The sequence below is a fragment of the Chaetodon auriga genome, chromosome 17 (assembly GCF_051107435.1).
Source record: "Chaetodon auriga isolate fChaAug3 chromosome 17, fChaAug3.hap1, whole genome shotgun sequence".
NCBI classification, from domain to species: domain Eukaryota; kingdom Metazoa; phylum Chordata; class Actinopteri; order Chaetodontiformes; family Chaetodontidae; genus Chaetodon; species Chaetodon auriga.
In genome coordinates, this window is record NC_135090.1 from 9,639,051 (window position 1) to 9,783,229 (window position 144,179).

General features: G+C 42.5%; 2 protein-coding genes across 2 annotated transcripts; both read right to left on the reverse strand.

Moving 5' to 3' along the window:
- Nucleotides 1-46,569: 46,569 nt before the first annotated feature.
- On the reverse strand, nucleotides 46,570-67,847 carry ptp4a2b (protein tyrosine phosphatase 4A2b). The gene is made up of 7 exons (XM_076754517.1): nucleotides 67,712-67,847; nucleotides 51,367-51,659; nucleotides 50,938-51,046; nucleotides 50,754-50,846; nucleotides 50,521-50,651; nucleotides 48,300-48,374; nucleotides 46,570-47,798 (listed from the first exon to the last, which is right to left on the reverse strand). The coding sequence occupies exons 2-7, from the start codon at nucleotides 51,369-51,371 to the stop codon at nucleotides 47,687-47,689; spliced, it is 525 nt and encodes a 174-aa protein (XP_076610632.1). The 5' UTR covers nucleotides 51,372-51,659; nucleotides 67,712-67,847; the 3' UTR covers nucleotides 46,570-47,686.
- A 1,403-nt stretch (nucleotides 67,848-69,250) lies between these two features.
- On the reverse strand, nucleotides 69,251-113,725 carry col8a2 (collagen, type VIII, alpha 2). The gene is made up of 3 exons (XM_076754438.1): nucleotides 112,992-113,725; nucleotides 78,685-78,876; nucleotides 69,251-74,739 (listed from the first exon to the last, which is right to left on the reverse strand). The coding sequence occupies exons 2-3, from the start codon at nucleotides 78,845-78,847 to the stop codon at nucleotides 72,836-72,838; spliced, it is 2,067 nt and encodes a 688-aa protein (XP_076610553.1). The 5' UTR covers nucleotides 78,848-78,876; nucleotides 112,992-113,725; the 3' UTR covers nucleotides 69,251-72,835.
- Between the last annotated feature and the right edge of the window lie 30,454 nt (nucleotides 113,726-144,179).

Genomic DNA, 144,179 nt, shown 5'->3' on the forward strand with positions numbered 1-144,179 from the left:
GCCAGCCAGACGAGTACGTATTGAAAGGAGAAACGCAGTCAATAATTCTGATGTAATCAGTTTTCAAGAGCATTTTGGAATTAAAAATGCAGCAGAATCCATTTCCCTGCTCAAGCCCAAATTTCCATCGAGGAAAGACTTCACCTTCTTTTCTTCAAGTGCTCATCGCTGCAAGGTTTTTGCCCCTATTTTGCCTGCGTTTTAAAATGTCCACCAAATTAAAGGTTTTGTGTGATCACTTCCAAGATTTATGGGCACCATTAGGCCAATACTTTGTGCAAATACTCTCACTGTGCACTACAAAAGGTTGAAATTATTCTTGTTCAACTCAGACAAGGACGACACAGTTAAGCAGTATGTTGATTTAAAATGCACTGCAGACAGCCAGGATCAACTGTTGTACATTAAAACCTTTTCCTCAAAGCACTTTGAGCTGCATTTCTTGTATGAAAAGTGATACGTTGACTCGTTTTGGCAAAAGCCGATACAATCTTACATTTCATAAACTATGAATAAACAAAACCAATGTGGGTTTATTATAATATAACCAACCTTATATTTTACTACAACAACAAAATATATATACACAACCGCACATAGATACAAGTACATGCAAACAACATTCTCATGCAGGCTGTGTGTGCAGCTCTTTGTTCTTGACAGGTATTCCACAATGTAGAGATGAGTAACAGCATCTCTAATGATTGTGAAGGAGCGTATTGATATTCATGCTCGCCCGATCTCAGGGACACACCAAGAGATGCTGCCTGCTGCTGATTGTATGATGAAAGTGCAACACTGCCTTCGTGGTGAAAAGCCCATAAATAAATAAAACTCATAAGCAAAAAAGCAGAAATGACGCACTTATTTTTTGATCATTGCTGTAATGTATTCACTCACATTCCCATGCTCAAGTGCCATGTCTTTCCTGCTCTGCTTCACTAACATTTATCTGAGAAGTGCTTGCTTTTATTACCATATTAGTCTACATTATGATGAAAGAGTGTGTGTGCGTTTTGCAGAATGTGTGAACCTTCCTCGCTACAGACTGCCTGCTGCAATCTCTTCGTAATACAGGAAATGCATGCTGCCTCACACCCTGATCAAGCTCTCTCTCTCTCACACACACACACACACACACACACACACACACACAAACACACACACACACACACAGGCATCTGCCCAAGCACCTGTAGAGGTCTTTAAGCTTTGCCAGCTGCCCAACCAGCCCAAGCTCACAGTGCCAGTGGCTGTCATAATCTACAATGGTGCCTTGCAGAGACACATTTAAAGCCGGTATAATATGTGTGCGCACGTGTGTGTGTGTGTGTGTGTGTGTGTGTGTGCGTGTGTGTGTGTGTGCAGAACACGCTTAATAAGAATAGTTACATATTTGTGCTTTGGAAAATACTCTTCATTATGCATCTCTCCTTTGAGGTAGAAGGCCAGTAATTACTTTTTCTTCAAAAAACAGGGATTGAATCTTGCTCCCCCTATAGAAGCGAAGAGTAAACACGTAATCTAAGAGGCTTTGGCGAGGAAGAGGAAATAAAGTTCTTCCCATAACTCTTCTTTGAAAGGAAGTCTAGCGTTGTGCTTTCACTCGTGTGCTCGCTCGCACCTCCTTGCTTTTGCTCTGTTATCACAAAAAGACACACAGAGTGAGGGATCATGTTCTTTGACTGCCACTTCTCCCCCCACCTTGTCCTCCCCACACCTCACCACCTACACCTCTTTATTATTCCTTGTTCTGTCCTCTTCTCGTTTCAGTTCAGAAACTTTTCTCATCTGTTTGAGCTCCTCCTCCTATTCTTCGTCCTGTTTCTCTGTCACCTCTGTGTGTGTCTCGTCTTTTCTCTGCCTCTCTGTTTGGTGCTCTGTCCAGGCAATGTTTCACTTTCTACTTAGGTCTCTAAGCATCCCCCTTTTCTCCCCACATGCTCCCCCACTGCTTTTTCCCCTCCGAAAATACTAAAAGTCAGCACCCAAAAGGCAGCAAATACCTATTAGATAATACATAATTCTACTACATAATACAAATTAGAAATCTGCTTTAGTTTGTTACAGGAAATGAGTACATTTAAGGTTGAACATCAGGTCTTTCAGGGCTGACTTGTATTTGATAGAATTTCATTTCATATTCACCTCAAACTTCACATTCAAACCTTTTCTGATTCTGAATGGAGCTCACAGCTTATTATTCAGACATTCTCCTGCGATCCCCTATCAGCTTTGGATAGCCGGGAGGGGGTGCGACACTACGATTCTGAAAGGTAAAATAATGATCAAAACTTGGTGCTACAATATGAGATTTGAGAAGAAATATCTTTTTAAAAAGTAATAGAAGAGCCTCATAAAAATTTCATTTTCAATATCTACATTTCCATGACGACTGATGTACTGAGGAAGATTGAGTGATATGATCAAAAGCTCCAGAACCACTGCAGGGTGTGCTGAGGTTAGCCTCAGAGACTGACTGGACAAACAGCCCAAAATCACTGAGCTGATATGTTAAAAATCCCATTAGAACGTGCTTGAAAGTACACCGACAGATTCCAAGTATCTATTAGCTGTCAGGGTTGTTTAGACTGTACTACAAATGTGCCTAACTGAGTGCAAAGATACTATTTATAGAATATTAGCATGACATTAACCCATCACCTGGAAACGTTTATCAGTTGATAAGGATCCTTTTAATTGGCTTTGTAAAGAACTGTGATTCAGGTATGTTCTGTGAGGGACATTTTACAGTTAATGAAGACTTGTCAGTGCTCTCTGGTGGACAAGCTATGATACCTAAAATATATCTTTGACTATCCTGTGCTACAAGCCTGGTTCCAAAAACATTGGGATGCTGTGTAAAACGTACATAAAAACAGAAAGCAATAAAGCGTCCCAACTTTTCTTTGAATTTGAAAGTTGTACAATTTCTTGTTGGTCATCAGCTGACATGCAGTATGATACCACTATATCTGTGAAAGGCTTACAATGGCTGGCTCCGCTGTCTTTCATGTGTACATCCTGACTCTAGTTACCAGCAAGACAGTGTGTCTGCACTGCCGGTCTGTTTTTACAAAGAACAAAAGACAGTCTTTTTTTCAAATTCCAAGAACAGATAAATTCAGGTGTGTCTTTCTCGAGGCAGCTTTCTTTGGCTGACAATAAATACTGCCAAAATCACCACGCAGAGCACCGTAACCAAACAGCAGCATTACTTTGTAACAGTCAGTGGTCAACAGATGGAATGAATTAGCTAATAAATAAAGGTGATGGCTGTCATCTGCGCCAGCAAAATCAGAGGATGCCTGTCAGGCTTTTGTCTCTAAACCTCTCTCTTCTTTACCCATTTTCTCATTCTCTCTCCCACACACTCATGGCTGGCTGTGTTCTCCTTGCCAAGGGCTCCATTTCAAGCACTCTCACCTGCCTTCCTTTGAACAGCATCATTCACATTTTCTTCAAGATTAATATATTCACCTCTCAACCACAGTTCTGCCTTCCCTCATCATCCATCTATTATTTCGTCACCACTTCCCACCCATTCTCCACCTCCTCGTCTCTCGCCTTGACCCCTCCATCCACCACTGGGTCACCATGCCGTCCAGCGAAGCAGGCTTCCAGCGGAGTGGGCCTCATGATTTTGGCAGGGAGCTAGCCAAGAGCACTGGCCCGGGACCAGAGCAGCGATCCTGGGCGGCCCGTGCCCAGATTAGCCCTCCTAAGAGTGGCACTGGAGCTCCCCTGTTCCCTGTGCTCCAGCTGGAGGAGAGGAGATTAGAGCGAGAGGGAGGAGCAGATTGAGACACTAGAGATTCCAAAAGCCGTTTTTAGACCGCCTGTGAAATTGGATAACAGATTACTCTCAAATGTCCTCCTAACACTGTATATTAAGTAGAACTAATAACATTAATCTAATAAATTGCCAAATACTTCAGTGGTGCTTTGAAGGGAGTACAGGGTGGATTCAAACTGGGTGTGCACTCCATCTCCTCACCAGGCAGCACATACAGTTGCTGCTTCGTGTTGTGGTTGCTGGAGTTGTGGACGGGTGTTGTTGGTATTTTTAGCTTCTTTTTAAAGCTAAACTAATCAGTACTTTTAATATTAGCGTTGGTCCAAATGACAATGTGTAATCTAAAAGGCTCATAATGAGCTGACTGAACACACTGAGGGGAACACTTGTCCTACAGTTGTTTCACGTTCACTGTATGCTCCCTGCTCAGAGCCAAACAGAGGACAGGCAAAGTTCGCAACTGGCTGTTGAACAGAAAAGAAAGAGAAAAGAAGGTAAAAAGGAGACTGAATGTTGGACTCTGTAAAGGCAGACACAAACACGGCTCCAAACAAATGCTTATGTTGGTCCACGTACTTAAGATTATAAATGGTCGATTGTTTTTTTTTTGTTTTTTTTTTTAGCACATTTGCATTAAAAACTTAATCAGATGATGTTGGATTTCAGCTTGTTCACTAACTCCAAGTGGCCTAAAAAAAAAAAAAAATCTTAAAATTATTATGTAAGATGAGGAAAAGCAGCCAATTCTCTCATTTGAGAGGCTTTAAAAGTCAAATGTTTGGCATTTTCGGTTGAAAGATGATTTTCAAGGATGATTCTATTATGAACATAGCTGCTGAATGTTGATCAACTAATCATTTAAACATTTATGTAACTCTAAAATGCACTAAGAGGAATCAGAGACATTACAGAAAAAAAGTGATTCAATACAAGGGCAATTACAAGCTGATGAAAAGCCTCCTACCTCTACCCTCCTTTATCCTTTGTGTTTAATTAAAACTAAAAAGTGTACAACATAGGAAATTCAAACATCTGCAGACATGTCAGGCCAATGAGAATCTTGTGTCACCTGAGTATTTAATCTCCACATAGTACAGTAATTACAGGCTGAAGCCAAAAACACCTACAGCACTATATCAAGCTCAAACACAAACTGCTTTGTTACTAGTGATAGGTGACAAAAACAGAAGCTGCTAACATGAGATACCGAGCTTTTCTGGCCTTCGATTCATTTTTTATTTTATTTCCTTAGTTTCATAACAGCTCCAAAGTGAGACACAAGTTGCATCAGGCCAAGAAAAGAAAGACTGACACATATCAGCTCAGGCAACCACTCACGCCGTCAATCTTATGTCAGCCCCAAAAACACATGCTCGCACCACATGTCTCGCCTCCCACAGGAGCAGCACCACCACCTCATCCGCAGTCGTCTTCCCTTCCACAAAAACTAATAGGAGGTGTCAGGAGAAACGCCTCCTCATTTTCTGTGGGTAATAATCACATGCTGGAGCGATCATGTCATGCTATAAAATTGGATTCTGCTTGGCTGCTATGTGTGTGTGAAGCATCGCCGGCTCTGTTTGCTAAAAAGTCACTGATTCCAGGGGGTCCGCAGGCTAAATCAATACAGATTTTTGGTGGGGTGAATCAATCGGCAGAAACAAAGGTTAACCTGCCTCAGACTGTGTGATTGCTCTCTGCAAGCATCCAGCAACCCTTAACCTTTAGCACGGCATCATTCACTCCAGCTCACAGTGGTGTGGCCCTGTTTAACCAATCGCAGCAACAGCCCCTCCCTTGAGAGATAGCTAAATCAGCTAGTTTTTATCATCTGCAACAGAACAGTCATCATACCATTTACCCTCTGACATGCGCTTCTTATTTCTAAATTTGGCACCATTTCGAACAAATGTTTTACCATTATTGCATTGTCGGGGCTGCGTGGCTCGACTGTTGATTGGTAGTCAGAGAGGTGATGTAGGAATTAAATTGCTGTAGTCGCTCAGCCGTGATAAGAGCATCAGATAAATGGCTAAAATGTGAAATCTGAAAGTCTAAAGCTACTCGGTGGATGTCATAATGTGGGAGATTATTTTACACTGTCCATCACAGGGTGTGCTCATGAAAAGAAATTCGACTTTTATTACAATCATCCAAGGTGAGGAAGAGAGCGACGAGAGAGGCAGTGACCAGAGAAACCAGCCTTCCTGGATACACTGTGACACTCTCGCTCTTAAGTCGCCTCAAGTGCCGCACTTCCAATAATTCAGCAAGATCCTTGACGTTCTCTGGGTATTTATAGAGAAACTGCAAGGGGACTTGTGTAGTGTGTAGTTTCAACCAAGCAATCTGATTTGGTCAAAGGCTAATTCCAACTGTGCTAATGCTTCCTACACAATCAGCTTGTATTATTTGGCGGCACTGGAGTTAATGATGTCTCTTTATTTTTAGATTTACTGGTGTGTATGTAATGGATTCTTCTCTGTATTTTTTTCACTTTTTAATCCTTTATTTAAACAGGTATTTTCATTGAATGTGGATCTCTTTTTCAACTGAGATCTGTGTACAAAAAATAGACACACAGCACAGACAGATGCAGATAACACACAGACACACATTATGCATTTTCACAATTAGGAAATGCATTTATAGGTGTGACTGCTTATAGATTCAGATTCAGAACTTCAGATTTTTTGGAGCTCATGCCATTGGTTTGCAGCATAGTATCTGAACTCACTTTTTCCAAGTTCGGTGAGAACCAGAGGCACAGCTAATGTTAAAATGTCCTGTGACCTGACATTGTATGTACTGCTTTTAAATGTAACCAGACAGGAGAGGTAACTTTATAAATAAATAACACACAATGCTGCTCCCTTCTGTTTCTTAAAGAAGATGATCCCACCTTTTCGCATAAGATGCACACTGTGATACGTAGAGTCAAGAGGCTTTCAGGTGGAAGGAGAAGCATGCATATATACAATATCACCAGAATCAAGCACATAAAGAAATGTGGATTGTACAATGATCTTTCAGTTAGCCAAAGAGAAGGATTTGTTTCTATACAAAAATGCCTCTGGCTTTGGCGTATGAACACATTTGGCGGTTTCTGCAGATGGGAGACTGGCGAGGTGACCATTGTGTGGTTGTGACTGAGGGCTGTCGAAATTGGCCAAAAATTATGCTCAATTATTCCCGCTGACAGAACATATATGTTCGAACCACTCAAATATCTATTTTTGTGCATTTGCTGCATAAGAAGGCAAACCAATACAACGAAAGACATACTACCTCTACATCAATTCAATATGAACATGTCTTTTAAAAGATCTACATAACTACATAAGACAAAACAAATGAAATAAGATTCTATACCATGTTGAGTTATTTGCTCATTTCAGCCTGACCTACATTTTATTTTCAATCAATGAAGGATGCAGAGTTTCCAATTGGTGCTGGTCCACGTGTCCTGAAAGATTTCAATGTCCTGGATATATGGGGGAATTCCACTAACTTTATGGAGGCTATTTTCCCATTTTTTGTGTCCAAGTGACTAATGGGGAGATCAATGTTGGAAGTTTTTCCAGTATTTAGGGAGAACGTCAGTGTACATCCACTTAAAGCACTCGTTTTTGCCACTGACAGGCTCAGATTGTTATTCCAAGTGTCTGACGACATTATGGAAAGGATCCCTACAGAGATAAGACCTTTTCGCTATAACTGTTATATCGCTCTCCCCATCAAACTCCATTCACAGACAGTCATTTTATCATCGTAGAACACACTTGATTCAAACTTGACAAAAACAAAATAAAACTTACCAAAGCCTTCTTGGCCGAAATAAACTCTGAATTCACCGAATCAGGAGAGAGTGAGAGGGCAGGAAAACGGCGTGTAGAGACAGAATATTTTCACATCTAACCGAGGAATTATTTTCACCGGACATTATGACAGTAGAGGTTTCAATATGTCAGAGTTCAACATCTTCCCAGTAAAAAAAAGACAGTAAACCTTAACAATGTAGTCATATCAAGTCAAATCGTGATGTGTAATGTTTGTGCCTCAACCTAGCCAAACCTTAGCACTGTCAGATCGCAAGACAGATTTTGATTTGTAATGTTTTTGGGAAGGCACAGAGAAGACAGATGCTTCTGTGAGTCCTTCTAGAGGACATGAACAAACAACATATTTTCTCATTTAATTTGGAGAAGCTGTTTAGAGGACTGTCTAGCCTCATGGGCACCAACAGATGGATTTGGATGGTCCAAAAATTCCCAATTCTTTCTCCATAAAGTTGCCCTCAAATGGCAGACAATCTGAGTTATTGTTAATGGGATGCTTCTGGCCGAAAGGATAAATCCTTTGTGTAAAATTCAAGTAAATCAAGTTTGACATGCCAGCATTACATTTCCACCAAGATAAATTTTGCTAATGCATAATAGGTAGCTGTCCTGCGATGCATTTGAATGAAAGTCTTCGGAGAAAAGGCCGGATAAAACACATGAATCAGGAATCAAGTGACACTGATCTGAGGTCTAGTCTGAGAGTTCAGGAAGGCTTTCAAGTTTAGTTTCAAAGCAATGGAGGCCTGTTGCAGTGGCGGCTCGACCTCAAGTACTTTTACAAAATCTGCTGCTGGGTGAAAGCACAAAATGACAAATTTATGAACTGCTGTTATATGCTTATATTTTATATTTTCTTTATTCAGCTATCATAGATTTGATTCAAACTGGGATTTACTTTCATTTGTCTCTCAGGTATAATTCACTCCATGCAGAGACTCTTGTGAGAAAACATTACTGCTCATGGCTGGAGCTAAATAAGGCTGCTGACATGAATACCAGAAATACTGTCACTGCCGCAGCATAACAGCTGGGGGAACATGCCGAGTGCAAGTGGTGGCAAAACCGACTCGAGTCTGTGCTTTAGGAATGCATCTATTTCTGTATATCTGTTTCCGTAAACCTGCTGATCTAACACAAAGTTGTGCCTATTAACTACAACGCTTCTCATTTTCTTTCAGTGCCAATGTCATAAGGTTTGCACAGCACACATGGGAACAGCGTCCTGTCAGATGTTTGGGCTCCATCGCCTCTGTCAGAAATGCTTTGAGTGAGTTTAAACAAATTCAGAAGTGACTTTTACACATTCCAAATAAAACAAAAAAGACACATCTGAACACTGAAACTGCATTTAGCTGTTTATGACAGATGAATACCAATGTTTCGCTCCTTTGAACACGTTTGGCCGTCACCCTGCACCTAATTTGGATATGCATTACACATCTTTCAAGTGACTACAGACGTAGAAATTCCTTTAATTTGCTTGGATTCACCCCAGGTGTATTTGATGAAACTCCAAGACCTACTGTAAGGGTTCAATTAATTTTTCAGAGTATGCCAAAGAACACAAAAATATAACTGAAGAACAGGGGCTGTGATGTCTTTATCAAAGCCTGCGAGAAAAGTACATTTGTCTTAATATTTATCTACTGATCCACAGAGAGAAAAGAAAAAAAAAACAAACAAAGAATGGGATTATTCTACTGTTTGTTAGGCACAAGTACGTGCTGGCTGTCCCAAGGTCAGAAACAGAAAAAAATTAGACATTAAGGAGGCGTGCTGTGCATGCACGATTCTTGGCTCACAGCTTAGGTTTCACTGATGCAATCGATGATTCGGAGAAGGCTTCAGATGCGAGGTTTACATGGAAATCAGCCGTTAAAAAGAAAACGCATGGCACAAAACCTTCCGTTTTTGTCTTTTTTTTTCGGGGGGGGGGGGGCTTTAAAGAGCTAATTATTTTCAAGGCAGCATGTGGGTCTGTTTGTGTGGGAGAGAGAGAGAGAGAGAAAGAAGGACAGAAAAAGAGGTTAACAATATGTGTGGAAAAGCAAAAGCAGCTCCAGCCATGCAATCACAGAAAATGACACATGACATTTCGAACTCAATTTGTTCCATATAGCAATCCTCGCTGTAAATTACCAAACCAATCACCCATGACCGTTTCTTTCTCCTCCTTTCCTCTTTGCAGGCGACACATGCAAGGAAAAGGACAAATCCTCTCAGCATGACCTATCTGTAAAATCGGTTATATATTTCAAGGGCAAATGCCACATGTGACCTTGGGATGCACTCCATGCATGAGAGGTGAAATCAAATAAATGGGTTGCAGGCTAATGGAGCCAGGAAGAAGATTTCAGAGAAGTGGCGTTAATACAGCTGGCCTTTCGCTTGACACCTTTTATCTCCAGTGGTGCTGCTCTGCATTTATTTCTGTTAACATCTACACTTTTTTTTAGCCGAGCTTCCTATAGATTAAATAAAACTCCTGAATTAAATTGAAATTATCTCGGCCCCTGGACATTTGTTTTTGCATACTTAACGAATGATGGGATTTTAATGCCGAGATCAGATTATGCAAAATCAGCCCAGTAATTGCCTGACCCGACAGACGTGGGGCATCTGGATCAAAATAACCATCAGGCATGCTAATTGCTTGTTTTATCCTGTGTGTGTCACAGAAGCAGACCAACAACACGGCCTCTGAAATGCCTCCCAGTGTCCCAACATGAAGACAGAACATATGTGCACTCATACTCACAGCACTTTGCACTGACTGGGAAGGAAAAAATGTTCCAGGTTGACATTCATAAGCAAAATGGTGATTACTTACACATTTGCACTGTTAGTGCAGTCAGATGAACAGTGACCGCTCACCTACATGAGCTATAATTAGTTTGGTTCAACGTGTAGTCTGCCATGTGTCAGGTCACAGAAACAATTAATGACTATGATCACATAATCTAACACAAGGATCATCTCAATACAGCATAAGGCTAACAGATTAATAATTCTGGGGCAGAGTGACAAACTGAATTCTGAACATTTGCAATATAGTCTGTCCCAGTGCAAAGTTCAGTTTTATATCACAGCTGGCTGCGACTACAGTTCGTGCCAAAACATGTGAAACACTTCTCAAGCAATATCAAAACAAACTCACGACAGTTTACAACAAATCTTATGACAGCAGCCATGAGGGGAATTAGACTGGAAGAGCTCGAACAGCAAGACAACCGACCGACATCTCTGACATGCCAGAAATCCAGCCAATCGTCTGAGAGCCAGATTGCTGATTGTTCAGGCAATCAGGCGTCATGACCCAACTAAATGTGCACAGCAAATGGTTTGGCAGAAATTTAGCCCAATTTTAAAATCAGTCCGGGTGACCAATTCAGCATTAAAACTCATTTTGATTTGCTCCTGTTTGTCCTGTTAAAGTTACTGCTTCACGCTCTTAATGCAAAAACAACACTTCCTCAGTTTGGCTGAGACATTAACAGACATTTCATCAGAAATCATTATGCTTGGCATGCACATATGACAGCCACCTGGAGTTAATTGTTTTTGGGGCCGGCATTTATTTGTTCATGTTGACCACACCATTATTTTTATTTGAGGAAATACAGCAGTTCAATTTGTCCCTTCCACATTACTGGGTAGCTAATGCAAGCTAGCCACTGTCTGGAGACGTTGGACTAATGTCTTGACAGCACAGTGTCTGCCTTGTCCGTCCATGAACCTGTTCTTGTTAGTTCTTGACGCATCTATTTAGCCATATGGGATAGCCACCATTTTTCTAATATGCGGAATAATGCCAACCTTGGAATCGTGTTATTTCTGAAAAATTCCTCCCCAAGCTTGAAAGAAATGCCACATCCCCCAAGCTCTAATTCATTAAAGCCAGACACTCATGCAATGTTGCTACATACTACAACATCTAAAAGGTCTTAGCTTAAACCACATGACTGTGTTGATGGTGATATCAAAGTGAGAGACACGCTTTGCCCTGTCCTTGATCTCTCTTTGCCTTACAGATTGAGTCATCTCTTATGACACCTAAGAGACTATAAAATGTTGGGACAAGGCATCTGTGTCAATAATTAATGGATGTGTCCATTTAGTGCAAGAGTTTTAAGATGTTGTAACCCCTTTCATCTGTCTTGTTTATTCTTTCCATCTCCCTCACATACTGCTTTTCTTCCAATCACAGAGGTTCGGATTTTGTCAGAAGAATTAGCTGAGAGCAAAAAAAGAGTCTTGACTCGCTGGATCCGAAAGCAGCCACTCTCTGAAAGTAAGACTCAATATTTAACACCTTGTCAGTCATCTGAGGGATGGATCACATCAAACTGAAGTGGGAGGCTGAGTGGGCGTGCGACAGAAAAAGAAATAAGAAAAAAAACAAAGCCAAAAGAAGCAGACACTTGACTATTGGGATTTTAAAACAAGAGTTACTAATGAAAGGAGTCCAAACACTGCCAAGACGGGAGAGCGAACATGAAAGCGCATGTTTGAGGCAAGGAGTGAAAACTGTACAACTATACGAGAGCCTGCATAAGTTGACAAAGACGCACCGGTGTCTGCGGCGACCGCTGTGTTCATACGACAACATTGCTGCAGAGCAGATGTATGAAATAGAGGTGGAGCAGCGATGAAGCCAGCCATGAAATTGATCTGAACATAGAGACCTTAAGAGCTCTTACACACACCGCAACTGCCCCTGCATGCACGTACGCACACAAATGCCGACAGAGAGACAAGAAAAAGCCTTCAAAGATGAAAAGGGGACCTGAGGATATTAGTAAAGCAATGAGAGCTGACCTTCCACACTCAGGAAAGCAATATCCAACTGACACAGAGCAGAATGTAAATCCACAGCCTCGGTAATAACTAGGCAGCTTCAGCCGTGTGCTGTTTAGCTTACATGGACATTCCCATTTATTCAAGCGTCTATTATATGACTGATTTGGCCGTACTTTACTGCTGCCTCCATGCAGCTGATGGCTGCCAGACACATTTAGAAGCTAATGAAAGTGCAATATACCCAATGATTGTCCATGTGTGTATGGCTTGAGTATATCTGGTCTTCTGATTGGTGTGCTGGAGAGGATAGAGAATTAATATGTCAGTTTTAATGCAAATGTAAGAGATGGATTTTACTCGATAGATAACATGTTGCCTCAAAATGAAGGAAATCATTTACACGCCTCTCTCAATCCACTCCTCTTTGTTTCCTGCAACCCATCACTCTAAATATCTTGCCGTTGCAGACCCAAGGCACTTGGAAAATCAATATTTTTATTGATTGTAATCACTCACAAAACATATCAGCCATTACAGTAAATTAATGTTGAATACTTAGTTCACTGGAATGAAAACAACATATATGCACATCTGTGCACATACCAATTGCAGCTCTTGTGTTTTTATATATGAATGTATTTTAATCAATCTCCATTATGAGAATCTGTATGCATGCATGTGTGAGCAATAGATTTTCATGTGTGTGTCTTCGTTCCCTCAGTTCATCAGCAGTCTTTCCTGCTTCTAGTCTGCAAGCTCTCGTCCAAGCCTCCCACCCAAAATAACACGGCAAATTTGCAAGAATACATTATTAATTTCCCGTCAGAAATGGCAGCCGCCTCCCAAGACAAGTGCTCCTCGCATCCCATTTTTTTCCTTTTTCATTTTCATTTTTCATTTCCTGTAGTGCACCTGAGACACAAATACTCGCTCACTGCTCCCCCCCTGTGCTCCCGACGCTCTTTCCTCCCACCTATGTGGCCATGCTGACATGTCACACACATGCACTCACATACAGACATGGACTCAATATCATATCTTGTCATACTGTGTTCCGAATATATGGGAAAGCAGAAAACACACACCCAAAGGTACTGCAATGCCAATTCTGTGACACTGAAATTGAGGCATGTTGGTCATCTCGCCTGCAGATGAAGAAAAAAAAAAAACATCTTCCTCTATCTCTCTGCTCTCGTCAGTCCTGACCCCCCGTCGCCTGCAGCTCTTTATCTGAGAGTCTGTTTTCAGGCCTTTATCCCATGCTCTGTTCAGGTCCACTCGTGGTGACTCGTGGAAGGGACAAAGGTCTCCAAACACACCCAGTGCCACAGAAACCCAGTGCACTGCAATCCATTTACAAAATAAACTTACAGTATCTTTAACCCCTGGCCTTTTCAGTGTTTTTTGTTTTTGTTTTTCCTACATGTGAAGCACAAGCACTAGTTGGTTTGGGATTATATCCATCAAATGGGACACTGCCTTCAATCCTCTATGGTACAAGAAGTACATTTATTTGACAAACCTACATGACTATCACAGTTTCGTTATGTGCCTATTAGAGTGTTGTTGTGTATTATTTTATCATTTGCCCTTTTTATTAGATAAGTACAGTAGACAGTAATCGGAAAAGAATGAGATGACATGCAGCAATGGCCATTTGTTACAATTACATGCCTCATTTTCACCCATTACTGTGTTGTCAAAACAAGCACTTCAGCTGTCACAGGCCGATTATTTTTTTCTCTGTTGTATGCACACAAGCTCGATCAAGCTCAGGACTGAAAGCCAGGTCAAAGTCTGGTTCACTTCCTGTGAGAGTTCACACACTCGGGAAATGATCCCTTATGTTGGAAGCCTGAGGATTAGCAATTAGAAATTTGAATGTTTGCGGTGAAAGTCAAACTTTGCAAGTTCAGAAAACAATATGTCTTCCTGTCCACACAGGAATACGGACACAGTATCTGGATCTGACAAGTGAAGCCACTGCAGCAGTACCTTAAACCCATATTCTTCCTAATGACCAGCAGGGGGCACACCACTCGCTACAAAAAGAAGTCCAATTGTTTGTGAAAAAATTCTTCTCACTTGATTTATTGGCTCAGTAAACATCAATTAGTTTCAAGTCTTCTTCAATACAGCATAATGTTCATGATGTAAATTATGGTCCCATTTAGAGTAAAACAGACAATAAAGCAGGAGGATTTGGGGCGTGGCTACCTTGTTATTGACAAGTTGTTACCACACCATGTCCTCAGGTTCTCAGTCAGATCCAATAGGATAGAGGCATAGCAGTTTGTATCATCCCCAGCTCCACCTTCTCATACAAACGTGGTCACCTTCCTCCAAGAAGGCAATAGCCATAATGAATGTGTATCTTAAAATCACATCAATTGGCCATAGGAGGAGCTTTTATTGTCATGTAGATGGAGTTAGAGCATTTCAGTTAGGTGTTTTGTTATATTAAGGCAGAGCAGTGTCAAAGTGATCATCTTCAGTGTATTACAAAGGGGTAGCTGAAGTGTAACTCTCCCTTATACAATATATGGATTCAAAAAGTATAGCAACTTCATAAAATGGAGCAAATACTTTATAACTTTGTAAACCAAAGATATATTTTGTTTCTGTCATATTTTTTATTGCTGGAAAGTTATATGAAGGCAGCTGGAAAAGGGATTAAAAAAAAATCATATTGAAATTGCACTGTTTCATCAAATTGACCCATAATGTAGCAGTTATGGCTGCAGTGCACAAAATGAGATACATAAAGCATATACTGTAATATATATAACATATTTTGAGGATTTAGCCCTCAAAATGAAACCATCAAACCATATATACAAAACTGTGGATTTTATGTATCTATTCATCAAATTTGATCAAACAAGTATAAAAGTGCATCAACAGCTTTAATGTATCAAACTACAAATACTCTACATAACTGCAAAGATCTCAACTTCTGCAGAATAATTAGTGGTTAATTAGTTGTCACAATTCATTTATGACACTTAGCCCGCCATTTCACCAACCATTACACGTTCTTTCTTTCTCATGTGTCATTGGCCGCACTTCACAACATGAGACTGAAGTAGAAATTAGATTTAGCTGGTTTGTTGCTCATTAGCATTGTGGCTGTGTGATGGGTAATTAACTGAGGGCTTCACTGGGGTTGTATACAGTGGCAAATAAAAAAAAAAAAAAAACTTTAAAAATAATTCTGTAAAAGTTGTTTGACTTTTAATATTAATTGCCATAACCCACCGTTACCCCTCAATCAAATTAGTCCTGACTAATCAAGCTGTTAAAAAAAAAAAAAAAAAAAAAAAAAATTCTCCACAGAAGGATCTTTTTAATGCATTTATATTAATTCATTATTTCTATCTCATTCAATTATTCTGTCACTGGCCCCAGTGGCACTGTTGTGGCAAATTAAAGGCAGTTTGCAAAGAGACACACACACTTTAGCAATGTTGACAAAAGTGACATATCTTCATTAAAATAATAACGCACTGTTTATGCACCAACTCAGTGACATGCACACATGCTCTGCTTATCAGAGGGTGTCTTTGGCAATAATGTGATTATTTGCAAGTGTAATGCAGTGCTGAATACGATGTGGTGAACAGGGAGTAGGAGTCGGGATGGGGGAGGGCGTGTGTGCATGCTGTGTGAAAAAGGATAAAAAGAAAGGACAAAAACAGAGGGAGGAGGGGTGAAGTGCTGATTGGATAATTGAGCATTTCTTTTTGGAGCTAAGCCATAACAATAACTGTTCAAACACACTGCGAAGGGTTCAACCCTCCTAAGGGACAGGACAATGATTGTTTACGGGCGATTAGGCAAATTGCTAACTAAAAATATGTGTGTTTAGGAACAAGCAAAAAGTGGAAGAAGACTAATGGAGTTGTGAGAGTACACTTTCCAGTGGCAAGTTCCCATTAATGATCCTAAGAGTATTAAATGAACCTGAAGACAAATGTTTTAAAGATAAGGGGTCAGCCCACAACTCGGACTTCCACATCTTTCTTGCCAGCGTTTAGCTAATGATGAGGTTAGTATTATTTAAAACAAAGTTCAGATGAGGTTCTCAGTTTGGCCTTGAGGCTGTTTCAGCGGGAAAAGCAGCTTATCTTTCATTGGCAAAAGGACCACTGAGTGAATCCAAAGGTAATTTCCACTGGCTGGGCTTCTCTGCAAAAGCTTCTCACCTCCACAGAGAAGGTCAACACTTTCGGCACAACTGAAACGTATCTAAAATGCATCTCAATCATGATTGTCAGTCTAATAAATCTGATCTTACCGGCAGACTTCTCAAATGCAGAGACCATATTATTCATTTAATGGGATAGTTTCATATGTGCTCATATCTGTGCTAAACATGAAGTTCACACCAGCAGCTGGTTAACTTAACTTCGAACAAAGACTGAAAATGGGGAAACAGTTGGCCTGGCTTCATCCAGCAGAAACACAATCTGCAGACTGACACCTCTGACACCACACTGAGAAGATAAGAAAAATATATTGGAGGAGGACGCCCTCTTTTTGCCTGCTCCCTCATCAACCTGAAATCATGCTTGATGATACTTCAAACAATTGACCATATATGATGAACAAATATACCTCAAGCCTTAAGATTATGTACAGAAATAGTCATAGCTCTCAAACAGAGGGCATGCTCAAGCTTGAGAATAGGAAAATACACAGAGGCAATAATTCAGATTTTATCAGTATCTCAAAAGGATTGGAGATGCCCACTGTGTAACCTTGGCTACTAATCATAGAGTGTATTTTTCTCCCGCTCAAATTCAGGGCATGACTGCGTGCACAGACACAAAGAACTCAAAAGGATTCGGAGTGTTACATTATTGAGGTTGCAATGAAACTATCCACGTTAGGTAGCCTTGAGTAAAATACGGAACAGTGATGTTAAACATAAAAATGGATAGGAGGAAAGAGGGATAGAGCAGCTCTGCTTGTAGCTGAAGATGATGTTTTGCAGGCATTCCCTTAAAGGAATAAGTCGACATTTTGTGAAATACATTTATTCACTTTCTTGCTGAGACATGAGAGTCGATACCACCCTTACATCTGAATGGTAAACCGTGAGCAGCTGATTATCTTAGCACAAAGACTGGAAACAGGAAGAAACGGCTAGCCTACCAGCACCTCTTAAACTCACTAATAAACAAGTTAAATCTCATTTGTTTCACCATTATTTCCAAGAGTGTTACTGTCACTGAAGTTTCCAGGTACCAGCAGAGACTCCAGGCAGTGACCGCACCCAGCCAGGAAATAATCTAGCACACAAACCCCCACAAACCCATAATGTTTACGTCTTGGTTTTGGTCAATCTGAGCATTCGGGCTGGAACGAGAAGTTTCAAGCTCCATTCATAAAGTTGATATTGAAATTTGACGTCGACATTTGAATGCTGCACAACTTTTTTTTATTTATTTATTTTTTTTTCAATTCACTCTGTTTAAATCCAGAATTTCTGCACAGCTGCAGATAAGGATTTGGCTCCACTAATAATTACTTGTATTACAGGCAACTTATTTCTAGAACTAAATTCCGTTGGTGGCTGCGTACGATTGTTTCCCACTCGTCTGATTGGTCCAGAGCACTGTCCAAAAGTCAGCATTTACTGAACACCTACATGTATGCATGTTGATGAAACTGACAAGTTATATTTATTAAAGAAAGTTGATTTTTTTTTCTATTTAGCAATTTAGTCCAATGATTCACTATTAAAGCTGAGGATTTTATTGGAGGATTTTCAATGTTTCTTAGAGTTACGCCATCATAAATTATGACAACAGACATTTGAAGCTTCATCTAAAAACCTCAATGGAAGCTTCAAATGTAAAGAAATGGTATTATTACTGATATTCTTTCCTTTGAATGACACTGACGAAGTAGTATGGAGGAGTAGCTGGAGTCCAACTGAGAGTGCACAAAAGCACCTAACAACATAATAGTCTAAAACACACACAGTAGTAGAGCTCAGCAGGGATTCCCATTTACCCCCAATTATTTTATACAAGTCATTGTTGAGAACAATCACAGAGGAAAAAGCCACATTCAAAAGCAATACCTCTGTGATCACAGTCTTACCTTGTCTGTCTTGAAAGGCCTGTGTGTCTGAGGGCAACTCTAAAGGCTTGTGGATTTATCCAGAGCACAGGCCTGGGGTATGGTGGGGTAATGTTATAAAAATGACATGCAATATTAATGGGTGTGTGCAGCAGGGCTTCGTATATGTGAGGTGGCTGTAGATGGTGAGTCAGGGCAGGTCTGTGAGAAGAGAAAATCCTTCCACTGACTCTTTGACCACAGCTCTGTGTTTGTCGCACACACATACAGAAATTCTACTTAAGAATAATACAAAACATGCAAACAAAGTTGACACGTGCAGACAATCACAAATCCAGCAGACTAATCCATGAGCAGAGCAGTCAGTAATGATGAGGCATTCGGTTTGGGCGAACACATTCCTATAGGCACACTCAATATTGTGACATTTTGACAAACAGCTTGCCAGAACTGGTCTGTCCATAGAGAGGGGACAGTAGCCAGCAGAAAGTGCTCAGAGGCAGCGCTCTCCTCTGGGGATGAAATCTGCTCAATGTCCTGGAAGGCTGCACAACTTCAAGGACAAGCCTCCGTCTGAGCACAATGAGTATCCGGGCTGCTCCTGACGAGCTGAACTTTCAACATTGTTGTGGACAAATCCATGACCCAAAATTAGAGTTTTCTGTCGGGGAGAGGGCACGATAAGCTGATGAGGCAGTTATCAGAAAATAGAGCAGAATTAGGGTGTTTCATTGGAGCTGTAATTCTGCATGAACTGCTAATCTCTCTGATGACCTGAATGTACTGTGAACGTGCCTCAGTGTGTACGTGAGGTGTTGTCAATGCCTATTAATCGAACAATTGTTTTCTATTTAATTTTAACTGGGGAAAATGACGGGACCTGCTTGATTGGTTGCCATTACAAAACAGAAAGCAGCAAAACATTTATTCTAAGTTCATTTGTCAGAAGCTAATGATCATTCATTACTTTAATTAATGCACTTGAAAATTTGTAGATAATTTATTTCCATTTTCAAAGTATTAACTTCTCATTAATTACGTTTTGATGATTTCCTTGCAAAGCTAACAAAGTATGTCATTTTTTATTTTTTTTTTTACTGCAAAGCTATTTTAATAGCAGTAGTAATTTCAAGGCTTTCTGAGCTACATTTGAATGTTGTTTCTGGCTGGGGAAAAATCAAATGTATGAAAATTCCTCTCATCAATCTAAATATCAAAACAAGTTCTGATGAAACGGGGAAAAAGTTGCTTTTTGACAGTAGTATCCCCATCTCACTCTCCTCCCCCCGCTCGGTCCTCGTTGATGCAGATCATTCCTGCTGAGTGCAGATATTTGGGCATGTTTGTTATGGTTGAAGTGTATCATTCACTGAGGCTGTGCTGCGCTGCATCACATGAATTAATGATGAATGCAAGAGGAGATAGAAAGAGGGAAGGAGAGAGGGCAGACAGCTGCAGAGAGGCGACAGAGAGATGGACGGAAAAACAGAAACGTGAGTCAGAGATTAGTCAGAGACATTAGGAGAGGCTCATTTTGAGAGGCAAAATGAGAAAAAAGATTGGAGGGAAAATGAGACCGATAGTGAGGGGAAAGAGAGGAAACAGGAGATAGCGAGGAAAAGAGAGGGAGCAGCAGCTCCATAGATTAGACACGTGGTCTTATCTTCCCTGGTTGTTTTGTGTTGGAATAATCATGGAATTCATTTGATTACAAGTGTCTCATTGAAAAACATGGGTTTTCATAAGTGTGCAGCCAAATGCTTCAATCACAACCGCACGGCATTTTGTCACTGGGGGTTTGTAATGAGGACTAAATTCACGTCCGGATGATTCATCTCATCTGACATAGTGCCGGGCAGTCTGACACTCTCTGCCAATTCGTTCTGTTGGAGTCAGTTCCTGGAAATGAATAATTTTGCAGGTGTTTTTTTTTTTCTTTTTTAGTTTTTAGCAGCATTAGGAACGTGATTCGAGGGATGACGATGTCTCTGCATTCACTCCACCATTTTCATCTAGACTAAAATATCCGAACAACAATTGGATGGATCGACATGAAATTTTTGTACGTATATTCATGGTCCCCGCAGGATGAACATTTATTGGTTATTAGTGAAATGCCTGAACCAGGATGACTGGATTGCCATTAAATTTGGTACAGATATCCAGTGTGGCCAGAGAATTCATTCTCATGACTTTGGTGATCTCTGACCTCTTAACTTTAGCCACCTCTTTTCCTCACATGCTGCCATGAGGTTGACTGTGCCATTTGTGCTTCTGACTGATATGTTTAGAACAGATTGCCATGAAATTGGTATATTCAGGTCTCCTCGGTGTAGTAATAACTTTGATGATTCCCTGGCTTCCCCACGAGCATTATACCAAGTCAAAACTTTCATTTACCCAGTACCTTGGTTTATCACCAAATACCTTCAAAGCCAATGACATTCCTACATCCCAAACTTTGTGTTTGGTGCTGTGCCAATGTTTGCATTCCAACATGCTAAACTAGCATGGTAAACATTACAGTGCCAAACATCTGCATGCTTGCTTACCTAAAAGTGCCATTGGGCCTAAGCACACCTCACAGAGACGCTAGCATGGTTGTAGACTCCTAATCTTGTTTGGATATGGCAGACATTCATGTGGGCAACATCAGATCATGTATTTTGTAAGTGCTGTTGTAGTATACTGTAGCATAGTATTAGAAAACAAATATTGTTGTTGTAATGTTTTCAGGAAATGTTATGCTTTGCAGGTAACCTGGAGGGTGGTGTATAATTTTGTCAGTTCCTCATGTCTGTCATTGTCTGTACAAACAAACAAACATCTTGAGTGACATGATACGACCCTGACTCCTAAAAATTTCATTAATATACAACTAAATTGCATCCATAATTATGTCGTGCTGACAAACGTAATCACTGCCTGGATAATCCAGGCTTCATCTTCAGACCGTGGTTAGGTTGAGGCAACAAAAAGAACTTTGATTAAGGTTACGAAACATCATGATTGCTGCTGACTTTTTTTTGCATTAAAACAGGCCATGATGTTTCCTAACATTAACCATGTGCCTAAAAATAACCATAAAACACTGAATAATGCTGAAGTCACCAAGACTGGATAGTGCATTGCAAGATTGGCTATTTTGGAGGAAAAGAAAAGAAATATGTTGTCAGAAAACTTCAACATCAACAACTTTGCAACCTGCCAAGTACACTGAAAAACTAAATTTCCTCATTATGGTAATACAAAATGTAATTTTGACGGCATTATATGTCCTTTAAAATGTATTTGCTGTTGTTAATTTGTTAGTATATGTAATGTACATCACTTCTAGGAGACAGGGCTCCATGACATTTCCAGAATGTCATTCAGTGCAAATGTTTCAAACTCCGGTTATAACAAATTTAATGAGAAAGCACTTGTGATAAAGGTCACTTGTGTTGGTAATACTGCAGAACTTGGGTTTGAGGATCACATCCTGCACATAGATGGATCCATCCCTGCACATGGATTTTACACTAAGCCTCTGTATGTCTCAAGACAGTTTGTGGAAAATAACCCTTTTCAAAGATGTCTGGATGTTCCAGAGAGCTACAGGAGGTTGTTTTATTCATATCTCTTCATAGTGAACCTACACAGCTGTAGATTATTGGAGCCAGTGTAAGCTCTGTTCTTCTTAGTTTTTTTGCGCATTGAAATATTTGTATTTTGTAATTATTGAAGAGGAGATCTGAAAAAAACATTACTGTAAAATAAAATGGGAAAGGAATAACACAAAATTACAACAAAATATGAAGAGCAAAGATTTGCATTAATCAATAAAATATCAATATTTACAGATGGAAGAGTTAACCTAAAGGCCAAGGATAGATAGAGACGGAAGACAGGATTTTTAAAGGAGTTATAAAAACTGTTGCAGCTGACAGATGGTAAGTGAAGAGCCATTGTATTTTTTTGTTCAAAATAAGGTACAATTTCTTACTGCTTTGTGTAATATGTCCAGAACATTATGAAAAATACAGAAATTTCCATTTGAGAGAGAAAATTCAATCTCGCCCTTGCAATTGCAATTTAACAAAATTATATTAACTGGAGGTCCAATTACTTGCTTTTTCAGAGCTTTATGGCACATCTCACAGTCTTTATTACTCGGCTCAAGTGTCATGGAGATGGCCCAGTTAGTGGCACATGGCACAACCAACTTCTAATTGACTGAAATCTCTGGATAAAGTTTGTAAGTGGACCTTCAATTTCAATTATTTTGTAGAATTTATTTTTTTATTTTGTAGAATTGGTTTTGTCCAATCAACAGTCACAAACAAATCCAGTTTTCCATCATAGAACACTAAGAAAACAGCTGGAACTAGTCATTTTTGCAATTTTCCATAAATGGTCGAGCTTTGCTTTCCATTGCTCTTTCACTGTGAAGAGGTGCTAAGTTTAGTTGTTTTCTTTTTCTCAGCTAGTTAGTCTAGATAGTCATAGCTGTGCCGCTACTCATAGAATCTGGAGATATGGTAAGTAACTAATGATCTGTTTTGTACAGGCTTCGTCCTCTAATATTATCGTTAGTGGGATAAGGGCAAAGCAGGATGTGGTCCATGACCCACTATTTCCATCCAGTACCCACAAGCACAAACACATACCCACTTTTCTAGAAATCAGTTACCAGTCCATGCCTTGCCAATGAGTCACAGCGCAATAGTACATCCCAGCACATCATATGCACACAGGTGGCACAGAGACAGTGGCTGATATTCACCATAAGGGAGATAAATGACTGTGTAAGACACAGAGACAATGGCTACACACTAACTGTCCAGCATAGAGCACAGTAGGAGAGAAAACAGCTCTCCACACACCCAGAGACATGAAGGAGAGTCATTGTTGTACACCTCAAACACTGAGTTAGATAAAACACTCGATACAGAGTGAGTCAGAGAACAACAAGACATCCACGAATAGAAACAACTTAAAAAAAAAAAAAAAAAAAAAGTGGCGATAACACATCAGTAGAATAGAAAAACTTAGAATAAGGATAAGTTCTCTTTCAAATTTAACACCTTCACATAGGACTATATTTATTTTTTGACTGCAACATTGCTAAGCCATGTCATGTGATAGGCTCTTTCAGTACACTTTAAGGACAAATACTACTGGGCCCACTACAGCTAATTACAGATGAACATTTTTAATATCATATTATATTAATATAATATTATCAACATCATGAAAACTACCTCAACTGACTGACTGATATGGAGCTCATTACCAAACAAACAAAACACAAAATTTACACATGCGCTACAATTAACTATCAAACACAATGTGGTTTGCAAATACAAAACATAATTATGTTTTTATTATTTATCTACCGGAGAATATTCAATTAAAATCACGCAGTTTATATTTGAATATAGTTTAGATTCTGTTGGATTTGGTTTAACTTGGTCCACATTGTGTCTTCGAGCTTGGAAAGAGCTCTGAACTCTCAGCTGATGAAAAGGAGCGTTGACACCTTGTGTCTCACATGGGACCTTCCAACGATGATGAAATGACAACTGAAGATGGCTCTTTGGGAGGCTTTTGCATCATGCGGTACTTGAATGCTGTTGAAACTATATAACATCATTTATACTTTTTTTAACCACTATATGTGGAAAGAGTTGTCTTCATCTCTTTTCTCACCTGATAATTGGAAGGGCCATGAGGCAAATATCACAAATGAGGAAAGGTCTCAACGTTGTGTCCACACAACAGTGAACGTCTAGATGCAGCTCCAATTATTTTTCCATGGGAGTCGAGTGCTATGTTGACCTTAGAGGTAAATAGTTGAGTTATAAGAGCGGTGTGTAGGATTTAGTGCCATCTAGTGGTGAGGTTACAGACTTTGCAACAAACTGACTAAACCCCACCTCACCCCTCCCTTTCCAAGCTTGCAGGAGAACCTACAATGGCTGCAAAACATGCTACAAACACAAAAGGCCCTCTCTAGAGCCAGTGTTTTTGTTTGTTCATGCTGCGTGGTGTTTGTGTGTGTTTTTTTGGACCACATGAGCTACCATGATGGTAGAAGAAGAAGACTGCTATGTGGAATAGCTGTGTCAAAGGGTATCTTTGTCAGTTCTTTCAAAGTCATTCCATTTGTTCAACTTGTTGAAATTATTGAATTTAGTGGTCAAAAAGCTAAAATTAATGACATGACTGCGTTCTGTAATTCTTGTTTGTGAACGATCGACAATTTTTTTTGATACTTAAGAATAACAATTCAACACACGTTTATTTTGCACTCACAAATCTCCTAAACTCTTTCAACATTCATGCTGGAAATTTGCATTCAAAGAAATTTGAACACTGAATTGAGATGGATTACAGGCAACTTATGTTCTCACACGCTGCATTTAAGGAAACTGAAATCGACATAATTTACAACAGACATATTTTGATTGATAAATATGCATTACAATATTCAAACCAAAAAAAAAAAGAATCGGGTACAAACCTTCCAAAGATACCAATAAAGGTGTCTAACTGCTCCTGCTTTTCCTTTTCGCTCTCTTCCCTTTCATCCAGCTCCCTCTGTCTCCTCTCCTGCCTTTCAATGGACTCCTTTAGGTATTCTACAGCCACATTTCTTTCTTTTTCCTTTTAGGCTTGGGCCTTTTGGAACCACAGACAGTTGGCTTGCGCTAGTGGATGAACCTGGAGCACAGATACTAGGCACCTCATCAGGCTCCTCTGCAATATGTGATGAGGATTCAACTGCTGTGGCAATGATGTTAAGAGGTCTGATGGAATCCCTCTGCCCCAGAGCCTTGTGCATTGCCACGAACAAAGGCCAGTTCACGACTGTAACCTTCCCACTCGAGCTGGACGATTGGATGAATATATCAGCGATGGATTCAGTCAGTTGTCGGTTGTTTTTTTTGGGGGGGGGGATTTTGTCATTTATTTTGCTAATTTAATGATCTGCCTCGAACGTAGGAGTGAGGGCTGTGGTAATATATATATATATATATATATATATATATATATATTTAAATCGTTTGGTAATTCAGCACATTCTGGAAAATAACACTTTCCATTAGTTTGAATAAAGTCTGAATTTAAACCTTTCAACTTGTACCAATATTAAGAATGTGAAATAAAAACGAGCCATCTAGAAAAATTTGTTAATTATCAAAGGTTGGAAACAAACCTTTAAAGTATATCAGCTGTTGATTATACAAGGTTCAGAAACAAAGTTCAGATAGTTTTAAGTGCCTCATCATGCCTGTTGAAAATTTGACTCTACGTTTAGTGTAAGCCTAGCAAGAATTGGACATACTGGACAGTAGCTGGAGAGAGCCATGTGATTGAGAGTGTCCCAGGGGATATATGGTTGCTCGCAGTGCTGCCACTTGTTCAGGACTCAATACATCGCCTGTCCCAGGAATAGGGATCCTTTGGTGCGGATCATCAGGCAGGCAACTGTCCTCCCAGTGAAGATGTGGTAAGTCTAATCTCTGAAAAGATGACAGTCAGTCACTAAATGGTGCTTGTGAAAGACTTGAATTTATATGTCCACAGAAACTGCTCTTTTCACTTCATTTTCCAATCTTGTTTTCATTCCAGATGCTATTGTAGATGCTCTCACAGAGAGACAAGTTGGTTGAGGAAAGGCAAAACAAAATCAAACCCAACAGTGGCAAGTTCACAGAGCGCAGCACCAATTCAGTTCCTAGGCCAAAATCCCTTGCACACACAGATACCAACCACAAGCCAATCCATTATGTAAAATATTATGAGCTGCTCGATTTAGTATAAAAGCATGTTGATTGTAAACATGTCCTGCATGTGACCCGGTAGAACATTTGAGAATTATGTCACATAACAGTGACTTGACTTAAATGTTTAAAAAAAGTTACAAAAAAAATAAATGTTGCAAAACCATCTCCAAATCCTGTGACTAAGACAGCTGTGTAACGGGGACCCAGTTTTTGAAAGTGGTCCAGTGCTGAGTAAGAGCACTGCAGCCAGGAGCCGCAAAACGGGCTGCAATGTAATCCCTCTGGGCATTTGTATGCAGTCAAAGCATGTCCATTAAAAGTGTTTGTGTTTCCCACTGACAGGCTCAGATTGTTATTGTAAGTGTCTGACAACATTATGGAAAGGATCCCTATAGAGATTACTTTTTTGTTAAAGAGAAAAATCCTTTTTGTTTAACCAGAAACAGCTGCCATCACTCTCGTCAAAGCAACCAGACTCAATTCACAGAAACAATAAATCTGGCATCGTAAAACACACTTCATTCAAACTTAACAGAGACAAAATTAAATTCACCAAAAACTTCCACAGACTAGGAAAATCTTCACATATGCCAACAATATGCATATTTTGGCCAGGGAAGACCAATCATTTGAAAGAGGTCTACAACACTTACAATGCAATCCTGAGATCCCTCCCCAGGGGTCTTCACAGTCATTCACACCATGACTTATCTGAGCCTAATGGCTCACACAATGGCAGGATTGGTCAATAATCCTGCAAGAGGATGAATGCCTGAGACTCCCCACCAGTCTGTTCGAACTGAAGAAGCCTCTTGGATGAGAGACGAAACGTCTTCTAGAACGTCAAACAAGTCCAGTTGCCTCTGTGAAGAACTTAGAAGTTCCACTGTTTCAAACATTGGTTGAAATAAACCCTTAATTCACAGTTAGATGAGAAAATATTGGAAGAGGAGCCAGAAGGAGGGTGGACATTGGAGAATCAGCTGGGGAAAACACCATGTAGAGACAGAATATTTTCACAATTAATTAATAATTGAATATATTGGTCATTTGTTATTTACTTCAAATTATCTCTGTTCTAAGAGAAGTAGAGGAAGGGTTAACTTTTACCCCAAAGACTGACAATTTCCATTATCAGCTCCATGGATTGCTCTGGGTAAAGCTAGCTAGCTACAATGAATGCAAGACTGCTCGACCTGTTCAGCTGAGGAGGAAAAAATGGGTAACAAATTGCTGCCATTTGCTCTCCCTTGCAGCCCTTTTCTGCCTGTCTTTCTGTTTCTGGCACCCCCATTTTGGGTTTTGAGTTTGACATTCTGTACACTCTCCACACAAACAAGACTGTCAGCTAGTTTCAAAGGCTCCTGATTGTGAGCGCAGCTAGGCAGTAGTAGTAGCCAGCCCCCGCCCTCCCCTCTTACAGCACCCCCCTTCCCAGAGGGAACTGTTTTGCCTGATCAGCCCAGACATATCAATCAACACCATGCACACAACAGAGGGAAACAGATCCAACAATAATATGTCAAAGAATCCCACAAGAGGTGAGCTACCAAGTCTGAAAGGATTGTTGCTCTTGTCTGAAGCATCCTTAGAATCCATTTATTCATAGTTGCGTAGTCAGAAGTGCGTGTCAAAGTTTCAGTGCGGCAAGCCTGTGAACATTGCCATAAGTCCTGGTCCTTTCCACTAATCATTGCAGCATGGATCTATTACCTCAAAGCCTGCTGGGAAAAACATTCTGCTCAAGACGCACTGCTCATCTGCCAGCATATTTTACTCTCTCCCTCTAGAGATGTCTCGTAAGATGAAAATGAAATATGAGAGTAATCAATATCAAAGTGGTTTTTCTCTGTCTCATGAAGAGTAATTACGATGGGCACATCTAGAGGAAAGTGTGATTTTTATTACCAGGGAAACATACTGTAGTCGTTAATGTCTATATTCACTGTCAAACTTGCCTATAAAAAAGGGGTTTATGTCTCTATAGGAGAGAAAATAAAAGAGTGTTCTCATGTGTATTTGATCCTTACATGTTGGTATGAACATGTGTGTTTGTTTTTACATTCCCCCTCAAGGCTGCAGTTACAGAGGATGCTGATGCTTAGACTTATGACAAAGTATGAAATGGTACACACAGGCAAGTTTTCTGTGTTCACAGCAAGAACTGCTTTTCCTTTCTGCCTTCTTCCTCCATCGAAAGCAGCAGCTACTGCAACCAAGCTAGCTCTTTCCTCAAATGACGAAGACTGATCTAAATGTTAACTCGAGCAGGAAGGCACAACGCAATTTCTGCCTGCCTGATGCGTTGATCAATAATGGGCACTCCTTGATCTGACATTTTCACCTTAAATCAGTTGCCATCAGATGTCATCAGTGCTTGCTGGCATGGCACTCCTGGTTTCTAATAAACATTAGAAGCAATAAGAAGAAACAACATTTTGTTTTGTTGTGAAAACAGGTTGATTATCTCTTAATCTTGAGGCAACTCAGCTTGTTTTCTCAAGATACCGGCATTAAATAAAAAGAATTGTCAGCATGGCCGTTCTCGGGTTCTGTACGTGAAACCGCTTCAGTCTGACAAAGATGTTTGGCTCCCTCGCAGAATCTACATCATTTCATTTTGTCCCATTTCAACTGAGAAGGTCTTTGAAATAACTTTCAAGACCACTGCCTAATAATCCAATTCCAAAAATATCACTCAATATACACACAATGCACAATAATAAAACCTGTGTGTCTGAACTTGTGTAACACCACGCCTTTCTTTAGCACTGTTACTCATTTCCATCAATGAACTGCCCCGAGCTTCATTCCAGAAACATTGTCTTATGAATCTGTAAAAATTTATATACTCTCTTTCATTTGGCTGTCAAGCCGTCTGGTGTCTACAGAAGCAATCCTTTTAAAAGCCTGCACCAGAACTATGTAGGTCCAACGTAGCTGGGATGATTAAACACTGTCTGGCACTGTTTGTGTGTTAATGTGTGTGTCCAGGTTTCCCCCGTATCCCTCATCCTGAACATTAAAATCCTTCTTCTCCTCGACAAGAGGACACCTTACTACAGCTTCTCTCCGTCTTTTCCCCCCATCACTCTTTCTCCAGCAAATGAATTAGACTGGAGTAAGTCATTCCAAAGACTGGAATAACATGAGCAAAGTCAGACCCACTGAGAAATGCTTCCCATTTGCGAAGTAATGAAGAGAAAGACGAGTGGGAGCAGGCAACAAAGGAGCCCGAGAGATGGTGAAAACACACAAGGCTTCAGGCAATGTTAGGAGCTCTCAATATAATCAGAAGTGACAGCACAATGTTGGCATTATGGATATTTGATCATGGCCAGAGATGCAATATGCACACGCTCATGGGAACACACACATGTGCACATAAATGAATTCAAGTTTACAAACACATGAAGGTGCACATGTGCATACACACACTTTCTGCAGTACACTTCAAAAAGTGTTGATTTGCCATAAATTCTATTTCTGGTGCTCTGTATCTACACCACCACCCACCTCGAAAAAAAAAAAGGCACATTTTGAACATTGTGATTCACATTTTTACATAGTGTCAGCAGGATTCCATCTGCCTCTAATCAGAATATGTCAAATTTAACTTTTCCCTTGCTCTGCTGCAGTGCAAGACGCCTGTGGTTGTATTCTTCCTCCTGGAAAACAGCAACAAAAAATCCTGTGACATTTTCTCCTGCCTGCCATCGAGCCTTTGTCGGCCTAAAAATAACTCCTAGGCATGGAGAATTCACCGGCAGTAAAGCGTATTTTTTTCCCCACCTCTACCACCAGGAAAAGACCCTGAAAACAATATTCAATATGGTTGCTTGTGCCAGCATCAAATCAGAGCAGGGAAGTGATGCCGGTGATACATCATCATTACAGAACCCCTGGAAAAAAAGAAAGTTTAAATAATGAAATTTCTTTCTGCACTTTGCACTGGAACACCTCATTATAAATCACACCTAACTCATCACAAGATCACTCATTTCTCTCCCTACTATAATTCTGTGCTTCTCTCAGGAGAATGAAGAAAGAGTAATATACATGAAATCCAATAGATGCCAAAGGTGTTGTTTTGACAGTGTGAGGGAGCAGGAGAGAAGTCGAGGGGGGGGGGGCTCCTGACATGGGATGATAAATGTATGGCAGAGGTGGAAATGGCTTCTACCTGATTTGATATGGAACGCTCTGCCTGTCCCTCTTAATCTCACAGACTTGGTAACATATTCATTGGCACTGTCAGACACACTGCTTCATGGGCGAAAGGTGGGGAGTGTTACCTCATACTCTTATCTGTATAGCCCCATGTGCAACTTCTGGCATTTCCATACAGCACACACAGAGTGCTGCATGGGCTGTTCCAACGTATCCTCATCCCAGGTCGTCAAATACCGGCGCCACTTTGTCACGCTCCTCTGCACCTCATACAGACGCACAAGGTACCCTTAGTGTCTGTGTGCAACAAGCGAAATATTCCTGCAAGAAAGCCTCTCTAACACAGTTAATGTGAAATGGTCAGTGCTGTGAAATGCTCGCAATTTACCAGCGAAACTACTTGGTTAGGTTTAAGAAAAGATCGATTCCTGAAAAGCATTTCTGACACATGGTTCAAGTTGTGAAACAGTCGCAGCTGGGTTATGTTTAGGGACCAAAACTACTTGGTTAGTATATGAAAGCTCAATGTATCCTTGTTTGTCTTTACGAGATGCTGAGGGGCTGACAGAAACGTTGGTATACGTCCACCTGGGAATGAGAGCGGACTGGATGTTCGTAAAGGTGCTTTTGGGTCACGGAGGCACTGATATATCATTTGTATATTCAAACAATATTGATTTTGCTCACAGCAGACTCAGACACAAACACAAACTATGCCTGAACTGACCAAGTGTCCCAGCTAATTCAACTATCTAGCTGCAGGCATAAACAGATTCTCATCTCTATCTTTCTATCTGTATCTATCGCAGTCCACATTTTTCTGACACACACATATGCACAAATTCCCTGCCTCTGCATGGAGAGCTGGGCAAGCTGCTGCTGCTGCTGCTGCTGCTGCTGCTGGTGATATAGTGAGGCTGCAGAGGCCCCAGCTGACCTGGGCTCTGCTGCGCTATGAATCTTTTATCACATCACCTCTGCAACCGTTGCTCTCCACTCTACCCTCCCCCTCTCTGCTCCCTCTTCATCGTCACACGGCAAAAATAACCATGGAAAAGCTGCAACATTAGAGAACATTTTAACATTAATAAATTATTAGCATATTTATGGCAAGGCATTAGTGTCTTTTTCATAAACAGGCGACACCGCTGCCAAGACCATCATCCTCCACCAGCCATTTGAACTCTGAGCAAGCATTCACGTTGCCTCAATTCTGCCCGCTTTTTGATCTCAATATGCAAATTCATTTTTAAACCATTTTTACACAGGGAGACTATCTACGGCTACAACTTCAAGTTACAGCTTTTGCTTGGCAGCTCTGTTTAGCAGGAAGAGGTGTTGTTAAGTTACCTTTTGACTTGCGGGGTACATTTTCTTCTTGGCTGAGATCTGGCCACAATGCGAGCAGACCCCCTCCAGATCCCATCGCACTTCCAACCACAATGCATTCTGCATGTATTTATACCTTGCAGTACAATGTGTTTTTCTTTATAGAGACATGATATCCAGACACAGATCACATGTTAATGCCATATGTAAAGGGGGTCAAAACACTCAGGCTGAAAACACTCAATTTTTTTCTAAAAAATAAATAGACATAGACAGAAAGCAACAAAAGCACACACACAGGAAGAAAAATGTAACAGTCTGGTTAGGTATTAGCCTCTCTCTGGTTGAGGTATAAAGCCGATCAAGAGAGGCATTGGCTTATAGAAGAAAAAGAGGTAATATGGTGGATTTGTGTCCATGTGCACTGGTGAATTCTCTGCAAAAGTTAGAGGGTAGAAATTCCCCTACTTGTCTTGGTTTTCACCCTGTTGGCAGGGCTGGATGGAAATAGGAGGACGATGAGGGACTGAGAGAGAGAGAATTAGAGAAAATGACAAGCAGGATAAAGAGTCTCCCCAAGCCCACGCACAACTGTGTAAACACTGCAGCAACAGCAACACCAACACAGCATACAGCAAGTTGTATTCAAATTTAAATGCCTCTCTACTTAACCTCCAGTCATTCTTGACACTGCTGTCACTCTGTCCCGTGACAGTCTGGAGAGAAGGTGTGGTGTTCAATTATCCCCCTCTTTACAGGACGAGCGTGGCGACCTTGGCCACCCTGGCTTTACTTTAAATGAATAACGGAGGGGGCTTTAATGTGAAATGCGAAACAGTACGGCACATGACAGGCAATTACTCTTGGTGATGTCACTCTGTCAAGGGGTCAGTCCCACCGCCTTTGTTGTTATGTGCTGCTCCTCCCGCTCGCCTGACTTTTGATAGACATTTCTTTAGAGTTCAGGCCGAGCGTTGCTGGCAGTTTGTGGCTGCGCCTGGACAGAAACTCAATATGGGCCGGGGCTTGTATGAATGAACTTGGAGAAAGAGATGGAGGGAGAATGAAAGAATGCAATGGAGGGCGAGGGAGTGAGACGGCAGCTTTGGAAGTGACACAGAGAGTCACGCAGTCTTGAAAAAAAAAAAAAAAAAATCACTCCTAAAGACTTGAAGAATAATGTTTGTTGCCATGGTTCATTCATGCCAATGTCTTTTAATTTCTGTTACATGCATAACATATTCTTCCACAGTTAGCCCCGTTCAAGTCCTCCGAGACATCTCAGGCTGCATGAGGAAATTTTGAGTGACAGCGGAACACCATGGCCGATTTCAAAAGCGCTGCATCATTTAGGGAGAGAAAGAAAGCCCTGCTGTTTTATAAATACAAACACAAGCGGGCGTCTTATGAACGTTCGCAGCGGCAGCCTTTTTTTGAAATTTCCTCAACGTAACTGCATCCCATTTCCCTATTGGCCCTCGGATTGCTGCTCATCTCTTCCATAAAGAGCAGGGAGAATTTGCAAAAACGGGAGGAGCGCTCTTCCCCTGGGCCCCAATTAAAACTTCCTTTGGCAAAGTGGCAGCTTTTTATCCCTCGTTTTCCCAATGTTTTTTCGCCACATCTCCGAACAAACTGCAGGAAAGAAGCAGCGAAAGCAGGCTATTATAAACTAAGAGCCAATTGAGGGAGGAAGGAGGGGACGAGATAGGCTAGACGACGGAAAGAGCAAGAAAGCTATTAGTCACGCATTAGTCAGAAATTATGGAATAATTTCAAATGTTAAAACTCCATATCTGGTGTTCAGAGTCATTATTATACGGTCTGCTTGAACCTTAGGGAATGAGTGGACTGCTTCTGTAAAACAAGAACAGAAACTAGTGAATGGAGTTTACATTACACCGAGAAACCAAGAAGTGGCTGCGAGAGGTCTTAAGTTGAGCTATGAGTTATGAGTATACAGTGGCTGTGTGAAGCAGAGGTGAGTTCGAGCTAAACATACTTGTCGACATTTTGTCACATTTCAAACAGATTTTGATCCGGCTGTGAACGGACTGCTGAACCTGACAGAAAGCACATGCCCAGATGTTTATAGTTGCAGCCTGATGCTCCAGCTCAGGCTTTCAGTGATTGAGTGTGATTATATGCAGCACCGCTCTATATTTGGGCATTCACATTGATGCCTGCACATCCCACGGAGCTACACTTCAAATACAATCAACTTAAAAATCCCTACATGCTTCTTCTGCTTTGATGCGAAGCAATACGCAGTGCGATGATTAGCAATGCTTGTGGGGTTGGGTTGGCTGGCTAGATGTCTGTACTTTCTTTTCACTATCTCCATAAGCCAACAGCTCAGCTTGTTGTCCCTCAGAATACGAAGTTTCCATCTGGAGCAGACCATCAGATTCAATTACTGAGGACAAAGCCCTCAGCAGCACAAAACCCGCAGCATTCAATAGTCAATGGAAATAAATAATATGATTTCTTTTTTTAAAAGAAAAGCTCTGAGATAGTGGAATTGGCTCATGAGGTATTTTGATTAAAAATATCCGCTGATTGCTTTCTATCTATTTTTCTATCCTATTTCATTTTTGTGTGATTTGCAGCAGTCGAAAGATCTGAAAAAATAAAGGCTCTTATTCATGGCTAGAGCCAAATATCATTTTGTTCCTGTGAACTCATTGGAATGGGACATAACTTTAATCAAAGAAATTATAAATTGGGTTGAGAAGGTTAAAAAAGTTGTCATGAGGCATGTTTACAGCTGATTGTTAACAACGGTTTTGGAAATACCAAACAAATTAAAACATACCAGATTTTAAGAGTGGCTTCACAAACAAAAATAAAATGTTTGTCTTCTCAGAGAGTAAAACCTAGAATAAAGAATGGAAAGGTAAATTTGTCAAATTAAAAGACAAGATGCAAGATGCATAATAACAGTAATATCGAAGTGAAAACTCCAGCGTTTGCCTCCAAGCATCACTTTTATTACACATGTGGAAACACATTCATCACACTCGCCAACCAATATGCAACAACGGTGACTGGTCAAGGGCGATGTAAATGGCCTTCTGTATGTAATGCTGGCCCATGTGAAAATCAATCACTGATTAAATCCCCTCACATAATCTTAGTGTTGACACCAGGAAATCAAACCAAGAAGCCCCAGCCTCACACTGAATGAAGAACTAGCGTCAAAACCAATTCAGACTGAATATCAGTAAAACTCAAAAAAATGCCTCCAGCTTCCAAATGCTCTACTATAGCTCTCTACAGCATGTAAACACACCATCAGTTTGAGACTGACATATTAACGACACTGATCCACAGCTATTTCACTCAGGCACAGATAAGAGAACCACCATTGCTCCACATAAATGAAATCAGGGACCATATCTCACACTGGTACATGATGCATTATGAAATATAGAGGCAACCATGCAAGCTGGGTAGGTACTGTGTTGGCAGTGAAATGTGTGTGTTTGTGTGTGTGTGTGTGTGTGTGTGTGTGCGCTGCAGGGAATGTGACAGCAGGGATCAGATAGCAGTGAATGCATTCCAGACTGGATTTAGAGTCTGCTGATATAAAGGGTTGAAGGGGGAGATTGTCTCAGATATTTATTGACTGCAGCGCTTGTAGAAGCGGTGGCAACGCAAGCAGCAAAAGAAACTTTCAGGCTTTGTGTTTCTGCAATTCCAAACTTGTATTTAACTGGACTCTGACACAGCTTGATGACACAGATGTCGCTCATGTGATGCCCTGCAACGCAGTGCTTCCTGCAGTACTGAATTTCCTTCCAAAACATATAATCATATCGCAAACTTGAATTGAACATTCTCCTCAAAATTCAGCCCCTTAAAGTCACTGATTTGCACCTTGTCAGCAAATAATTACAGTTGTGCAACGCTTGATCAAGTCAACATCCACACTATGCCAACCCTTTATGGAGGTTCAGCAAAGGACATTTCAGGACGTAAGGCCTCTGAATCCTGTCACTTAAGATTAATCTATGCCACTCTGGCTTCACTGGTGATGAAGCACGAGGATAGACTGCATGCCTCAGGGAAAAAGATGGCAAAGAGAATGGAGAATTTAGCCTTTGCAGCGAGAGTTATGAATGCTATAAAAAGGTAGGTAAAGAAGAAATGGCTGCGTGACAATAAAGAAAAAGTGCACTGGTTATACTGTTGCCTTTCAGCATGACTGAGTGCACTGCGTGCAAACCCTCCATGTGTACTTGCCTAAGGTAACGACACAGTTTGTCACCAGGAGTTTACGTCCTAACAAGTCTTTGTCTAGTAGTCAGATTGAGGCAAAGGCCCTTGAATGGACAAGCAGCCTGGAGAGAGAGTCTGATTAGCTACAAGAGGCCGGGCCCTCAGCAGACCTTTCCCCAGACCTTTTCCCGTCTTCCTCTTCTCGCTTCTGGAGACAGCCGAGGAGAAAAACCTTTGGTGCTTGGCCCGGAATCTAGAATAGCCATCTAACAGTGATTGCTATGGGACTTCGAAGCTTTATTTAGGAGAGACACTGCAACACATTTTTCCATACATATGTGTGCATACAAACAGCCCAATAGGGATGCATTTTCTGATATACTCTCCTACTTCAGTTTATTTTCACATCCTGCCGTTTGTTTGCAAGCAAGATTGCCTCCAAGTCTTAGATGGCCTGTGCGTATTACCATCAAGGTGCTGCTCCACAAACACATTTGAGAAAACACACACAGAATAGTGCACTAGTGCATTTGCATGAAGACAAGTTCATCAGTTTCTCAACCTCTCGTCACCCTCCGATTTCCTCCCCTGCCACTCGTATTACCTCCACCAACAGAAAACCTGTTATACATCTTGACAGCGGTGGGTGTTTGCCTGTGTGCCAGTGCAGTTAATGGTTGGAATACTAAATAGGTTTATACGTCGTTTCTATATGGGCTCTGCTGCAGAAACAGGGTTGAATTATACATGCACTTGGAGATTACTGTCAGTATGCGCATGGAGAGGGAGAGGGGGGAGAGAAAAACAAAGCATCTAAGGTCAGAGGTCTGCTATGTAGAATCAGCTGTCAATTACAGTGGCCTCATTTTCACCCACTCCTGTCCCTGTCTCTGGTGCCCTCTGTCAACTGCACTTGTTGAATTTGGATGTATTATTGTTTGTTCCCTCCCACCATCTCGCTCGCTCGGTCTCCCTGATTGCAATCGCAGTCTCAGCCTTCCGGCATTAAGTATGCAAGCCCTGCTGCATGCGGTGCATTCGCTATCAGCAATCAGCAAATGCCACCGTCTCTTGCCTTTTTCCTGCAGACAGGATGAAAAAAACCTAACACATGAAAACAGACAGAAAACTGAACACTGACAGGGGCAAAAAACAGAAAGCAACCAGTGTCAACGAGTGCAGACACGGAGGCGTGCAATTACACGCACACACACACCTGTCCTTGGACAACTCAGGCACTTAAAATGAAGAAAGCCCCCAGTTACCTCATTATCCCAACACATAGCCTTGAATCTTTACCTTAGGAATGTGGGAGTCTCATCATCAAACTATATTTTTACCTGACCTTTATGAAACACTTTTACTGTTAAAGGTACACGTGGCCTGCAGCTACGAACGTCTGACTTTGCCGAACCTGGCTTACACATTTTTAAAAGCTGTTAAAAACAATCCTTAATTATTGAAATGCAACAGTCTTTTGGACTTTTTCTGAACAAACCTTCCAGAATTGCAGAAAAGCAGAGGTGCGTTTCTTGACACGTTCAAAACGTTGCTCTCTAAACCTCCGTTTAGGAGGTGTAATGCAACCATGAGAGAGATTCTGGTGGTTTTGAGGAGATTAAAGGCATTTTTTCAGACAGATGCATGTTGTCTGTCATTTAATGAAAACATCAGCGCCTGCACTTTTATCATCTGAACAGGCAGACATCACTAATGATCACAGCTGAGAAGCTGTGGAGCACATACAGATGCCTCAATCTCACACACTGATGAGCTCAATGTGTACTTCCAACTGTGGCAGTCACAACCGAGCCTGCATTTAAATAAAGTTGCACAGTTGAGTAGGTAGCATACTTTGTTCCCTAAGTTATTCATTCACTGCGTGTGTTTCTCTTAGAAAGCAAAGTACACAAGATGAATAGTATCTGAGCAAAAGCAGTGACTTAATTCCTTGATTGACAACTTAATACCTTCACAGGTGGATCCTCTATATTTTAGAAATTCAGAAAAAGAAATGCATATTTGTGTATGCAAAGTAGGGACCTCAAGGAATTATTGAACATTATGGAAAATCAAATGAAGACTAGAAACTGGGGTAAATAGCTAACCTGGCCCTGTCCAGAGAAAATGACATCTTCTCACCTGCACCTTTAAGCATCACTAATTAACATGTTAACCCTTGTTTGCTCAATCCATACAAAAAGGGGATTCATCCATACAAAAAAAAGGAGGGGGGGGGGGGGTTATGTGCAGGACTATTTCTTAGCTGTGCAAGGTAACTTCCTGGATTCTTGCCATTATCAAGAGGTTACCAGGCAACCAGTAGTGAAAGTTATGACATTTGACTAACAGCTTCACTATCTGACGATCAGCGCCAACAGCCTTTCATCCGTTACTGGAGAGGCCATACTACATTGGAGTATCCTTCTCCACAGCAATGTAACATGCACATATTCAGAGGCCGAGCATAAATACCACTTTGATCTGCCCACAATAGAAGAGTAGCTTAGGGATAATGGTTAGATCACCTCTCCAACCCCCTTTCATCCACTCCCTGGAATATCACTCTGGCAGTAGTCAATGAGCAAGGCTTTGTACTAAGTGTCAATAGTGGAAAAGGGCAGCACTGAAAAGAAAGCATTACTGAGTCAATGATTTGACCATTACTGCGAGATTAGCATTACTTGCATGATGTGGTTCAATGGCGAGTCTGAACAAGGACTATCCCGGAGACACGCTCTTGTGAAGCAAGGTTGTAAGTCGGCGGGCCGAGCGTTTGTTGTGCACTGCGAAAGACTAGCTAATGCCTTTGTTTTGATTAGCAGTTTGACCCCAGAGATGGACTTGGCTCGCTTGTCGTCAATGAGAGACTGGAGGAGGGCGTTGGCATTCAGACCAGATTCTTTGGCAGCCGTTTCACTCAGCGGGGATCAGCTGTCTGCCAGAACAGATTACACCTGGGATACTGACGCTGTCTCCAGACAGTGTTTTGACAGCTGACCCCCCCCCAACAAAAATGATGGAAAGACTGTGTACCACAGTACCACAGAGGAGCACAGTTAATACATATTAAGTTTTACATACGTTGAAGTGTCAAGATTGTATCTAGATCCATCCGCGCTAAGCCTGAAACCCAGCCTTAAATATTCCCTGACATTAAATCCTGGAGGCACTTCAGATAGTGTGTGGTAATAGAAAATATTACATTCTCAAACATTAGCACATCAGATTTATCAAACTATGAAGTACAGTATGTTATTCATTTGCCTCATGAAGCCTGAACGGTGCAAAATGAGGTCTAATAATAAATAGAAAAAGATGGATACACGTAGGCTGATTTACATCCTTGTAAACAATATTCCTCCACTGGACACAGACTCCATCTCCATCTGAATTAACACATATGCTGTTTGAATACCGTATATTTGGATGTGAGCACATATATATTATACATATTTCAAGAGGTTAGACCTGTTTTGTCTAGCGTCTTATTTCTTCAAAGACAGGAAAGAAACAAGGAATGGTTGCTAATTAAGTAGCACAAGTTGTGTGTGAGTATGTGTGTATGTGTGTGTGTGTGTGTGTGTGTGTGTGTGTGTGTGTGTGGGTGGGTGGGCAGATGACACTTTTTGCACATTGCTGTTTTCTAAAGCTAATCAGGTACGTGCTGAAGTGGAGGAAATGCTCAGGCGGCACAGGACACATCCTGCTAATCACGAGAGCGGCAAAGCTAAAGGTAGACAGGAAAATAAGAGAGATACAACAAAGATTAACAACAAAGGAATGCGCACACCTGCCTACTGGAACGGTGTGACCCTAACTGCTAATGAATAGAGAGCTCATACACAACCAATTAGTAGATGTGCTTGCTCAACCGGCCACTTAACGCATGCTGTGTCAGGACGGATTGGCCTTTCATGGCTGCTTTGGGGCTACTGATGTGGCTGCTGACGAGTGCATTAGGGAAAATGCTTTGAGTCTAACCAAGCCTCTTTCTCTACTGTGGTATTCTACTATTATGATTTCATCTTCAGTGAGCAATTAAAAGAGGGTCAGGTGGCTAAAAATCAACCACACACTCATCTGCTGTTTGCTAGCTTGCTTCAGTTCTTGTCTTTCACCAGCTTGGAGCAAGAGGGAAAGAACAAAGAGGGGAGTGGAGATGGTGCTTGAGGGAGGGGGGAGAAATGGACTGAGAGATAGATGAGGGTTAGAAGGTGAAGCTGCGCCTGCATATCCACAGGAAAAGAGGAAGATGGAAAGACGCAGCTGGAGCTGAAGATGAGAGGTAGGCTGATAAGCAAACAGGTAAATAAAGACTGGTGGAAGAGAAGAGAAGAGGAGCTTTCCATATATATAAGCTGGAGGGGATGAATAGTTTAGACAAACTAGAAAAAGTGGAGTAGGGCGGGAGGACTTGGCACAGCAGAGGGAGGATGGAGGCAGCACCGTGGTGAGATGCCTCATGGGAGGATGACACATATCTTATCCCCTGGAGAGCGAAGGATAGGGGCCAGACAACCCTGCTGATTGACTGGCAGTGTCTTGGCCTGTCATTCACCATCCACTCACACTCATCAACACTGGCTGGGCTCCCTGCGATGGAGCCAAGGGCAGAAAGCAGCACCGCACAATGAGGCTCACCCACATAAAGCCACTGTATGCCAAACGACTGCGCTGCATAAAAGGAGCTTTGAAAAAGTGCGATTCCCCGTCCACAGCTCTTTTTCAATAAACATCCATGTTATTCTGGCAAGACATCTGAGAGCTGTGTCAACCACTTCTGATATAAACAAACAACATTTAATTTGCCGTCATCTAAGGGAAAGAGTTTGAAAGAAACGGGCTGCAAACAGTTTTTACAACTTGTAAAAAATAAATAATTCAAGTCAACCTGAAATCAGCATCTATTGATAGAATCGGGAGCACAGTCTCCCTTCACCGAGTTTGGTCAGGGTGAGTTACAGAGAAGTTTAACAGCCTCCATTTTTCAACATTTTCCTTGTTCCACAAACAGTAAATATGTGGCTATTAATTACCACACGGCTTCTGCTGCTGAATCCAAACATCCTGAATACAGTGGCTGTATGACTCACCAGACTGGTGCTGTCCAAGGTGCTGCCAGAGAGAATATATCACACTTCTCAACGCTGCAACCCACCGGCATCATCTGAGGGATTGGTGTATCAGCACTGCTCTCTAGTGGTCATGACATGTATTACTGCACGGTTCATAAAGGTCTCTATCACCATCTAGTGGGGAGGCAACGCATTACACTTTTATCTCACGGCCCTCACTGGAAACGGTGAGGGGATGCATCTCGACACCCACTGACATTGTAACACTTAAGCGTCTGACCTGAATAAGTGTCTGCAGTGATGAGGAAAATACAGAGACTATGGAGCTGCAATAATTTGGAAGCATGTTACTTTTCCTCTGTTTGTGTGAGGATAATGAAATGAATGTATAATTTATTGACCAACATGCCCTGTTAAATGTTGATGACATGTTGATGTGCGTGTCTTCTGCATTCTGCTTCAATGAAGCCATGAGCGGCATTTCCTGCAGACTGGGGTGTCGACCAACACACTGGCTTTTTCACAGAATCCCAAAAAAATCCAACTGTTTGTGAGCTAACTTTTTTGTGGTGCGGGTAGAGTACCTCGCTCTTGTCTGTTATCTCCTCTCACGTGATTTAGCGTGGCAGAAGTAGCCACATACTATGGAAGTGCCTAGCTCGCTACTCCACCTTCTGTTTTATGGCGGGTGGCAACAAGTATTAATGTGCATTACCGCAGTACTATGATGAGGCGAGATTGCAAAGAAACACACATAGTTTGCATTGCTTAAAAGTGAGCACACCAGTTCTTTCACCCCATGTTCCAATACCTTCAAAAAATTGCCAAAAAAATTGCCACAATGTGGATTTTTCACATTTTAGTTATATAATAAACTGATTAATTGTGGCATCTATATTTCCCCCCAATGTGAGGATCTAAATGTTTTTATAAAGGCTTCTCCTCACTGCCAGGAACAAAAAAAAAGAAAGAGAATCCTTTATTATTGTCACTGATATCAGTATTTGTTGGCCTAAAAATGTTCAACTTCAAATATACTGAATATATACTTGAATATAAACACCTCTCTAGGTGCTCAAAACCCCAAATTCCCCAACTTCATTGACCTCAACTGACTCCACAGCCCTGACTGTGGGCCTTGAAGACAAAATCATTTCTCAGTTGTCACAGTTACTTATCTTCACTGCCACATTTATGATTTTTACATCCCTCTTCATTCATCCTTGAAGCAACGCATTCTAAAGCGACAAACATCCATTTTACAAATGCTGAGTGAAAACTGATAATTTCTTTGAGTGTGCAGTCTTAAAAGATGCTTAATCCCACTCTGAAAATTAAATGGTTTTGCTCTGAAGCACCAGAGAATGATATGCACCAGTGTAGCCTGTGGGAAGTTACTGAGCGGAAATACTCGTTCTGCATTAGACAGAGACAACTGATCAAAACAGACTAATTAATGTATGTGTTTTACATATATTCATTTCCGTATCAAATATTAATGAAAATAAACGTATTTGTTTTTCAAATGAGCACAAGGCTATCAAATATTTCAGACACACCTCATTAAAGATACAGAGCCAAGAGCGAACATGCATTTTTAAAGGACCACGATTCACAATGGAGCATCGCCGAGTTGTCTGCTTCGCAGTGTGGCCTAGATCAGCTATTCGGATGGCTGACTGTTGCATGAGATCAAGGTCTTCTTGTAAAAGAATTTAAACCTCTTGGCCTTTTCCCCCCTGTGTTCTTTACAGCAATATAAAAAGTGATGCCTGGGCTCTTGATGGCCAGTTAAAAAAACAATTCACATAGCTTTAACAGACTTACCCGAGGCTTTGGCCACTGAATTTGCAGGGTTTGTTTACATTATATACCGAGCACTGCAACAATGACAATGTTGGCTTCAGTGAATCCTGTGTCATGAATGTTAGCAGATATGCTGTATTGTATGCAGTGGTGCAAGTGTTGTGAAAAAAAATGCAAATTAGACTGCGGATCTACAGTCAGTTGACAGTTTGTTAAATTTATCTGATAGTCAGCTTTTCTTCTAACATGTTTCTGAACTTTTGTCAACCCCATTTATACCAATAACAGCAGACAAAATCCAAAATAAGTTCAAAACACACATTTCTTTAGTTAATCAGCAAGTATTTTTAAATAAGACATGCCCAAAATTAACCAGATCCAGCTTCTAAAACATGAATATTGTCTGTTTGTTTGCTTGTTTTCTTTCTTGTAATAGCAAACTGAATCTTTTTGGCATTTAAATATGTCACCTTGTGTTCTGGTGTATTGTAATGGACATTTTCCTCTATAGAACAACATACAATTAGGAAATATCTGACATTTTAAACGACCATGCAATTAATCGATGAATTGAGAAAACAAGTGGCAGACTGATCAGTAATGAAAATAATCAGGACTTGGACAGAATTGCCTTCATGGAGACAGAAGTGAAAGCAGGTCTGTTAGACCGGATGTACTTAATAAACCATGAGTGTATATTATCATCGCTTTTTGACATTCAAAGCTGCTGCAGACTAATGATACGCTGCTTTTCTGTAACACTGACAGAACTCCATCTGTACCAAACACTCTTCCATAATTACTGGATTAAATAACAAATTCCACAACAACTACCACCACATCAGCGAGTTGGAGAGGCAAAGACCATTACCACCAACAGAGCCAAGTTCACTGAAGCTCAGCTAACGTTAGCTCACCTCACACAAGCTCAGTGAACAGCGTGAAGGTTCAACAGACAGCACAGAAGGACCAACACACAGCGAAACACAGCCACAGACACAAGCTCAACAAAATATCAACCGCAACATCGACATTTGCTGGCACGGCGGCCGTTACGCCTCACAAAAAGCCCAACATTATAAATAAAGTACTTACTTGTTGTAGTAGTTGTCGCTCATCGGTTCGTCTGGAGGGTCCCAACAGCCGCCTGTAGCTCACAGTGAGTCCGCTCAGGGAATGGGCCTGACAGAGCTGCGGGTCTTCCCGTCGTCCAAACGGCAATTTCCTCTGTGCTAATTAACGCTAATTAGTAACACAAGTGCTTTTTTTCGGGCTTCAGTTGACTTTATTTCCAGTTTAGCCCCAGAGCAGGTGCTAGCTAGCCAGCTATCAGCTCTGCTCTAAGCTAATGTTAATGCTGGAGCTAACAAGTTGAAAAATAAACAAATGTGTTGCTGATACGTAAAGTTTGTAAGTTTACTAACTTCTGTCATTTTATTTACAAATGTGTTTTGAAATAAATTCAGACCCCAAAGTTGTGGCTCAAAAGTATCTTTTTGTGTCACCAAAATATTTAGTTTTGTTGGCATGATGCTTTAGTCACATTAATCTTATTTTCCATTCACAAAATCTTCAGTAAGTTCTATAACAACATGTGCATATGTGATCATTATGTTTGGAGAGCTGCTGTCCTGTGAGAACCACGTTTCTCTGAAAAAGTTTTCATAAGCACAGAAAAACAGCCTGTTTTCAGCTTTGTGACTATGTGTTTTCCACCAAATCCAAGAGGGTTTTTCAATTAGTTTAAGTAGCTTAACACCTAATCCTTCAGTTTGTCACAAACATTCAAATTTCCAATCACCAAATCTGGAGATCAACTGTTTTCACAGGACAGAAAGAGGATGAAGAATGGTGATCTGTAAAGTAACAAATGACTTAAGTCGTAACACAAATGCAGTCGAGTAAAAAGCCCAATTTTTGCCTCTGAGGTGGAGCAGAGTAGAAGTATAAAGCTGCAAAATGGAAACACTCGAGTAAATTACCTAAAATTTGTAGTTGAGTAAATGTATTTGTTCCATTCCACCAGTGGTAGCAGGCTGAATGTGAACAATGACGGCTGTCAATGCCGACTCACAGCGGGATGTTCGCTCAGCTTGTTCTCCTCATGTCTGCGTGAGTATCCTTCAGTCCAAGCTGCTGCCATCAAATCAAAGGAACTTAACTGTATACTGTGCAAAGTTAAGATGTAATGGTTACGCTCCTCTAAGACCTCAGACAGGAGTGATTCTGAGCCAGATGGGCCCCCTGGACAGGGTTATTATTCCCAGTTCAATAGACAAAACGGATAATATGAGATGAAAACACAAGGTGAGACTTCCTGACTTGCTGAGGGAGAGACGCAGCAGGCCGCCGTCTTGTCTTGTGCTTTAAACTCAGTGCACAAAAGGTCTGCGGCTTTGATCGCCATCTTACCCAGCAATGACAACCCACTGAGTCATTTATCTGCTGGGTTGCAGTGACTACAGCACCACAAAGATCCTGTGAGCTCTGGGTGTTATTTATCGGTGGAGCACAAACACATCTTTGTTGCCCAAAGAGATGTTCTCTCTGACTAAACTAGCTGCTTCTCCACTACCATTCTGTAGTAGGCCTACAACATGGCCAGTCAGGCTGTTCCTCAAGAAATCAGCCAGCACTAGGCTTATTTAAGGATGTTAGCGATGAAACAATCTGCTCCTTGCACTGACATGAACTTCCGCAGCTATTCAGCCTATCTGCAGACTACAATGAATGCAGCTTCTCATCTGGATCAACGCAACTTAGATTTAAATCTTGAGTCTTCTTCAAATACTTCACTGTAGATGAGATTCATATTATTCATAGCAGGCTATGCAACACTGAAGTGGTATCACAAACTAATTTTGGTTTGCTGCATTGTTGTAGGCAAATATCATTAACTATCAATCCCAGTGCTTATTCAGTCAAAGCCAAACTTCATAGTCATGTCAAATTATTATTTTTTCACCGAATACTGTAAATTGGTGCATTAATGACTTCACAAATTAAACACTGAAAAAAACAAGGTTAAACATACTGTAGATGTATTTGCTATTCCTGTAACTGCTGATGCGTTTAATTGCAACTTTCAATTATTGACTGCCCCCCATCCTCTCACTTAATTATGCTGTTGGTGTTCCTTTTCTTCCCCAGACTTGATTTAAAACATAGATTTCAGCCATGACAGGATTTGAGCAGCAGAGGGGGCACTTTCTACTGGTTCAGGGATCGGCTGAAGTCGTGATTATCAGTTGAGGCTGTGAGTCATTTCTCAGTACCAGAGTGTCCTGTGCCTTCCACGTGGTGCTGAGTCAGAGTGCTTTGACTGGCATGGCTAATGAGCACACACTGTCTGGGGAACACCAAGTGTTTGTCACAAAGCAAGGTGACAGCATTGTCGCTCATTTTCAACACAGGATTTATATAAAAAAAAACATTTGTTAAAAGGACTGGTGCAACAAAGCGCAGTTTTGTGAATTAGGAATACTGATTTAAAGCATAAATAGATGAAAGTATCGACCTGAAAACAACAGAGCAGCCATATGTGCGGCAATGTGAACGACTAACGTTAAGATGCTGTGTCAGTGTTAACTCCCACCTCTGAAACAAAACATCACAACCAGTTAAACTTTCAAAGCCAGTGAGGCGACAGAAAAAGAACACATGGATGCTTTTTATTTCAATTTATTTATCTTTAAAGAACCAATACGAATTGGGGATGTTTTCAAAATGGGTACAATGATAAAAAACTGACCATTATCATTCTTCTCCACGTTGTCTTTCAGATTGGATCTTAGGCTCTGTAGATGAGTTTAAATATGCATATTTAGGGAAGTCCTATTGTAGCCCATTTGATGAATGAAAGCAGGAGAAGTACCTGTTGTAGGAGTTGTTAAGTATTTTCCTGTTTAACTGCCTGATGAGTGTCTGAAGTGTATATGTGCGTGTGTGTGTGGTATGCTCAGCAGGGTTTGGTGGGCTTATCTGAGGTGGACTGATTATTGCACTCCAACAAGAATTAAAGAAGAAAAAACAAGACATGGCTCTCGAAGGATAACAAAAAAAATAAAAATTGGATAACAAAGTGTCCTTGCCCCTGCCAAACTCATAACTGCCACACATATCATATCTTGTGAATAAATATTGCAGACATATTCAAACTCTGTGAACCCCTAAATTGAAAGTGACTTTAAACAAGTGAAGGGTAGAAGGAAAACAGTACTGCATTTTCAGGTGAACTTTTGAGTTTTTGTGCACAAAACAAAACAAAAAAAATAAAATAAAAAAAACTGGACAGTCGCAATATGTGTTCAAAGTTTAAAAATGGTTTTAAAAAGGTACATTATTCTGGCCTAATCATAATGTCAATAATTAGTAGAGATAAAAATCAGAATATCATTGAACATTTTGTCTTCTTATCACCATTGTTTGTGTAAAAATAAAAATTCATAAAATGGAAAATGTTATCCCATGATTACAACTGAAACAAAAAAGAAACAGGATGGACTCAAGTTGAAAGAATTCTGGCCCGTGGTTGAACAGTGGAACCGGGAGGCGGGCCTATCTGTGTGCTTTCACATTCCATTCATTGGTTCGGCTGGTGGATCCCCAGATCTGGATTCATTCATTCGATCACTCGCTTGCTCTCTGATCAATTAACCATGACTCAGTATTAACAAATCATCACAATAATTACTGATAGCACTCTCTTCATTTTTTTTTTATCTCCCCGTGTTGGAAGATTCCCCACTATATGCGCATAAGAAAGATGCATTGACAGGCAGCCTACTGCACACAGCAGTTGTGGCCGTTGGTATCCTTGAACCGCAGACGCATTTTGGGTCTGTATTTCTCGAGGTAAAGAAGCTGTTTGGAGTTGAAGGCTCCACGTCTCTTCCTATGAAAAAGCAGAGGGGGAAAGAAAAAGGAGGGCAGAAGATTAAAACAATGACACTGACAAAACAGAGCAAAGAGCACGCAAAGAAATCATTCGATTTTTTGACATTTGGGGAAATAGATTCATCTGCCTTCTGACAGAGTGAGATGAGATCTATGTCAAATGTAGGACGACAGTTAGCAGCCAGTTAGCTCAGATTAAAACAAAGACTGGCAACAGGGGAAAACCTCAAGTTGTCTGAAAGCAACAAAATTACTAGTATTTGCAGACAGACAAATTCCAAATTTCCTAAATTGTCAACATCGATACGCCAAGGAAACAAAAAGGCATCGCTGATTTAGCACATGAAGAACCTCAAATCACAGTTCAGCTGATAACCATAACGGACGGTGGCCTTTTCATGCGCACCCTGTTTCTAATAACTCAAATTACACTATTTACTGATTTAAGACTCACTTTTTATTTAAAAACTTCAAGTTCAAACATAGGGAGGGTACTCACTGCCTTATGAACTGCACAGCATCCTCGTACTTCATCCCACTCTCAATGAGGGCTAAGGCCACCAACACTGGAGCTCTGAGAGGTAAAGAAATCCAGTGGACCAGTTCAAGGAGACAGTGAGAGAGTCAAAGGAGAGAAGGAGAACAGAAGATTAAATGCCATGGTTCACATGGTTCCATAGTAATATGGTGGAGGGAAAGGGAGGGGGTTCAAACCTGGGAAACAGGCCTGGGAAATCAACAGGGGTGCACTGCTGCCCTGCTGAGGCACTATGTGCACACCCTGAGCCACACACACACAAATCTGTGATAAGTTACAGTAAGACAACTTTCTCCTTTCTCGCCAGATGAGACCCAGTAGGAAAATAAATGAAAACAAATATCTGAGCTTTCTGTACCACTTGGTGGGTAGAATCAGAGCGTTTCCTCGAGTGTCTTTTCTCTCACGCAAAATTTACAAGGGATAGAATGTGAGAACAGAGGGATTGGAAGAAAGTGAGACGAAGAAAACAGTGCAGTAGAATGGATGGAGGGGTGAGGATTAGGAGTGTCACGGTACGGGTGTTTGTCCTGAACTGTTAGGTACGGGACGTTTGGCTCGGTTCAGGGCTGCAACTGTTTTTCATTGTCGATTAATCCGTCAATTACTTTCTCAACTGATCAGTAGCTTGGTCTGTTAAGTGGTAAAACATGGCAATAAATGTTTCCCAAAGCCCAAGAAGAAGTCCTCAAATGTCTTGTTTTGGCCACAACCCAAATATATTCAGCTTACTGAAACTTACTGAACAAAGAAACCAGAAAATATTCACATCTCAGAACCAGAATATTGACGTGATGACACTTGAAGGTGTCGACTAGTGGAAGGAGACAAAAGCCGAATGGAGGGTGAGCCCTTCTCCCCTCAGCGCTCAGGCAGCGTCTCACTGCAGATTCAAACCGAAGCAGTAACTAATGCTATCGGAGGGTTTTTGACCGTGGATAAGTGATCATACTTAGTCTAGAGAATACAGGATTTAAGCACAAGTTTTAAGATGAAGCATAACTGACACCTGTGTTATTTATTTTTGTTTTGATTTTTTCTTGACAATATGACTACTTGAAATTTTTTTGGACAATTTTTTTCCCGCCGTACCGAAAACATACCGAACCGTGACCCAAAAAACCGAGGTACACACTGAACGGTGAATTTTCTGTACTGTTACACCCCTAATTAAAATACTGTTCAAGAAAGAACAACAACAAGAAGCCACATAGCTGCAGCCTCCCACACAAGGGCCTAAGGAGAATGTTGGCTGCTGTAAAGCTGAGGAAAGAAGAAGAGATGAATTCAGAAAATGCCTGTCTAACCAGTACTGGTAATTATACAACCTCTGGAATGCCACAGCAATGCAGAATGCTGGAAGCCATTGAGAAATCATTGGCTTATTGTGCGATTGTGGTCAGGAAAGACATTTTCACACTCACTCGCCCTATCATGTGCTTCAGCCGTCGTTGTTTTCACACTTGTGTTGTTATTCGGCTGAACTCATCTTTAATTCGCTGTCGCGTTGGCCTGTGAATTTGACTGCATATCTACACATCGCCCGTGCACCCTCATGACCAACAGACAGATCACATGCAAATGTGATTGCCTTCCCTTTTTCGAGTCTGCAGAGGCAACAGCAACACTGTAGCTGTTGTCCCGCCTAGTTTGTGTGGGCAACACCGAAGAAGCCACAAGAGTTAAAAGGAGGGGGGGTTTGAGAGGAAGTTTAAAAGAAAGAAGATGAGAATACAAACTTATTGAGACACTTGTAGCATTTCTGTGGCCCTGAGTGTGTGCTGCTTCTTACAGACGGCCTTCATCTCTCTGGAGTCACTTTGATGCAGCGAACATTAAATGACTCCTGCTCTAACCAACCAAAGAGCAGCATCACACTGAACAGAAAATACTTACAAGAAGGGGAAACAGAAAATGAGCTTAGGTAAAACAGAAGGTATTACACTACAGTTACATGCTTTCCCTTAAAAATGACACACTAACTGTTGGGTGCAAGGAAGGGATTTGGTGTTAATAACTGATCCATATCACAATTCATGTTACAGGACTCCAGATGGTTTGCTAGGTAAACAGCAGGGATTTTACACCAGAGGCCATCTAAAGGTTGACCATACAACAATCCAGACAGCCAGTGCTGCCTCTTGAGTCACTGTTGTCTCTCTAGAGGAAACAAGCCACTCACCGGCCAAGCCCTGCCACACAGTGCACAGCGATGCAGCAGCCAGGCTCCTCTCGAAACTTGGTGTTGAGCAGCTTCAGCCACTCGTCCACAATCTGAGTGGGAGGAGGGGCACCATCATCGAAGGGCCAGTCCTAGAAGACATACAAGGAAAGAGAGTAAGTGTGTGAGCGTCTAAGGTGGAAAGGATAAACATGGAACGAGAAAGGCTGCCACAAATGTGTGTTAACACTTACCACAACCTGTATCCCCTCCTTTTCTACTGGAGCCTTATCATAGGTGGCATCACAAACTCTCACCAGTGTGTTCACGTGAAACTTCTTCAGCTCCTAACAGACGTCAAAAGAAAGGATTTTAGACTTAGCATGCACAAATGGACACACACAGACACTGACGTGAGACTGAGAGACGGGGTCGTACCTCGGTGAATTTGTTAAGCGTGGCATTGGTGGGGTTGTGGGTGATGAGGAACCTCATGCACTCGTAGGCAATCTCGACTGCAGCGGGGCGGTTCATGTTGGCGAGACGGCTTAAAAACAATTACAATACAATACTCTTACAAAACAAAAGCGACTTTTGGCTCAGAAGTCAGCAAAGACTGCTAGGAGACTTATGTATTCAGGAAAGGGTAGAATAAATAAAAATGACAACAAGTGGGAGAAGGATGGGTCAACAGGTGTTCAACTATGGGATGATGTACACAGAGAAAGGGAACAAAAAGGATGAACTAGTCCACAGTACTCCGGGATGTAAAAAATGAATTAACACAAAACCAAAAAATTTAAAATAACAAAAAAGAAAAAGAAAAAAAGATGGAGAGATTATCCAGGAGTCATCCAATCAGTTTACCCCATTCAGGAGAGCTGTTTGTGATTGGCTGTTCAAGGAGAAAGTGGAAAGCAAAGGTTTTTCGTATTGGTTGGGACAGGGCAGGACAGTCAGGCCAAGGACTACGCAATATCCCAGGGGGTCTTTGGAAGAGTCAGCAGTTCCTAGCGTGCTGGCAGTCAGGGGGGTTTCTGGGTAGCGTAGTCCCTCGGGGGGCGGCCGATTCACTTCTCCACAGAGGTGAGGTGCTGTGCCTGGCAGAATTCTCCGCTCACACACGCCATATAGGTGTGGCTGAAGTCAACACAGAAACCCTAAAAAGAGAGAAGAAAGACAAGAGTGAGGTTAGATGATGGTAACTGTGATGATATCACACACCTACAACCGAATGATTGTGTGTTTTTACTATTGAAATTGCAGTGAAATAGCCAGTATTACATAATACTACACAAAACCACTGTCTTGATATTATTAAGTTACTATTTAGTGCATCATACATGTAATATCGTCAGAAATTTGGACTAAAATTCAACTTTTTTTCAAGTGCTTGCTACGTTTATTTAGAAGTATCTTTATAAAAGAACCGCAAAACATTAAATCGCAGGATCAGTCTGAATAATCACAATGAGACACTTTCCTCAAAAAGATTAGACCTTTCACAACATAATTTTGATTTCCACCATCCTTGTGGCCACCTGTATTTGATCCAGCCTTCTTGCTTGACTGAAACATAATCTGGAGAAGACAGTTGCACCTTAGACTTAAAGTGTACGGAAATGTATAGTCAGACCTCCGTACTTCTAAAATTCCGCTTTCTGCATAAATAACAGGAAATCCAGTTTTCAGAAACTCAAAAAAGGGACCATCATGACTGAATATACCTTCCAGAAGTTATGAGTCTGCTGTGAACTGACGACACCTTTGGATTACATCACTCTGTCAATTCACCATTTGCCACCAAAATGGAAACTAATAATATGCACAGCATGGAGCACACACACGCTTCACAAGGGCGTCTTACAGCACAGGTAATGTCTGGTCTGTAACTAGCCAGGGAGCAGTCAGTCAAACTGTGCCAAGTCCTTGACAGTCTAAATCCAGCCGCCACAAACTGGATAGAACCGTCTCAGAGCAAAGTAGGATAGGGGGGGGGGGCTGGCTATCACTACGCTGACTACGTACACAAAGTAGTGGGAGGGAAACGGAGAGAACGGGCTTGGACTTCAGCACCGTGTCACAGGCAGTAGTCACAAGGTGAGGATTGCAGGGTGGGCAAAGCTTCAAACAGCCCCGGCATTTCAGTCCCACGCTCCCCCTTTTCACCTCCTTGAGACTGACACAAGACTCTCTTTACTCTCTCTTCATTCCTGTTTAACCCTGTTACAATTTACTCATTTACCCTTAACTGTAAGATGGTATATATGATTTTCATTTGGTCTCTCAACCCACCTGCTTCATTTCTCATACAGTTTTAAAAAGAACCAGTTGGAGACAGCAATTTTTTTTCGCAAACCTAAGGCCACTCTTCAACAACCACACCAACTCTCTCCCTTTTCTCCCACTGACTACCACACAGTCACTTACCCTCTCAGTTAACTGGCAACCACGGAGCCACTGTCAAAGGGATGTATCAACCCACTCTCCTCTATAAATTTCTTTCCTCCCCTCCATCTTTTACACTTGGCAACAGCCACAAGAGCACTAAAAACAGCCTTTTTTTTTTCTCATGTGATGGCCGAGATCCTCCATGACGCTTTTAATTACCACCTCTGAGCAGTACTGAACACAATGTGGCATTGCTGCAAGCAGACAACTGAAGCTTGGAAAAATGGTAACCTGACTTTAAAAGGCTTGCTTCTAATCCTCCTGAAATGAAAAGAATGGACAAGGGGCGAGAGGGGGCAGTTAACATGTGCTTTTCACCTGTGAAACCCAACTGTGGAAAGGAGAGCAGACAGTTAAGAGAGACACAAACATGGAGGAAACAGTGAAGAACAAAGAGCGGACAACCACACCAAGGACACCACAATGACAGCTTAAGTTAAAAGATGAAAAGCTACTGGATTGTGGATGGTTGCCCAGATGTGCAAAGTGACTTCATACTGTCTGTTTTAGATGCAACCAAAAGTAGGGTTACCAAGGGGCAAAAAGGCAGACTAAGACATTTCAAATTTGACACTGGCATACTTGAAGTGAAGAACATCTAGGATAGGTGGGAAGCATGAACAGTTAATGACTGAGGCTGTCGAAGTGTCAATATCCACACTTTATTGATTCCATGTTTAAAAAGGACACAACCTCCGATGGGTGTACATTTGAAAGCATTGAAAGTACCAAAGCCAATGAAAGAATAAATAGGCACGTCATGCTTACCAGTCACCTCTTCATAAACTGTACATGTAAGTAGATAATGATGATGATCAATGTTAGGGTAATGTAACCAAAAAAAAAAAAAAATCTAACTAACAACTGAACCTTAGACCTCAGTCTTGAGTGAGCTTGTCAATAGAGAAGTGTGTAAACTGTGGTAACATCAGGCCTGCCAGCCGCCTGCCGGTGGCTGGGAACGCATGCAAATCACTGTGAAATTTGCAAACTGGTTCTGCAGTTACACACCGCACAGATGCAGGAAGAACAAAACAAATACTCACACATACACTCAGAATCTGTTTGTAGAAAGAAAAACATGTTTGACCACACAGGAAACAAGAAGCAGTGCACACAAAAGCCTTGAAAACTGTAGACTGGGAGCAAGTCAGCAACCTTCAGCTGAGTCAGACATGAATGGGTGATATCCCTCACATTACAGTTCTAACTAACACAAACAATGTGTGCCAAATCACACAGTTCATTTACGGCAGCAACTAACCATCAGTTTCATTGCAGATTCATCAGTTGGTCTTAAACTTCTAAAAATAGTGAGAATGCTGCACACAATTTCCCAAAGCTGACATTTTTTAATTGCCAGTTTTGTCCATAATCCAAAGATAGTCAGTTTACGATAACAGACAACTCAAAAACCCACCAAATATTCACATTTGAGAAGTTGGAGCCACAAAGCATTTAGATTTTTTTTAGCTTGGTCACATCTCAAAATTCAATGACCAATTTAACCTTAAATTTCATAATCCAGCCTTTGTGTAAAGGTCACTTTCACTATCAGGCAGAATGTGGGTATGAAATATACAAAAACAAATCCAAAATCAGTGTTCGTCCGTCACTGAGGTTGGTGGAGTTACAGTGGCAGGCACCATTAAGGCCGACTTCTCTTGTGGGATTAATTGCCCAACAGTTTCAAAGGGTCACCAATATACTTCTGTTAATGTAGCATCCGGCCTTCTGTACATGTGCGTCTATGTACAAGTGTATATACTAAACTGGGAGAAAGGTCACAGAGTAAAGGCAGAGGCCCATGCAGTGGCCAAGAGAAAGCTCCCTTGGTGCCCTGTTCCTCATCACGTGGTCTACTGTTGAGAGTAGGACTGCAAGAGGCGGGAGGGAGGATTGACTGGGGGTCGATAGGGAGAGCTTCCCAAATCAGCTGGCCTCTCCCAGAAACTGCCTACAGTGACTTAGGAAAAAGAACATGGGAAGAGAGAGAGAGCGGGGAGCAGCAGTACTAGCTGATAAGGGCCAAGGAATCTCAGAACAGAAAAGGACATGCAAACCTAAACAGGTGATTACGTTGCAAAAGACTGGAGATCAGGGCATGGGGACTCGACAGCTGCTAACTCATCATTTTAGGACGATTCATCAGTCTGTCTGTCAGTATAAGGCCGAAACGTGAAACAATTGCAGTGTGATTTAAGAGTAAGAGATGAGGCAGTTCATTATCATGTTCATACAGTGACAGATTACATGATTCAATATTTTCCACTGACAAAGCTCATAATATCAGAAATAGATAAGAGCACTGTTATAGAAAGGAACCACAACTAAAGTGCATAGAGACAGAGGAAGGTGCTTCGGTGGACTAACTTAAAGATTTTACTGCCATGGGACTCTATAATTTTAGAGCTAAGGCCATGGATAACTCTTGCAGACACCTGATAGGTGTCAGATTGCCAATCACTCTCACACCATACATACACTATTTGCACCAAGCACTTAAGCATGGTGACAGTCACAAACTGGCTTGAGCAATACATTTGCCACAAGGGCGAGGGGGTGGTTCTAAAATTAGAAGGAAAAACACGCACACACACACACACACACACACACAAGCAAATGAGCCCAAATGTCTGGACACTGAATATACAGACTAGAAGGGCATGGTGGCAAAACGTCAGAGTTTCACACAAAATGTGGAATGTCTGAGTCCATCTTCTTTCCCCCCTTGTGAAAGATGTTAGTATTACATGCAACCCTGTCTGGTGGTCTGAGGTTGTGCCTGAGTCTCGCTGATGTTTTGTCTGGAGCCAGACTGGGCATGACCAGACTGCACTGCCTCAAAGCAGCTGGAGGGCTACTTTGGTGTGTGGGAGCCGAGTCAAGGAGCAGGGGGAGTGCCTGTCGTCCATGGCAGGATGGACAGAGAGGGGAGGAGGGAGAAAGCCCTACTCTCCTTGGAGTGCAAGGAGCATGGACAGCACAAGAATAGATAAAGGCTCTGATGCTCTTACCTCACACAACCACCTGCTTGCTACAGTGCATACACTTCTCCTTTCAGTGTCTCATTTAGTCTTCATAAAACAAATACACGCATGCAGAAATACGAGGTGACAGCAAAGTACTGCAGTTTCCTCTCAACTGTCTGATACAGCTAGCATTGATCTGAAATTCACAGGAGAATTGGGGGAACCCATTGACGGTTGCAATCAAAGTTACAAACCATGTATCGGTGGAAATAGAAATGGGGCCATGTGTCACAGAGGCATGCCTTCATTCCTGTGGCCTTTGCGAGTGCCAAACAAAAGATAACTGATATGCTTGGAAATGTCAAAGAGGACAGGGAGAAAAGAATAGTAGCATGAAGAAATCGGTAAGATGTGAAGGAAAATCGTGGATGGCCATAACAATGGATAAGAAAAATTCAACAGGGGCCGGCAAGGCAAAAAAAGTAAAGGCAAGGGGGAAAAAAAATTAGCCAAGAGCTTGGCAATGACTATAGCTGAGATAAAAGAGAGGATCACACCTGCCCAACGGTCCAGCTGGTTCCTTGCAGTGACGTCAATGCTGTTGATAGGGCTGGGTGGGCGGATCTCACCACAAACTGGAGCTCTCCTCAACTTAACTGTGTGCACACATAAGCTCACCAACAAGGGGTGAAGAAAGTGCTATTCATTCATTTCAAATGAGCGCTGGGACACACGGTGAAAAAGCAACAGCAGGTTGGGATCTGACTGACTTGGTGACAGGGGAGAGCTGAGCAGAGGCCAGCTTTGTATGAACAGCCCTCCGAACAGACACACACTACCTACTTTTAGGGAGTTTTTCCACACTTGAGTGAAAGTTGGTTTCAAACTTGGTATGGGCCAGAGAAGCAGTCTCTGGTCAGCTCAAAATGGCGATATGGGGTCACCCTCATTGTGCTCAGCAAGAGTTCATTTTCAAAAATGAAGGTGTGCTGCTGCACACGCTGAAAGCTAATTACCATGATCGACACAGAAAGTGGCACAGCCCAGCCATCAGTCCTACTGTATGGATGCAGCATCAAACTATTAGGAAAACCACTCTTCAATAACAATGATCACCGCAACGAAGTGAAGTCCTGCGCTGTTCTGAAAAACAACAAATTAGCTGAGTGCAGCTGAAGGTGCAGCTGCCAAACACACAGGCATGACTAGTTTCCATCTATTTTTACATGTCAGCTGGGCCAAGTAATAATAGAATGAAAAGAATCTAAAGTACTCAGTGTTTGTAAGCGTGACATAGTTGTCATGTTTTTTGCCACGTCTGCCTGTTACACAATCAGTCAACAGGTCAGGATTCCAATGTATGAAAACACACCTTCAGTAACATCTCCCAAAAACACTTTAAACTCAAGTATTTGGGTCTGAGAAGTCTGAAACACTTAATGTATCATTCAAAGGCCTCCGTATGTCCCAAAATAAGAGAATTAACTTCATGCTCATTAAAAACAAAAGTGTGCTATGGACTCTCGGGACACAGTCCAAGACTAAAGTGGCCTGTCAATGTGGAGTGTGGTGACAGGTCACCACACCATTCAGCAAAGAGTACACACACATAAAGGAAGTAGTGTGCACAACTCTGCCTGGCCAGTCATGCTTTAAAACACACAAACAGACAAGCAAGAAAACACACATACAGACACACAGACACACACACAAAACTACAATAAGCTACACTAGTTAAGCTTCTAATCCTTTTTCTGAGTCTTACCAGTTTATCTAGTGTAACGACTGAGACACTAAAATCCTCAGGCATGTTGGGACAAGACAGCATTGAGATAGACTTGTATGCAAACTTAAATTCAACAGATCCTAAACTGTTGCCATGCCTCCCATGAGCTGCACACTCCTGGGGTTTGTAAACATGGGTCTTAGGCTGAAAGTGATACATCAACTCAGTAGAGTCTGTGCAGCCTCATGCTTTGTTGACTGAATTCTGATAAGGTGCCCACCTACGGGTTTCTTAGAATGTAGTCCTGCATCAGGGAAGAACCGGTTCACGTCCATTCAAAACCTTTCTGAGAACAGTGCCTTTACTTCACCTGCCATGAGGGTAGGGAAGGGCTGATGCTTAATTATAGCCGTGTGGGAAGCATTGCCATCAATACCAGCACCTTGACCAAACCGCAGACTTGGGATGACTGTTTGACCGGTGACAGCAGCAGGATGTTGAAACACATTGCTCTCTTTTCAAAGCTCAAGAAAACAAATATACAAAGTTGCAACCAACGTAATAGACACTGGAAAGAAAGGTTTTGGTCAGCTTCTTGGGTGCGATTGTAAAAGCACGTACAGAGCCCCCATTCTATAGCCAATGTCCCCATGGTCGTCCATGGCAATTAAAAACCAAAGGGCCATATTTCAAGGTTAAACAACATATTTGATAACCTATTGGCTATAGCTCCATAACAACTAATGTTAGCATTCAACTACCTCCAAACTAACGCTTTCGCTATCCATTGTTTTTTCAGTTGCTGATCAAGCAGGAAGCTGTGAGATGACAAAGATTGGTCGGATCCCCTACGTTTATACAACTTGCAACCAGGAACACGGCAGTATGACATTATCCTTTTGATAACAGCGCTAGAGCTTCCCACCCTGAGTGACATCAGAGGAAAATAGCCACTGTGTGAATATGGTCAATTGTACAATAATTTAGTATGCACCATTGTAGTCATTAGTGAACTCTTCTGAAAAAGCTACATCACATGTACTTTGCATTCTTGAAAAGGCCATTATTGACAAATGTTTTTTTAATGAGGGAAAACAAACCTTCTCTTCAAAAAAAGCAAATACTACCTTAAATATTAAGGAAAATGCTTAGAGGAGCAGTTACAGTCAGACTTTTTGCATATGTTCTACACACCTCAAAGCCAAATTCAGTCACTTCTCGTGCAGGTCAAAATATGGTATGCAGTGAATATGGTTGTGCTCTAAAAAAGAAATGTTGTGTAAGACCGGTTTAATACAACCCTGATTCCTGAACTGTTGTGACACTGTGTGAAATGTAAATAAAAACAGAATGCAATCATTTGCAAACAAACTGTGTTTACACACAACGGTTTCATAAAGTGTTCCTGAGCCCATGTAGTAATGTCCTTTATATAATGATGTGTTCACAAAGTGGTGAACCTCGCTTTGAAGGATTGAGCCTTATGAGGAATTCCCTTTCATACCAAATCACGATACTATGACGTGCATTTAGAGCATTCCACAACTTTCCCAGTCTTTTGTTGCTCCTGTCCCAACTTGACTGAAACATGTTGCTGGCATCACATATTTCCAAAAGTCAATGAAGTAAATGAGTTAAAACATGATATATATTGTCCTTGTACTAGTTTCAATTGAGTTTTATCAAAAAGGATGAGCAAATTATCCCATTCGTTTTCATTATTGTTTTAAACAGCATCCCAACTTGGTATTGGGGTTGTATACACATATGGAGGGGTGGACAAAAAGCAGCACAAAAAAACAGAATCAGAGTCAATATGAGCAAAATTTATAGGGTACCTGCCCTTTCTGCCCAGCCAACTAAGCAAAGCCTTATAAATGAGTCACAACTAGTCATGTCTACCTGTGTCAAGGTGGAACCACGCACAGACAGTCTGACTCAGGCTTGTGGTCGTCTCGGTCTGAAATATAAGAATCCTGTGCTTTTCACATGGCTATTACCATAAACTCCCAAGATAAACAGGCTCCCCTACTTTGGGTAGTAGTACTTTGAAACCAACTCAAAAGAAAACCACAGGGCAAGACGACTCCTCAGTGTTAAGACAGCACAGTGCTATCAGTCCAAAACTCAAATGTGGTAATAGAGCCACAAACATTTAACAGCATTCTTGGGAAATACCTTTAAAAACCTGGAAACCAAAATTATTTGGTGTCAGATTATGACAATAACAAAGATCTTGTATTGTAGACAATATGACAACCAAAATAGCAACACTCAAGAGCATATATTTAAAAAAAAACCATGATAAAGACTTTCCTTTTGCACTTGCTAAGAAAAACCATTCCTCCTGTTATAGCCTGTCTGTGGGTGGACTGTGTTTGATCAAGGCTAGAAATAGGTTGGGGGTACAGAATGACCCTCCGTAAATGCAACACTCCAACCCAAAAACCACCAGGGCTGCCAACAAGTTGGATTCCTCCAACCACGCCAGACTTCTTGAAGGGTTTATAGTTTCACCACAAAGTCTCATCTCGCCCTGCTCATACGTTTTTCACCTGTTCAAAACAATAGGGAAAGTCTGTAGAGGAGGGCATGCAATAAAAGAAGAGAAACATCAAAGCTAACTGTACTGACACATGGCTTAACAGGAGTGTGCCAACAGACAAAACAGGAAAGCTTTACTGAGGTATGGATAAGTCTGTAAATGCTGCTATACAACAAAACTTTTTGCCTTGAGTTATTTGCACGAGTTTGACCACGGGATCATTTGTGTTTACTCGCCCCCAAAAATATACTTTACTGTACATTAGCCGTAAACTAGAGAGCAACGATAAGCACTGAGGGTGGGCGTGTGTGTGTGTGTGTGTGTGTGTGTGTGTGTGTGTGTGTGTGTGTGTGTCTGTGTCTGTGTGTAACACTCTGGTTCTTTCTGTTATTTCTCTCCAGTCCTTTGTTTTCCCCCTCTCCTCTCTGGACATGCATTAAGTACACTTCCCATCCAGTCATCAGTCAACATGGACAGAGAGACTAATTACAGTACATTCTAACACCTGACAGTGGAGGTTGGCACCTCCAGCTTGCTGCTGCAAACAGGTTGAGAAGCGAGAGTGAAGGTGAATCCACTTTTTAACCCCAGAAGTTTAAAAACAGACTGAGCTCTCCTCTCCTCCGGTAAACAACTCTGGATCTGACTCTAAGTGTTTAGGATATTCCTCACGGAGGCCCGGCTCTGCTCCCCCCCAGCTCCTCCTTCCAGAGCTCCCCAGAGTTCAGCAGCTGTCTGTTGGTGGTCAGCGGCTCTTTCCCTATGCTCTGCCTGTTCTTACCCACAGAGCACTCTGCAAAGCCCTGCAATACATGCAAACTGTTCGCTCAGGTTGAATAATCTCAACTTGAAAGAATATGTAATTTGTAATTTGCATCAGTCACATTGCCCGGCACAAAGAGGCTAATTTGCGCATTCATTTGCATCTTTGCATTGACTGGAATTGTGCTGTAATTTCAGTATTTTCCAGAGCAGTCACTTTTCTGGGTGAACAACAATTACTGTTACTTAGAAAAAGGAAGTTAAAAAAGGGTAATGAGAATACTGAGCTTTTAAGTTTCATCAGGTGTCATTAACACCACCATCAAGCACATCTTGCTTAGGAAAGTAATTTAAAACATGCACACTAAAGTCAATCAAATGTGTACTGTCATTAGAAACTTAGTCCAACTGGCTGATAACTAGCCTGATCAGCCACCATCAGTAATCGATACAAACACATTATCAAACTTTAAACCACCAATCAAACCAGTCACAAGCCACAGCGTTATTATAGTGGAAGAAACCCGTAGAGACGAGAGGTTAACCATTTCAAAAATTATGATTTCTCACGTGCTGGTTTATGTATCAGGTGCATGCTGAACTAAACACTGACTCATAACACTGTTGATTCACCATGTAGAAAAAAATAGGGTGTGTTCGCTGGACATGTCAACAGTGAATTTACTGCTACTTTTCGGATTTTAACGCAGCACACATACCTATCAACATCAGTGTAAACTGAAGGTTAATGAGTGCCGTTTACAGATTGAGCTCAACTTACCAAGTGACAGAGGTCTCGAGTTTACAATATTTACTCACACTTTTGTCTCGAAAGTAAAGATCATGTTGCTGCTAGCCAGGTGAAAATAGTGTAATGTGTGCCAGAGCTTGTCTGGTAACTCAAGCCTGAGCTATGCCATCAAGAGCTAACGTTACTGTGATGAAACGCACTTTGAAGAGTCTGTGGTCAGAGTTAGCCAGGACAGAAAAGCTAGATCTGACCACAGACTGCTGGACAGTTCTCACTAACGAAAGCTACATCATAACTACCTGTCGCTTCATCAGTGCTGACTGGGGAGATGCAGTCTAGTGGTTTTTATACTTATCACATTTACTTATTAGGCTATTTGTAGTCCACATTTCTGCACACTTTCAGAAAAACATTACTGAAAATGTCTACAGGTTGACATTTTTGGTACATGGACATTCCCTTTTCTGTCCTCTACTCAGCACAACAGGTTACCTGTCTCTGCTCCCTGAGGACAGGAGCCAATCTTCCCGCAGGTTACTTGGTGTTCTAGCTTCTTGTGTCCGTATAAATGTGGCTGGAAATTGGGAACTGCAAGAACACGTAACCCCTCCAGTTTCCATGAGCGGACAAACACCCCCTACACACGCACTCGCACATGGCAAAGCCCACTTATCACACTGCTTTGCAGCCTCTGAGTGAGCACAGATAAACAGTGTGGCGATCAAAGGCCTCTGATAGCGCTTAGGGGGAGGGCGCGGGGGGACAAGGACTGATCCGTCTCTGGAAAGGACTGAAAGAGACCAGGGCTCAGTACCTTAGAAATGGGAATGAAAAGAGGAAAACATATCCAAACAAAGGCATGTTCTGTCCTCGCTGTGGCCTAGTTGCACTTTTAATTACACTTTACACAAAATGTAACACCGGCATCTGAACAATTACATTTGAAAGAGAAACAAAGTCAGCCACAGCACTAATATTTGACTATAATTTGAATAAAGATTAAGAGTGAGAACACAAAGGCAAACTGCTTTTCTGCTGACAAAGGAGCCAAAGGAGGTAAGATGGACTCCCAACACAATCAAGTGTTCCTGCCAAAAATAAGCTCCAACAAAGGCTGGACACAATATCAAATATTAACTATATATTTGTGATAGCTTTGTCCAAGACAGAAAATACAGCAGCATTGTTACGACTGCAATTATGTCAATAAAGTGTACAATCATTTTAAGGATATTCTCTTAAATCTAATGCTGAGCTTCTAGAGGCTGGACCAGTTGTTTTAGTCTTGCCTTGCAATTATAGAAAATTGCAGATGACCACTAGTTCTTCGGGAGTATTTTCAGCCTGGACATCATCGCTGCTAATGGTGATAAGCAAAAAACTGAAAGAAAGGAAGACAAAGATTTTGTCTTTAAAAGGTTTGCATGGTGATACGGAGGAAGCTTGTTATTTCTATACTATGCCCATAGAACTAAGCTTGTGCAAAACAATTTGTTTACATTCAGGATTATATATTTAAAGAAAAGAAACCTCATTGGAACATCCTTGTCTGAGCTTCAGTCGTTCGAATATTTTCCAAAAAGTTTCAATGGATCACTAATTGACTGCTGAAACTCATCCATTCAGAACACCCACGGATGTGATGTTGCAATGAAGTCAGTTTAAGGTAAGCCATCAAACAGGAGGAAGCGACTTCTCTCACGGTGCACCAGCCAACAGGTCTTTGAAATGCCCATCTGTACCTTTGCCAATGTGTTTTAATGTGCTCCTTACATAGCTGTCTAGATCAAAACATATATATCATGACTGTTATTTTTCAATACAGCTACAGCCTACCCAGACAGGATAAATAAATTGTGTACTGTCTTCTATTTGGATCTCGAATATGGGTTGACTATACTAGGCCATTTCCGAGCTCCTTTGATAAGGCATAGTCTCATGTCACTATCCGCAAATCAGCTCCAGGACGACATCTCCCAGCCTTGACACACACATACATCATGCAAGTGAGCCACACCTCTACCTGTTTGCCAACACATACAATTAAGGATGATAGCAAGCACTAAAACCACTGTAAAACAATCTGAAAATTTCCATGGCTGTCGAAAATAAAAGACGGAAGACACTCAGCAACAGACAGATCCAGACAGGAGAATGTCTGCTCACATTTTTGCTGAGAGGTGCAGAGTCCCACTGTGACATCAATTCTTCTGACATTTGGAAACTAACTTGGCCTTCTGACAGCAGCATCAGGGGATGCCTGTTGCCATACCAACAATTATCTCAGCAGTAGCAACAAGTGCCCCTGTAGGGAATGTTCGTATCCCTTGTGAGGAGATCAGAGAAGAGCAATGGTGATCTCTTTAAACATTCACAGACTAAAGATGAAGATGCGGGGGGGGGGGGGGGGGGGGGGTGCAGCAGAGTCAATGGTTGCCCGCGTACATTGATCTAGGAACTTTTTAACTTATGAAATCCAGCTTCCTTACCAGAGGCACAAAATGCACCTTGTGATCTTAGATCAGCTCCTCGTAGCAAATACATCTTTAAGATTAAGGCCATCGTGAACACATTACTTTGAGGTCATGTTGTGAGGCTGTCACACATTTCATGTGTTTAATAAGCTGCTTAAGGAAATTAAGAATATGCTTCATGGAGAAACAACAAAGTGCCTGAGCAATACAAAAACAGGAAAACAGAAATAGGAAACATGGAAAACACGAGACAGCAGGCCTGTTTATATGCTATAACCAAGCACTTTCTAGACTCTAGTTGCTTCAAAACGACAACACTTTCTGGATCAGTAAGAGTGAGCAGCTACATATGCCTACAAACAACAACTCTAATAACAATAACAACACCCTTTCCTTTACTATAGCATGTTTTGGCAAAGGACAGTGTTTTCCCCTGCTAACTGCAGCTCTGGCAGCTGTAACTAGACAAGGTAGATGTAAACACAAATAACAAAGCAAGATCCTTTTCCTACCTGTTGCTATAGTTTCAGTAGGCAGCCTTGCAGCAGCATCTAGAAGGGGTGTCAATCTGTCAGACACTGCCAGCGCTCCAGAGCCTGTGCTTTTGCTTTATCCCAGCACTGTGGCAACAACAGTAAACGAACACCGTGCCGACCAGGGCATGATTCATTAACCAATAGACAGCACAAGAAAAACACAAGGTGCCCATGGCTACTAATACATAATTATATATGGCTTTTTGCTTAATGGCTTGAAATGAGAAGAAAAAAGTGTGGTCATATAATCCTAGCTTTCCACTTTGGGCTGATTTCAACACAACAAAATTGCTCTGGAGCCAGGGATCATAGCAAGCAAACACACAGTAAAACCAAAGCTTGTGTTCCATCCTCACCACAGCCAGACACCCAGGGCCATAACTAGATTTTAAATTGACCAAATCTGTTAAGTCAGTCACTATGGATCAGACCTCTTCAACCCTACCTTTCAACACTCACAGCCACCCTGTGGCTAGATGGGCAAAAAGCCAGCAGGCTACAACATAGGTGTTCTTGTCCCCCAGTTCTTGACCCCCTGAGTAAACTGGCATCATGTTACTGTACACTGGGCTCGCATTTCACAGTTACGGTAACCAAGGCTGAGAACTTCCCCACTTGTCACACTGCCTTTTTTAATGCCGCCAGCAGACAGCGGAACCACCCTTTTGTTGGTGTAAAATATCATGGAGGCATCCAGCTAGATTTAGGCCTACTACCACATACTTCAAGCGAAACATACACCAAATCATTTGTAAGCAGAAGGCAATGCAAATTTAGAAGAAGCAAGTTGGTCAGATTGTTAAGAAGGGTTCTGTACTTCCTACTTACTTACTACTGTAATTTCCCTTATAATACAGACACTTCCACATTCTGCGTGTTTAACTTTATACAGAGATATTACAGACAGACATGAAGTCCAACACAGATGCAGTAAAATGAAGACAAGCCTTGCAGTTTCATAGTATACAAACATGCACAAAAACAAACAAAAAAAACCCCACGACTCTCAAGACTGGACCAACAGGTAACAGGAGTTTGACTCGCAGTGCGGTATCTCATGAATAAGTGTTTCCAGTGTTCAGACCTGCCTTTAGCTGCAGGCTGTGCTCTAAGTGGCCAGAGAAGAGCTATGCTATTTCTAGATTGGGCTGTGCATCATGTGTCAATTAGCTATAATATAAAGCAGGTCACCAGTATGAGTGACCTACTTCCACAATAAAATGCAAATAGAGCATAAAGACTTGCGGTGCTATTCTGTACAAGTTGTGAAATCCTACACTTCTCATGAAGCAAGTGTGAGTAATTTATTCTAGGACTACCCAAAGTGGTACAGCGGTGAGATCTACTGAAAAAAATACACAAATTATAACAATAAATCTCTTCTGTTACTCCCACTACACAAGGACATGCCCACAGTTTGTTTTGATAACTGATTGTATGAACACATCTCATCACCTGTAATCTCTGCAGGAAAATTAGGTCACCTTGTAGTGACTCATAGGCAGGAATGTATAATTAGCTTACCTGTTACACCAGTTACTCATTGACTCATCCACCCATGTTGGTAGGAGTGTTCAAAGCTATTCATTTGTATTAGCAGCCCACTAGAATTTATTATCAGAGAGGAGGCTGAAAGCAGTGGAAGGTCATAAATTGAAAACTGAGAGGCATGGGAATGTGCCGCGGCCTTTAGTGTCACAGCTGCTCGACTCAACTTCCTCCCCGAGTGCATTTCCTCATCTCACATCATCCAACATGGCTAAATGGTTGGGTGCTTTCTGTTTTAGGAAACCAGACACGGCTAAATTATAGACCCCACCTAACCCCAGTGTTGGCTATAATTTCTACATGGAAGACTGACAAATTTATTGAGTCAAACCGGCTAGTTTACAATAATGACAGTAGTTTGCCCATACAAACGGGCACCTAAGACACGATAATAATCAACAGACAGGAAATATCGACTTGCCGATCCCCTCCGTTTTGTTATTAAAATGTTATCTTGGCATATGGCTTCAAATAAATAGGCCGACCAAGCCTATTTATCTGAATCTGGGTCAAGATTTGTCACAAAGGGCGGAAGGCAGCTAGCTCAATAGCCATCTACCTCAAACCAAGCTTCTTAGAACTACCGACGTCTGAGACTATCGCTAAACACGCAGAAGAAGCTGGAAAATACTGAAAATCACAACCACTAGTTATATTTTAAACATTTTAATGGTGCCGCTGTCGTGAACAGTAGCCAAAGCAGGAGTTAAAATGTTAACCAAAGCATCGCTAACGATGTTTTTCAAAGGATATGCTGCCTTTACTGATACACTAAGAGCTGACTGTACAGCTAAGGGTAACGTTAGCTCTTATTTTCTGAAACTGCGGTCGACGTTCAGTTTGAACACTAACGTGGCGTTACACGACACCTAATGTGGTGTGTTTCACAACAGCAACAAAAGCCACTGACCGCATGCTGACAGTGGTGAATGTAGTGTTAGCGAGAAATTTGGTTTCTTCTTACTCTAGGAAATAGCCTTAGCCCTAAGATAAAGCTAATGTAGCTACACCAGCTAGCAGGCTAACTCAGCTCCGCCACTTTGCATTCTCAGCAACGTTTAGCAACCAGTCCAGAGATACGTCAAGACTCGCTATATTAGAGTTAGTTAACTTGGGAGTGGGTAACACCAACGGGGAAAACAAATAGGGTCTATATTGATACACGTTAACACAATTTTCAACGTGTTCGTCGCCAGCGTTACAGCCGTCCAAGCTTTACTCTGCGAGCTAACGTTAACGTGGCTACACACTGGTTGGTCTACTCTGACGATCACTCATGAACTTACTTTAGATCCCTTGTGTTGTAACGTTACTGACTTAATCTTCTAACAGTGCGTAACCTAACTTTTAATCAGTCTCTTGCGGATCTGTAGTGTTGCAATCATCTGCGATCTGATCGGAAACATCTTTCAAGAGGTCGGTTTTAGTTTGGTTATTGGCTACTTACAAAGAGCAGGCTGAACATTGAAATCCCGTGACTACCCCGGAGAAAGTGGAGGGAGTGTAGAAGCTGCTGCCAGGTCGCCTTTTTGTTCCTCTTCAATGTGGCAGCTTGAATTCTCGTCGGAGGTCGGGAACTGTTGTCGGGGAGGAGCCTCCTCAGTTTGTCGACACCTTCAAGGACTGTCGGATATACGAAATCCGAGGAAGCCCAAATGTGGCAGGTTCATACAGCGGGAACCAACTGAGAAATCTGTCATTTTCTATGGCACACGTGTGTACATGTGCTTTGTCATTTACAGAACGCACACAGACCGAGGTGCAGATGAGTGAGCAGCGCATTGCCATTAAAATAAAGAAATGAATAAACACTCTTAAAACGTCTCGACTAAAATGGCTTTATAAACTTGTGTTCAGGTTAAAACGTAGCAACATTTGTCTGATACACGTTTCACTCTTTGTTACCCACTGTAGCACAATGTGGATCAGATCACAATTTTTCAGTTCTAAAAAAGGCAAATTAAACCAGCAGCTGTTACTTTTCTTTTAAAGAGCACGTGTATGGTCGTCAAGTCCTATTCTCAAGTACTCAGGTCTGATATCCGAGTTTAACGGGATTCCGTGAATGCAGCAAAGAGGGTCTGGCGTCAGTACGACGTAAGAAGAATCCGGGTGCGCGATGACAGCTCACCATGGTGACGACAGTTCCAGAACACAACCGCACGATATTATCCTTGCGCTTGTGGGTTGTTTTTCTTTAGCCAATCATATTTCAACTGGCTCTAATAGCCACTTAAGGCATTCATGTTATAGGCAGGGTGGGTCTCCAGTGCTTGTATAAACGTAACGTTTATTTATTTATTATTTGACAGATTTATCTTACAGATAAGTACCTTATCGAAAACAAGTCAATACTGTAAAACAGGGAAGAAAATAATTCTATAGAACGGGATAAAGTTGGACACACATGTCCTTCTGTTCCTGAAGTCCTCCTGAGGACGCTAGGATTCTTTGAGTGGGCTTCTCTAAGAATGACAACCAAACACAAGGCAAACTAAGACAAAGGCTGATATTGTTTATTTCATTTTGAAGTCGCTCTTTATATGTTATCTGCGATGGATGCCAATTCCAAAATGGCAAACATCTAAAGTTATCAAACGGGTCTGAAGCGAGAGGTAAAAGCCTATCGATGCAGCTCTGAGCTTACTTGCAGACCAGGCAAGGATCTATTATGTGGAGGCCTGAAATAGTTTGTACTATAAATTTATATCTCCCTCTAGTGTTCAATTCTTTACCTGCAACAGATTTCTAGATCAAACATGTCATGCAGATATCCTGAAACTGGAAAAATGCTAATTAATTTTTACAAGTCTTCAGGGGCTGTTAAAATGACTGATACTACTAATGATACAACATTTGGGCGTGTGGCAGTGACCTCTGTGTGTTTCGGTGAGTTTACATTTTCTTCATAATGTGCACATGCAGACAAAGTAAACAGAAATGGGAGTCTGACACCAACATACAAGAAAGTTTTTATTGATGTGGTATCAATACAATCAAGTACTGTAGATTTTGTATAAGCAGACAAACATTTTCAATCAAAAAGAGTGCATTTATACCAACTTCTATTGCATAGAGTGCACGCAATACCCTTGTATGACAAAAATCCTATAAGTTGATACATTGAACATAACACAAATAGAAAATAAAAGTCCACAAATAATCCTTCACAAACAATGCTAGAATGCTAACTACATGTTGTAAATGCTCTTAATTCATCAATGCTGTTAAATACCATTTATACGTTCTAGGCTTCGGTGGTTGGTTTTGGCATCCCTATTAAATTATCATAAATGTATAAATACATCTTCATTAATTTCATGTGCAAATGGGAATGGCCGTTTGTGTTTATTGAAACTAAAACAAATAGCCTATCCCTTAAGAACCAAAGCAAGGCTTTTAATTATTTTTTCTTTTAGTGTTTTTTTTTTTTTTTTTAATTGTATTTTATTTTTGTTAAAGAAAAACAAAAAAAACACTTCAAAGCAATTTGTGATTGAGACGGTACATGGATCTTACTGACACTTGTTAAATGATTTGCACACAGGGCAAACTCTGCAAGCAAGTGACATTGTCTATGAAAACATAAGGACAGAGAGTAATGGCCACATGTAACTCACATCACTGTTTCATATGTCCAAAAATAGAAAGCAACAAAACAAAGGCAACATACAGTACATAGCGAGCCTTGGACTGTCTTTAAGACTCACATAAAACTAATGATACATAACAGTTGTAGGTGTGTTGTGAAAATGTTATGAGACAGAAAGGGCAAGGGCAAGTGCATTGTTTGCATTATATATAGATCTAAAATACTGATCAGGCCTCATCCTAGCACTGCTTTTCCAGAGCAACATGAAGAGTTTATGTGTAGTGACACAGCACGGTAGATGATTAGTGAAACTATTGTTCATATCAGTCAGTGTACATTCATTCTGATTGCAAAGCTCAATATTTGGCACAATCCTATATGCTGACATTCACCCATCAAATGTAAGGTAGTCCTAAATTCAGCGTAATGATAGTGTTAGATTGGAATCCTGTCAGAGCTGGGGCATGTGACGGCTCGGAGTTGGTGATACAAGCACCGACGTTTCTCAATTTAGCCCAAATCTCTTTATCTCCTCTCTTCTGCAGCTGCAAGCATTGATACAAGATCTTGCACACTTCACCAGAATGTCTTTTTTCTTTTTTTTTCTTTTTCTGTTTTTTTCTTTTTGTTCATGACTTGGTACAACACAAAAATTATTGCACACCGTTATGCCACTCATTGGACCAATATGCAATATAGTCATATCAAAAGGGTTCAGTGTTAACCAGTAAAACAAGAAAATGAAATGTTGTCTTTTGATATCATTAAGTCCATTTGATTTCAGTTTTCTCTGTCTCCCATAATCTATTCCTTACATTCATCTTTCACCTATTTTATAACTTGTTCCCTTACTCCACAAAGGCACCGTTAGATTGTGTGAAATTCTCTTAAAAACCCAAAAGGAGGCTGAAACATTATGAAGTCAGATTTCTTGTGACAAAATGACAGGACTGTGAGCTCTTGCTAACATGTTGTAACTGCAGCAAGTTTGTTATTATCTTCGCTAAAGTGTTCATGACCTGAATGCCAGGGGGACGATGTGAAACAACTACACATATTCTCATATATATTGACACAGTGACAGACAGAAGGGTAAACCTACTAGAATAGACAAGCACATGTATACACACACACACACACACACACACACACACACACACACACACATACACAGCATGTATCTTTAATGCCTCTTCCAACAGAAATGAGTCAATACACAGCACTCACCTCTGGCCCACCACCTCTCCCAGAAATCTGGCAGGAGTTTGTTAAATGTTACATAACCTGTATTTCACAACCTGTGGGCCTCGGTCAGTCCCTTTACTTATTCATGGAGTAAATGCGGATCGATTCTCATTTCCAGCTGTTTGACATTATTTGATTCTGAAACGTCGTGTCCTTGAAACCACGGCTGTTCTCTAAAGCTAAACAACAATTCAGCTATTTCTGACATAATGGTTTGGGAATTAACCGAACGTCTTTTCAGTCAGGACTACAAATGATTTACAATTGCTCTCATTTGCCCAGAAACAAGTCACACAGAAACTGGCACTGAAGGAAGACATGGATGATTTTTTAATCTATCATCCATTTGCCTCCGTATTTTCCAAAACAGAAACAAGTTTACAGCATCTTCACAGATTTTGCAATATGTGGTCAGAATGGGGCTTTCATATTGTGGCAGTACAGACTGCTCACTTAATGTCAATGTGATACTGATTTATTAATAAGTAGTATGCCATTAGAAAGCAGTGATGTCATGGTCAGGGCATCTGAAGAGGATGCCTGCAACCCAGTGATGGGATTTGCAGTGTAAATGGGAAAATCAGATCGATACAAGGAAACGGGACATTGATCCAGCTATGGTTATATGCTCACTGTCAGTTGCTCCCAGTATCTATTCTATGGCATGTAAACATTGACTGTATGCATACATATATCCTCAATTAATGTTATCCTGAAAGTAACAAAAAAAAAAAAAAAAAAAGGCATTGTCCTTGCATGAAGTTGTTGATCCTCTTCAAAGGGGAAGATTAGATTGAATAATCCTAATACTGGAAGGTCATATTTATTCTCAGATTGGATTTCTTAGATTGTATTTCTGGACAGTTCAGCAAATTATAAGAAAGACAACATCCATCATTTAAATGATTGGCTACTACATTCAGAAAGAATTAGAGAAATAAGCACCCAATAGACGCTTATGCCAACAAACTGTCAAAATATATATCTCACTCTAAAAACAAAGATTTAGTCCTATCAATAATTTGAATGTAACAATTGTTTAGAGTACCAAAAAGGTCAAACAAAAGAAAAGTAACGTTACAGGTTATTACAGCATCAAATGCCTTGTTTTGTTATTGTTTGTCTATATGTTCTATGTTGTATTGCTGCTCCTTATGTCAGTATTACTATTCACGGTTTAAATAAGAACACATGGGGGACGTGACTGCAGCCACAGGAACCAATCACCCCCCAGGGTCTGGTGATGCCGTCCTTATGATGCCAGAGCATGAAGGCAGGATGTGCAGTCACATGGGGAGGTCTGTTACTAGCACATTACAAAGTAAGGCACTTAATAGTCTGAATCCAATAAACAACAACAACAACAACAATGAAGACAAGGACCAAATAATAACAATAAAATTATGAAAATATAATAATTAAAATAATATAAGCTAAAAAAAAAACAAAAAAACACCAACATAAAATACAACCCAAAACACACATTTGAAGGACACTGAAACAAAGAACACAGTATGAAATTCCTTCCCCTGCCTTTAAAAACTTTCCATATTTCGTTCACAAAGTTTGTTTTTTCTTTCACTGATGATGTTGAGGGCGAGACAGATAAAGATGATGGCATTAATAGTGAGAATCCTATGGGTTTTTTTTGTTTCTATTATGGCTGCAGGTATTTTAGGTTTAGGACTGCTCTGAGGTGCCAATACAGGAACATGTTTGAAAGAAAGGACAGGGTTATGTGGGACAGAGCAGGAATCCTGAGAAGGAGGAGTGGATGTACTCGGTAGAATAGAGGCCATTTGCCTGATCCGAGGGCATCTGGACCCATACCTGGTCACCCTCCTTCAGCTCTAGGACAGCACTACCAGACGCCTGGTCCATGTAGCCTTTCTTGTATTCATCATAGGTGTAAGTGGCTGGTACATTGTTCTTGTACAGCGCCACCCACAAGCTAGTTCCCTTTACATGCATGTGGTATGCAAAGTAGTAGACACCAGATAAAGGAGCGGTGAACATGCCAGTAGCAGGGCTGTAGGCATTTTGCCCATTGTACAGGGTCCTGTCAAATTTGATTGGCATGGCAGAGGGAGGGAAAGGAGTGGTGAGGATGGCTGTGAATGCTGGTGCCACAGAGGCAGAGAGTGGAACTTGACTGTATGCAGGCCCCTTCCTGTCACCTGGTACTTCATCCCCCTCCAACCGTGTATCTGTTTGCCCTGCAACAACTGTTTGGCCATTTCCTGGAGGACCAGGCAGACCTGGAGGCCCTGGAGGGCCGGGGTTACCATTAATGCCAGCAGGGCCTGGTTTCCCTGGTGGACCTTGGGGACCTATAGGTCCCTTCTCTCCAAACTTACCAAGTCCTGGAGGCCCTGGAGGTCCAGATTCACCCTTTGACCCAGGGACACCCTGTGGCCCCATGGGACCCATGGGCCCCTGAAGACCAGGAATGCCTGACTGGCCCCTGGGACCTGGAGCCCCTATAAATCCTGTCTCTCCTTTAGACCCAGGAGCACCTGTCAACCCTGGATTCCCAGGTAGGCCAATATGCCCTGCCTCACCTTTGGGTCCAGGTTTTCCAATAGGACCATTAGGCCCAGGGATGCCTTTTTCCCCAGGGATGCCAGGTTTTCCAGAGGGTCCATTGAGGCCTTGGTCACCTCTGAAGCCAGGAAGTCCTGGAGGGCCCTGGGGGCCTGTCTCTCCCTTTTGTCCTGGCAATCCATGTTTTCCTGGGAGTCCCATTGGACCTTGAAGTCCTGGTGGTCCTGATTGTCCATCAAGGCCTGGTTCCCCAATTGGGCCCATCATTCCTTGCTCTCCTTTGTCCCCTGGGAGACCAGGCAGCCCACCATGGCCCTTATCACCTTTTGGTCCACCCAGACCAGGTTTTCCATAGCCAGGAGTCCCAGGAAATCCAGGAGGACCCCTGAGCCCTGGCTCACCTTTTGGACCTAATGGACCTATTCCTCCAGGAATTCCATCCAGCCCAGGCTTCCCTATCCCAACTGAACCTGGTAGACCTTGTAGACCTGGAGACCCAGCCTCTCCTGGTTCCCCTCGATCCCCTGGGAGTCCTTGATCACCTTTAGGACCAGGCAGTCCAGGCAAACCTTTTAGTCCTGGTTTGCCGATACCTGGAAGACCAGATGGCCCTGAACTACCTTTCAGCCCAGGAGGACCCCTTATACCTGGAGGCCCTGGCTTTCCATTTCCATTCTCGCCCTTAAGCCCACGCTCACCTGGTGGGCCAACACCACCCTTTATTCCTGGCTCACCCCGAGTCCCAGGGGGGCCTCTGATGCCTGGAAGCCCAGGTTTCCCATTCAAAGACAGGCCAGCTGGGCCAGGGAGGCCTGGCTGCCCTGGAGGACCTCTCGGACCTGGTTCACCACGAGGGCCAACCTCACCATTAAGTCCCGGCATCCCTTTTGGCCCAATCTTTCCTGGGAGACCTGGAAGCCCAGGCTTACCAATTCCTGGAAAGCCAGAAGGTCCCTGAGGGCCTGGTTGGCCATTGAGACCCGGCTTGCCTAGTCCAGATTTTCCTGGAAGTCCTGGCGACCCAGGGGGGCCTCTTGGTCCAGGTTTCCCTTGGGGGCCTGGTTCCCCCTTCACCTCAATCATGGGTGGCATATCTAGACAAATGAGATGATGAAAGTCTTAATAATAATGTATATCAAAACAAGAAGAAGTAGCAAACAGATCAAAAGACTATAACATGTAAATAGATAAAAGAATACAGTGTACTGATGCATTCTGAGCAAAAGCAAAACATTTTTTAAAAAATTGTTCACTGTTTCACTGTTGGTGAAAGAGAAAAAAACAAACAAACTAGAGGAGGTGACTCCTATCTGCACTGCCGCCATTTCATTCCCACAACTGCTGCACCACTTGAGGTAAATTCAGGAAACCACCTGTTTCCTACTCAGATTGAAACACTGCCACTTAGTGGCACAGGTACCAGATGTTAAAAAGGGTAAAAAAAAAAAAAAAAAAAAAAGGTCTTTCTCAGAAGTAACACATTGTGTTACATTTTTCATTTACAATAACTATTTAAACTGTTAAAAGAAATATGTTTTAGATGACTGGGTTGGTGCAGTACGCCAAGTGCAAAATGAACAGATTGGATACTAAAAATCACATTTTTTAGTGTTAATTTTTTAGCCACTAAAATCTTAAAATGGAAACGTTACAACATATAGAGACACTACATGAACCAGCTACCAAGGCACTAAAGAAGATAGAGTAAATGTACAAATATACCTGTGGGTGTACAACAACAAATATGCAAAAAGTTTTAGAAAATAAAGGCATGGTATGATAAATTAGGTAGCTACGTACAACTAATATCAGACATCACAACCTCATTGGCTGAGAAATTGAAGCTTCAAATTAAAACCAGATATTTGTTGACAGTTTGAAGGCATCTAGTCTGTTGGAAAGAGCCCTCTGAATTTACTTTCCTCTCTGTGACCTGATGACTTTTTCCATTAAAGGCATGGTCATTTTTTCCCCCATCCCAGCACAGCCTGAGCAGCAGGCAGGGTACATTCTGGACAGGACTCCAATCCATATATAAAACAGTGTTCCATGGTTCCTAGGTTCAGCAGTTGTTATGTAAGAGTACAACTAGACAGGCGTTAACTTTTCTGTTTTCCAGCTGACTGATGTAGAGATCTTATTGGGATTGAAAGTGTCTGTAAAATGCTAAGTAGACTGTAAGTATACCACATGTCATAAACTGTCTCATTATTCTTTCCTAGAAGAGTGAAGCCGAACAGAGCCAGGCCACAAACAGCAGAGACACAAGCTTGGTCTGCAGAACACTTCACTCACCCAAGCCAATTTCAGCTGGTTTGTGACTCCACTGCCTCATCTCAGCAACACCTTGCCTGTGTGTTACTCTTTTTGTGAGGCCATAGGGCAGCTCACCTTGTATTAATTTTATAACAAAGCATAAATGACAAGTATACATGTTAAAATGTAGTATAATGTCTGTTTGGATCAAAAAGCCAACCACTGCTTCAGCCAACCTAAACTGATGAAAGTTATAGTGAGGACAATCCCAGCCAGTTTGTTTCTTAAGTCGTGTGAATCATTTCTCCTCATTTTCAAACCATATCCAGTGTTATGTGATGCATGGCCTCTCAAACCTGGATTCTGCCAATACACCTACAGTATTCCACTATTTGTGATCATGGAAATGCCTTAGTTGTCTTATTCAAGAGGAGCTGAACAGCAGTTAATGATATTGTTATGTGCATGCAAGGAAAGTCAAGTTGGAACCCCTATTACCCCCATAATGTAACCATAGGCCAATACTTCCCCCTACTGTCAGTTCATGAGAATGCAACCGTTTCACATCAGTATTTTAAATGGGACCTTTAAAATGAGGCCTATTGACACGAGATGACTGCAATACTGATATCAACTTAAAGCAAAATGCCAGTTTTAAAAGTGAGGGTTTTATTTTTGGGGTTGTGGCCATTATTCCTATCATTTACATTAACATGTAACCCACCAACTTTATTGCAAAAACCAGTGAATGCAGCGATGCAAGAACAGCCCAACAGGGTGAGAAACACAAGAGCTCAGACGATCAGGCAGGTCATAAATATAGCAGCTTCTTCATTACTTGTTGCAATGCTCTCCTGGATTCAAAGACTTGAGCTGTGCTTACATTGAACAGACCAAGTCAAACTACCTCTCACTCTGCTCTTGGAAGAGCGAACTTGCAGTAGCACCCAAGCAAGCTGGAGGGTGGTGACAGTGCCAAGGTATTGACTCCTGTCCAGCTAAGAATGACACCAACCCACAGCTTATGAATACTGCAGAGTACTTTAGAAAACCTTGCAGCAAAGGTGCCCATGTGAAAGCTCTCCTGCTCATCCCTTCCTCTTGCCTTGCCTTTATCTTCTGGCACCTGGTTGCTTGTTTTTAAAGAGTCCTGCCATCACATCCTACACATTGGCTGTGGGCTACACACCCACTGCACAAAAGGTCGATGCCCAGAAACGCCCTAACACAGCAAAAATAAGATAATACAGGCAGAGTGCAGGGTCTCTAGACACCATGACACACTTTTAGTGGGTCATAAATGATGATTGAGAAGGATTTTACATTGAAACATTTGTTCATTATATAATCTTTAACCTTTCTTTTTATCTGAACATGTGGTCTTAATCACATGACTACATTCTCCTCACTGACCTAGACAGAAATATGGTAAGTTGTGAGATTTAGTAGCTGTGGTCTGTTTGCTTGATATATTTAGTACCACTCAAATGCTTTATATCTTTATCTATTTTGTACAACAACATAGAAATTATTTTCCTCCTTTCACTTCAATCGGACAGTTGACTGTATTTCAAATAATTACACTCCTAAATCTCTTATCACAATAATAGATTTGTTTATGGTTATTTATGAATTGATAAATTATTCCAAAGGTGATGCAATGTTGACATACGACCACTGAGTGGCAGTAGAGGCATTGCATTCACGTGAGCCACAGGCGGCATTCGTTCCACTATTTTAAATAAAAATCTTGTTTCTGCCACACTTTGAAATCCCATTTACAGAAAGCATGACTTCTTTTCACAAATATTTGATGTTTCTGTGACAGATTGAAATTTGCTCTGAATCCCAACTTGTGGAGTGTTGTTGAGCCGAACATCATGTCATGAAAATGTAGCCCTCATTTGCTTTGAAATTTGCTTCTGAAGAACGGCTTCTGATAACAGAAGGCACATCTCATATGATCCAGAAGTTGTTTTGGTAGATGGAGTCAAATTTGATAATGATGACAGCGCGCACATTTTTTCAGGATGATCATCACCCCCCTCCCTTTCCCGGCTCCCTTGCCTGAGCCTTTTATTTAATCTATTTTTATTTCCTTCACACTCTCGCCTTCATCCCACAGCTGAAGAATATGTGATAAACAGTGGGGTAACAGCATCCAGATGGCAGGAGGAACAACTGGCCCACTGGAGCTCAGCAAACAGTGGGTAATCAGGCCTCCATTAGGCCCCTGTCGAGGACCTGCCAAATGCTGCTGGACCCACAGGCCAAGGAGACTTCAGTGGGCCTTTTGACCGCCTGAGGAGAACCAGAAGCTTTAGTTCACGAGTCTGTTCTGGTTCCTGGGAAGGTCTCCACATCAATCACATCTTAAACTGCGATGTTGGAGACTTCTTTTGGTCGAAGGAAGTTGTTTTTTGGGTGTGTGTTTTTGCTGTGTAGATTCAGACTTGCACATACAGTTTGATCCACATCATGCTTGCTTTGGTTAAGATGGCTGGAAAAAAACATCAAGTCTTCACTCTCATTTGGGTATTTGTGTACACTTGAATGAATATCAGAGACACAGAGACATTTGCTAATTTGCAGTTTCCAATATTTAAAAAGGCCTAACTAGAGTTAAATCATACTTATCAGTTGAAAATGACCGTGACCAGTGTTTCCACTGGCCCAGGGGACTGTCGCTAAAGTGTGTGTGGACCTATAAGCCTTACGCAGGGCAGAGTGAGACATAAAAGTAAAAGAGACACACATATACTACACCCACAGGGATTACTCACCAACGTAATGTCCCTTGCCCTCTCTGAATGGGGGTCCAATAGGCCCTTTCATCATGGGCTGCATGTACTTCATGTGGGGTATGGGGGGATAGCCTCCAGCAAGACCTCTTGCCACCAGCATCAGTAGCACACAGACAGGAGCCAACAGCATGGTCATCAGCATCCCAGGCTTCAGACGTTACACACGAAGAACTGGAGGCAGAAACAGAAGAGGACAGACATAAGATATTTATTAATATGCTCCGAAATGACTGGGCTTCATTGTTTTGTTTTTTTTTTATTTTGGATCAAAGTTCACAACAAATCTACAAGCATAGTATGTCCTGTTCAAGCCATTCACAGACACTTTGGCCAAAGGAAACCATGGAAACATGTTTCTTGCTTAGATGGAGGAAAAGGAATTTTTGGCCGACATCTACTAAAGCATCCATTACTTTATGTGCAGCTATGCACCGATTCATTAAAGACAGACACTATCTCCAGCGCTGGCAAAGGATAAGTTACACTCGAATGGCCCCATAAATTTTTATATGTCCAAACACAAGCTGCAAACATGTACAAATATAACTTGTAAGCATATTATGTACTGTATGTCCCTGCTCTCCGCTGCTGCTGTGCGGTAAGTATTTGGCAGGATTCGTGTTTGGCCTTGATGGCCCTCAGAAACTGTGACAGGCAGATATATTGACTTTAATTTACTTCAGGATGAAGCGACCACATCACCCTCTGGCAAATATTTTCACAGCCGTGGTCAGGTGTGAACAGGAAACCACCAGAGGATAGTTAGCGTGTTTGTGTATCTTAAGTGAGCAACTGTAGGTGTCCAGCACTCGCACCAGTGAAATGATGTGTGAAAACGGTATAAATTGTCACTCCAGCTCTTCTCCGAGCTGTTTTTTTCATCAGCTCTCTGTGGATTGATCACTGTCAGGAGCTGTTTTGTGATAATGTTAGATCTCAGGTTCAGGCAGCTCCTGTTTAAATGCAAAAAAATGGCATGCTTATATTAGGTATGTAAATTGTGTAAGGATGAGAGAAAATGAGACACTTCAGAGAGAGACACTTCAATGTTCTGGCAAATCTAATATCTGAGTATGATGATCATCTCTGACTCATGTTGGGTCATTAATATAAAACAGGATAAATGCTCATCATGCTGCAGTAGGTCTCCATCTCCTCATACTGCATGTCATCCAGCCATATCATGACCTCAGTCTGCACATGTTTTCATCCCTTTCCTCCTTAACTTCTCCTGCTATAACACTCATGTTGTCATTGTGTGTGTGACAGCTTTGCTCATCTGCAGATATGGACTTGGATTGCAACAGTGATCCATGAGATGACACTTTCTAATTTGAAAATGATCTGACATTTTCTAATTAGAAAAGCCCATCAAATTTTACTCCGCAGTTAACTGGGAGCAGGGACTGGGACTGATCTGCAAGTTCACAGCAGACTTCAACTCGTGCTTCGAAAAAGGTGAGCTCATTGCCACCATGTGTGCAGAGATCAGGTCTGTTTTACAGCTTTGCTCTTGCAGTCGTCTGTGATTGTTTAGCAACCACATAGCTACAAATTCTTGTTTTACTGCCATTTACCAAGTGTTTCTGAGCAAGTTTTTTAGTCGTAAGTGTGTGTGTCTGCGGTATGTGTTTATGCTTGTTTATAATGCTGTGTGTTGGGGTTTTTTTGCCAGGATGCATCAAATGTCCCTTCTCAAATTTTCACACCAAAGCAATGAAAAACGAAGTAAGCAAAGACAAAGATGTTAAAAGAAATAAACACGAGAAAGAGAGAGCAGCGTTGGTAAGGCAGTGTTTGGTCGTTGGCCGACTCGCTGGCTGGCTGGAGGGGAAGCTCGTCTGGTATGGAGGCCTGTGGTTTTTGGTGCAGATGTAATTTAACAGGCGGCTCTGGATGCCCACCATTCTGCAGACGTCAAACTCTCTGAAGAACCAGAGCGACACACACTCAAACACAAAGGCTGTGCATCAACAGGGATCAGACGCAGTCGGGTGGTTTACAGACCTCCACAATCTGTTTATCAAATGCTTTTGTTGAAAAGCTCAGCAGACGCTGTAAAAAAAAATCGCACGCAATCCTCTCAGGCTGGCCACCATGAGCCACTGCTGGACCGAGACTCGTACACGCTCTCGAACACAAGAACACCCACATAACAAAACACACACTCTTGGTATGCACGAGAACACAATAAACCTCAGGTCAGTGGTTACGCAGGGTGCCTTGAAAATACTCAAACTCGTTAACGCAACCCCTCATTTCCCCCCGCAGAATCAGTCCGTTCAAAGCAAACCTTAACAAAACCCCGGCCTGAGAGGAGAGAAGAGCTAATGGTGAACCAAAGCCTCCCTCAGTCATTAAACATGAGCAGCATCCAAAGTTACAGCCAAAGAACCTCGTCTGGCAGGCTGAGTGACACTTTATATAAAACAGATTTAGCAGAGAAAAAAGAAATCACCACACACATTACAGCAACGGATCCGAAAATACACAAAGAACAGAACAGAAACGTAGCATTAATGAGGAAATAAGGGAGAGTCTGACCCTCGGGTGTGAAAGGGCACCGCCAACTCCATCATGACGTTAGTCTGTAATAGTTGCTTCGCTGTTCCCACTTCCAGACAGCTGTCAAATAACTGAGTTCTACAGTGTATGTCTGATGACCACATCCATGGACAGATTATAAGAAAATGAGCTCCTGGGCCCAGGCATGTAAAAAGAGCCCCCACCCCTGCTACGCAGGAGCAAAACATCCAGATGACCGAGAGTCTCTTACATTTTGAGTTTCTTTTTATTGTTTTGCATCTCTACAGCCATAGTCATGTCGTGTATCTTTGTAGTTGTTTTGTGTCTCTTTGTAGCTGTTTTGTGTCTCTTTGTGGTCCTTTTGCAACTCATTGTAGTCTTTCTAAGTCACTGTGAAGTAATTTTTCATCTCTTTGTACATGTTTTGTTTCTCTTTGTAGTTGTTTTATATCTCTTTGTGGTCATTTCGCAGCTCATTGTAGTCTTTCTGTCACTTTGAAGTAGTTTTTTGTCTCTTTGCATTTGTTTTGCATCTCTTTCAGTAACATTTTGCCGCTGAACCAAATTCTCAGGCGGCGCTCTCTATTCAAAAACTGCACTTGAACATCACTATTTTGATCCCAAAGGACGTGAGGAGAGGCTGTCTGATCCACAGTGACAACCCTTCGCACAGATATTAAACAAAATGCTACAGCACCCTGTACAAAATATTGAAGGAAACTTTACAGCCTGAAATGTAGATTCTATGTTCTCAAAGCAGAGCAGCTATTCTGATGAACTGATTTAAATAACTTTAGGAAAAACACTATATTTTAATGAAATGGTACTATAGCCTCAGTATACTGTGCAGCTATAATATGAAGGAAAAAAGAAAGAAAAATGCATATTGAATCGTATCTAATTGCAGATACTCAATATTAAAAATACCAATAAAGATCAGGAGTGGAAAAAAAAGAACAAAAAGAGCAAAAAAAGAATCTGGGCATCTCTGTTACTTTCCAACAAAAAATGTTAACACTTCAAACAGAGGCTCTGGCTCAGGGGCCCCCTGAGTCCTTGGGCCCTTGGGCCTGTGTCCCCTTCAGACATCCATGCATGCCCACATCAAAGGCAGAGACACATATTGGCATGTGCACGTAATAAGCTCGCAGTACACCTCACAGATCTGTCTCCAAACCACCTGGTAACCTGAGTCACAGACACAAACCAAAGCCGCAGCTTGCAGCCTTTCTCGAACATGTGTTGGATGCCATTTTAACAGAGCCCAAACGTTAATCTGCGAAGGCTTCGGGCCGCCAAAGCAGACTCAACAGCCTCCAAAACCAAACTCAGCAGCATCTCAAGTGGCCTGCTCAGACAGGCAGAAGAGACACAGACACCACGGCTGAGTGCGAGCCAAGCACACACTCCCCTAACTGCTCCATCTACCCGCTAATGAAATCAACAGCGCTGGGGAGGTGAGGTTGAAGGTGCTCTGCCTCTGCTTCCCTTAAGCGGTATGTGTGGATCCAGACTGCCAGGCATTTCCTAAACCACGTGCCACAGAGAGATTATAGGTACACCAAGTGTGAGGATTCTGTGTCATGGAGGGAAGAGGAGGCGGTCGTTTTTGTGGTGAACGTCTGAGCCACTACTTGAGTGGAGGACTCATCACCTGAACATCATGCGCAGCAAAATGCCAGCTTTTAAGAGAAAAAACACCGAATGGTTCAACAGCAACTAAAGTCCATAATGATTAAATAGTTTGGTTACAACCACAGAATTCTGTAGAACTGCACTTAAAACCTGACCACATATTTTAGCTGATTCATCCAATTCTGGCAAACCTGAGCCACAACCATAACCATTCCTGACCATGAGCCCACATGGGTGGTCAGCTGTTAACCAACCACAGCCATCCTCCTTTGCCAAACTCTCTTCTTGTAAATTCAGCAAGCAAATGTTGGGAACTTTCCTTTTACAGAAAGAATGAATATCCAGCTCAAGAGAGGAAGAAAGGCATACTGAAAAAAACCTCAATTTATATATCTGTGGTTTATTATTCAATCTGTCGTCTAGACATATGAGTATTAACGGATTTTACAGATTTACAGTAAAATGACATCCACCTGCAAACATTAAACTTACACAAACAGGCCCAAACATTGCTCAGGTATCACTTTCAGACAACACAGAGCTCCATTGACCATTAACCTGTGTGTACGCCTTCTACACATACATAAGAGACTGAGGGAAAGACAGAGGAGGCCAGGGGAAGGTGAGCACAGCAGTTACACAACATGACAACGGCCAGAGCCACACTGCTGTCGCCGAGTCTGATGGTACATGTATATTCCTCACATTGTAGGGACATAAATCTGTTTACACAGCCACATTATGGGGAAAAAACCCAAGTCCCTGTAATGTACATAATTACATTTTAGGGTGGAGACTTAAGGTTAAGCAAAAGTAATGGGTATGGTTATGGTAAGTCTCCAGGAAAGGATTGTGTGTGTGTGTGTGTGTGTGTGTGTGTGTGTGTGTGTGTGTGTGTGTGTTGTGTGTGTGGCTATGTATTGCCCATGTTGTGGGGACATAAATCTGTTAACACAGTCATATTGTGGGGATCTAAGGGTGGGTTAACGTTAGGGGAGGGTTAGATTAAGGTTTGGGTTAGGGTTAGGGTTAGGCAAGTAGTGGTTATGGTTACGATAAATCTCCAGGACATGAATGTAAGTCTATGTCACGTCCCCACAAATGATGAAAACACAACTCTGTGTGTGTGTGTGTGTGTGTGTGTGTGTGTGTGTGTGTGTGTGTGTGAGGGGGTGAAGAAACTGAGCATGCGGTGTGGGTTTTACTTCAAGAATCACCTTCTTTTGAATGAGGTAATCCCTCCTTCAGCTTGAGTGGCACTCGAGCCATTACGCCTTTCCGGTGTCAGCTCACTGCGCTACATTTGAGCAGTGGTCACAGTTTTTGGTAGCTTTGAACGCACCCTCTATTACTCAACCCTGTGCAAATAAGCAATGGGGAAACAGTAGGGCTGTTCACATAACGTGTTCGTGTGTGTGTGCAAGAGTGGCCACAAACTTAATGCCTATATGATGAGACATGAACATCTGTTACTTCAGTTGCCACCAGCAGGTTTTGTTTGGTTGATTCTCAGGAAAAAATTGTGCCTCCTCTGCCACCACCATAAAAGCTCCTATGTTCTCTCATTCGCCTTTCCACTGATTCATTAGTAAATTACACAGCAGCTATTAGATATACTGTAAATTATTAGTATTAATGTCGAGACATGATGTACTGTATGCTGTTTACATTTCTGCTGTATCATGTTGATGCATGCACAAATGCTCACACACAATTATACAGTACATTAATTCACTAATATCGCATCAAATCATCCATCCTTTCTTCAACTGGGTCCTGGGGAGTCCACTTGCAGCTGAAGAAAGGGTGGATAATTTGATGTGTATATTAGTGAGTTAATGTACTGTATAGTATATTTGTATGTGAGCAATCATGTACTAAGAGAAGCTAATGCTGCAAGTAACAGTTAATCGATTAATTGTTGTGCCTAGAAAAAGAAAACTGTGACAGTAATTCCCATCATAATATTATAAATCCCAAAGTGCAGAGCTGAAACTGCTTGTTCTACACAACCAGCACTCCAGATATTTAGTTTACTATTGCATAAGACAAAGAAAAGCAGCAAATCCAAACAATTTAGAAGACAGAAACACGAATGATCCGCAGTTTACCTTCAGAAATTGCTTAAATGATTGAACAATTTTCAAATCAGTTGTAGATGAATTTTCTGTGGCAAAGCCAGCTCCATAAAAACAATTTTCAGAGTTTGATGTGGAGGAGCTTGACTGGCTTTCCACATAGTCCTGACATCAAGCCCATCCAACACCTTTGGGATGGATTGGATCATCGGCTGCTATCAGTGCCTGATTCAGCTCTTGTGGAGCAAATGGATGAAAATCCCTACAGCAAGGTTGCAAAATGTTATGAAAGGCCTTAGTGGTAAATTAGAAGCCATTATAGAAACAAATGTAACATGTTCACATACAGGTTCACTGTGTTTGTCCACATACTTTTGGCCATGAAGTTTCTATTACAGTAAGACACAGATATGTATGTGCTCACTTGTGAAAAATGGTTGCAATTCATCAGAGGAGAGACAGACAATGATGGACAGTCAAACAGAGCTTTTTCTCAAGAAGCCGCTGAGACACAGACATCATCCATCTTTCTCTCTCTGGGTAGTGATAATGATGATATATGTCCGCACCCCAGATGACACCAAGGGCACCCTTTGATTTTACACATGCTGCGCTTGCCTGGTCTAGTGCAGGCGTGTGTGCGCACAACCACATCCTCGTTTTCTGTCACGAATCTGTCACGCCAGCTTGTGTCTGTCATCTGTCTTGCTTGTTTTCAAGCAGGTTTTCAAATGTGTCTTTCTTAATGTTTATGGGAAGGGGCAAAATAGAAGATGACAGTCCAAAATTTACCAAGGGTGAAATGAAGACAGGGCTGAGGAAAAGGCCTCACTTTGCTTCAGCAGAGAGAGAGAGAAAAAAAAACCCTCGTAAAAACAGAGGAGACGAAGTAAAAGAGAAGAGCCTCATCAAATCAGGAAACGGTACCTGTGGAGCAGGGCTGTGTTTTGCTAACATCCCTGAAGGTTGAAGGGGGTGAGAAAAGGGCTGGGAGATGGTCAGAGAGGGGTGAGTTTATGCTGATGAAGGCGTACAAGCGGGAGTGAGTGAGAGCAAAAGGAAATGGAGGGTGTAGGTGGTGTAAAGTGTGTGAACTGATACAGACTGTGAAGAAATATGGGGAGGGGAAATGAGTGAGGAGGTCAGACAGAGGATTTTCATTTCTTGATGACTTCATTCAGAAGAACGTGTTTAATATGCCCCTGGGCACTTATGTAAGCACAGAAGCAGACGTGCTAATCATAAAGAGTGAGTGTGTGTGTGTGTGTGTGTGTACTCCTGCACAAAGTGGTCAAAGTAAGGCTAATTAGTCACAGAGTTATTAACCTGTTTTACCTCACATGTGTACAGTTGCATGTGAGTTGTAATGAGTGAGTTTATTTGCCCCCCCCCCCCCCCCTTGCAGGAACTGTTTCAGTCCAGAGAAAAGGCATTAATTACAATATATTAGCCAGTCTGACTCCCTGTTGCTTTACAGACTCATGCCGCATCACCTCATCTTTCTGTGAAACATTTATGATCAGCATAGGGCCAAGCGAGATGAACTGAGAGTCTGCAAAACATCCAAACTAACCCGCAACCTGCCAAGAAACCAGTTGCAGCATGGGGGAGCTGAGAAAGTGAGAGTCTGTAGGCACAAAGACACAGTGACACAGCCATACCTTTCCAGCTGACCCGTCGGTGCACCTAAACTCAATATGAGCTGCTGATTAGGTAATCGAGAGGAAAGAGTAAAAAAAATAATCTCATAAAGGGCAATCTGCTTCCACCCTTCCAGAGCAATAAATGCTCTGCTTTTCAATGCAGCACGACAGCTCACTGAAAGCACACATCACCACTCTCAAAAACTGATATTACTGGCTTGAAAAAGGAGAAATTAATACAAAGATGGAGATTTATGGATTGGAATTTAGCAGCATACAGGGACTTGTGTGTTAGAGGGCACTGTGGAGATGACCTCACCTCAGAGGGAAAACTTCGAGGACTCCCAGTAAAATAATCTCCTGTAAATCAGAATGATCACTCAGTCTCTCTCTGCCTTGTAGGTCTCGACTGGCAAACTCAGCCCTTTCCTCTCCCTCTCCTATTCCTCTTATTCTGTCCGTATTAAGCCTTTGCGCCGCTCACTGCTGGTGTGAATACTTTTATTGTGTGCTGCCAAGGCCTGACCAAGCAAGGCGGGTTTTTTTTTTCCCCCTGTAAGTCCGTTGGTACTGACATATAGTCAAGTCTCTGTTATTCTTAATTAAAATAACAGCAGAGGTCTATGGAGAGGATCAGAAAGGAGAAAATGGGAGAAAGAAGGAGTGAGTGAGGACAGCAAAGGCAAGAGGAAGCAAAGTTGATCCCTCAGTTTCCTCTCTAGTGCAATAGCAGCTTCTTATTTCTACATGGTCATTGTGGGTTGGTGGCAGATTTTAGCAGCAAGTGAGCATAATGGAAGTGTTAACTCTAAAAATCATTAGGTTGGTGGAAAACTCCATCTCCAGCTGACCTTTTAATATTTCCAGCTGACTCATTTTAAGACAAGAACCCTGTTAAGGGTTCTTATATGTACATGATGATTATATACATGACATCAGCCTAAAGCACTGAGGCTAAAGATCCAGTCAGCAAAAGTCTGCATCTTCACAAACTGATGATCCATGTAGAGAACATGGAAATATGTTGCAGTGCTGATCTTGTTTTGCTGGGCAGAGATTGTTATCATTAGTATGGTATAGTGTTAGTAACAGAAATGTAAAGTAAGTTTGGCTGGGGTTGCCTGAGTGCAGGTTATACCTCCCAAACCAAATAAAGGGCAGGACAGCGCCACTTCTGTTATGTTAAACTAGGATCTCATCTCCAGCACAGTGGATTCTAGTCCCTAACTAGGATTTTTCATCTGCAACCCCACAAAAAATGTAACTAGTTCGCTGAAGACATGCCCCATGCTGATTAGCGGGGCATGCTAACTTTTGCAGCTTAAGTTGAATCCAATCCTTACATTTGTGCTCTTGATATGTAAAGGCTAAAAAACGCCATACTTTTGAGCTATCCAAAGCAGCCTGATGTGCCTAGATACAAAGCTACGACTGTTCAGGGGCAGAGTTTTAGCAGATGGCCAGTTGGTCACAGCTGGAGAGGATGGTGTTGGATCAGGGATTGGATACAAGAATCTGTAGAGCTCTAATGTACAGGGTTGGGCTTGGTCTGTGATATGTCTTATGTTTCTGTGCCATGTCTCCAAATCTCCAGCTGTTACCTTGCTACCTTCACTGGGTGGGTGGCTTTGTTTCTGCCAGATTGGGGCCTGTGAAATGTGCAGCAGACACACAGAAAACTGACAAGAGTGAGACAAAGAGTTCAAAACAAGCCACCAGGCGAATGATTCATCATTTTCTTTATAACGAGTTTTGCAGTGAACTTCGTTGCAACATAGCTTTGTTATTTCCTGACAATGTGTCAAGATATTCACGGTGACAGTTCATCCAAAGGCAAAGTTGGCTGTGGCGAGGAATCAAGTCCATGTGGAGAGTGTGTGGATGGGTTTTGTTGATGATTCAGCACTCTGAAGGTGAGAAATGCTCTGGGGCACTGAAAAAAAGGCAACTAAACCCGGAACAATTGCACACCATCAATTGTTCCATTCCTTTTTGCCAGGACTGGAAAAAGTCCCAAGCTGCACGTAGCTGGGGCTAACTTCCAGAGGGAAAAGCCCAGAAAAGTCCTCTGGTTGTCTGTTGCTATCAAAGGATTCCACAGTTTGACACTCCATGAAAACACTACACTAATACAGATCACATTGTCAAAGGCTACCACTGCTGGTGATGGAGGGAGATGGAAACTTGCGTCAAGGGATGGTGAGAAGAGGAAGAAAAAGAGGAAAGCACCTTATGACCGTAAACGAAATTGAAGCAACAGAAGGGGAGGAGAAAGTAAGAAGCCATGAAGGAGACGTGAAGTCATTATGACAGGCAAGAAGAAAAACAGGGAGATGGAGGAGAAAAATGAAAGGGAGCAGAGAGTAAAAGCTTTAGCTCTTGATCTCCCTGTTGACCCACTTCAGATGCGTGCCCCGCCAATCATCTCACACACTCCTTCCGCTGGCAGCCGAAACAGCTTCACACGTACATGCACGCATCACGCACGCACACAAACACACACATCTGTTGGCAAGAAAACAGAGAGGGAGGCCTATTTTTCGGTCCGAAATGGAGAGAAAGGGAGAAAGAAAGAGAGGTAGAAGGGAGATTATAATTTAATATGGGGCAGGAAATCTTGGTCAAATCCCCCTGAAGGAGCTGAAATGCCTCCGTGCTGGAGGCTACTGGACTACAGACTGACTGGGCTCCATCTGAATGGGCTTCTCTGGCACAGGCAGCAGGGCAGACAACCAAAAAAGCAGACAATAGACCAGGAAGAGAGAAATCCCACTATACTATGGTTTGGAGCCATATTCATATATAAAATATTGAACCAGCAATTTGCAAATCCAGAGTACTTATCTGTGTGATTTCTGCTGGATCCACACTGATGAATTTTGTGGTTAGCATGTAAGTTAATAGGGCTCAGTGCCCAAACATTCAGGACGTACTCCTCCACATTTTTATGTATCAGTTTTGCTTCTCTCTAGTGCTGATTTATGGAAGGCAGTTCATCTTATTTCTTGTCTAGGGTTGAATTTGTTGTTGGAAACAGTTCCATACTTGTGTCTGGACTTCTACCAAAACTTATACTTATTTTGATATGGTACTTTGAGAGACCTCAACACTTTTTTACAAGCCCTCTTGGTTTCTTTAACAAAACAAGCTCAAATCATCAAACAGACCAGTGCTGAATGTTGTATTAAAGCAAGCAGCCATACAATAAGTTTGTCCAATGAAAACTGTATTCAAAAACTTGAATTAAGAAATATTTATCTAAAGTATATGTTAAAAAACTGAAACTGACAAAGTATTTGATGCTAACTTGTCAGAACTTGAAACAGGGACACATTTTGGTCATTAACATTTTATACTTTAACATGTACATTGCTTTTATCGGGGAAATCTTTTGACAAACAGGAAGTGACAGGTCAAAAGTTTTTTGACATACAGAAAATGTAAAAAGGACTGTGAGCATAAGTAGCAATAGCCACCATAGCTGAAGAAAGCAGCACAGAAGAGAGAAACGATGCCACATCATTGGCTGCTGGTTTGACTGGTAAATGTCTGGGGACTGCAGGGCAAAATCAGCTGTCCTGACCACTGAATACCAAAGATGTCAGTCCATTTACACTTACAAAGTGAGACTTTTGAAAAGCTTCCACAACAAGCATGTCTCCTTGTGAGGTAAGGTGTGTTTACAACTTCTTTGACTTTTGTGATCAAACCACTGAAAAGGCAGCAAACTGACTCAGCAATGTCAGTAGCAAATAAATATCTGTTATCACTAACTAACTTCAGCAAAACCTGCATTCAGAACAGCAAGCGTGCATCTTATTACTTATGAATCCACTCTTTCCTTTCATTTGTAAGTAGATTTCCATCTTTCAAAAGTTTCATTTTAAGTGTGAAACCACACAAGAAAACCGCTTGATACTGCAGGTTCTTCAAGGCCAATGTGAAGCCTGAAGCTTATATCAAGATGATCCAAGCTACTCTCGATTGTCTAAAATACAACTGTAAAAGGGATTTACTAAATGCATTGCAGGCTTTAAAAAAAAAAAAAAAATCAACCACCAGGAAATGAGCTAGCATGTGAATGGCTGTCGCTCGAGGGCTCAGACAGTGTGACACAGGACCACCAGAGGATGAAGAGGATGATGTGCTGTGAGCTCTTGGACACCATCGCAATTATGTGTCTGTCTTGCCAATAGTGTGTGGAGGCAGGGGTTAGTGTAGTGTGAGTCGTGTGTTTGGAGCCTTTATATAACACCTAACATGGCTGAGGATATCAGGTCACGGAGGCACTCGGCTCAGAAATCATTTGTTCCCCCCCTTCCACCTCACACTGTGTTTTAAATGGAAATTCATTGGATGCTTTGAAACCCAGTTGAGAACCATTAATTGTTCACTGCCTCTGTTTGATTGATCACTCACTTATAACGCTGCTGACCCCAGCTGGGTGTTTCTGTCTGCAGACCTTGCCAGCTGAAAAGAGCCCACAAAGCACCTCATACACACACACATACATGCATGCATATTAACCAGACCACCAGCATACAGTGCATAGCCTCCTCTGACTGTGGTCCTCGCTGAAGCCCACCCCACCCATCAGGATCAATGCAAGTCTTTATTAGCTGCTGGCTAAGAGCGCTGGCTATGTAAGAGGACCCTGCCAGCTCTGGCCTCACACCTCCCAAAATCCACCACTGGGCTGTATAAACATGGCTCTGTGAGTGTGTGTGTGTGTGTGTGTGTGTGTGTGTGTGTGTGTGTGTGTGTGTGTGTGCATGTGTGAATGATAAAGTTGTCAAGATGCTGTGAAGCTGTTATATTCGAAGGAACAAAAACGAGATATAAAAATCAGCAATGATGGCATCAAATGAAGAGTGAGAGGATGTAAAAAGTGAGGCGTAAGAGCCAGACTTGATGTACAGAAAGGAAACATATGTCCAGTCATCCCTCACATGTAATGCAATAATTTTTCAAGACTTTCCCAACAGTTAGGGTTGTTGAAACAATGGCGCAGCAAGCACGTGATAATTGGGACTTTTACTATGGCTACGTCTGCACAGTCATAATCAGTCTGCTTTTCTAGCATGAAACACATAAAAGAAGCTGCTTGGCTGCTGATGTGCACCCGAGGCACCACGTAAAACTGCAAGAAAACCAAGTGATCCTTTGGAGTAGTGAACAGTGGGCCCTCGTCAGGCCTTATGAAGGCTATAGGAGCCACCAGAGAGCAGCACAGGTCAGAGAAGACAGTATTAGGAGCTCTGGGAAGTGTCAGATCCTACAGGGGGTGGGATGTCAAGTGGAGGGCTGGGATCATGCCCAGTCCTATTTCACACTCCTGCATATTACTGGATGTCTGATTCAGTTTGTGATTTCACTCGGAGATATGGTCTCAAGTAAGCGTGTGCCTGCAATTCGTACATACATGCTGTGCACACTGAGCGACACGTGCGTATACAAACAGAAATTGCATATGTACATGTAATCATATGAACATGGGCACACATACTGTGCATAGTAGAGTAACCATTCATTGTATCAATATATCAATTCCACTGTATTGATCTGCTTCAGAAAATGAATGAAATGAATCAGTCTGTCTTACTCAGTGTGACTAAAAATACATGAGTAGCTACCTCACAGAAGTAATAAAGACATTTCTCCATGGAAGTACATCATGTTCTCCTGGTCAGCCAATTAGAAACAGGCCAACATGTAAACTTGGCTAACTTGGCTGTATCATGACAACAAGTTTCCCAAAGAAAAAAAAAATTGAGCATGTTGTTTACTTGTGATCCAGTGCGACAGGCACGTTTGTTAAATATCAAGGAAGGAAAGGAGACAGAGACATGTTGCTCTGCCAAAAGCACCGCGTCTTGTTTGAACAAGCACACTTTGTACACTGCAGAGGAGAAAGCAGAAAGTGGCCAAATGAGATGCTGCCGGTCTCCAGCTGCGCCAAGACAACTGAAAGACTGCCACTGATACAACCGGCTTTCAAAAATAAAGGCAAAATAATACATTTTGTTTGTTTGCGTGCTCTTATTTTCTATTTTTTAAATATCAACTGTCTAGGCTGTCCCTCTCACCTGCCCTCACCTGTCACGTCTTGTGCATTATCTGTGTTATAGACGCTGGACCGTGGAGTGTGAGAGGCGAGACAGAGAAAAAGAGGAGGAATAAATCAGTCCAAGCTTGCAGCGGGACAGGCGAAACGTGCCTCGCAGATACAGGGGTTAACTCAATATTTCCTCCCTAAAAACTTACAACACAGATGGGAAAGAGGACGTCCCCTTTCTGTTTATCTCTCTGTCTCCCTCTCTCTCTTCCTCTGACACTGTTTCTCCCTCTGACCTTCCCTCCCGTTCTGTCAACACCCCTCCACTCTCTTGACACTAATCGTGATCGGGGTGACTCCCTGTTCAGTTCCCTTTTGTGTGATTGATTTCATCAGGGCTCCTTTTTATATTAAAACCAGATCTCCTCGTTCCCTCTCTCTCTTATCTCCACATCCCAGTCATCAGGAGGTGATCAGAGACACACAATGGAATGTTCCAGTTGCTACGAGACAAGATATAATGGCGAAGATCAAAGGCGGCGGGAGTCGACATTGTCAGTCTGGGACAGTTTAGGGCAACCGAAATCTGGCTGCATAACAATATTGCAGAGTTATATAATCTGGATATGACTTCTAAAGTCCTCTGAAATGTCTGCAAGCCTATACGAGTGACTGTACATCCTAAGTATGATTTAATTTAGTGAAAAGGAATTATTTGCACATCTGTTACTGCTGTAAACACAAAAAAATCAGGACAAATTTATGGTTAATGGGCTGTAAAAGTGTCTGGTTTGCTCCCCAGAATGTCAAGTCTGAGCGCTGTTCATCAGGAAGGAGCTGGGGAAAAAGCTGAAAGGGCTTTTAATGACAACAAACATTCAGATAATTGTGTGGTGTTGAATGAACTCCATTTCCTTGTTCACCTGCCTCATGGAATTCTTGCAGTGCTGCCAAGAGCCAATAAAACAGCACATTCAGCCTTTGCGAGGCTAGACGCAATAATAACCTCATTATGCATTATGTCGCAAATAGGTGAAATTAAGTGGAAATAAAGGAACAGTGAAGAAGTATTTCTCTGTGTTTGAATGGTGGGACCTGCGCTCTGTGCTGCGAACACATCGTATCAGTCTATCTAGCATGATGGAGCACAGTTTGGGAGGTTATGATAAGAGTGAGGGAGGCTACATCAGTCTGCATAAAGCTAATGGCTGATTGAGGGCTGATTCTCCAGATCAGATACGTGTTTATCTCCAACCTGGCAGCCAGAAGGAGGGGACATTCTTGAGAGTCTGGAGTTAGTTTAGATTGATGGGCCCTCGCTTAGATAATCACCAGACCAAAGGAGGGCTGAAGCAGCTTCTTTGTCTCTGCTTGGCAGCTGGAGGGGACGGGAGAATTGGTGGGAGGAATTTGAGAGTTAGAGAGGAATAAAACTTACACCACAGACATGAGAATGAGACACATCCTTGGACACTGGAGGATCGGTGGGGGAGGATGGAGCATCACTGGTAGGCGGCGGAGGCCAGGCTCCTTAGACAGAGCCGATCCAGAGCAAATAAATCAAAACAGACACAGAGACTGATGCTGTTGTCTGTGCAGGCAGCTCAAGGTGCACGTGCTCTTCAAAAAATAGCTTTGACCTCTGAAACATCTGGGCCATGAAGCTGTTGTTCTGTCTGAGGGTTTCCTATTTAAAGCTGCTGTAGTCACTATTTTTATATCAAGAATAGCTCACGTTACTACTTGTACGTAAAAAGGTTCTTTGATGAGAATTTTCATGCAACTCTGTTTTATCCTCAGTTCTACAACTCTTGTAGCGACTCTCATCTCATTGTTTTGGTTTTCCGGGCACTACCTGTACAGTGCCTGCCCTGAACTATACAGCAGACTGAGTGATCAACTCGCTGGTGATTGTGGTGAAGCATTTAGCATGTAAACAGCCAGATGTTTCCCACATGAGTTGGTGGAGACCAAAGATAGAGATAAAACGAGTGCAAATATTGGACTTGTTTCTGCAGCCCCCAAGTGGCCAAAAAATCTGTCACTGCAGGTTGAAGAAGTCTCAAAACGCTTAATTCATTCTAGCACAAGAAAACTCCTGTGCAATGAATTTATGACACATAAAGGCTCTAATATGGAACATTAATAAAGAAGACAGTGTGAAAGGTATACCTTCATGAAGTCATATTCAGCCATTCCAGTGAGCTAAACCTCTCCAAGGGTGGGAGTCTCCGCTGTGTTATTACTCCAAACAAACCTAAATGACCGACACGCCAAAATAAGGAATGACAGGGATGAAGAGGGGATTAGAGGGAGAAGTGGCTGCTGAGCGACCTCTTTCACCAAGTTTGTTTACAAGCTGTCAGTTGGCAAACAAGTGCGAAGTGGAGCGAGGGGGCACCGGGCCAAGCGCGGTCAGAGCGGCGAGGGGTCGATAGCGGTGACTCAGATGAGGCCGACCGTGTGGTCTCGCCCTGCCCAGGGAGATGCCTCCATCTACGTGCAAGAGTGTGAGTGAGATCATGGTTGAGAAAATGTGTCGGTTTCCTCTGGGATACACCCTTGTTAATGATCTGTCAAACTGTACACACAGCGGGCTTTATGTTCTGTTAAACACCTGATACTTTAACAGCTACAGAATATGACTCAGTCGGTTCTTCTGTGATTTATCCGATGCTTCCTTGAGGCAGTCTTTTCAGTCTGTTCTGAAATAAAAGGTAGAAGTGCAGACCTACATGGCAGACAGGTTTAACAGTGTGCCAGCTTAACTGTCAGAGCGAAAGATATCATCTGCAGACTGATTAAGGGACTTGAACGTCTTCCACTGAACCAAGCAACGTCCACACTGACTTCCAACGATTGACGCAGCAGATTAAAGGCAAGGACGGGAGAGACGGCAGAGAGGGAGATGGAAAGAGAGGTAGACAGGGAGAGGGAGAGCTGCTCGAGTTCCTCGGATGACACAGAGCAGGCCGCTGCGGGAAACCTCAGCTCCTTCATTCACTGTGGCCCGAGAACATAAAAAGCACCACATCGTTTGATCTCCAGACTTGAATACGTCTCTCAGCTTCATGAAAAAAATAACACAGCTTTGGAAACCATATTCCCCAATTATTCTCCCATTACTCCCCCCTCTCTCTACCTCTCTCCCTCCTCTCTCCCATTCCTCCCACATTAGCAATTCTGACTTTGATATCAAAGTGGGATGAAGATTAAAGTCTGGGTGAGGGGAAGAGTTGTGTGGTATGGGGCAGCTCGGCACTTTGCCACAGCTCTAGATGAGGCTTGATCCACGGAGTTATTCGCCCCCTGTCTGCCCACTGTTGCTCTGTTCTGGTGACCGAAGATGGCTGGGAAATGAAGGAGGGCTTTTGTTTCCTCTCATCCAAACGGACATACTCAACGCCATTTGACAGCTCTACATCGCTCGAGACACTCACTCGAGCAAAATCCTCCATTATCCATTCACAGGTCTAGATTTGACCTCTCCGGGAGGATTTAAAAGTCTGTGTCTGGGAGGAATGTGACCCTATAGCACTGTAAAAGCAAGCACTGGCTAAGCCTCCCTTTGAAGATCCAGCCTGCTCGCCATGTCTACATTTATGACCCAGCATCTGCCCACCAGCTAAGCACCCGTCAGTCACAACCCACCAAACCCTCACCACCTTCCAACTGAGCATGCACCGCGACTCCCAGTGACTGAGGAAATGTCACCAATTAAGCAGCAGTTGGAAAGGTCAGCGGGTCATATCCCATGTCAGTCACTGTCAAAGATCATGTTTGTTAGTGTTGTCACTCAGTTGCAGGTCTTTCCCATGTAAAAAGAGATGCATTTCCATAAGGTTTGCCAAGAGTAGCAGACTGTGAAGCTCTCATTTCTCAGCGTTTAAGGGAATTCAAATCATCATCCTTCATACTGAGTGTCCTTAGGGCAAAAGATCGAGACACGAAGGTCGCATTTTTGGCTGTCAGTGAGTGATGCGGTTTTTCTTCGTCATCTGATTTGAGGATGTCTGTCCCCAAAAAATGATGTAGACAGCATTCCCATTTCCATTTATGGTATGTTTTCAGTGGCCTTACCCTAATTGGGGACAGGAATTTTAAAATCGTGCTCATTAAAATACCACAACTCCTTACAGCTGACACCCAGAAGATACACTAACATGCCCGGATGGTTGTACATTATGCTAGAAAATCTGATAATTTCTTCACACAATGAGATTTTATTTTTAGTTTTCTTTTTTTCTCTCTCTCTCTCTCTTTAAACATTTTTACTGTAGCTTTTCCTCAATGCCAGGGCTGGATGATGCAAAAACCGTGAGGCTGTACTCAGGCACAGTTCTTTGAGCTAAAAGCTGCAGTCAGCATGCTCACAGTGACAATGTTAACATGCTGCTGTTTGGCAGTCATAACAGTTATAATAAGAGGTTTTTTTTGCCAGTGCATCAAGCAGATATTGAGATATTTCACTGGATAAGTGAAAACTGTGACCCTTTGGAGGAAAAGTCAGCAGATCACCAAAGTCACAAGGACTTAACTTCGGGGTATTGTGAATGTCTGTGCTAAATTCCAATCCATCCAAAAGTTGTTGAGACATTGCCAGCCATGTCGCTAGCGTGGCTTAAAAGGCAGACTGTCTAACATCACTGGCTTCAATAAGAGCACATGTGATCAAAGAATCTTCTTTAAAACAAGCTGAATTGTGCATGAGAAGTATTTCACCCCACAGGCAGATATTCAGAAAAATAAGTAACTAATAAAAAGCATACATATTTTGTACTGTAAAAGACCCAGTCCCAGGCTTAACCACTACAACTTACGTCCAAGTCGCAAAAGAGACTTGGGAACATCATCATTTGTGATAAGTATTGCCATCGCTGACTTCAAAGAAGGAAGAGGGGAGCAGAGGCGGGGTGTTTGCTTCAGTGGAAAGCCTCAACCAATCCTCTAATGCTACCAGGACCATTTCCATACCACATTCTGGCTTTCTATCCTCTCTGACCTCATAAAACCTTTGTAAGCATATCACTGTTGTCGGTGAAAACTAAAAGGAGGAAAAATGTGTTTGCAGCTTGAAAGCCAAGCATTTTTTAAAAGCAATTTAATTGGCTATAAAAAGGTTTCACTGACCCTGAGGACACATGTTGCTCAATCCACCAAAGCACTTTGAACTCTTCAGTTTCCTTCAAAATAATGTTCATTGGAATATTGAAGCTTTTGTCAAGCAGTGACAATGTGTGCACATCTAAATGACTAATGATGAAGTGATCTCCATGAACTTTAAGAATGACCGTATTAAATATTGGCTTAAAATTTAGCTACTTCAAAACAGCAACGATTCTGCAGCACATGGGCCAGAGTGCATCTATGGGGAAACAGGGATAGAGAAGGAGATGGGGTTCAGGCCGGACTCTCTGTTAGAGCAATTATCTTGTTCCTCAAACCTGCCATTTAATGGAAATCCTATGCGTTAGCCAAACTCCACGCCTGTCCTTAGGTATGAACCTTCAAACTGATCCATGCACCCCCCCCTTCTCCCCCTCTCTCATTCCACCAAAATATTTTCATAGGACATCTGACTTCAGTGGCTCGCTATTAGTTCCACAGGTGTGGAGAGACAAACACCCCGGGACATTCCACCACTACACTTGTCATGGGCCCAATACATGTCATACTTTCTCTCCCTCTGTCTCACCATACAATTCATGGGTTTAATGTCTTTTCAATACCTGCCCATCCTGCCATTCCCCTGAACGTAACCGGTCACTAGATTTTAGAGTTCTATCGGTTTAATAGTTACACCCTTGGGTCTCTCTGTGTATCAGCATGTGTCTGTGTGTGAATGTGTTTATTGCTACAGTAGCTGGAAATATGCAACCACTCTTCACCGACCGTGAGCCGTTGTTGTGTTAAACCCCTTGGAGGTCTCTGCATCGTTCCCACTCAAACTGGCATGAGATACAAACTGCAACCAGATGGATGACTTCTGTAATTGTTCTCAAGTTGAGCAACACCATGCAAGCGGGCAACGCAAAGGGGAGGAAGGTGGGTAAGAGCATCGTCAACCAATTCTGAAACCTGTGCTCTGAAGGCACGCAGAGTGCAATGGATTGTACATCTAGTCTTTTGATTGTCTCCCCTTGCAAATGGAAACATCTTTCTCTCACTTTCCCTCTGAAAATGGGAGATTATGCTCAAGCAATCAGTCAAAGAACACATGTGATAGAAGGCCATCAAGCAGAGATATGATGGTCCATTCAGAGCCAAAGGAATGGCTGCCTGCAGCCCACAAATGACCCCGAAATGACTCAAAGTCCCGCGTATGTAAATTGCCCACAAAACCTCTCTTTCCTTTCAAATCACTCACCCGCTGCTGAGAAAGCATAACCCCGGGCCCTGCCTGACGCGTCTCTTTAGCGCGACTCTGTATGGTTTGGAAGCCGGCGTGTTTACTTAGGTTTGGAGAGGTAGGAGTGAAAACCCCAACACTCTTTGTGTGTGTATGTGTTTTTTTTGTTTTCTATGCAAAACAAAACGAGACGGGGACAGGAGACATCGACTCATAGTCAAACCATCAGCTTATGAAAACTTGAGGTGTGCTGCAGGAGGAGGTGGGGCATGTTGTGGTAAGTGGGTGTAGAGGAGAACAAGTTAATATGTGTTCTGTAAATCAGAGGTAATGGCTTTTGAATGGACTGTAAAAATATTCTGAGGCTCAGACCTCAGAACATTTTTGTGAGGGTGGGTATGCGAATGTGGATTAGATGTATGTGTACATGTCCGTGTACGAATGCATATAAACAAAGTTGTCGCTGTAGGGTGCAAAGTGCATCGATGAGTCCATTTTAATGCAGTGCGACACTGCAGAGGAATGACTGTTTAACGGGTAAGTTCATCCAAATGATAAGAAAACATATTTTCTCACTTACGTGTAGTGGATTATAGCTATGAAGATGGAAGATTTGCCAGCATTGTATTACAGTGAAGGTTATCCGCATTGCTACATACCACTAAAGATGAGTAAGAAAGTGTTTTCTGTAATTTGGGGGAAGAGGAATGAGGATTTGCGTGCTTCAGAGGCCGACTGGGAGGAGATGGAAGAAAAAGGATCAAGACGCTGAAAAAAAAGGACACAAGCCATAAAGTCAAGAAGCTTCAGCTATCCGGCATCTCCATCGCCCTGCTCCATATTTGCACTCACTCGGCTATGCTAACACGGGCAAGGATCGCGTGGTATGAGAGAGCTGTGTTTAGACGGCTTTTCGCAGCCCCTCCGTTGAGAACAGTGCAAATAGACATAATGCCGAAATAACAGTCGTCGGAATGCAATGCTGCATATGTGGTTGTTGGCCTTGGATGGAGATTTAAGGTCGTGAGGCAGACAGATAACCCCCCCCCTGCCCACCACTACCACTTTCCTGTTAGATGTTGGTCTGGTCTGTCAAGTTTTTGGAGGAGGTTGTCTTCTGAGTGCAGTCTAGTGTGGGTGACGGGGGGTTAACTGAATCAAACAACAGTAGCACACAGGTGGTGGGTAACATATGAGGGTAAACAGATCAGTATTAGCACAAGCTAAAGGCAGCAAAGTCAAACATCCCATGAAATGTTTCCTGGTTGCCAACATGGGGTCAGTATTAGGGAACTGAGCATGAAGTTACATCACCACACCAGCGGTAAATATCACAAGTTTAGCTGAGGGAAAAATGAAAGTAATTACTGATAAGACTGGCAGGAATATAAAGCCATCACACCTCCCTGATATCACTAAATCACTTTCCCAGACTGGAGAACTGGCCTCCCTCTCACAGAGGGAGAATGACATGAAAAAGACTCAAAGTGCAGACTTAAAAACAAACACTGTCTGACTTACTTTTCCTGCATTTTCTTTCTACTACCCCACAGCCTGCCCGTGCCATAACTTTGTCTCCCTCTGTCTCCCCTGGACAACGTATCATAACGGCTGCCGTTTTTATTGGAATGACTTAAATGGCCCCGAAAATGCTGTTTGAATGATGGGTGCTGGTGTCTGTCCTCTGCGTGTGTGTATCTATGTGTTTCTGTGTGAGTGTGTGCCGGCTCCAGACCCCGTTTCCATCGGCGATGCCAAATTTCTTTCACCCACCCAACCCACCCTCCCCTACCCCAAGCCCTCCACCTCCACCCCAGCTTCTTGATGTTCACCACATCTCCCACAGTGGTCACACTCATTTTTGCTTGTGTGCGTTTTTTCCTCCCCTTTTCTGCCTCTGCTTCTTTATCCACACCGTGGGGAAAAATACAACTGCCCTCTCACACTCATAAGATAATGGCTACAATTTGCTTATCGCGCAAGCACAGATGTGAAAACAAATAGAGTCTAGACTGATAGCGGAGACAAAAACCCTTCCATCTGGGTTTAAAAAGTGGGTTTCCAACAGCACCATGAGTCAACAGAACAAAGATGTTTTTTGTTCTAAGACACTTTTGAGGAAACAATCCAGTCCTGGCCAACCTTAATTTCTATATCTGTAGATCAGATGATTTTCTCAGCTAACAAACGTCACCATCCATTACTGTGTCTGCCTGTCTGTATCTCTGCGTATGCTCCCACCCACCACAGACACTTTGTGTTACTGACTGAGCTCCCCTCTTGTTGCAGAAAAATGCACTGAAAGTGATTACAGGCACATTCCAGACGCCCTCTATGGACTGGATTATGGACAAATGGAGAAACGTACAGAGAGACGATGCAGGGAGGACATAGGATGAAGTGCATCTGAGGTTACAGGTGAGGCGTGACAGCACTCCCGGGAGCTTATGTAGAGGAGAGACAAGACACAACATTTCAGCTTCTGCACAGAGAACAGGCCTGTTGTGTGTTTTGAAGATGATGAACAAGGTCAACAGCGCTGCCATGCCATTCCTTGACAATAGACAGAAAAGACATGTAGGCTGAATCTTAGCAAAGTGCCAAAATTGCTAAAGGACACAGCCGAAGACAGACTCAAATGTGCCAGACTGAATTGAATCCACAGACAGGCCGGGCCTGTGAATATGCTGTTGTGTCTGGCAGGGCTGAGAACTATTTGGACAATTTTGGACCCTGGCAGCATTACAACTAATGCTTTTCTTTTTCCCCTCCTCTCTGAATAATCGTATTGAGTGCAGTGTAATGGGTAGGGACGAAGGCAGGAGGAGCGTCACATGGAGGAGATTTGCAGATTAATCGATGCAGACTCCATGCGGTGCATTCCTCAACATTGTTCTCCCATTTGTTTGATATGTATCACTGAAGGAAAGCAGCAGTGAGAAACCCCACTGCTCAGCTTCTGTTCTGTCTAGTTCTGCTCCCCATCGTTCCTCCGCACAGTAGTTCTTAGACAACAATGTGTATAAACACTGTATGTGTTTTTAACAAGTCATGCCAACGTCTCTTTTTACAACATCTGTTGACACCTACAGAATGGTTAAGATTAGGGAAAGATCATGGATATGGAAAATAAACTAAGGTTGAGGTATGCCACCACCCTGACCTCCACACCCTCTACCACACTACTCACTTCCTGTCTTGGTACTGAATGGTAGCAAGGGACATATCAGGTCAGGTAGATGGACTTCAGACTTCCACAGAGGATTTCTGAGGTCTGGATCTTTATGATGCATAACTATCGCTATTTTAATGGTGAAAACTTCATACCATCTGTAGGAAGAGCTCTGCGTTAAGACTATGGGACTATCATCACTTTCAGCTCACTGGGAGATGCCTTTCAACAAGCAAAACTCCAGACGAAAAAGCAAGACATTCGTGATCAACGAGATTATGCATGGGAGCAGAAAGAGACACAAGACAGACAGAAATGTCAGGGAACCTGGTTTTTGGATCATACGTGTATACAGCCCACAGGGGAAAGGCCCTGAATTCATTAGGGCACTGTTACTGTGCTGACTTGGAGGGGGTCTCTGCACATTCCCTTCAAGTGTTGATGGAGTCTGGATTTGTCATTGTCTCCAAGTGAGAGTGGATGGCTTTTTGTGCATTTCCCTGCTTCCTTACGCCTGGCTTATCTCAGCTGGCCTTCCCCAGCATCCCTCATGACGAGATGTCCTGGCTGATCCACTCCCAGAGAGGGGTTAAGCACACAGATCTATGGTTTGTGATATTTTAACCATGTCCACACAACCCAGATGTCTGTTTTTATAACTGCAAATGAAGGACATCCTGGAACCAATTACAAATTGAATACATGTCTATGCTGTCCTGCTAGCTGCTTCCATCTAATCAGGCCCATCATAAGAGGGCATTGGTAAAAGAGTCATTTACAGTTTTTTCAACAAGTGAAAACTTGTGCAATCTGGGTCTGCTTTTTTTTTTTTTGTTGTTATTTCCAAAGCAAATCAAATGTCCAATTTTCTGTAATAGTCAAAATCAGTGCAGCAGAGGTCCAGGCATCCTTAGCCTCAGCTCCTGGTTTGGCTCAAGCTCAAAAATGAGCTACATTTCCCATAATTCAACTCAAGAGCATCGATTTGTTCGACTCTTCCTGGCTGGTACATGATATATGGCCATGTCTTTCTGTTAAACATGCCTTCAAGCTCAATCCAAGATGATCCTGATGACATCACCAGGATTTTTCTTTTTTTTTTTCTTTTTTTTTTTCAGGAAAGTTCCCTCCAGGAAAAGATGATTATGCATCTGTTTTCAAATTGTTTTCTTTTGAAAACAGTAAAATAACAGCTAGCTAACAATGAACTGTTTACAAGGTAGGTAGCGTACAGTGGGTTTATCTGAGCTGTTTCACTCAAATCAGATGCTGCCACTCGTTCCGATGTTGATCACCGCATCGAGGGTGATCCTAAAACAGTTGTAGGTTGTAGAAACAAAAGAATGAGCTGTGGCTTTGTCCCTACAAGCAAACCCTTTCACAGTTCGTGTGGTGATTTGATCCATTGTTCATATAAAAGTACTGATAAGTGCAGCTTTAAGAAAAACAGCATTTCTACTAAAGCCCTTTTGTGGGCGGACATTTTTTGTCTAACCATGCACAAGCCTCTATCTCAGCTGTCTTTTCGCTGTCTCCCTGCTCCCAACATGAGGTTTGAATCAACAGGCTGTCATATGGCAGGGACACAGCATTCAGGACACATCCTCTCACTGTAACGATCTGGCGGACATGTCTGCGTCTTCGTCTTCCTCCTCTGCCTCCTTGTTTGCCCTCCCTCTTCCTTCCAGACTACGAGAGATACAGAAACATGCCTCATCTGCATGATGGAAGACAGCGACTGGAATAACATGAATGGATCCTGTGTTAAAGGGCTAAATGAGAAATGAGTTACTGAATAAACTACAGAATATAAAGGTCGCGCTGTTTTACCTAAATTTATCTTTTAAATCTTCAAAACGACCTAAATCTCAGCTTCCCTCCAGAGATTAGTGGCACAGAAAGTTCTGGGGTATTACTGAGCTTGTTGCTCAACTTGAGGAATGGGCCGGGTGTTCCCGACAGGGTAAACAAACATTAGTAGTAAAGAGGTTGCGGTGAACTGAAGCGGAGTAATTCATGGAGGAATGATCTGTGTCTGGGAGCAAACAGACGGCCCCTGCATGTTTCTGTTGACACTGGTTCAAATCCTCGGCCAGATCAAAGACGCCACATGGTTGCTACAAACTGAGTGCTCATCAGACCAACTTATTTTCCCTTTTCTGCTTCTTCTACCTTCAAATCTTTTCCTGTACTTTCACCTCTCCTTGCCTCTTTCCCGCAAATACCGCCCCCTTCCACTTTCTCCTGTCCCCATTTTCATCATGTCGTACTTCAATCTGTCTTTCTCTTCCAAATGAATCCATCGCCCTCCCCCTTTCCTAACCCCTCCTGATGTTTCCCATATCCCTATCACACTTTCACCACATGTCAGGAAGACTCGGGTTTGTGTGGTTTCTGCCCAGCTTTGGGTGCAATCCAGCTCAGGCTCCATTGGGCTGGTTGTCGGTTGGGCTTGCGGAGCGGACCGGGGCCCACTGTTAGGAAATGACCACTTCTCTGGTTCAAATTAGCAATGAGGCAATGCAACAGGGCTTTTTGCTGGCAGCTCACAGAGGGAAGAGCAGGAAAAGTGGGGAGAGAGAGTACACAGCCATCTGCAAGCCACATGAAAGTGAGTTGTAATTGTTTCAAAGCCCTCCCTAATTAAGTATTTTGTTGGTTGGCCAAAGGACATCCTCCCAGAAGTGGCTGTACTTAAGCAGCGCTCACAGTCCAAATCAGTGCAGACTTCAGGCAGAAGTCAGGTAGAAGATGTTTTATTCCCGTCATCTTCTTCAACAATCTATCATTTTTGCAACATCTACACTTTAACTCACAGCATGTATGTCTCTGACCATCCTCTGTTTTTAATAAGACACTTCACTTCTGTGCTACTTTATGCAACCACAGCTGTGTTCTTACAGCCAGCAGCTCCTTAATCTTTCTCCTATTCTTCTCATACATTGCACTCCTATGGATGAATTAGTATGAGCTAAATGCTGTATTTGATAGGCAGAAATATACTTTATGTCATCACTACAGTCTCGTGACGGGGCACTGCCAGTTTTAATAAAGAAAATCATTCCGCACTCACTTGCATGCTTACTTATGTTACCTACTTAAGTTCACATTGACAGACAAAACTGAGTATGTGTGATGGAGAGGCAAACAGTGAGGCTGTCATCCAATTAGCCTTGTGTTTGTTTATCTTAGTCTTCACTGAGCAGCATCTCAAATGTTCCCCATGAAACTCTACTCCACTTGTATCCCTCCTAAATTGTTAGGCAAAGCAATAACCCTTCCTGTCTTGCAAGCATGAAACAAAATAATTCTTCTTCAACAGCTTCTTTAAGCACTTAGGAACGCTGCCAAACTGCACCGCCCCTCCTGTCTAACTCCAGGAAGCATTACATATATTGTAGGGATAAACAGAAACAAGAGAGCTGTAGTTCATACACACACACACATCCACACACACACATCCACACACACACACACACACACACACACACACACTCACACACACACACACACACACACACACTCACACACACATACAACATGGTGCAGAATGCACTCAGTAAAGCAATGCTCACAAAGCATTCACCTCAAACGAGCTGGAATGAGCACAAAGTCGCTTTTTCATTTTATCGTTTCACTACTTTACTGCTGATTACAGGAAATGATTAGGACAAAAGCCTTGAAGGACTGGTTGTGTTGTACGCTGCATAATGCCTCTGAGCATTGCATTATGAAACACATGTTTCTCAACGGGCTCAAAGTCTGTACAAAAAGGATTAAGTCTCAAAGCCAAGGCCATTTAAACATAAAGTCTGAGGGAACCAGCATCCTGCATCGAACAATCATGGGACATAGTAAACGGCTCCAGCAAAAATGTGTGTGTTATGTCTGATTCCTGTTTTTGATTTGTTGTCTTCACATGGGATTGGAGCCATGGTAAACACATATCAGTGTCCAAAAAGATTGTGTGCGCCACTGGAGGCGTAATTTGTGGTCTTGAGATACATAATACAGCGTGTCAAAAAAGAAAAAAATCTAAAGAAACAACTATAAAGGCTGTGGTGATCCACTGTAGGGGACCATTCTTCCTAAATCCAGCTCTTTGAGGAACATTGTGAGGCAAACTAAATTTTAAGTGTTGATCTGGGCAGTTTGTTTAAGGAAGAAAGAGGGCTCACAGATGTTTGCGGCCATGTGGTGGGCACCTGCAGTCACCTGCTACTGAAACACCGCAGAGGGATTCATATATGAAAGACCATCACAAACATTAACAGTGACGAGTGTTCATTTCCCACCATGCTGTAGCAGCAGTTACCTTATCATGTAATAACAGATGCTAAAAACTCTCTTGTGACATGAAAATATTTTTCATCACCTCCCATTGTTCTGTACTCTTTGAAGCATGTCTTGTTCTCCTGACAGCACCACAGTACAGTGCAGCACTAATGAATACTTTGATATGAAAGAGGTTGGTTGTAGCAATGAACTCACAGAGCATTATCACCCAGCTCTGCAGTCCCCTCAGGTGTGTGGAGCATTTTAATATCTTTCAGCTCATTTTGTGGTTTAACTGCCTGCAGCTTTACTGGGTCACTCGTTCTCTTCTCCACATTATGTTTTCCAGCCACAGCAGGCAGCTGTTTTCAGCAAAAAGGCTCTGATAAAGGCACTGCAGTATGCTACCTGCCACACAGAGTGGAGCACTTAACAGAGCACGGTGACCAGAAATACTAAAGAATGAACACTGTAATGAATGCTGGAAATGTGCAACTATTTTACTTAGCTAATATGTTTACCACATCAACTTCCTCAGGAGATAATATGTCAGTGTTTACAGCTTGCTCTGCTGCCCCCAAATGGCCGCAAAATAAATGAATGCTGCTTTAAATATGCCATAAAATGTTTCCCAATTTTCTTATCCCAGAGTTGGATAAGAAAAGTGATATCATTCTTATGTGTCTGCCTAACATGAAGCAGTTGGTTAGCTTAGCTTAGCACGAAGACAGGAAACAGGTGGAAACATCTAGTCTGTCTCCGTTTAAAGGTTTAAAAACAATCTGCCTGCCAACACGTCTAAGCCTCGCTAATTACTGCCACATGCTATATCTTTGTTAAATTAGTGAAAAAAATTTTAAGTGTAAAAATGCCAGAGTAGTTCTTATTTAAGAGTGAGATTCAGAGGTGCTGGTGCACAGGTATCGATCTGCTCATCTCATCTAACTCTGGGCAAGAAACTGGATAAGCTCTTCCTTTAACAGCTGCAAGTTTAACTATGAGGTAATTGGTGGAGCAAAACCTGTTGACAGATTGTAGATATTAGGTTGCTGTCTGCTACTGAAGAAAAAAAAAAAAACTTCACTGTGTGTGACCATATAGCACAATACATGTGTCACTTTGCAAGTGTTCATGTCCTATTCCAGAAAATCTGGCCCTGTGAAATAAAACGCTTTTTATTATCCTGCTCCGAGGGAACCATAACACCACAATAACCCCGGTCTCTTTTCTCTTTTACGAACACCTACGCACACGTCTAAATCAAGCTCAGACTGAACAATAACAAAGTCTGGAGCTTTTCAAATGGTCTCAGAAGAGCTGTTTCCAATCCCTGACCCATCAGAGAGAGATATATCCATCCTGCATCTGAAGTGAAATAATAAAAATAAACAGTTGGCTTGGGAAGTACGTCTGTAACAAGATGAAAAGTTGGATAATGTGAGTTTTATACTGAGGAGCTGACCCCTGTTAAAAGTTGGCCCAATGTCCTGCTTTTGGAAGCCCCAAACAAAATTTTTGCCAGACGGTGAACTGAGGGGCAATGAATGAGGTAGCAAAGACCAAAGCCAAATAAACCTACTCACATGCACTGTGCACACATGCTCATTTGCACAGCTACCTGAACCAACCAAACATCAAACAATCTTCATTTGGCCTCGCTCACTGTTATGGATATCTTTTGTTTTTTTTTTTGCAAAACCGAGATCACACACATCCTCCAGAGACACAGGGAAACTCTTGCTTCTTCATATCGACTGTTGAACCGGGGAAAACTCAAGCCTCAGCGGCGGAATATGAAATGTCACATCCCATTAACTAATAACAGCACTGCTGCTGGATGAGCACTGAGGCTCTCGTTCCTGTTTGTTCCTGTTGGATTCTCTTTGAAAACACGAGCCGCCATCCCAGTAACCTCCGGCACACCATTGGAAAAATATAGATCTGACTCCAGGAAGCATTGCTCAATAACGTGTTTTGTTCGTGGCTTGGTTACTGCGCCTTGTTCAGGCCTCACTGACTTAAAGCAATGGCTGACGTCGGAGAACAAGGTTGCTTTACCGCAGGGGTTTTAGTTTGAGCCCAGTAAAGAGTTGGGGTTTCATTCAAGAGGATTTGTAGCCTGCACCAGTAAAAAAAAGTTATGGAAAGGACAAAAAGAAGCTGGGACAACGAGAACAAAGTCAAGAGGAAAGGAGAAAGTTATAAAGGGAAAAAGTGGCAATGCAATGATGAAAGCCACTTCCTCCTGATTCTGTCCCCTAAGCGTGCCCATGATAAGTTCCCTCTCATCGCTGAAGAGGGCATGTTGTCAAGCCCCTCTGAGCTCGGAGGCCCTGCTAAGACTGAGCCACTGCTGACAGAGTCAATGGGAGGCGGAGGAAAAATAACAAGGGGCGTCTGCCAAGCCTCCCCACCGCTTGCTCTCCCTGCCTCTCTTTCTCTGTCCCCCTGCTGCTGCCAGCCCAGTGGAAAAACTCCCTCTGGTCCAGACACAGTTATGAGAGAACGAAAGAGCAAGTGGGAGATGGATAAACACAGATCAAGGGAGACAGACAAATGAATTAGAGAGCGACAGAGAGGGAAAAATAAATATGTGAAGTTGCCAAAATCTGGATTCACGTACAAACAGAATTTGAATAATAGAAAAATTTTGTTTTCCTCCTGTCCTCTGCTCGGCTTTTCTAGGGCTCACACAGAACTGAGAGCCAAAACAATGTCCTTCAATACAAGAGCCTGATTAATAACGTGCTGCTCTGTCCACCCTAGAGGGCCGTATGTTTGTGCAGATTCACTGTCTGCCATATAGCTGACTGACTTCCACATATATCAGCTGCATGTCCAGGCCAAGTTGACTACCGGTGATGTGCAAACAAGCTCAGAGAATACAAGCACACGAGGCGAAAGGAAGTAAAAGGAGACAAGATGCAAATCTTCATGCTTCTGCACACGAAAATATGTTTCCCTCTTTTACTGTCTCTGTCTTTTCCTTCTTCCCCTTTAGCTGAAAAACAAATCCAACCTATTAATCTTGAACGTTATGGTCCAGGCTCTGATTAAGACCAGGGCATGTATTCTGTTTCCACCGCCCTGCAGAGCAATTCTTCATTCAGTTTATCAGCTGCACCAGTTAGCATGCCTTACATTACGTGCTGAAAAGTGTGTGCATGTACAGTATGTGTGCATGTGTGTTCGTGTGCGTGTGCATGGCTGTAATTACAGACATGGTCATCCGGCTGAAAAGAACACTTTAAGAAAACACACTCTTTGTTGGTGAAGCCATTAAAGGAGTGGCCTGTTTGGCACTCTTTCTTCTTTATGCTAAAGTGCCTATGAAACAAAGGGCACAGATGGGGGAACTTTATTTGTGTGTGTGTGTGTGCGTGTGTGTGTGTATGTGTGTGTGTGTGTGTGGTCTGAAGGTGTTTGGGTTCCAAGGAAGTAAAGGAATAAGTGGGTGTTTACTTTTCCTTGAGAATGAGTGGCATTCTCCTTCATTTCCTGCTAGCACGGCATAAGACTGCGAGCAATAGAAGCACATGTGCACTCTAATACACACATGCAAGAGCATATACAAACATGCACTAAGGGACTATGAGGGAGTACAAAGACACCATTACAGAGACACACACACACATGCGAGTGACACGTGAAGGTTTTGAGAACATTTTGAAAGAGATTTGGCATTCTTGACGAGGACGACAGACAAGACAAAGATCTTTGGCTGAGTTCACTTGAAATGTGTTGAAATGCTGAACCTCTGAGTCAGAGAAGACGCGTCTAAATCACAATGATGGAAGAGTAAAAGGGGGAGAAACTACCTTCATTATAATCAGTGTCATGAGGTGATTTAGTGCAGAATTTGGGAGATGTGATGAGACTCAAAATTATTCAGATATAAAGCAACAGGTTTTCTCTCGGTCTCAGGACGCCATGTGTTTGTGTCTCTGCGACACGGACCTGCCTGTTATTGTGCCCCCTTGTGGCAACAAAGTGTAGAATATTTTACAAGCCAAACAGGGGTGAGAAACAGAAGTGGTATCAAGGCAGAGACAGCTCCTGCAACTTCATTTAAAATCATTTCACTTCTTTTGAAGATGACAGTGTGCATCCACTCTACCTGTGTCTCTTTGATGAAGCAAGAGTGATTTGAGAGTTGACAATTAGCAGTACAGTGACTGATAAAGGAGACATTTATAAAGCCTTACACCTGAGCAGTTCAAGTACTCTCTCTTTTTCACTCTGCCTCTCCTTTGGGCTGCTCAAATGAGGATGAAATCTCACCAAAAAGCTTCCAGATCTACTGAGAAAAACCTTGTTGTTCCACCTTGACATGAGAACAGGACTTATCCTAAAAAAGATTTTCAAAAGAGGAGAGAGCTGATGGAGAGTTTAGAGTCTCAAAAGTCCCAACATCAACACGTTCTGGCCTATAAAGTAATTGCAGCGCGGCATGAGAGCCGCAGCGCTATATGAGGAGGCGGTTTGGCATCGGGCAGCGCGAGTGTGTTCATCTGTTTGAAATGTGTGTGTCCATGTGTGTGAGGAGTGTTCAATCTATGTAGGTGTTTGTATTGCACAGGGCAAAAAGTGTGCTGTGTGTGCCGCTGTGCGTTCAGCGTGACTGTTGTTTGTGCATGGTTGGTCACGCTTTGGCACTTCGTATCAAAAGCCTGAATGGGCAGCTGGTTGGAGGCTGTTAGTTGCGGTGAAATAACTCACCACACACACACAAACACACTCGGGCTCCTTGTAACCACCGGTGACAAAGTAAGCGAACAGTTGCCGCCCACTGGAGAGCAGAGAATCCCAGTCAGTGGCACCGGGTTGCCATGGTTACAGGACAAAGTTGTCATCATGCATGTGCCAAGCACGGAGGTACAGGCCAAGAAAAAGGCCAGCGATGCCGGCAAAGGCAGAGAGGGGCATAAATCTTCTAATCTATAGGTACTTTAATAGAACCAAGAGAGGGTGGGAAGACTGACTGGAAACCAGTAAATCTATATGAGGCCCTGAACTTTATGAGCAAATACCACTTTGAACAGTAAAGCAGACGCTGCACCGGCAGCCCTGCAAACCCGAGAACTCCTGTTGTACCTCAGTGCCGGGGGGAGAGTTCACGCTTTAGTGTGCATCCATTCACCCACTCCCCTTGAAGATTGTGTAACACACTCTGATACTCTCACTGATTCAGTCACCTCGAAGCGTGCGTGAGCGCGCGCTCAAGCAGGTACATATCCAGCTGACTTTTCTAGCCGTAAGCCAGTGAAATGGAGGGATGCTGCCAAATGTTTTTGGATTTCAGAACTCCAGCCCACTGTCTTTTCCAGACTCTCTCCCCCTCTCTCTTACTCTCACTCTACACCTCTCTCTGTGTCTCCCTCCTTCCTTTGCTAAGAAAGCCTGCTGAAACACATGTGATCGATATCTCCTCAGCAAAGCATGCATTTTGGAATCCTCTCTTTATTTTTGCACATTTTCTAAGCTTCCCTAATGCGTTCCTCTTGGTCTTTGCCCTTTTCCTTTCTGCTCATCTCTTTCTGTCTCTCTGCCTCTCTGTGAGTTTGTCGTGCGGGATACCTGAGGACTCTGTCACGGCTATTTCTCCTCTTTCTCTTTTGCGATGGAGGGATGTCGTTACAGTGGAATGCAGCATCGCTTGCCAGAGGCGTCACAGTGGATGGACAGAGTGAAGCAACAGGGGGACAAAGAGAAGAGGAGAGAAGGAGGAAAAATGATAGGACCATGTGTCCATTTGCAGTATTCCTTCACCATGGTACATTCCACTCACAGTATGAACTTCAATAAACTCTCACATGAATAAATCTATCAAAAACTATCAAACAAGCTGCAGTCCAGGCCAACAGAACACTGGCTATGAGCAGCAGCTACATTCACATATACAAACACATGATCTATTCACATGGAGGCCGATAATCAGAGAGAGTACATGTCACTGAGCCAAACCCACTGTACATATCCCACTACCACACTGCCCCACCCCGATACACACTCCAAATACACACCACGCCCACTTCAACATCATCAGCGAAAGTTCCAGATGTATGCAGGTACGGTTGCATCAACAACGACTTAGCCCTACACCTGAAAGTTCACATACACACACAAGGCCGAGTCAGTAATCAATACCATCTCAAACTCATCAGGAGACAGAAAATTCCGACTGCGACTACAGAGAAAGTCAGGACCCTCAGAGTAAATCAATAGCGGGTGCGGAGCTACAACTGGAATATTGTACTTTGAGTATGTATGCCTGGGCTGGAGCTTGATGAACAAACTGTACCAGTTCTTTCTAATCTGCAAGCCATTACTCTGTGCACTAGCTTAGGACTGAGGAGAATTATGCAGGTCCCATGACTAAGATATTGCACCGTCTGTTTTTTATTTTTATTTTTTCTCCTTTTCCTGTTCTCTCCTCCTGTTTCTTTTGGCCTCGGCCACTGCAGCCACATGTGATAAAAGTGAAAAGACGAGAGGTGACAGGACACGAGGATGCTAACAGAGCCGGAGGAATGTGAGGGCAGGTAGGGCTTACCTTTCTCTCCTCAGAGCGTTGAGGGGCAGGGGGTGGGGGCGGGGGTGCACTGGGTAAGGGCAGCGGTAGGTGTGAGCGTCAGGTGGGTCTCTCTTCTGCCTCCCTCCTTGCTTCAGCCACGCGTGTCTCCCATGGGATGCGATGGCATCAGATATTCAATGAACATGCAGCCAAAAAAGGGCTACCCTGAATTGGTCCAATGCTGCTCACAAGAGCAGGGGAAAAAAAAGAAAACACAAAGTTAAAAATTTGATTTTTTCAACTGCAGGTGGAGCAAATTGTCTGCTTAACTTTTATTTTTCTGCCTCCAGCAAAAAACCAAAAAGTCCATCCATGTGCTTTCTGGCAGAGACGGCAAAAGTGAGAGAGGGGATGAAAAGGCAAATGAGACAAGAGCGAAAAATCCTCTCTGTGCCGTCTTCAAGCTGTCCAGACGCAGGTCTGAGGAGCACCTTCCCAATCTGTGCGCTCTCGCTCTCCAGGGTGGAAAGTAGGAGGGAAGGAGCGAGGGAGCAAGACAGAGAGGGAGAGAGAGTGAGTAACAGTGGAGGGAGACTCAGTCAGTCAGTCAGGTCAGACAGGCAGTCAGGCAGGCAGCAAGGCAGTGTATATTGAGCTAAAGGCTGTGGGTCCAAGCAGGCTGAGCTCCCACTCCCAGGACTTATAACCAGGGGCTGTGCACCTCGCTGCTCCAATCTCCCTGGCTCACTCGGCGATCCCTCTCCCACTGGCTTATTTTGGGAAAGACAGACAGGATTGTTCATTGGGTTAAACCCCTTCATACAAAAAGCAAGTGTCTGTGGCAGGCTGTACTGAGGAAGGAGGGGAGTGAGCAGGATGGGGTGGGGTGGCAGCCGTGCGGAGAGGGGTGGGGTAGGATGAAGAGGAGGGAAGGGAACGAAAAAGAGAGGAGAAGAGGGGAATTCGGAGGCGTCTCTTGCTCATGCTCTGCCTCCCTCCACTCTCCTCTCCTTCCCAAACTTACCTTCCAAGAAATCCCTCACTCACACAGACACACAAATCAAATCATCAAATCGAGCTCAACCTGTAGATACTGGCATGAAACAGCCTGGAGATTTTAATCCTGAAGTCTCCCGCAAAAACTTCTCTTTTTACTTCCCTTGCAGCTCCAATTAATGATCTCTATGCATAATATAACACTGGATAAGTGGAGGACATAAAGGGGCATTGTGTTGTCGCTTAAAAGCTGCTGCCGTTTGTGTATAATCATTACATGATAGCACTCTCTTGGGGTTAATCACCAAAGCACAGCAGTAAATGACATCAGTTCACATTTCGCTACCACAGCCCGGCTATTCATTGCTACAAGATGTATTACAAGTATCACACAGACCTTACATTTAAAACGTGCCAAGCATTAGCTGGGAGAATGCATGAATTCTCATCAACACGGGTAATTGGAAATCATGCTGTGGATGTCAGCTAACAAGCTGGATCGTTTACCAGGTAACTTCCAACAGAGCAGAGGTTTACTAAGACCAGCACAGGCTTAGCATTCAGAGTTTAATTGGCACGGTGTTAGCTGGCCCTGTGCTATGGTAGTGGACCTTGAAGAGAAAGCTGCTCCGTGATTGGATGGGCCAGAGATGCTGGCCTAGCCTTTTCCTGAAAGATCTACTGGGACAAAGCCATTGGCTGAGTCAGAGATCAGATAGAGACTGTTACTCCAAGTAGATCTTGAAAGAGTGAGAGGAGAGGGGCAGAAAGGATTTAGAAAAAGCCGTGTCCCACGCTTGTCCAAGTTTTTTGCGGTTTTATTCATCTTCACGTTGCGCCAGTTGGATTGGTTTATTAAAAGCCTTGTCATTTCGGCAGCATCCACTGATTCATTACTTCAATCACTCTTTACATTCCAGCTTGTTATCAAAAGCTGGCAGTCCTGCTGTATGTCTCTTATTCATGTTTTGCTCATGATAATAATAAATGTCCCCAGACTGCGTAATCTACTAACATTAGAATCAAAGACAGGCTGAGCCTAGCCTTCCTTGCATGAGAACTAGCGTCTCGACAAGGGCACATTTGGATAATGGTTATTACATTAAATGGCGTTTGAAGAGTGTCATTACAGGAAAATGTACAATGCAGATGGGTTTTATGTGTTCCTTTCGCGCACTTTTGGCAAATTCTATGAATATAAAGATAGCAAAGCAATTAAGCTTGAAAAATGATTTAAATTCTTGCTATTCAGAGATGTCTGTACTGTACTGATGGAGGGTCATAAAGTGGCCAATTGTTGATTGTGCCATCGGAGTCACAAGAAAAGTATTTTGTTCGTGACTGGAGCCGGCTAAATTGAATAATCACTAAAAAATAAGCAATAGGCGTCATGCCTGTGAAAGGGCCATGGTGCAGTTGAAGTTGACTGAATGGCTCTCTGAAACATGGAAAGGGTGGAGTGACCAGATGCCCAGCAATGATGTCATCAATAGGAGCCCTGTGTGGTAGTCAGGCCTGCCATTCATTCACCCTGGCAGGTGTGTGTGTGTGTGTGTGTGTGTGTGTGTGTGTGTGTTGTTGATCACACCCTATCACAAAAGCAGTCGCTTTCTGTAGCTGAACGGGGCAAAAAATTGGTCGGTGGAAGCTCACACACAGACACGAGAAAGCCCCCCCGCCTCATCCAGTCATGGCTATGCTACGGTTCCACTGAAGAATTCTGCCTCCAGCTCCTCAGAAATCTCAGCTCACCCTCTAACACTCTCACACACCACACATTCATTCTCTCTCATACCCTTTGGTCAGCACACACCCCTTGAAAAATCCCCAAACCATTCACTTCTTCAGCACAAGTACACAAGTCTCCTCCCAACCGCTTGCTTTTACAAGGTGAAACATTGCCGAGAAGAGGGGAAAAAACACCTGGTCGTCATAAGTTTCTCTTTTTTCACTCCACTTTTCCCCTCCACTCCATTCCATTAGTAAGAGCGAAAACAAACAGCGGCCGTTAACTCACTGGAAAATGGTTGCATTGCATCACACAGACCCGCTTTGCCCTTGATGTTCGTCAAAAGCCCAAAAATAAGCCGTGAAGGGCAGGTTGGCGTCACCGATACACTCCACCCTCCACCACACCCAGCGTCACCAAACATAGACCCACTCTGTGTGAACGTATGGGGGTCTGTTCTGCTCAAAGGTGGTGTGTTTAGGGCGGGGTGAGTTTGTTTGGGAGCATGTATGTTCCTTGAGTGGGTCGTGTTGAATGGTTGGAGTGTGTTGAAGGGTGGAGTTGTTTGTGTTTGTGAGTTTGATTGGGATTAACTTTTGGGTTGTAATATGACCTTGTTTTCTCGAGTCAGCGGTCACTCTCTGAGCAAAGTATTGTGTGGTTGTAACCGAGTCCATAGCATAAGCTAATATGGTTTTGACAGTGTTTAATCTCATTACTCTGATGCACAAAAACCCTCTTTTCAATACTGGATTGAAGGTTTGCAACTACACCTAATGCACTCTCCGTCGGTTAAGCCCCTTTTATTCACGCAAGCCATCGATATCAAGTAACAAAGGTCAGAGTTGAAGGTTCACGCGAGGACAGCGGAGGACAGGTGTTCCTCTCTTCCATCTCTCGCTTTTTCCCTCTGCTTTTATACTCCCTCTTTTTCTTCGCTATCAGCCTCTGTTTCCCTCGGGCGACGTTTCAAAAAGGCCGTTTTCTTTCAGGTGATGTGGTCCACCTTTGTCTGTTCTAACCTTACAAAGGAATGCCTGGCATTCACCAAGCTGTGCCTACACAGGGCCGTTAAGAAGAGCAAAAAAAAAAAAAAAAAAAGGTGGTGAGGGAAGAAGGGAAAGGCGAAGCGAAAAGGAGCAGGACACAGAAGTGAAGAGGACAGAGTGAAAAAGAGGAAAGATGTGGAAAGTCAGAGAAACATTTAAAGAGAGGCAGGCAGAGAGGAGGAAGGAGTGGAGAGTGAAAGCTGAAGGGAGAGGGGAGTTTCAGTCTTTTCACACGCTGTGGATAAAACTTGAGGCCTCTGAAATTGATATAAATTTCAGCAGGGAAATTCCTCTGAGATGGGCTTGGGGCTCTGCCACGGCCCTCGGCTGGCAGAGGGGTGGAGAGTGTGGGCGGGAGGTGATGGGAGGGCATGAGAGGGGAGGAGAGTTGGATGGATGGATGGACGGATGGATGGAGCAGGTAGAGGAGGAGATGTTTTTGGCCGGACTCCCCCTGGCTAACCTGACGCATATTGTTGCCGAGCTCAGTTTCCCCCCAGGTAATCATTTGACACTGATAAAGGGGGGAAGGGGAGACAGTGGAGAGAAAAAGGATGGCAGTGTTTCCACCCTGGGAAAAAGCTCTCCGCAGAGATTAGAGGACAGCCGGGGTAATTCTTCCGTCTGTTGGACCGGACAAGAGAAGATTGGGGGAAAGAGAAAGGAAGAAAGGGAGAAAATGAAGAAGGGTTGCAGGAAAGAGTAAAGGGAGGATGGCTGAGCATTTTGAAAGGTGTGAGCAGAGAAATTCCCTCCACTTTCTTCACACACACACACACACACACACACACACACACACACACACCACATGCATGGGGGGAGGCACATTTTTTAAGTGTTTCCACAGAAACTAGTCCACCTTTCTTGCTTTGGCACAGACTACCTGTGCACGCACACACACACACACACACACACACACACACACACACACACGTGTGTGCTGCAGCATGTGCAAATAGAAGAGTGGCGACTGAATGGTATTTTACTGCTTCTGTATTTGTGGCAGGTTATTTTGACCCTGGGTGGTCCCCGCTGAAAGACTTCTAGGGTCATTAATCATCAGTCGGGAATCAGATGTCAGGTGTGTGAGTGTGTGTGTGTGCATGTGAGAAAGAGAAGAGGGTTGGTCAGTAACCAAAGAGGGAGCACCTACTGTACTGTGCTGTATGGAAGAAACAGTCAAGTTTGTGTGAGCGTGTTTGAGGTTAGCCTTGCGTACCAGTGGATATCCTAATCAGCTGAGTTGGTGGTGGGATGAAAGAATGTGAAGATTATTGCCTGGTAATTGTTTCCAGAGTGCAACAGTGCTGCTATATCTCAAACAGAAGAACGTCCATTGCAGTGTGTGTGTTTGTGTGTGTGTGTGTGTGTGTGTGTGTGTGTGGACATGAATATACATCTATGTAGTGTACCACAAGTCAAGGTTATGGGATATGTGCAGGAGCAGAACACCCAGCAATGTGAATCCAAAAAGGAGCGTCAGAGCTTTGAGTCGAAGCCAAGCTACCAGATTTTGAGGCTAATGTGAGTTTTTAGTGAGTACCAGAACCCAACTTCATTATTCCTCTTTGTCTTCCATTTACGGCCTCAGAGGTGCATACAAAAACAAACACACTTTGCAACTGTAATTTCCCTGGCCACAAACTTAACCAATATCCTGCCAATCTTCTGCTGAGACGAACACGCTTGCACGCAAACAGCAAAAGCAACACACCCAGAGATCTGTACTCCCCTGATAAGCTCATCAGCCTACCAGCTACTCAACGATTCAAATTCTATTTTCTCCTCCGTCTCGCTGACAGACTCGTCTGGGCTAGCCGACCCTGACGGGGCAGTGAGAACGAAGATCCTTCGCAAAACACAAAGACAGACAGAGAAACGTTTGTTTTGTTATAGTTTTAAAAACCATTTTCCGTTTCAGAACCGGCCGGCAAGAGAGCAATTTCCTTTCACGGCAGGAGCAACAGAATCCCCAAACCCAAACAATCAAGTTAGAATAAATAAAGTCAACTGCCGGAGTTTAGAGATCTCAGCAGCACATTCAAAAACTCCACCCCGGTGAGATATGAGGGGCTGGCACTGTGGTCCGAGGATGGGCAAAGTTCATTCATGGGTGTCTTAAACCTGAAGAATCTGGCTGAAACAGAAGGTTTCTTATTTAAGGTCAAACGTACAGAAGACCAGCAACAAGTTCGGCTCACAGCGTGTTGAGGACCTTTATCTCAAGATCCCATCTTAATGATCTCATTCATTCTTGACATAGCAAACAGTTTTCTCATGACTTAATTATCTCATTATCTTGAGATAAGAGATAGCAACGCTGCAGTGCCAACAGTTACATTTTAAAGCCCATTACCTAGGGGATAAGATTTTCATCATGCTGTTAATGAGATGTCAGATGTGTTTTTTTGGACTGACTTGCATAATTCATTTCGACTTCAGTATTTTATCATCTTGACAAAGTGTAATTAATTGCATTTGGCTATTTTCCTCTCAACAGAGACTTGGTGTGTTGAAGAAAAACAGAAAGATAAAGTGTCATTTTGACTGATGCAAGTCTCATATCAGATTTTAAATGAAATCTGTTCATCAGTCTGGGTGTCTCCCTGTGAGCAAGTCAGGTCTGTCAGTCTGATGGATAAACTTCAGAGGGGCAATAAAGATCTTCATAAATATATAATCGAAATAATGAGATATTTAAGCCATAATCATGAGGAAATAATGCTAGAATAACTGACAGCACGATATACCTATTTGTCACCTCTAGATAATGTGATAATTAGCTGCTGCCTTTTCTACTGAGATGAGATTTTCAGCCTGCAGGCCAAACATGTTAAGTAACTGTGTAAAGCAGAAGCAAAAGCAGGGGAACGATGATGATGTGAAGATCTTACAGTGAACTGAGGTAATGAAGGGTGAGTTTAATGAGGCCAGGTGTCACTTCTTACGTGCATTTGACATAAATTTCATCACATTCTTGAGGGTTAAACATAGGGTTCGGTACTCTCGATGCACTTTTTTAATAGAAAACAGCAACGCACAAAAGGATGAGGTCTTCTCATTTTTACTAAGTGCTCATTTTTGACTGTTGCTATCCTCAGCTGAAACAACTAAATGCTGGCAGCAGCAGACGGTATCAGCTCTCGCTAATTACTGCTAATATTTTAAGTAACTGGACCAAATTGCAAGAAGAAAACATGACCACCGTTTCATGAATAAGCTCTGCATAAGTCTGTATTTGGCTGAAGACGCTTTGTTGGGGGACGAAGCACTGATTAAGAGTGGACGATGCAGTGCTGGAGTTCAACAGTACAGCAGAGTGGAGAGCATTCTGCAGTGACACGAGCTCTGTCGTTATTCACCTTTTCATATCTTATGCTGCCCATCTTATTTTCAGGTTGTAGCCACATGAATTAGGCTCACTAACTCAAGGTTAACTCAAAGCTGCAGTGTTGTCTTCAAAGCTAAACAAAAGATCTGATCAATCTGAACAGTTGTTTGGAAAAAGCTAAACACAAAAAGGTTCATATTTTTCGAGCACACTTGCTACTGGGTTCAGATTTGATGACATGGCAATCAAATGTTACTGTAATCTTCCAGGTTGGGCCCCACTGAGACGGCAGGCTTCTCAGCAGCCTTATGTTTGTAGATCTTGCTCTCTGAGGCGCTACAACAGCCTGGGTTGTGACCTCTTGAGTGGCAGCAATCCTTTCCCTGACCTTTACTCTCTGCGTTCGCACTAAGTAGCTTCTGTGTTCCCACTGCAAATGCCTCGGGAGGTCACTGCGGTCCTCTCAAACCTGCTGTTGTGAGTTTAGTCCTATTATAACAAACTCATTTACTCACTTGACCACTTGCTGACCCTGGGGAACTTTCTAGTATTGTTTGTTTTGTGTTACAGCCAAATATCACCACTGTGAAGCCCTTTTCTGTGATGCTGTCAGCAGTGCTGTCTGTGAAAAGGCATGCGCACGTACACACCAGCATCCTGCTAAAGGCACACACACTCACATTCATAACACAGTATATTGGTACCCTGTCCCACCTGGCTTCCTGTCTAGCTGTGTGAATGTGTCCTGACCTTGATGCTCACAGGAACCTCCTCCCTAAACAGCTGTTTCCACGTGTCTCACCACCCACCATCCTCCAAACACAAGGAAACAGAGACATCATTGCCCTGCAGCCACTGTCTCAGAGCTCAGTTCACACACCGTCTGTGGATATCACATGATGAATTTCAAATTCTGAATGGGTAATAAATGCATCTGGGAAAATAGTTTGACTAACACAAAACTGGCTCTCAGTGAGACATTTAGAAATATTAACTGTCGGAAAGGATCATTTTTCTCTTTGATCATTCTGGGAATATAAATAGGGAACAATATGACCTTGTTCAGAGAGGGGGGAATTAGCCATAAAGCGCTGGTGACTGAGTGGCTGTTTGATCCATAACACACCCTTTGGGGAAACACTGTTTTCTCATGCAAAATTCATTAAGTTGACTTATTCCTGTGAAACTCAGAAGACAGGGCGGCGCGAGGATGGAAATACGTGTGTGTACATTACACAAAACAAGCTGTCAAAATGGAGTATAAATAATGAGGCTGTCAACATGTGTGCCAGGCCTTTACCAACAAACCACAGTTTATGTCAGGGGAGCGCGGCTAACACTAACTCTCACATACACCTACTGGTCGAGAGTGGCAACTCGGGTTTGAAGGCAAAGCGTTTGTGTTTCTCTGCCTTCCCGCTCTCCACCCTCCTTCTGTTTTTCTGTTTTTTGCCCAGTTTCTCCTCGAAAGCCTGCAGATGTGTAGCTATGCAAAAGAAAACAGGCGGCAGGCCTTCGGCTTTGGTTAGCATGGAGAGACATGCCAGAAAAACAAAGACCTCTGAACTGCACAAACACCACAGCAGAAAAGCTGCAGCATGGACCACCCATGGAGGCAGCAAGTGAGCAACCAAGACCGGAGCCAGCTTCTTGAATCAGGGTGCTACTAGATAAAGAGCACGACATGCAAGGATGGATAGTCAGAGAGAGAAGAGTCACATAAACTGTTACATGAGAAATGAGGAGGGTAGAAATGCAGTCCACTGTCGTCAGGGATTACTTTCATCTTGGATGATTACACACCTCACAATGCAATACAGCCACGTTTTGCAGAACTGCCCGATATGAACATTTTTGCCTGGTGATAGTGTTGCATATTGAAGGTGAAACCTGGAAATATCCTCTGCAGTCTCTTTCAGTAGCATGCCTCCAAAATCCTCCACAGGACCCAGCAGCTCACCAGCACTTAACCAATTAGCACCTTCCTCAATTACAGCTGCTGCCTGCTGCAGGCCTGGGGCCACAGCCTGTCTCCCTGCACGTCTGCGTCTGTGTGTTTGCACACCTATGGATGTTTATGTGCAAGAGCGTATGAGTTGTAGGCTTGGACACGTGCAGGACATCTACATTTGCTCTCATAGATTTCCTGCTTTGACTAGCTGCTGGCGGAAGGCGTGACTTTTCTTTCCTGAGACAGACGAATAAACATTATTGTTGGAGCTAAGGCCAGTAGCTTGTATAGGACAAGGTCGTGACTTCTGTCGGTTGTGTGTGTGCGTGTGTGTGTGTGTGTGTTCAGGAAAAGACACAAAGAGAGCGGGCTGTATAAATGCATGGCAAAACAGATAAGACAAAATAAGCGAGACAAGAGACACATAATTGGACACAAGATCAGACATTACATACATAAATAGAAGTGGCTCTAAAGTTGGGTCTGAGGTCGTACATTTATTTTTACAGCACATAATTGTCCATTTAAGTTGCCAAATAAATGTTCTTTACAACAGTTTTACTCAGCAAAGCTTTTTCCTGCTGCTAACTGCTGCCTTTCTTTGCACAGCATGCTCAGAGACTGTACTGTTATCATTTTGTTACACGTGGCCAAAATCACCAGGAGAGTAATCCAGCACAGTAAAAATTCCAGGACAAACAAACGTTCACACTTTGCATCCAACATCGTGCTACTCTCAGGCTGTAAAATGCAGATAACTCGCAGAGGGACGGAGCCGGGCTTGTGTTTTCCCCAGGCCAATTTCTCGTGGGAAGAGACGGCAGAATGTGAACTGCAGAGCGAGAACGTTTCGAAAAACATATTAATGATTTGTTAGCGTTGCAATTAAAGTTCAATTTCATAAAATTGTCAAAAATGCAGTCGGTGGGATTTATGAAGTTTCACATTTAAAAACAGACAGCCTGCTGGCCTTTTAAGACGTCGTTTAATGTCTGAGTATGTTTTAGTGTCTACACGTCAGTGTGATAGAGGACCATAATAATGAGAAATCAAACTAAATATCTGCCTGTGTACTGCATGACCTTTGGATCTGATTTATACAGATGCTGCAGAATATCCCATGATTTCATCTATAAAAGCCAACACATTTTACATTAATATGCTTTCCTTTCTTTGCTTGGGGCTAATCTCTCTTTCTCCTCCACTTTTTGCCTTATAAAGCTGAAATCATGTTATCCTGGAAAAGATATTAGCCTGTGTTTTGTATGAAACCTAAAGCCACATCACCAACTTTATTCGAATTCCCACTACCACTTAATATCGTGTAACTCTACATTCCATGTTAATTTATGTCCATAGCAGCTGGAGTGGAGAGTAGTTTGGAAAAAAGCTGGGGACAAAGTGGATTGAACCCTGTAAATAAAGAGAAGGACATATGTTCATGTGGCATACAGCGAGTCGGATCCCTCTACGCTTTTCTGACCTTTTGTTCATCACCCTTGTCGCTCCATTCTCTTGTTCTCTCCAGCCTCTTGCCCTCCATCCTCTACATATTTCTCCCTTGGTGTGTGTTTTAAAGGCTGAGCCCTCAACCCAACCAGCGGGCTGTGGTTCCCTCCTAAACCATTCACATGGAACTGGTTAGGAAGACATTCCTTCCATGGAGGGAATGTCTGGCACCAAGCGCCTGTAATACAGAAATCATAAACGGGAGGTCCAGCCTAATCACATCCCGTGGCACTCTCACCCTCTCTGAGCTCCCTCTTCCTCCTTCCTCTTCCTCTGGTCCTCTCTGAGGAGTTATTAAGAAGGGGATGGGGAGACTGAGAGCATTAGCTGATCCTATCTTTTCCTTTCCTGTGTAATATAAGGGTGTAAATCACTTGTGGAAATCGAGCGGATCAGATTCTGGTGGTTGGCAAATATTCTTGCTTATCTGATCCTATGCCTGCAAGCCCTGAGAAGAAGTGTTTTATATTTCCATAAATAAATAAATAGATAAAATGTTATGGATTAGGTGCATAGAGAGGATGTTTGTTTTACAGTTGCTATAACACATCCAGAACTTCTCTCAACAACAGGGATGTAATGCCATGTTCAACAGGCTATGGTTGAAGTTTGATTAATCAAGGTTGGCCGACTGTCTGCAACGTATTACATGTGGAAGAGCAATCTGTTTCTGCACTGTAAATGCACTAACAAGAAAAATCCTCCCATATTGCATAAAAGGTAAACACACCGCCCCTTAAAGCATGTGCATATGTGATCATTCAAACACAAGCAAGGTGTTGGAGATATCACTTTCATCTCAGTGGATGTTTGTCATTGTCACAATGTCAAGGAGGCGAAGTGTTTAAACACGGGCACCAAACGCACGTCATCTTAACCTGAATGCAAGGTGTAGTGAATTCACACAGAGTAGTAAACTTTAAAGCTGCACTAACCAATGGTGGCTGATTAACAATGAAGACAAACAACTCCCATGATCTTTCCAAAAGGGTGAACCAGCAGTTGGTCCTTGCCCTGTTCTCCTCTACATGCTCTTCCTCTATCTTCCTCTGGGGCTGTGTCTGCTCCTTAATAAGCTCCAACAAGTCTCTGTCAGTCTTTCTGGCTCTATCTGAAGAACCTACAGATGTCCCTTCCTCTGTTTCCTCCTCCTGTTTCTCCAGTGCTGAACTTGGCCCTGAATCATCCTCTTGGATAGAGGCAATGAGAAACGGAGCGGCAGAGGATTCTCTCTGTCCCACTGCCTTATCCATGAGGACAAACCAGTGCCAAGTAGAAGCAGTGGGTTTTCCAATTCAGGTTTCCTCTCTTGACCTTTGGCGGCTGAAATCCTATAATAGAGAAAAATCAGGCTCGGGCTCATTTTCAGCTGACAGCTTTTGCATTGGTGGGCTGAATTGAAAGGTGCCACTGATGGATTTTATTAGCTGTAATTAATTCCGTGAGCTGATGTGAAATGTTTTTGTTGGTGACGCAAATTAATTGGAGGTACCATTTTTCTCTCATTGACCTTCTTGTCTAATTTCCAGCAAGATGGTTTCACAAAAGTATTCCCTGTAATCTAGGCTCAGGGTGGTTCTAACACTGGTTTTGAACAGTAGGGGGCAAAATCAGCAATGATTAACTTGTCACGTAGGTTTGGTTCATGCTCTTACACAGAACACACACATATGAGCTGTCACCACTTGTATGAAAGAGCTATGTCAAAGGCAGCTGATAATTGTTTTAATTCCAAAGTGTTTCCCTTCTGTCTCACTCTCTCCCTCTTGTCTTTCTGATTCTAGGTCTCTCTCTTCATTTGAAATGCTGAAACACTAATAGTGGCACCTCCACATCTCTGCTGGTTTGGGTTTCTAAAGGAAACACTCCATCATTGGACCCCTGAAAAACTGGCCGAGGGAAACAATGGTGCCCTTGAATTTCTCCTGCTCATTTTGCATGTAATGATATCTAGATTAAACATAATATTATTGTTGGCCCGTGCAAGCCAATCACGATTTTCTCTCACCCATGCATCAGAGTATGGTGCATGTTGAAATAGTCCCTATTTCAAAACACCAGCTTTACTTACATCTTCCTGATGGTAGTTTTTGGGAGGGGGTAATCACAGTGTAGGGAGGAAAGGAATATTGAAACAGCCAGGGTACAGAAAAGGCATCTCCAAAATCAACTGTTTCAGTGCGGAGGGAAATAAAAAGCCAAGAGTTTATGTTGCTTCACCATGGCATCAGTGACTTTGATCTCATGGGCACAGTTTGTGGTTAAAGGAATAGTTCAGTATTTAAGGAAATGCAGTTATTCCCTTTCTTGCCAAGAGTTTGATGAGAAGATCAATGCCAATCTCAAGTCTGTGAGTTTAGTATGGAGCGAGAGCCAAGAGACAGTTAGCACAAAGATTAAAGAAGCAGCTAGCCTGACTTTCCAAAACTCAACAATCTGCCAACAAGCACCTCTAAAGTTAATCAGTCAACATGTATTTTGTTTGTTTGTGCACAGAAAGAGAAATGTAAAAATCTAAATTTGAAGTTTTACAGGGAGATGCTGTAACTATTTCTTGGTGAGAAGCCGGTGACAAACAGCAACTTTCCCAAGTCTTGTTGTCATCCGTGAGTGGAGATGCTGCACTGTTGTTAGGTTACGAAATAAACTGTTTAACTCAGAATTGTTTTGTCGTTTTAGAGAGAGACCGTCTGTATGCTAAGCTAAACTAACTACACACTAAACACACAAACATGTATGAATATAACAGTGCTTATCCAGTCCACGACTGCACTGAACAATCAAAGACAACGCTGCACTGTGCTTTGAACTGTGATACGATAGCATCCTAATGTGCCTACAAATGACATAAGTGGTGCTGACAACATCAAACTGAAAAGATCTGAATCAGCACTGTGGTTGTAAATTCCACCTCTTATTTTAATTGAGACATGGTCAGACCAGGAATTTCTGAATACAGCGAACATCTCTTGAATTACAAAGAGAAAAGTCATAAAGCACAACAGCATCATCTTCAGACAAACCATTTCAATACAAAAAGAATCTGAACTTTCACTCTCCTTCATCACAAATATGTCCTCTCAACCACCACCAAGCTACCAACATTCTTCCCTTAATTTCTCCCCTCTCCTCTATCTCTTCACCTGAGTCCCCTGAATAACAGGAGCGCACAGGAACGTAGGGTAATCTGTCTGGGCCAATGTGCTGGGCTATGCACGGGCTCATGTTGAGGCCAGCCTAATCACCTTTCGGATCAGCATGGAGAACAGAGGAGGCCGTACCTTTTATCCCAAACCAAAGTCAACAAGGCAGGATTCCTGGGAAGCATTGCAGACATTCTTGAAAGCAAAAAAGAGGGGTAAAAAAACAGGCATTGACCCCTCTCTCTTCCAAATTTAAGAGGAGTAGAAAGTGAAGAAGGAGAGAGGAGGGCATGAGAAAAACCCTTTATGGGTGTGTGCTGTTGTGGAATAAGACAAGGTGCTCCCAGTGACCCAATGAAGTTTCCAACTGAGGTCCTCATCTGAGTAAAATAACTCAATAAGTACTGCTGATTCCTTTCATGCATCTTAAAAGTCAAGCTGTTACAGCTGCTGTTTCTCTACTTGTAGTTGAGAAAATGGTTCCCAACATCAACTACCTCCCTACCTTCACCCCTTTGTGCTTCTGCTTTCTATATCTTTGTTATTTAACGTCATCACTCTCCCTCCGGCTTCCGCTTCTCTGCCAGGCCAAAAGTTTGGCCGGTGACCCAGCGTAATTAATAACTCCCCTAACTAGGTGCTGTTTGCACAGATGGACCTCCCCCTTCAGAACTGGCCACCCTTTTTGTCAATGCTATTTCCTCCCTCCCGTTAGCCTGAGCTATCACATGCTGTGTAAACACCGACGCTCGCTGAACATGCCAAGCACAGCAGCGCTCCTGCACGAGTTTGAATCTCTGAGTCAGTTTGGCTAAGTGTTGCCCATGTAGGATTTGCGCCCTTACGTTTTCTATTTGAGCGTCTCATACCTTTGTTAATAGAAGAGTATGTGCTCTCTGAGTCAGAACAACAAATCTGACCACAGCTACGAAGAGAAAACAAGAGAACTTTAAAGAAAAAGAGCAGAAAGAGAAAGATGAGGGTAAGTGGTAGAGAGAAAGTCAAGAGTGGTGGCAGTAGGAGGATGGGATTGGAGACATTTTGGCCAGAGATGTCAGAGAGGAATCAGTGAATAACTTGGCTTGTTTCTTTGTGGTGAGAACAGCATGGGCTGGAAGCTGAAGCCAGAGCCCACAATGTCTAGCCTGGAAGGTTCTCTCATTAGAGAGATTGGAGCGCGCAACCTCCTGGGAACCGCAGCGCCAGAGCGCAACGCTCATCAGAGCCCTGGGAACGCTCTCTCTCTCAAAGCCATCTCAGGTATAAAGAAGTGGAGATTACAGATTTGAGTGTTTTGGGTTTTTTTCTGTAATGACTCGTCACTCTCGTCTTTTGTCTCCGTGCGCCATGTGTCTTAAGTTTGTGGTGATGTTTGGACTTGCCATGCGAATATCCAACCCCACTGTGTTTGCCGATTGAGAATGTGTCTGAGGATATCCAGTGAGACATGAGCGGAGTCTCTATACTGTCTCCAACACCCGAAAACTCCCCTTTGAAGGAGTGCAAAGGCATGCCAGTGTTTTTTGTTAAAACACTCATTTTATGGCTTTCAGGGAGCAGAGCTTGCTGGTTGGCAGGAGAAATGACAAAATACAGAGAAGCAAGAGAGGAAAGGGGAGAAAAAAGGCAAAGGGTACAAATATTCCAGTGTGGGGTCCTCGGCGTACAAATCATTGGGCCATCTGCGGCAAGGCCTTAGAGGCGGTCTTTAATGTTCCCCTTTAAATGTGGAGAAAAAATATTTGAACCTGTGTACTCAGCCGGAAACCATAAACGGCCAGGAGCCTTAACAAGAGCCATGCCCATGTAATTAAAACAATCAAAAAGTCATAGGGATACACATGTAGAAGTGTGCTCTCTCCTAAATTAGCCCTGGCATGTGGATCCAATAGCAGGCCGTAAAATACATGTATATTTGACTTTGCAGAATCTCACTGAACCTTTATTGCAGCGATGCCCATTTGCTTTAGGGATAATGAGAGTACATTTTAAAGGTCATTATTGAGTTAGCGAGTGAGTTTAACTTGTATAATGCTTTGTGTGTGTATGTGTGTGCGTGTGTGTTTGCCTGAATGACTGACTGCCTGACAGCAGGATTCCTGTGAGACTATGTCTGGGTTTCTTTTGGGCTCCGGAATGTGTGCCGCTAGTCAGAGGCTGTATTCATGTGTCGGTTCAGGATTAATTTACAGTATATGACTATGACTATGACCTCAACCAAAGAGCTGATTCCCTGTTCATACTGTACTTGGAGAGTGAGTAAAAATCCTCAAATAGAACAGACTAAAATCTGACGAAAGGTCAAGAACTAAAACAGTTAAGACTGATGATTATTCTCTGCTTGATTTTAGACTCTATTGTCAATAATCTACATGTTACTGCTTTTGCAGTACGTTCATGATTCTTTTAGGAGCGCTGTGTCATTCACATTGGTTTGTTGGTGCACTAGTTTGGCAAGAAACCCAGTTTATCCTGTGAGCTGCTGCCTAATCTGCCAATAAAAGACTAGAATTTGTAGACTGATACAACTTGACATTTCAAAAGAGGTCCTTGGTTTTATTTATAAAGATATTTTTATACATTGAACACATAAATAAGTATAGAAGTCATGCTTTATTTTTTTCTATATAGCCACTAAAATGTGCAAAAAGCACCATCTAAGTGCACACTTCAAGGCCTCAGAAGGCCACTCACTCCTGAAATCCGCAGGTGTTTCGGGAGCGGCTCCAGTCCTCAGCATATACAGCAGGCAGCTATACATCTGGGGCTTTTAAAGCAGGTCCACTCTTTATTTTAACAAACTTTTGTGGCTTAGTGTGTGCTTTCAGACATGTGGACAGCTGGTTGTGATTGAGTAAAAGTGCTGGGTTTAGGACCTGGGTGCCACAGGTGAATAAGTGATTTTCAGCCACCTTGAAGCCATGACTCAGCACTCCTACTCCTACGTGGCTTTCACTCTGGAGGCAGAAAAACAACACTAACCATGATGAAACTGTTGCATAGGGCATATGTTCAATAGTCAAAATGGTCCCTGACTTTCAGAGCAAAGCAGATTTTGCAGAATAGCACTGTGACTCTGATCAAGCCACTCCTAACGTAATGTTACTGTTTTTCAAAATAACAGCTCTGCAAAGCACACAGTTGCTGCCCTCCTCATTTTCTTCTACGTCAATCCTCAAAGGTTAAGCGCTTGTTCTTTCCCAAAATATCCAGCCAGAACCTTTTCAACATTTAGCGCATGACTTGTATGAATGAAAGGGCTTCCTGTATGGAAAACCTGGTGATTAATTTTGCCCCCAGCATCATAACTGTGTTGTATTTGCCCTGCAGGGACACATATCCAAGTTGGCCAGGACTAAATGAATGGTTTGACATTCTCGCTGCAAAGAGAGTTTTCTGAAAACCGACATGCCCTCCTCAGCAAATACTGGAAGCATGACTTCAGTTAGATGGTTTTGACACGGGAGAGGCTTGATGCTGTATTTGGGCCCTGGAGCTTTTAGTGACACTGCTTCTTCAATAAAAACTGCTTTTAAAAAACAAAGAGCTACTGCTGAAATCTCTTAATTCTATTCGAGACACCTCTCTTTCTTTGCCAGAGCTTAATTTCCCAAACTTGAATGTTTTGAAAAGATACATACTTTGATATAAAACAGTGTAACATGTGTTTAAACTAATCTTCACAGGTCAGTCTGTGAGTTTGAAACTAGCCACACTCACACAAATGTGAATAACATCATTATTTAGGGGGTCTTGGCACAAAATGTGGCACTATTACCTAATTCCAGATCAAGCATTTGAAAATACATCTCAAAGCAAGCATGTTTCTGGAAGCACTTAAGTCAAATTAACTGCATCTGGTGGAACTAATCTAAAGAAATAATCAGCTAAAATCACATATCTTTACCCGGCATATACAGTATGTTTATGAATCAATTTATTGTAGAGTGTAACATGGCCAGTCAAAGGCCTTGAGTCATGATTATTTTTAATCAGTATTTTATAACACACAGTATTTGGTAATTCTCCCTCATGCATATTATGTATGATCACCACACTGATTGGCTCATGTGCTTGGGTGGAACAATGCTTGGGCCTTGCTGTAAATCCACAAAGGTCACAGTGTCACATGAAGAAAAACAGCGCAAGGTTGTCAGGGAACAAGGCAGGAAATGTTCGTATAGCTAGTTGCTTCATTGCCAGAGTGGAGGGATACATTAGTCCATCAAATTAGGCAACCAAGACAGTAATGGTGGACACTCACGGCAGATGGTAAATGATGCCTAATGCACGGACACATTATCAACAGGTTCATGTGTTCCCATTAGCATGTAAGAGCTTGTTCAGTCTTAGTTTACATTGGCGGGAGTGTTATCACTGAGACACAAAAAACAATCGAACTTGAGTAACAGATTCTTGAGTTTGAAGGCTTATTGGACACAAAAACACTGCACATGGGTTCAGCATCTTAAAAGGAAGAATTTTACATCACTGGAAAGTTATCAAGGCAGCAGTAAGCAGTAGAACTATGCCACTCGTGGTAAAAAGTATCTGAGTTGTATCTGATTGGATGAGGCCGTGCCCTGCTGCTTTACATTACACTGTGTTGTGTCAAAAGTTGAGCCAGAGACCTCTGCATTGGCGCCCCTGCTGGTTCCATTCAAATGAATGAGAGGGCTGGATTCTCTCTGAACGTGGCCTCATTAGGTTTGATGCAAGTAAGCAACATGTACAAGCTACTGCACCTCATACACTCAATGAATTCAAAGCTGTAGGGCTCTAATGCCATGCATGTGTTGAGCAAGTTAACGTACAAATTTAAGTTTTTATTTTTTTTATGCTGATATGGACCTATGAGCCTGAAATAAAGTGAAATGTTTGATATTTTGATGACTTGGTGGGAGAAGCACAGTAGGGGGAGCGTCACTTCCAATCTAGTGTATTTATCACCAGTATTTTCCGAAAGTACTTTCTTAACATTTTATGCCTTTATTGGAGATGACAGCAGGGAGATGACAGGAAATTAGAGAAAAAGATACAACCAAGGTCCCCGGTCAGACTCAAACTGGGAAAGTTTCAGTTCATGGTTTGTATCTTAACCGCTAAGCCACAGGGGTGCTCCATGACCAAGTCCATTTCCTTCATGTTTAGGATTATGTCTCTCTTCTCTTTACATCGCTATACCTCTGTGGACCTTCAGTTCCCACCACTCCTCTTTCTGTAATGTGTCATCACAAAATTTTGCCAAATGCTTTCCAGATAGCGACCACTGTGATGCCACAAAACCCTGTTTCACTTCCTCAATCAGCAACTGAGGCTTTGCTCTGGTTTACACTGAAGCAAAAGAGCTTCACCTAACTTTGTGTGTATGCAGGTGTGCGTGCGCTGTTATTTGAGTTTCTCTTACCATGCACACACCTTAGAGAGAGTCCAGCCTGATAAATCAAGGCCTCTGATCTCCCAGCCAAGAATTCCAGACTGCCTGGGCCACACCATTCAGATCCGTGAAATACGGAAACAGCGGCTCCGCGCACCAAGAATTCAAAGAATGCCATTAAACTCCATTTGTTTTCTGCTGAGGTGACAAGGAGAGGGAGGGTAGGGAGATGAAGACATTTTTTGATTTCTGAACAATTGAAATAATCCACATCTAGCCACAGCCACATGTTGTGCTTCGGGTGGACCACACACGAACACTGACACATGCATAAATTAGTGCTAAGCCACATGCAAAAGAATACAGAGCACATAAGACAAAGAACAGAACTGCAAAGCTAAAAAGATGAATGAATCCCACAAAGACGTGGAGCCAGAAGTGCACATACATCACACGATGTGTCATGTGAAATAAAATAGGGAATGCCCCTCTCAAATTTATGCTGCATCAGAACTGATTTTTCTCAAGCAGCTTCCATCCCATCATGCTGTCTTCAGCCAGCTCATTAGCACAATTGGTGTACGGTTACATGAGGAAAGACTAGGTGGGTGGAACATGAGGAACTTCGCAGTATTTCAGCAGGAGAAACAGCCTGCAGCCGCAGCAGTGGGCTTCATGCCTTCTTCATGCATTCTGTGTATGCACAGTTTCTAATTAATGCTCCATGTGTTTCATGGGTTCCTATGAGGCGAAATAACAACGAAGACTTCAAGTGTTCATGAAGAAGATGTGCCGAAAAAGTGGCTTGTAGGGTTGAGTTCATTTGGATGTGGCCACCAAAGCTGCACAGGCTGCAGGAGCGGAGCACTATTTGACACCAAAGTGGCAAGGTTTTTCTCTTTGTGTGATTTACGCATCGTTTCTGATTAGCAGAAAAATGAACAAAAGAAAGGCTAAACTGAAGCAAATTCAAAGGCAAACGTGTCCAAATATCTGCCGATGGTTCTTTAATTGGCTAAGTGTGTTTGAAAGAGTGTGTGTGTGCACGTACAGTACGTGTGGAGATATTAAAGGAGACACAGTGGGTAGAGTCACACAACTGGAATTTGCAAAAAGAGGAGCTGAAAGTATAACATAATTCCCCTGATCAAAAGCCATAAAGAGCAGATTTGGCAACATAATTTGAGTTAGAAGCCCACAGATTTGTGCTTAGTTCTTTGTTGTGGTGTGGGCCCTCTGCTTACATCTCTTCATGTCTTTTTAGGGATAAAAAACACCATTTACACATGACAAACTGCGAAGCACTTCCCACTGCCAAGCTCTGCAAGGTGAGAAAAGGCCTCACCATTGATTTAAAATGTAACAGGAAACAGTCTGAGTGCCAAAGACGCATTGATTTAGGTGTTATCCTGCATGTTGGGTGAGTTCCCTCTCTTAGTCGAAAATAAAAGTCACATGTGTGATTCCTAAGACTGACAGTTGAGCTTGTCCTGATCAGCCGGCTAAAGACTTGAACTCAACATAATGCAAAAGACTCTGAAAGCAGCTTTGTTGATCCTCTGGAAGCCAAGTCCCAATAAAGGAAAATGGGATTCTCGTCATACATCCTCCTTATTCTATCCATATATGTCGCTCATTGCAAATGTAGAGCAAAAATACATCTTCGAGTTACATTTAAAAATCAGAGTCCAAAGTAAAACTCCCAATCCTATCCTTATTTTCATGCTTGTCAGGTTGCTGCAAAAGGCGAGTGCTAAATGAAAACATTTGCTATTGCAGTGTACCACTGCTTCAGAACATGAGAAGGAGCTGGAACCTCATCAAACTGCAGCTCTCGAGAAACCGAGAGAAAACATTTCAAAGCATGTCAGATTTCACTGACACACATATCACCACCTCAACCTCAGAAACAGGTCATCTCTGTAGGAGACAGGAAAGACGTTGGATTGACCTTACAGCTATGGGAGTCAAAAATTGGTAGGTCATTTAGAGGGTTGTTGAGTTAAAGTGGACTGCTAGCAACCCTTGTCAATGGAATTATATATCTGACCAACTTCTGAGAATGGTCTAGTTATTTTGACAATGTCACACACACAACAAAAAGTGTAAAGTCAAACTTTTTTACCATTTTATAGCACAAAACGTATACTGTACTGTATGTTTGAAGGTTGGATTCGTAGATGTATTAAGAGACCTGGATACTATGTTCCAAGATGATGTCTCATTTATTCCAAGGAAAGCGTGCACGAGCACAGCTGGAAAGACTAATTTCCAAAAATGATGTACTGATACGGCTCTTTGTGTCTTTTTATTGTTCATTGGACCTGATGGCCCAACTTGTGACAATACGAAGAGCAGTACTGGAGTTGACCAACCACAAAGACCATATCTGAACATAGAGAGGGATTACAATCTCATGTATGATCATTCATTATCTTGTGACCATACAATTCTATACGTACTGTCGGTCACGTGATGAACTATCTTCATGACAACTGAGCAATCTGCTAAAGTCATGAGATGTGGCTGAAAGCTCTAGAAGAACACTTGTGAGTGAACCCTGAGTTGAGAACTTTTTGTTACACTAATTTTATATTTGGGATTCTTTCATAATGACTGTGTGGGAATGAGGAACTGGAAGAAGCACATTCTGGGCACATGACCTGCAATTGTGTGGCTTTAAGTGAGATATTTGGAAAAGATCTGACATTTTATCCTTTTGGAGCACATTGCTCCATTGAAAAGGTTGAGTTGAAACTGCAGTGTCCTGTGAACTTCAGTGGAGTTTTGACTAGCTATTGCTTTAATGCTCTTTTAATGAAGTGTGGCTGGGAGCCTGGTCTCAGTAAGAGGTGATTAGTTTAAATGTCAAAATGTCAAAACTGAGACTAAACTGACACCATGCCTTGACTTAGCCATACAACCAGCTGCTCAAATTCAACAAAAATAAAGAAATTCAAAATGCACATTAACTATACAATGCACACTCACATACTTGCATGCACACATGCAAATGCATAGCCAGGTGTATCCACTCAGGAGGTATAATACACCTCAGGCCACATTTTATAGGCCCTTATAGCTTATAAAAGCTGTGAACCTTTCTTGGGCAAATACCTGCCTGCTCAGAGGCAGAAAATTACATGCTAGGCATTAGATCATTTTGAAACAATGTCCATATTTTTATACTTTTTATTTGAGGTCTGTGGCTTGTACGTCTGAGCCTGTACATCAGGGGTCTCGTATAACCTGCGTTTTAACACGCCATTATGTTGTAACATTCAGAAGGCCTCCTTCTGTTGAATACCTTGCATGTCGTTCCCAACTTTGAGTGACCGCTCTTTGGCTTTTCCCCTCACTGTCTGTGTCAAAGGGACAAGTTTCATGAGGTATGCCAGTGTGGGCAAAGAATGTTGAAAATGCGGAGGAACTGCTAAGATTGGATTGCGGAGTGCAGGGGGTGAGACTGGAATTTGTTGCCATTGATAGCATCTTGCTCGAAGCACAATGGAGCACTGCACTTAATGTAACTCAGATAGGGAGGGCAGCTATAATACGTACAGTGTATCAGCACAGGACTGAACATCTCATCTTTACGTATACAACCCAGATACCAAAAAAGTCGGGGCGCTGTGTAAAGCATGTAGGACAACCTACGGTGGCCGCTAAAATCCTGAAAGGCCCTCTCTAGATCCAGCATTTGGTTTGTCCAATTCCATGGAAGAGGATGCAGAGTTAAAGTGGAGTATACTGTAGAGTTAAAGGGCTCATTCTATATTAACGCAACTCTGGTTTTGTGAGATACAGATGATTCGGTGCATCTGCAGCCGCGGCGCTGCTTCTTTTTTCCACAATCAATATTCATTTTCACCATCGAATGTGTGGATTGTTTTACAGTTCAAATATATATACTTAAATACAGAATATTCGTTGACAGCCCTATTGCACTCACCAATTTTCATGACAACCGCTGAAGAACTGGTAAGGTCAGAAAACTTCTGGAATCCATGCAGTTTGCTTCCAGGCCGCACAGAGGGGCAGAAGATGCCACAGTCACTTTGTTTAACTTGTCTTTTAAACACATGGGGGGAAATGGGTCTCATGCTAGACATCTATTTGTTGATTTTTCCTCTGCTTTCAACACAACTCAACCCCACATTTTAACCAGAGGGCTTTTGGAACAATTTGACTTCAGCTGCAATCTTGTGAAATGGATCTTGACTTTTTAACTAACAGGATACAAAGACTGATGACAAATGGAATTCTGTTTCATCAAGTGTGCTTTTCACCCCTTTAATTTATCCCCTATACAAATCTGTGTCAGAGCAGGTGTGAAAATAGGACCATTCTTAAGTGTGCAGATGACTCAGCATGTCTACCACAGACATGATACTTGATTTTAGAGGACATGCTCACACACATCCATTAAGGGTCAGACAGTGGAACGTGTGCAATCTTACAAATGTCTCGGGACAATGATTGACTTAAAATTGAACTTTGAAGCAAACTGTGAAGCTGTGTGCAAAAAGGAGCACCAGTGTTTTGTTTGAGGACACTGTCTTGTCTCCACATTGACAGGACAGTTGACTTTCTATTCAACTGATTTTATCTGTTTCTTTGGTGTTATTGTTTGGAAATCTTTAAAGAACAGAAACTCTCTGAATCAAATTGTTGGGGTGACTGGAGATTCACAGCATAACTCAGGGTCCCTGTACACCAGACCAACAGACTCCCACCCACTGCACAGTTTATTCTTTCTGGATGGAGGATTATGGTCCCATTGTGTGCAACAAAGCGGTATAAAAATAGTCCACCAGTGATCTCTTACATGAACAAGTCATAGCAATATTGCGCTATAGAGGCAATGTTTATTCATTTATGTATTCATTTCTCTGATAGGTGATGGTATCATGATTGGGTATGAAAGGGACATCCTCAAAAGGCTCAATCATTCATAAGGAAGGATGGAGCGAGGTTCATCACTTTGTGAACACATGATTGAATATAGGATATTACTACATGGGCTCAGGAACACTTCATAAAACCACTGTTCAACACAGTTCATTTGGAAATGATTGCATTATGTTTTTATTCATGTTTTGATCAGCGCCCCAACTTTTTTGGAATTAGGTTTGTACACTTGTAGAGCTGGATATGGTTATGCAATGGCAACTACATTTTCTTCTTCATTTTCACTGTTGTACACTCCAACTGACCTCCTCCCTCTGCCCCTCCTCTCACCGTCTCCATGTCCCCTGGTCTGAGTCCCTGATAAATGGCTGCAGGTCAAACATTTTGGCAGAGGATCCAGCGATAAAAGATCACTGGAGGTGCTGTTACACCCGGTTCAAATCATTCTCCCCTTTTCCCACTTCAGTGAGAGCAGCCCGAGGCTACCAAAATACATGTGACCCCTGACCTGTATTTGACCTGGCAGTTAAAGCAAACACACACATTGCTCCCCGGACAGCTTTCCCTCTCTGCCTCCCTGTCGCCTTGCCCGAGCCAAATAAATGAACAGATAGAACACATGAGGATCCTTTATGTCCTCCCCCTGTCTCTTTTGTTCTCCTCCTTCTCTGCATTTTTAAATTTCTTTTTCTCTTTAAAGCAGTTCAGGTCACTGTGTTCCTGGACTGATGAGACAGTGAAAAACAAAGAAGTCTGTTACACAACCAGTCTAGTCATGGGGGGATGACAGGTCCATTTTGGGTGACGACATTATTTGCCAGAGAAGAAGCAAACAGATGAATGGCGGCTGGGGGGATTATTTTATTGTCCCAGAATCCCTTGAGGTCTGGTCACACTGTCAACAATGCCAACAATTCCAGCTGCCTCACTGCCCATTCCTTTCACAACAGAGCACTTCATAGTCAATCAGCGCCGTACCTTTCCACCGCATGTAGTCCAGCGCATCTCCCCCGGATTTATTTTGACTACCATTTCTACACAGAAGTCTAGACATGCACATCGTCACTGCTGATTCTTTTGTAAATGAACAGAGGTGGAAAAAAAAAGAGGAGAGAGAGGGAGTGATGGGAGCATTCCTTCCAGTTCCTAAAAAGGGAACGCACAGCCACATTTTTGCCATAGTTCAGAATGGAGGAAAGAAACCTGAAAGACTATGATGGATGATCCTTGTAAAAGATAGGCTTATGAGGTGAACAGACGGGTGTAAAAAGAGACAGAAGAATGCAGCATTTGTCTGATAGAATAAATGTATCTATCCACCTTGATTTGGCTGCTGTCAAGTAGTCTATGACTAGCAGAGAAATGTTTTTACTTCATCACTGTCTAGTTCCATGATGAAGCTGTCCTAAGAGAGCAATGCACAGCTTATCAGCGCTGTAATGGCAATCAGTATCCTTCATGAAAGCACTACTGCGTGCTGGGAAAGAATTTTAGCCAATGTGTTTCCATGTGATTGAGGACGTATGCTTGATCACAGCGAGCACACCTGCTTTACAAGAAGAGCTGATTTATCCTTAAATATCTGGAAATCCCCACTCTACCAGAGAACACAACCCGTGTATTGTATGCAAACTTGATCATGAAGATTACTCATCGCACACAGGTTAAATGGTCATGTAACCCAAATTACAAAACATTATATTTTCCCATTTACCTCTGGTGGTATCGAACTATGTAGATAGTTTCAGTGTTACATGGTGAAGGTGAAGCAAACTTTGCTTGTTAATTCTGCAGCAACTTGTCTTTCCAGAGATGTTGGTCCAGTTTGTGGTGGACAGCTCAAAGCACTGATTTGGGATTTGGGTGAATTGATGCTTTAAATCATTTTTTTGCATTATTATCTTACAAAATCTTATTTCAATGTTCTTGGTCAAACACTTGGCTAAACACCAATACTAAACTAATTATCCATCATTGCTCAGGAAAACTATGAGTGCACAACTACCTCAAGTATGGTAAATTACATTTTAACCAAGAAGCCAGTCTGTTAACTTTAATCGATGTTTACAATGGACTGTACTTTGGCAAATCTGCCTGATTGACTGACTGACTGACTGCTTATGCTTCTCCTTGCTTTGTCGCCATATTTCTAGAATCTAACAAGACAGTTGGTGAGCACAGTGCTATCATTATGGATAGAAAACTACTAAAATAAAACCCAGACTATATGAAACCAAAATGTCCCTTTAAGGCTGTCATACCTCTCTCAGACAGATTCACTTTTACACTTTCTCCTCTGCTGTGCCAGTTCTGACACTCCATGCCAACCTTTTTTCACTTGGGCTAGTCAAAACTATACGGCCAGCGCAGCTCCTGTCCTCTCCCAGTAAGCCTGATCAAAGCTTGTTGCTGTGGAGCTTTTCACCAAACCCTTTGCAACCCATCAGTAGGTAATTCCAAAATCCTGTGCAATCCCAGACCGTGGCATCGCTCCAAGCTTCTTCCAGAAATATTGATCAAACCTCGTTGAGGAAAAATGCCTCCAAAGCGTGACTATACACCTATGGCCACTCGCGTGGAAAAAAAAGCATGCGAAACAGTGGGACACCAGCTTGGAACAGGCAAACACTAAATATTTATCCTAGAGGAGCTGGAAAAAAACTTGCTTTGTGGGGTTGAAGAAAAGATTATAAAAGAGGGATAAGAGAAAGAGGTAGGGGGAAACGCGAGCTTGTCCTTGAACAACAGCGAGAGGGAAAATGTATTTCACATTTGCAATCATTGCACAACTTAAGTGTGCAACTGAATTCACTGTTTGTTTTCTCACTTTCATTTTCCCTCCTCTATTTTGGCTTAAACGAATTTTCTCATCCTTACCCAAATACACAGCTGTCACTTCTCCAAATATTCAATGTCTCAGGGAGAAGAAATGTTGATAATCTGCCCAAGAGTCCTCCAACAGCAGCAACCCCATCTCTTTCATCCGTCATTTCCCATTTATACAGCAATCCACAGCTATGGGTTTAACTGGGCCTGTTTAAACACATTGAAGAAAGTCCTATTGTGCAATTCTTTTAAGTAAAATAAACATATTTGGTCTTTTTTTTTTTTTTTCAGTCAGAAATTATCAACAACGCGAAAGCCACCGCAGACATGTTTAAAGAGGCTGGGTAAAAGTAATCTCTAATCATGTTTCCATTCAGCTGCGCCGGCAATCTTACATTGACATCAAACAAAACAATGTAATGTGAGTTCGGTGTGCTTTGACTAGCAAAGAAAATAGAAACGACGAAAGGAACTCAGCTGCATCGGGAAACACTTTTGCTATAAATGGTGTGTCATTACTTATTCATGAAACGTGTTTCCGTCGTTATTTAATGCAGATATTCACATGGCTTTTCTTTCAAGGACAAACAAGGCACAATATTTTCCGACCACAATGATTTCTTTCGTTTCGGCAAAGGAAAATAATGAACAACACTGTCAAACTGTAAGCTGAAATACTATGGAGACTGTAGCAAATACTGTCAAACTCCTTGTACGTGTTGGTATAAAATTACTCTTAAAAATGCACCATTTCTGCAATAAGACACCTATATGTTCTCCACTCAAATGCTTGTGTACACCCATGTGTGTATGCACATTATGAAACAAAACAGGGACCCCCCCCCCCCCACCCCCCCACCCCCAACCCCCCCTTTTTGCCAGTGTAAGTAAAACTGAGACAAGAATGGCTAATGCTGTGCAGCGAGCTAGTTTCTTCTGTCTGCTCTGAGGGGTGAAAGGACCTCTACAGTCAAGGGACTTGCAAGGCGAGGATCACATGACAACAGCGATGCCACCGATAGACTACATGCACTGGAAAGCTGCATTTTGTGGCACTGCTCCTCTGTAGTGGGAAACAGTGGCTAGCTTCTTATCCAAGCATCGTGAAAATTCGAAAAGAATTACCGGATAATCAGCAAAAGAAAATGCGACCACGATGCCGTTATTAGGAGCTGTTTTGTCGAGATAAACAGCAGCTGGCATTCATTCTCCAGTCGGTTATCATTAAACCGCTGCAGAAGAAGAGGTTACAACAAGATGATGTAATCAAATGAGCTCCAGTCAAACCGCAAACAGTGAAAAGCAATGTCGAAAACAAAACGGCTTTCATGTTTGCTTCATGTATTGATTTGATGAGCGTTACAGACTCGCCGTTGCTCCACACACATCTGATGTTTTCTATGTTTCGTCTCTTCGGTGGGTGTTCAAGTCACATCCTTCACTACGTCATGATTTATTGACTAAATCTGTTTCCATTGCACTTTGTGGCATTTTGCTTTCATTGATTTTCTACCCCAGGCAAGCTTAAAAACTTTTGAGATGTTCGGATTTTAAGTGTTTCCACTTTTTGAGTTGCAAATTGAAATTGCGCATGAAAACAGGTGGATGGCAGCCCGCCTGTTTACAAAGTTGGTACTTATGTTGGCCACACAGACCCACTAATTGTGACTCCCTGGAGTAGACAATCAATTAATCAGTAAACACCCCACTGGTGCAGAATCAACCCTGGGTGTAGAACATTGCTATCCGAGAAGGTCGTCCTGTATGCACCTGGTTGATATATCCATGTGGGATGCACGTTTTAATTTGTGTCTGCATATACAGCTTCGCTCTGCTCAGTGCACATAAGCTTTAATATTTACAGTCCGTTCGCATGCTGCCAGGTGCAATATTGGAAAATATGAGGGCAACTTTATTGCTGTGCAGGCTTTGGGGACACACAGCGAAGCCTCCTGCTGTGTAACTGGGCAGTGATTGATGGCGGGGCTGATGGGACAGCGGCTGGACCGCCGAGACCTCCAGGTGTTCCGGAGTCTGGGGGCCCGCTGATGTACAGCCTGCTCCCCTGCATGCTGCAGCATTAAATCTCTCACACACTAACTTTATACTACGCGGCCACACACACAAACACATAAACACAAGCGCACAAACACCATAAGCTGACATGAAAAGAAATATGCTGTAAGTAGACACAAACGCCTTCACACACATACTCCCACATACTCAATGCTGCTGCACTAGAAGAGGCCTACGTCTATAATCCAGCCTCAGTTCAATGTGATGGGCTGCACGTATTTTGGCCACGTGCACCAACTCTCGTTTGGTGAAGAATTATCAAAAGAGAAAAGTGAAGCGGACGTTTTCACACAGCTAAGCATGGCTGCTGTTGGAGCTGTGTGCCATTCATCTTAGCACAGCAGCTCTCAGCACCTTTGCATCGCACATCAGCACTTTTCTCTATAATTAACATTTGACTGCTTTGAAGGTATTTGCCACCTTTCCTCTGCCTTTGTCTCAAAGAGGAACATCTAAACTCAAACTCTCGCTGTCTTTCACACAGGCTCAGTCCGTGGGCAGCAGGGAAAAGCAGTGGGCCAGCTAATCATTTGCGGAATGTGGCGTGGATATAAGATAGGCCCAGATTGGGAATGCACGGAGCCAGAGGAATGGTAATTACTGTGGAAATCAAACACCATCAATTGTGAGGTTTTTCAACATTTCACAGTGTCCCTCTCCCCTCCCAAAGCCCCTTCTCCTCTCGCTCCAACTCAAACGACCCTCGCTGCCACTCCCTCAGTCCCTCAGCCCTCCCTCCTTATTTTTTCCTCTATTTTCCACCCTATTCTGCTCCCCTACTTCTCTACTTGCCTCTCTCTACCCTCCCATTTATTTTCCTTTAATTTTTTCCACCTCACTCCACCCTCTCACTTTATCTATCTTCACTTTGTTTTTCCTGTCTTTCACAGTACACCCATTTATACCTAATCCCTCGGTCGAAATCGCTTTGTTTCCCATCCTGTGCGCTCCGCCCACACTCGTTTGCACACACACTCATACACGCAGGAACTCACATGAATGACCACATAAGACAAATGACCCTCATCACTGTACGTCTGGAATGTAAAAACACTGAAAAACGGCGCCCGAAACATTTGTTAGACATTCCGACTGTTTTTAGAGACTCTCACTTACTTTGCACTCTGCTGTCCCACAAGAAATTACAAGCTAATGCTAATTCTCTCCATGCATTTGTCTTGTAACTAAGATGATAAATGAGTTTGAGTATTTCTTTTTTCCCATGTGTCTGTCTGCCTCTTGCCTCTGACTAAAAACCACACACATGCTTGCGTGACCTCAGGGGTAGTTAGAGGATTGTGGGGTGACAGGTGATTACAGGTCGGTTATAAAGTCTCTGTTCCCCAGTGGGTAGTTAGACTGTCGACCTCACACATACCCACGTCGGGGTACGTGACACTAGCCAGCCTGACTGCAATCAAAGGCACTTTTTGACAGTCTGCTGCATGTGTGCTTGGGTGCAGATATCAAAGTACTGTCGTTACATAAGACTCTCTCTCACACACACACACACACACACACACACACACACACACACACACACACACACACACACACACAGCCTCTGTCCTGTCCTTCATCCCATCATTCCTTTTTGACAAACACCAAATATGAATTGGACAAATAGGGCCTCTGTCAGGGGTGACTTCCAGGGATAAGGAGGAGGGGGTGGAGGGGGAGATGGAGCCCCCACAGTTCATACATCTTCCCTGGTGCGCCCACAACCCCCCAGAGCAGCCTCCTCCAGCTAGCTCCAGTCAGATGTGTAACGCTGTAGATCACAGATCTGTTTCCACGGTCTTCAAGTTGAGGCTTTACTACTGATTTGGATTCAATTATGCTGCTTCTCCAAGCCAGAAATGTGTTACATTTTATTTATTACTGTAATTTGTCCCTAATTCATTTAATTCTTGTTAAAAGCTGGAATGATATTTGGTGATGTAGAGGTCTACAGAGGTTTTGAAAACATCTGAGCTGGATGACCTGGTCAATGAGGAGAGTGCTTTATGAGGCCTCTGGTGCTTATCTGCCATGAGCGCCCTGTGCAAAGTAGGCCGCCTGTCTGCGAGAACACAAATAGATGGAGGAAGCAACGCATTAACAAGGCAGGAAAACCTGCACAGATGCGAAGACACGCACGCGCGTCTGCACATTCGCAGGGCGGCCCAGACAGTAACAACTCTCTTTGCCAAGTGTCACTGGGCAGTGTTTGTCAGAACATAACATTAACGCTGCGCCACGGCAACAAGCACTTCCTGCTTCCTGCTCTCGCTGTGTGATGAGACAATCTGAGGAAATCAATTTCGCTGCAATGCTGCAGAGCAGAGCA

Bases quoted from the DNA above. Each gene is read 5' to 3' on its own strand.
- ptp4a2b (XM_076754517.1), bottom strand. The intron at 50,847-50,937 runs GTACGACCCCGT...GACGTCTGTTAG, and splicing joins CGCTTAACAAATTCACCGAG to GAGCTGAAGAAGTTTCACGT. The intron at 48,375-50,520 runs GTGAGTGGCTTG...TTTACCTCTCAG, and splicing joins TGTGTGGCAGGGCTTGGCCG to AGCTCCAGTGTTGGTGGCCT.
- col8a2 (XM_076754438.1), bottom strand. From the start codon at position 78,847: ATGCTGATGACCATGCTGTTGGCTCCTGTCTGTGTGCTACTGATGCTG. The intron at 74,740-78,684 runs GTGAGTAATCCC...TCATTTGTCTAG, and splicing joins GGGCAAGGGACATTACGTTG to ATATGCCACCCATGATTGAG.